A 123,634-nucleotide genomic window follows, 5' to 3' on the forward strand; every position below is an offset into this window, starting at 1 on the left:
CTTTGTGTTCTTTAAAAATTTCCCAGTATCCAAAGGCTATTTCATAAGTACTAGATCATACCTTGTTTCAAGTTAATGGAAGTGTATGCATCTGTGCTAGTATTAACATAATTCAATTAATCATATTTAAATATTTTTGCTGGTATTTGCATGAAATAATGAATTGATTAACATGGCAGTGTATGCCTTATTCCTAAATTATTGACATAAAAAATAAAACCAAAACTGAAGTGCGACTTTGAAGCCTTAATTCTGAGCATTTTATTGAGCAATGATCTTACAATAAAACTATTGAATCAAATACAACTTAACACTAATTTTACTGTAGCCCTTCATGGCACTTGTCATTCTGGCTTTTGCTGCATTCTGACCTTCTTCCACTTAAGCTTTTATTTTAAACATCAAACGACGAGTGTGTGAACTAAAACTCCGTAATTACTTTGTGCTGCTCTCCTTGGTCACATTGAAAAATTGCCTCTCAGCATATGGGGTGACTGTGTCAGAGCGTGTGCTGTGGTGTATGAAATGTAGGAAATCTCCACTCCACCAGAAGCTTGGCCTGGGTGACACTAAGTCTGCTTTGATGGCTTCATTCAGGGGAATTTGATATTTTGAAACAGTCCATTGCCATATCTTTCCTCCAAGCACTATCCTGTATGAGCAGGACTCATTGCTCCACTCTAGAGTCTCTGATAAAAGCATGTAGAGAAAGACTTTCAAAGAGGATGGAGCACTTTTAAGTCCTTACTGAAGCTGGCTTTGTCTTTCTTTTTTATATTTACTGAGTAAGTACTTCTGAAAATTGTCTCCTCAGTTGCCATAGAAAAGTACCATAAAAAATGCCCCACAGGTAAAGATAAGTTCATACCAGTGTTCACTTGCCCTCCCAATTTGTGCAGTCCACAGCTATTCCCTCCTCCCTGCCCCCTGTACACACAGCAATACTCTGCTCATCCAGGAAATCTCATTGTTACAAGTAGGCCAAAGAACTCACTTCCCTCAAGTTAACAATCTGATTGATTTTCCTTTCAGTGCCTACTGATAACAAACCTTAAAGAACATTGCCCAAGTTGCCTCAACAAGTGAAGATGTAAGAGAGATGTAATAACAGTCTTCAGATATGTGAGAAGTAGGTGGAAGAGGAAAACTCTTTCTCTCCTCCCAGGTGGACAGAACAAGAGTTTAGGGCTTAAGTAGGAACAACAGTGATTTATGTTTGTTAGGCAATAGGAAAACTGTTCTCAGTGATGAGGCGTTAGAATACACTGCAGAAGGAGGCAAGGGGTCCCTAAAAATGCAGTTGGACAAACTCCACTGGTAAATTGTTCAAGGAATAAGTGTTTTAGCACAGAAGAATGGTATAAAAGACCTTTCAGCTTTTTTCCAAGCAGTGGTGTCAAGTGGAAGACAGACTTCATTCTTAGACTCCCCTGGGTTCCACTACAAGTCAATGTCAAAATGGACATGACTCACTTCCATCACCGGCAATCAAATTATTTTTGCTGAGGTGCCACATGATGGCTACAGCAAGCAGCAGCACTGGTGGCAGTCAGAGAGCATGATGTGGGCAAGGGGATGGCTGTAAAAATTTTTACAGGCCCCCCAACTTCTCCTTTCCTGTAGACAACCTGTTCCTTCCACAGCACCTCTGCACTCTATGTCCTACCTCCTGCACACGCAAGTGCAGGATAATGACCACTGCCCTTGCTCTAGAACTTCAGTGCAGCCACTCTGTCTATCATTTTGGTGGGCACTCTGGTACTTTGTCACTGTCTTGGCTTGCGAAGCAGGATGTAACCAAAAGTATGTAATCTATCACCATCTGTTAAAACCAGGTGAGGCAGTCATCTTTATCTTTTCCACAACCCATCCTTCCTCCAGGAAGGTACCATCTGTTAATTGCCCATTGGGTCCCACTGAATGACTGATAAAATAACATCATCCTATCGTGAGATGCCCCACCCAGGGGGAGGAGCCAAGCCTTTCCTACCTAGATAAAATCTGAGCTTTGGAACATCAGAGCAGCCTTTTTCCACTGGATTCAAGAAGAAAACCAAGCCTTTTCACACCATCACGAAACTTTCGGAAGAAAACTGCACCTTCTACTGCTTCAACTGAACCACATCTGTCTTCCAGGAGGATGCAGCCACCATTTAATCAGACTGCTACCAACACCCTGATGGACTGACGGGATGTCAGGTTGTATTCTGACTCTGTCAGTGTTTTGGGTTTGGGTTTTTTTGTATACTGTATTTTTTATTTTAATTTTTTTTCCTAGTAAAGAACTGTTATTCCTATTCCCATATCTTTGCCCGAGAGCTCCTTAATTTCAAAATTATAATAATTTGGAGGGAGGGGGTTTACATTGTCCATTTCAAGAGAGACTTCTGCCTTTCTTAACAAATACCTGTCTTTCAAACTGAGACAAATTTTTAATTCCATAGACACTGGACAAGAAATCTAGTGGAAGTCATTACCTCTGTGGTCTGGGAGACAGAGAAATGTTGCTTTCTGCAGTGGACCATCCCAGCCCTCTGTGACAGCATGTATGGCACCAGAACTCCCTCTGAATTTTTCACTCCACTTTATAGCTGGGGAGACCTCAGCACTTCTGTGGCTGACGGCATTGGCACAGCCTCATGCACAACATCAGCTGGCAGCCAGGCATCCTCTCCTTTCCTGACTGAGTGCAGTGCTTCCCCACACCTGCAGCATCTATGCTAACATTTTTCCATGTTAGACTGCAGGTTGGATGTTTTAATCTTCATAGTGTGCTGGTTCTGGCAGTGAAAGCAGCTTAGACTGGGCTGGTGTAGTGGCTGTTGTCAGATGTCTCCACGCTGTGTGCTGAAATGACATCTCGTCATCACATACAGACAGGAAGCAGCAAGCAGGCGAGAAAGAAAATACAACAGAAAGTATTTCTCTGTCTGCCAAGGGAACAGTCCATGCACAAAATCTTGACTGCTAAAAAGGCAGACAGCAGTGTCAGTAAATGATAGCTTTGGATTTTTAATGCCATCTTCTTACCTGAATTTTTATTGCTTATCTATTAACTAATAATATGTAGTTGAATGCAAATGTCGTGAATATTTTTAAAGGTTTCCACCAGTTTGTTTTTCTAAACATTATAATATTTCTACTTCTATTTGTGCATCTAGATTTTAGTTACCTCTATCATAGCTTTTCTTTGTTTTTCAACAGATACATTTTTTAAAAACTAGGTGCATTAAAATTACTCCTTTTTGACTTTACAAGTGAAATAAAAATTCTCCTCCATTTATGTTTCACTCCTGGATCTAAATTCACACATTCCTCTTTTGCTCTTAAAAAAATCCATAAATTTATTTTGTGGCAGTTGTAGTAAACTGTAGCACTTTAGAGAAGACCTTCTGTGTTTTCTTTTAACATGGATCCTGTTCCCAGTAAGATTTATGCAGAGGCTAAAAAGAAAATCAAGCTAGTTTTTATGGTTAAAATTTCCCCCAGATTTTAAGCACTAAAGTGTTCATAGTCTGGAAACTTCTGAAAAATGAAAATCTCATGAGTTTTATCCAATTTACAGCCTTCCAAAAAAGGTTTGCATTTTTTTTAAGCAGTCACTTTCAGAAAAAAAAAATCAATGTAAAGCTCCATTTTCCTGACGAAAAAGACTTGGAAGTTATGCTTTCACATGCTTACCCAGCTCCTCAGGCACATTAGAAAATTATTCCCTTTAGAGAGGAACACTGAGGGTTTGGGACAGGAATAAGCAATCCCATTGCAGAACACCCTCAATATGCTGGAGCTCAAGACTTTTCTCTGAAGAATGATTTGTGATGTTATGTTGCTGTCTTCTCTATCTCTACTCTGTATCTCCCTCATTTTATTTCAAGGTTTATTTGAAGAGGATGTTTGAGTCCCAAACAGATTTTTTTTTTTTTAATGTGGGCATGCATCTCTTTCAGTTCCAGCTGGAAGACAGAAAATGCCATTTTGTTTAACACAGAGACATTCAGACATTATGAACACCCTAAGCTGGTGTTTGGCCAGGGGGTATATCTGCAGCAGCAGCCATGATGGCCAGCAAGAGTGAGCTGCAAAGCAAATCAGTTCTGGTGCAGAGGACCCAATGTTTGTGATATGCAAGTTTCTGAAGGTTTTACTTCAGACTAGCTGAAATAGTACCATCCCTCTTGTGGATGGAGCAGCGCTCCCGATCTGCAGTGTCTGGTTTAGGTTAATCCCAGAAGAACCTAGCTTGTGTTTTCCAGCAGTGCTTCACAAAGCATACTGAACTGTGGCATGCAGTTGAAAAGAACACTCCTGATCCAAACAGAAACACTAGTGAAGATGCATCCTGAGCTGCCCTGGTTATACCTTAATGCAGAGCTACAAGGACCACCAGAGCAGTCTGGTGGCTAGAATAGATCATTCCATTCATTTGAGTGATCCTCAAAAGAAAGCACTCTCCCCTCCAAATTAAGATGTGCCTCTCTTCCTAGAGTTCATTAATACATATGTCCTGGATGCATAGCTCTGTTAGTGGCCACTTTCTTATGCAAGGAAAGATCCTTAGCAAACAGTGGTTTGTCTCCATCTCCAATCTCCAGGGATACCCGTGGGAAGCTGATATGAGGTAGATGCCCCAGTACCTTTGTAGATTTCAGACATGCACCCTTTGGCTGGTGTTAGGTGGTGAAAGGCAGTGGTTAGAGAACTAGAGGTGTAACCACACTAAACCTGGGCTTTTCAGACCCATGAAAAGTAAAATAAACTACATCTCCCACCTTCATGGTGGCAACTCACAGTCAAGGAGCAGTGCCATTTTAAACTGTGATTACGTGATCCTTTGTGTCCATTTGCCTATGGTTATATTTCATGGAGTCATCCACAATAGGAAACAAAGGTATCAGCTAGTGAAAACTCAGCTGAGACTGAGGGGTGATTGCTACACCCACCAGTGAAATAAATACAAATGCAATGAGACCAATTCCACATGGAGAAGTCTACACAGATGAACTAGAATTCATCTACTTTTCTCAATTTACAGGTCTGGTAAGTTTGGATCAATGTAAACCCAACATCTCTATGAATGTATGCACACAGGCTTTCTCCCATCCTCTTCAGTGAGAGTGTGTTCATGCTAATTTCCTCTGCTTTCTCTGGCAGTGGGGAAATGCAGCCATTCTGCCACAAATTAAATGAATCCTTCACAGATAAGATAGTCATTGCAGCTTCCTGCATAGAGCCCAAAATTTTCATCCTGTTTAATAATCAGACACTGTAAAATGGCATTTAAAATGTATTCACAGCTTTCAAACATCTGGTACATACTGCTGGTGTGCAGCAGACGAGTAACTTGTATTTATTTTGGAGCATAATGCCATCGACTATTTAAGAGAGAATATATGAGAAAGAACATCCCAAAGAAAGGCTTATTGGTGAACTTGCTTGCCATTGCCCTTTACTCATTTGTTGGAACAGTATTTGTATATTTGCATAACTTGAGCTGCTCAGCAGCAATCAAAGACACCACTATCCTGCTATCATTAGTTTTTGCATCATTTATGCAAATATCCATTTGCATGGGTGAGCAATATGGGTCTTACCTTTTCCCGTGTTTCAAAATTATTAGCAGAGGACAGAAGGTTTTGTCAAAAGTGTTTAGTCTTTTTGGAACCCTTTCTATAGGTTTTGGCTAAGCAATTTGAATATTTCTTTAAGTTTTACAGTCTCAATCTAAACATGAAATTTCTGACGATGTAGAGTTTCTGCAAAAGTAGTAGTACCATGTCATCTCCCTTTACTTTAATAACTTGTCTCCAGCAATGGTCAGTCTCATTACAAAAATATATTTTCGTTTGACAAGGCTTGTTTTCCATAGACCAATTTTGATTTGAAACAGCTTTCTTTCTATCCTTAAAATCAAGTCCTAAACTCGCAATTCAACATTTTGTTTTGCTTCCAAATAGTTCTGATATGCTTCTAATATCCAAGCTTCCTGCTATGGGTTTTTAAAACACTGACATGTCATTGGCTTTCTTCCAGTCTTCTGGACACTGCTGGAAGTTTTCCGGTATGCTGAAAATCACCATTTTTGCTCCTTGGTTGGCTGTCTTAAAAATCACAGGTGCAGGTTATCCATACCTGCTGATTTAAAATGTTTAATCTTTGTAGCTGCTGTTTAACATCATCTAGATCCATGCTTGGAATGACAGTCTACAGAGGGAGCTGTGATATAATCAGATTTTAAGTAGCACAGATTTGCACACACACTGGCCCAAAAGGCTTTACCAGAGGCAGCCTGGTTTCAAGATAAAATGCTTAGTGGTATTTCTGAGAGCTTAGACTGGGCTGGTACACTGACCTACAGAATTATATGTATATATATATACATCTCAAAATCTAGCTGGCCTTTCATTTTTATAAATAAGCAAAGCTTTCACTGTAAGAGCTGAAAAAAACTCTTGTGAACATGAAATGGCTGAAACTAAAAGGAGCCTTGGACAACCACCTGGAGAAGCCAGAGATATTTTTCTGTCATAAAATCTGTGTAAATATATGTCTGTGAACTATGATGGTGAGAGACACTAATCCTTATCTCAGCACGTATAATGAACTTGCTCTGGAAGAGGAAAGTCTACTTGACTTCTGTCAGAGTATTAATAAGAACTTTATTGGCAGTACTTTCCATGAAGATGGAAAGAGTTATGTCCCCATGTAAGAGTTATGTCCCCAATTCGCCTGACACAAAGCCCTGTCTCCCCTGGAACATCCTCCAGCTGCCTACCAGCCAAGCAGTGACTGAGCAGACATAGCTGAACAATTTCAAATGTTTTGATTTGGAGAGGGTACCTCACTGTCATAAACTATTTTTGACGGTGGTCTGTTTTCACCTTCTCTTCCTGCTTGCCTTCGCAGGTTGTCCTAGTTCTGGCCAGGACAGTGCTAATTTTTGCAGTAGGGGGCATAGATAGGACCTGGAGGTTATTCTATATTACCTCACTGATTTTCTGGGGACAGGGGATGGGGTAACCCGGTGGAAGGAGCAGTCAGTTATTGAGGGGGGTGAGAACTCGTGCAAACCATTCATTTGTTGTACGTGCTTTTATTAGTATTTATTTTCTTATCTCATTGCTGTTTCTAGTAAATTTTTGTTATCTCAACCCAAGATCTTTACCTTTTGTGCCTCCAATTCCCTTTTCATCTCACCATAGGAGGCAGGGAGAAGGGAGTGAGTGAGCAGTGCATGGTTTGGAGTGTATCAGTGGGAACACTAAACTGGAGAGGACCATTCCTAAATCAGGATGCAGGTGTATTTTCCTACAAGAGAATGTAGAATATTGCACATGGCTGTCTTTGCCTTTCCAGGGGCCAAACCTCTATTTCCAACATAACACAAGAGTTGGCAATTACAAGACATGTCCAGGTTTCTGGACTGAGATAAACACACTAACAATCCAGCACGTCAACAGCTAACACCCCACCTCCACCACACACACACACACAGAGTTTTATTTGCAAGCAAATACAAGGAGTTTAGTAAATATATGGGTTTAAACACTACTCTAGACAGTCAACACTTTGATGACACCACAGTTTATGATAAGAAAAAAAAATATGGCTCTGGGTCACAGTTCTGACAGTGCTAAATCTTACATACTGTTGATGCTTTTCTAGTTTGATGTAGTTAACCTCAAATTCTTAATGCTGGGCATTATGTGATGTGTACAACTCCCCCCAGAATGACTCCTTTTAGCATTTGAGACAAGACATCTGACTCAAAAATTTCTCAGCATGCAGGTCTTTGGCACAGTGTTTGCTTTTGAAGTGAAAGAAAACTGCAGCTGACAGGGAATGCTTTGATGAAACAGTTTCTCATGAGAAAATGTGGATTCATAAACATGGAAAATTTTAATGGAAACACATGAGACAAGAAGATAGCTTAGAGGGAGGATACATTCTGGGGTACAGGGAGACTCCAAAAATGGTTGAAGAATTGGCTGGGATGGGAGGGATGAGCGTCTTTCAGGTAGTATCCTCAAGCATATCTCAGGCAGTAAATATGCTCAGGCAGAGTCAGTGCAGTCAAGTGCTCATTCAGTGCTTGAAAATGGTAGTGAAAGTATCAGATGGAAAGTTTTTCAGCACAGAATTGGCTTTAGGTGTTGCTGATCAGCAGTGGGTAAATTTGTGGGTCTCACAGCTGAAGTCTACTGAGGGTATTATTGAGCATTTCCCATGGATAAGTTGTCCCCATGCTCTCGAGAGAAATTTGCCATATTAAGGAACATTTGTCACCTGCAACAAAGCAGCAAAGCATTCCTTGTCCATGTTTGCTAGTCATTCAATCACACATCATCTCAAAAAGGCTGCATATTATGGAGCTGAAGACCATCAACCAGAATCAGTGGAGCATGATTAAGGTGTTCATGGAAAGACCTACAAATTAACAGCACCAAATGTCGTGGACAGCAATGTGGTAAGAAATGTCTTTGGATTTTGTCTTGCCCATGGAAACAAGCTTCTCCTCCAGCCAGGCTGCTGTCATACATGCTGGCTCAGCCCATGAGCTGCCTACTTGTAGCCATAGATGTGGCTGAGCCCCAGAAGCACAGCTAGGACTGTACCAGAGCAAACGAGACTATTTGAAAGTCTAGCAGACGGATGAACGACCTCTGTAGCTGAGTTTGGTTCTGTCCTGCCAGCCCTGGGTGCAGACACAGCTATGTGTGACTGCCCTCAGCAAGCTGCCAAGCCCACAGACATCTATGTAATTAGAGCCTTCTGATAAATGCTAGAGCCATGGAAAAGTCCATCTGCAAAGCTCTCCTCCAAGCTTTGGTAATAATGACAATCAAAATAGGAAGCACCCAGGGCTGCCCATTTGTGGAATCTCGGTTAGAACAAGTCTTAGACTTCATAAAACAGGCATAAAGCATGTTGGTAACTTCTCATGGTTGGCTTTTATTCACATGAGATCTCACTGCTGAACAAACTTCAAACAGGGGTACTAATAAATGTCTGCCCACATTTGAAAATCCATTGGTGATGGGAAACTCTCATTTCCTGAGACATGTCTATTCCCTGAGATGTTCCTGAGTAACATCCCTAATCTAAGCAGCTTGAGCTGGCTCATAGTGAGGTTTCCAGGTGAACAAAGGGGGTGAAGGCAGCTTCATGTCCAGCCCCACTAAACTTGTCCTATATCTTAATGATGGGCTCTCAGACAAGTTTAAAAAACTGAGCTGCTTCTGGAGGTCAAAAGGTCAGTCCCCAGACTCAGGAAGAGGTGACCCTTTTGGTCTCTGAGCCTTACAATACAAGGGCAAAAGTATTGTCCTCCTGACAGCTTCCTTTCCACTTTTTTTTTCTAAGAGGATGCTTGTTTAAGAGTAAAATTAGTTTTCTCGCGTCCCAAGACAAGGCAATTAGCCTTCTCTAGATAAAGCCTCTTTAACTGGAAGTAGTTAATGTCAATCAGTTAATTATAACACTGTTAGAAGCCACCTTGCCTTTACCTGGCATTGGGAATGCCTGTCCTCTTACAGCCTCTACCAGACTGGAGTGCTCACAATCCATATAACCTCTTGCCTTACTTATTTGCATTACAAAAGGAACTGAATAATTCTGAAAACATTTCGAAAATGAGGAATATCCCTTTTATTTACTTAAGTTGTGACTACTGTGCTGCAATGTATCACTGCCCAAAACAATGACATCTGAAAATACATATCTAATTTGATATATGTTCATAATAAAGTGTATTTAACTACAAAGATGTATGTGTCTGAAGGTATACTTGTTACTGGAAGAACATCTAAGCCTTATTGCCACGGGCTCGAGAAATGCAGAAAATGCTCAACAGTCCAGTGACATAATACTGATTAATAATACCTGCATTTCTAAAGTACCTTTAACATACTTCAAAGGGGATTGCTACAAAGGCCCTTCCTTTGAAAATTAGGGCTCCTCTTCAGTCATGCAGACTGGAATAGAGGGGAGCATGTCTAAACACTTGGCAGCCTATGCATAAAACATATTTACTTATACTAATCATAAATGATATAAAAATAATTCTGTGCAATTAAAACAAGATCAAGTAAAGGAATCTGATGTAGTGGATTTTGAAGCAGCAAGGAAAATTAATGAAAAAAGCTGTATGTCTGTCAGAGAGCTGAAGACACTCCAAATAACAGAATCCTGGCAGGCCTAGAACTCCCAAGGGGTCAGGCAATATTGATCTGGCCGAATTTCATCATATAGGAAAACTTACTGTGCTGTATGTCTTGAACAGTTACAGAGCCTATAACATTTTCTGTTGGGGAAGATGAAACAGGAAAACCTTATAAATATGATTGCCTGGCAAAAGATTTTGAGAATATAGAAACTATAAACGAGATTGAAATGAAAGCCATCTTTGAGATACCAAACCTTAGTTACTGAACAACTAGAAAACAATAGTATGGCCAGCTGAAAGCAATCCTCTCTTGATTGACCAATTCCCTCTGCTTGCAGACAAGGGTCAGAGAAGACCCTGATAACTTGGCAGAAGGGGCCCAAAGAGCAGTTTTTAGGGTTTAAAGTATAACACAGTATGGTAATGTACCAATTCTTATAGGCTGTATGTAAATGCTATAGGATTCGTATCTTGTATTAGATTGGTTAGTGAAAATTAGAATATTCAACACAGAAGTTTTATTGTATTGTAACGGGAACCTCTCTCTCTTACCCCTTATCTCTTACTCTCTTTACTCTTCTTACTCTTGCCCTCCTGCTCACACAGGCCTGCTCTGAGCTGTGGCTGGCAGCCCCAAGCAGGGCCTTTTCACCCACACCCTTTGCAATAAACCACAGGTTCCAAGACCTGGCTTTAGAGATCTTTCTGTCAGTCCTGACCATCCTGCCCTCCGTCACTCCTACAATTTTCTAAGAAGACTTGAGTTCTCATGTCTGGACCACAGCTCTGTGAACAAAGATTTACTGTGTTTTGGAAAGTTTTTCCCATGGAGGACGAAAGGCTTTTTGGCCGTGAAAACTTTATAGATGTCCAGTTTAGTTATGCTTAAGGCTCACATTTCTCAAATTGCATAGCAATTTTTATGGCCAAGCTATTATAAATTAATTTTAAGAGCAAGGCTTTTCAAAGCACTGTATCAAATGTTGTTGCTGTTTTTAATTTAAATTACCCCTACCATTTTTTTTCAGTTGCTAATTTATCAAAAGAATTAAGAGCCAACAAAGAAAAGTTATCAGGTTTCTCAAGCGAGATTTGATCTTTATGAGACAATGCATGCATCAGTTTCATTCTTATTAAACACTTGTGAGCATCCAAATATAATGAAAATTAGGCTATGTCTTCCTGATTTCAAATGTGTAACTCAGAGGCAAAAGGCACTTTGAGGCTGTATCACAGAGAGGCTGGATCTGTGAGCTTGACATTAATCGTATTTTTCATGTCATGCTTCACGCCTGCTGTATTGCTACATTATTTGCATTACGCAGTAAGCCTCAGTCATAAACAAATATATCTGAAAATCTGTATTGTGAATGTTCAAGAACCACTTGAAGACATACTTCATACTGCAACACTGCGGTACACTGAAAACTGCTGGTAGTTGCAGGAAACATTTTGAACTTTTTGGTAATTTCACTTCCCCCCAGCTTTATCTTGATAATTGCTTCTCTTTGATTGAAACCCTTAACATTTTAGAGGTGCCTGCAAAAAGCATTCTGCAAAACCATATTATAAAGTTTTCCTACCAAACCTACCAAAGGTTTGCTGGAGACATACAACATATGCAGAGAAGTTAAATTACAATCTGAATCCAAATACAACAGATAGTGCCTGAAGAAACTGTGAGTGCCAGCAGGATCTCCCCCAGCACATTATGATGCTGGACATGTTTGAATCAGAAGTTCAGTTCCCCTTCCAGCCAAGTGGAGGAGAAAGGTAACTTTAAGCTTCTTTAGGAATATTTCTGGAGGAATTAGATGCTGCAGAATCAAGCTGCCCCAGATGTATGACAGAATTGCCTTAATTGGCAGGAAAATATAGAAATTGGGAAGCTAACCAAGCTTTTTCTCCAGTCCTGTGTTATGCTGGACTTGGGGCTTGTTACCCTGCTGACAAGACCCAGAGAGCCAGAGGTCAGCCTTGAACAGCTGAAGCTCCAAGAAGGGCTTTTGGAAATAATTCCTCCTCACTTTTTTCTATCTAGAATTATGAAAAGTCTTTCAAAACATGGCCTTTTTTGGGGCAGGAGTTATTAGAAAATGAGGGAAGACCCTACATGGTTTACATGTACAAAGTATTGCCACCTTCCCATGTATGCATTTCTATCCCTGGCAGCAGCCACTGGCCCGTCTCGTTAGAGAGACACTGTAAAATTTAAATCAATTTGAGCAATGGACATGCCTGTCCACAGGCTCCACGATCACATCTGGAGAAAAAGATGCAATTATTAGCTTCCTTTATCTCAACCTTTCACCAGGGGAATCAAAGGCCAGGACAAATGATAAGCAAGTCATCTACAGGACAGCACTGCTCTCCAAGCTTGAGTGAGCCTGCAGCAGCTCCTTGCAGGGTCACCAAACCTGGCAGAAACTCAGCTGTTTATGCTAATATTTGGGGTTGCAGCAGGATTCCCAGAGGGAAGCTCCCTCAGCTCTGTCATATGATAGCAACAATGAAACAAAAGCTGCTGTAGTGCATCAGCAAGAATAGCAGCTGCTAGAATAGTGATTCCTATAATCTGACATCAGTTTTAGTAAACTTTGTCTGTCTAATGTGCCCAGTGGGATTTTACAAAGGTTATACCCTTCCAACACAAAACTGCAGCCTTGGGTTTTGCTTGCAGTTAAAAAAAGTGGGACTAATGTAATATTTTTCTAATTGGCAGCCTCCTAAACATGTGAGCAGAAAAATTTTAATAAATTTGTTTTGGTTCTTTTAATCCAATTCCTGTGTTAGCACTTTAAAATGTGTGTTATTAGTATGCAACTTAATCTTTAACACATTATCTATAAGATTTAAACACAATGCACGCTCTCTAAAGTTTGGTTATATCTTCTGTGACATTTATATTTACTTTCCCTTTTCCTATGCTGATAAGTAAGATGCCCTCAAGCATTTTTAGTTTGTATCTTTGTATTTGTTTCCATGGAATTACACATTTCATGTTACACAGAAATACGCTTATCTGGAGACTGGGTTTTTGTTTCTTTTTATCTTGCACATATCAATAAAACCAAATCTCTCTTTTTCTCTTCTAGGTTAAAAAAAAAAAAAAAAAGTAATTCTCTTCCTGTTAATGAACATTATTAGTGATGTTTTCAGTTTCCCAATTTAATAGTCACCTCCGGTGTTGACAACTCTTTCTTTCTTCAGAACAAGGGCACAAAGCATCTCATATAGGGAGAGCCCATGACAGATTGCCCCTTCGCTAATGGGGGCTCCAGATATATGACTGAAACATTTACATCAGAAATGGATTGCCTAGACCTAAATTTCACTTCAAAGCCTGAGGGTGACCAGACCATTTCACAAATACATCTTTCTTCTTTCATTTCCTTACTGTGTCATCATCATGTGAAAGTCCTAAAGGGTTAGATCGGAAATAATTAGGAAATTTTTATTTATAATGGTGTATAGAAGCCAAAGAGAAAAAAAAAAAAAAAGAAAAGAAAAGATGAAAGAAACCAGAAGGAAACTGGGGGAAGTCCCAGTAAGTCTGCCTAATAGATAGGAAACAGGTCAAACAAAGGCAGCCATTTGTGTGTGTCTGGGACAGATTTCCTAGGGTTAGCAGAGATGCACATTTCCTTGGCATATTAGAAAAAGTGGGATTTACTTTCTCCTTGGATGTTCACAGTCCGGATGCGGAACAATATCTCACATTCAGGTCAGTGGAGCATCCTACCCTGAGCACCTGCTGAAATGTTCCTAATTATCAAAAGTCGAAATAACTAATCACCACTTTTAGCTTTTAAAAGTTGTTATTGTCAGTGAGGCAGTGTGACAGGAGAAAGGGCTGGAGAGGTGGATGAGAGGGTAGGAATGAGAAAGGATAGGCTGAAAACAAAAAAAAAACGCAGTAACATCAGGCACTGGGTGGAGGAGAGGAATTCATAGCTCCTAATCACCAGTAACATGAAAGTCTCAGGTCATGGCCCACCATGGAGCATGGTGCTCCATGACAGATGTGGGAAAAGACATCTTCCTGCAGCAGGAGCTGTGGTGACCCAGTGCAATGCAAGAGAGAGCTGAATGACCTTGTGAGTCTCCCCATGAGTCATGAAGAGTATTAGAGATCTAACACTGTAGTTTTAGGCTTGGAATATTTGACACTTTCTACAGCTAACCAAGCACACTCATATGCCTCTCATTTAGCTCAAAGCCAGACTTTAATCAACACTGACATCAAAGTTCCAGATACTACAGCCTTCTCTTGGGTCACAGGTAATGCTCCAGTTCTTTATTACCATCTGGGAGAGGAATTTTACACTTAGTCTTCCTGGACACTGAGAACTAAGAGCATTCTGAAGAATGCTGATCATTCTAAGCATCATTTAGGGGCTGCAATTCTGTCCTGAGTCATCAGTGGCTAAGAAATCTGCACAATTTCTTAGAGGCCTTTTGTTAAATGCAGTCTAACCTTTCTGTGCCAGCTGAGTGTGAAAACTGCAGTGTTGGTTGCACCAAAAGCCACTGGTCATATACTATTTCTATGTCTAGAAAACTAAAAAAAGATGCCTTTAAAAACTCCATATTTTGCCATGGGCTTTATTCTCAGAGAACAAAGATAAGTTTGAAGTAATGGCAAATGTATATACAGCATATGTATATATATATATATGCAGTGTGTGTGTGTCTCTTTAAAGGCATAGGGCAATGGAATTTAGGCCCAGCATGTAGTTGGAGCACTGGTCTATTTACAAACTCAATATTCTATACGGAAAAAAATACTTGTTGCATATTTTCTGCATACTATTTCCATGTGTAAAACTGAATGTCACTTCTGTGCTAGTTCTCTTAGTTCATACTCCTAATCACAGCATTAGCCGTGATTTTTGCTGAAATAATGATGTCAAGGAGGAGTCGATAATACACAGCTCTCAGAAACACAGTTGTGCTTGCAAATGCTGCCGGGACAGCAAAATTGTTTTTGGTATTGCTGCTTCTGTTCAGAAAACTGGAACAAGCTCTAGTGGGAAATCACTTTATTTTGGTGCAAGCAGTGATTCTTCATGAAGGTTTGCCAAGATTTCTTTAGAAATAAAAGCCTTCTTCTAGCATAGACAAAGACTTTGCAGTTGATTTTCTTTTTTGGCAGAGATGCCTTACAATTCCACATTATATTTGCATGTCTTGACTCTAATGACATTCTAGTTAAAAGTAAAAAACATTTCTTGTTGCCTAGTTTGATTTAGCACAGAAATTAGATACAGTTTGTTTAAAAAAGAACTTTTAATTGTAGCTCAAAATAGAGTGAAATGGCATAAAAACTGATGTCACGGTCCAAAAATACTATTCTATTTTGAACATCTAAACGATGTCTGGTCTCATAAATGTTCAGATTATCATAAAAGTAAAAGAGAATCAGAAGAAAACTGAAAGTGCTCTTTGATAGATTGGGCAAAATCTATGATTTGCATAACAAAAAGATGCCCTCTAAAGATACGCTTGCTGTCAAAACTGAGATACTGTTGCATACTTGTCTAAAAAGGAGTTAGCAAACATTTTCCCTTTTATCCAGCTGCAGTCAATCAAATAGCAAGCAGGCTATGAATGAATACAAATTAGAGTTGTTTGTGGGAAGTGCAACACATAAATTGAGCATTTTCAGAAATATTGTACATGAGAATGTATCCAGGTCTACAGCAACTTGTACACAAATAGTGTGTTTCCATGGTCCTTTCAACACAAGTATACTTCTGCCAATGCTGTTTAATGTAGTGACATCAGTGACGTTACACTTATGTCACAAACTGGGGGTATCAGCTTTCTGGTAGTACCCCTTGCAAAGGGGATCACGTGGACAAGGCACAAGTAGCCCAAATCCTCTGTTCCCAGCCCGCCAGTGAGCTGATACAGGTGAGACAGCTTTGGGGCTAAGTTGGAGCACACTCAAGAGCTAGCGCCAGGAGGAAATCCCTTTTTGAAATGAAATAATGCAGAACTTACTGAGTTCAGACCTTGCTGCCACTGCAGGAAAGGTAATCCCATACTACCTTTGACTACTTGGGGAGCCATCTTCTCCCCCTCACCTTCTCTTGCCCCAAAGTGCATACTGCTTGATGATGCTCCACAACTACACAGTAGATTCAGTGCAGATAAACTCAGAAGAGCATTCCTTGTCTGTTCTTTAGCTTGTCTGTGAAAAAGGAGATGCCATTTATCTCAAACGTAGAAGGAAATCAAATTTACATGAAACCACAGCCTAGCTAAAGGAACTGAAAACAGAGGCAGTGGCCAGGATTTGCCAGCACTAGGAAACAACAAAGACCTAGAATACAACTGCTGGGGCTGCAGCCCACAATGCTCCTCATGGATGTAAATTTAATAGTGATGTGATAGTGATGTAAATTTAATCATCCCTGTTCTCTACCTCCCTTTCTGTATTACAATAATACTTCAGCTCAGCTGGTTCCCTGCCTAGATCCACAGTGTGGCCCTACAGAGCTCTGCCTAGTACAATGGAGGGGAGATAGCAACGTAAGTCACAGAGAAGGTGTCAGCAGCTTACTGACACCCAGCTACACCCTGTCTCACGGGGTTACAAGCACTCATACAGAACTGTGAGAGTGTGCACCAGTGGAGGAATTCACCTACAAATAGAGTTTCTAGGCTTGCTGCCTCCATCAGGTCGTTCTATTCAATCCACACCATTCTTAATGGAAGGACGACTGTTCAGGCAAGGTACTTTGGGAAGTACAGTGGGATGTTTCAGTGGGGGAGGTCATCTGTGTCCCACAGTCTTTGTGCTATGTTGGTTTGGATGCATAGAAAGCAGAGCAGCTTCAAAGAGGAGTATGTATCACCCAGCTGAGGAGACCCTCTGGAAATACTATGAGGCATCCTGGAAATAAATGTAGCACACTGGAGATGCTCAAAAACTGTTCTGGGAGGCTAATACCTAGCTCTACACTGCCCTCACTAACCACAGAGCACAAAGAAGGTCAGTACACTTCATAGCTGGACATAGAGTGGCACAGAGAACCTTCACCAAATCTCTCCAGAGAGGCAGGGCAAGTGGGGTCCAAAATCCCACTGCCACATGGCATTTGCAGGTTCCTTTTTTTCCCACTGAGCAAGGAGATTTGCAGACCCGTTTAAGAGTGCTGGTCACAGCTGAAAACAGCAAAGGGGTATGAAACATAGCTGGTAGTGATAAAGATGTGGACAGATCTGGGCTTGTAACTGAGTCTCCATGTCCAAATATTTGGTCAGTTTTGCTTTGGATTTATTTACAGGGAAAGCTCATTGATTGTATTTGTCCACCTTACTGTTTTTCACACATTTAAAGGAAACGCCTGTTAACCTTTGAGACTAAACAGCACATGCAACTTTCACATAATTTCAGCCACCTAAAAGTGAGATATCTGTTTAAACCAGATGTCTACATTCCCTTTGAGCAAGAAAAAGACATCTCCAGAGAACAGTTCATCCCACCTGCAACAGGTTGGGTGACTGTCATTCCAGAGGTGCCTGCATTTCTGCACAAGATATAAACAGCAACTAGTTGTCTAGCTTTGACACAGGTGAATCCTAACCTCAGCTGGCTTATTTCAATAGAGATCCTGTCTTTATTAAGTAACTAAGAGAAGCAAAACTCAATGAGCTTTCAATCAGTAACATTTTATCCACTAGAGCTGACCACAGAGAAATATGACATGAATACAAAATGAATGTGATGCCAAATTGATTTTTGTCTATTTTCTTTTATATATTTTCTGTATTCCTTACACATGTATTTGTAGCTCTGTAGCCTATCACAGTATTCATAGCTAGCATTTTACCTACTCTATTAGACAGAAAGACAAGATAAATCCCCAATGGCTTCAAGCGGGGGGTCCAAGGTTAGATTCTTAGGGAAGCCAAGGCTGAAACTAGGTCTCTGAGACACATTTTCATAAACAAATATTAGCTCCTATCTAAAAGAGGGGGAATTAAAAGAGGGATGAACTGGGGGGATTACCTCACCACTTATGTCTCTAATTGGGGATTTTTGTCAGATATGCTAATGTGCTAAACATAAAAATTGTAGACGCGTTAATGCTACGGGTGAATCTTCACTGTTTTCCATCCGGTGAATTGTGCATCTAAGGATGCTTATAAAGGTAACCCCTTTTATCACCAAACTGCGTCTGGCTCACGATTTTAGGGCCAGCAAAAAGGCATCAAATGGACATCTGATTTGCTGATCCAGGACCCTGTTATTGCTTTGAACATAACCTGCAGTTTTCTCTTGTATCAGTGACTGACAGTATAACTTTGGTTAGTTAGCCAAACTAACCCAAGGACTGTGATGTGTTTCTAGTTCTGGATAAATCCAGTGTTTGTGTGTGGGATTTCGGAAGTGATTGGAAAGGAACTTGACATGTTCACATTCTTCCAGGCTTTTAAGGGTCAAAATGACACATTCTTGATCATATGATTATGTTAGAGAAACTAAGAAATCATCTGTTACAGAAGATGAAAGAAAACTTCTAAACATTGTTTACATTTTGTGCATGTTTCTGCTTATCAGCTGAGCAGTGCCTGTGCAGGGAGGATTATTAACATGGCACCAAAGTTCTACAGATAAAAATGCCCCAAGACTTAACCGCAGGTTGAGACTGACTCAAATTCAGCTAACAGCACCTCTTAAAATTTGCCTTTGAAAGGAGCTACCCTACCGTGTTATTTTGATTTCTTGTCACTGTCATAAATCCCGTGCATGCTGTCATAGACTACTGAGTGGACATTTGCCATAGCCACATCCTAATTGCTATACTAATTTCATCTCCAAAGCCCCAAACCAAATGATCCACTTCTTACACAAGAACTTGAGCAAAATCTGGGAGGCAATTGCTGCCTGCTCTCTGAGGTGTAGCAAGAAAAGCAAGCTGTTCCTGGCTGACATCTGTGTTAACAATGGGCCATATGCAGGCTGTACAAAGAGAGCTAGTAACATACCCGAGATCATGCATTTCACAGATTGTACCTATTACTGTCATCTTGTATAACATTTAATGTAAGGATATATAGCCACTCGGACTGGGCACAAAACAATCAGCCAGCCACCATGAGGCAAGAGAAATAGCTCCAAGATAATCAAAATAACCACTCCTAGGAGGAGCTGAATGCTGCCTTTCATTGTTTCAACCACCTTAGCTATTTAGGTGTGCACCTACAATGGGGAAATCACCTGCAAGTACCTTCACCCCTGGCTTCAGATAGAGGCATTACAGCATCTACTTTGGTATTTTGGCTCCTGTAGAAAAAAGTGTTTGCTTGTATGAGATGCTGCCTTTAGCAGCAAGCCAGTGTAATTTCCTTCTCACTCCTTGTTCTCACTGCTTTTCCTCCTTCAGTTTGGCAGTAGACATGCTCACAAAGCCACACAGTAAACCAGATCACAAACTAGATTAGAGTGAAAAGTAGCCTTTTTCTGTGGTTCCTCAAAATATCTGCGACAGCAAAACCAAGAGCTAGCAAGTTAAAGTGCCTCAAAAGGGGACAGAAATAGGACAAGAAGGTCAGGAACTTCCTAAGCCTATTTCATGGCCAGTGTCTCACAAACCAATGCAACAAACATAGGCCTGAATGACACAGGAGTAGTTTGGGATGGACAGACAGAGAAACCATGCTATCAGCTGTGAAAACCCAGTCCCAGTGGATGCACTTCCCCTCAGCAAGAAAGGCCTAGAGGGGTAATGGGCTCACAGGATGCAAAGCTGATATTTACATTTGTATTATTTCCAACAAGGAGCAGATGGCAAAGGGATGCTCTGTAATTTTCATCTGAACCCTAAAGAATCCATAATCTCCGTTTCAGTTGGGCACTTTGGGTTCTAAATCAGGGCTGTGTGCTGCCAGGTGACAACAGCTCCCTCCTCAAAGGCAGCTGCCTTTCAGCAGGGGATGGCTGTACAGGCAGTTAATTAGGCACCATGACTTGTCTGTGACATTTATAACAGGCAAATGTGAAATCATGGCTTTTCCACTGCAGGTACAAAAAGCTGATGAGCTCTGAAAATGCAACTTGGTACAGATGCTGGAGGTCACCTCCTACTAGGTGAGCGTGGGAACTTGTACACAATTTGTAGCCTGGCATGGTGTCCTCAACTGGGATCAGGGGTTTTCCAGCAGTGCTCTTGAATTCAGAAGCAGAAACAACACACAAGACGCAACTTAACATACCATTACAAAAATAGACACGGTCTTTAGACCTTTTTTTACACTACATCAGATAGATTTGTAGGGAAAAATGTTTAGAAGCATCTAGAAAAATTACACACCTAAGTAATCATCATTTTAATACCAACTCCCTAAAAGAACTGCGACAAAAAAGGAAAAGGATCACAGAAAACATATCCTGAAACCCATTTGTCTGAATTTGAGCATACTGAATTGATATGATCCTAGTAAATATCATTAAACTCAGAAGAGGAGGAGAAAAATGATGAGTAGCCATCCTATTTAATAGATTATCCAAATTCACAGTCTTCTAAATCTAGATGATTTCATTAGTATAGCAGGCTTTACAGTACCTGTCTCACAAGGACAAATACCATTTTTAATGCTGAGCACCTTCACTAATGTTTTTTTTTCCTTCTGGTTATCCAGACAAACTAAGTCATCAGAATGCAAATATATCAAGGTGCAATCCCTTGGTGCAGGCGTTTCAGGTGCTGGGCAGCACATATTCGTTGTGGAGGAAAATGTCTGTAAAAGCTCACTTATGCTATGTAACGAGCTGCTGACTGAGCAGAGGTGAAAAAAGAGAGAACTGGATGATGTGATGAGCATGACCTCCTTAATGAGGAGGCATTTTTGACAACCCTTAATTCTTCCTGAGTTGTGTATGTCTACCAACATTGTGTACATGTGGTTTATAATATGTATTGCATTCACAAATACACAGAGCTGAAAAAAAAAAAAAAAGACCTCAAAGCATCTGGCAGTACAAGATAGCTGTAGGAAAATGGAATAAGACTGATAGAAATATAATCTCCTAGAGACTTTTGGTTACCAAGAACTGTGAAACCAGATAGTAATGAAAGCCTAAATACATACATACGTGCTGTGTGGTCCCCTAAGGCACCACAGCACTGCCTTGGTAAGGGTCACCTACTCGAGAGAGAGGGGCAACAGCATATACAGCATTTTAATTTAATAGGGATTACTCAAAAAGGTAGCAGGGGCAGAAGTGAGAGGCAAAGTTAGCTCTGTGGATACTTCATCCATCTGTAGCATGCTGCAAGGCTAGCTTTCCCAATGATGGATCTTTTCTCAAAGATGGGGATACTAACTAATAAGTGTCTTGCTCTCTATTAGTTCAGCTACCCATGGTCATCCTGGGAGCAGAAACTGAGACAAACTTTGTGGAGAGGCAGCCAAGAAGACCAGGCTTCAGAGTCTTTCTATGAAAAATATTAAATGGGTCACATGTGCAGTCTGTTTACTAAGAACTGTCTTCTCTCAAATAAATATCAGCTGCTTTTGAGGCAAAACACTGGTAGCCTTGTTCCAGACAAGGTGGTAGCATTGTGACAAATCTACCCTGCTTTGTACAAGGAGACAGGCAGAGCGGGCACTCTAGATGAGACGAGGATTGAGCAGAAGGCTCATATGATGATCTTCTGACAAAGGGTGAAGGGGTGAAGGCTCCACAACAGACATGTGAGAGCAGCACTAACAGGGGGAGTCAAACAGGCTGCTTGCCCATAAAGTACAACCCAAGTTAGCAGCAAATTTTAAAGATGAATATGGGGGAATTGACACATTTCTTCAAACTACACGAAGTTATAAACAAAATGGTACCAAAGAGCTTTGAAGGTACCTTGCAAAGCAAAAAAGGAGCCAAGCAATTAATGATACACCTAAAGAATGCTAAAATAAAACAGGTTAAAGAAAGACACTTTGAGAGGCAAGGTGACAAGATGTGATTAAAAAATCCAAGCTTTTTAGTTCATCTACTCAAGGAACACAAGCAAGAGAAACACTCTCTTATCCACATCATGCCTTTGACATACATTATCTCAATCAAGGCAGTTCCTTTACTTTCGTTTTAGTTTTCTTCTTATTTGACCCTTAGATTTATAAGCAAAATAGTGTAATTTAGCAAATATGTCAAAGGAGTCAACTGGATCTCATGTGGCTTTAATCACCTAAAAGAAAAATGCCTGACAAGCCCCTCTCTAGGCATTTATTTCATTGCAGATATGGTAAAGCACTGTAAGAAAACACAGAAGGACTCTTTATAAACAGAAAGCAAAGTTAGTTATTTTCACAAGATTGAGCCTGGATATGGTTTCAGCAACCAAGGCATTAATATGCTGTAGGGAGCAGGCAGAGAGGGCAAGGACAAGGCTCTCTGGGTCTGCAGCCCAAAGCTGCTGTATATGTGAAAGCCAGGGAAGAATGGGTAGGGCAGCAAGCTGGGAAAGGAGAATGTATTTGAGGAAGCCACATCAGATGTTTCTCCACAATTATTTTGATAAGCTCAACCAATGAAAAAAACCCAACAATAACCCAGCAACAAAATTAAGTAAGACAAAACAGCACTTGAAAAGACCTAGGTTGCTGCATGGAGTCAATTCTCAATAGTGGACTGTGCAAATAAAGCTGCAAGCGATAAAGGCAAGAACTACACTTGGCAGTTCATAAAGACAAATCTCTTTTCTTAGTAAGATTGCAGGCTATAAACTAACAAAAAATGCTATCAAGAAGATTAGAGCCTTTATTTTCCACTTAAGCTTAGACTGATAAAGCAGTTTTTACAATAGTGTGCTATGCATGCGATAATACAAGATGTCTTCAAAACCAAGCTTCAATGACAACTATATCTAGGCTCTTGACATTCAGTGCTAGAAAAATCTTTAATTAACTAGGATGGCAATGCTGGTTTAAGATCACAGGCACAATGGGATTTAGTGAGTATTCTACACAATTGGATTAAAAGGGAATAAGACACACCTCTCACTTTAGTAATACTGGATTCAGTTTGAAGAGTCATATTCCAGGGGGAATGAGATAAAGGTGTCCATTTTATCTGAATTTATTTTAGTGTCATCCCCCTAAAAATAGCAGTTTCATCAGTTAAAACTGCATAAAAACATTATAATCCGACCATCTACAGATGAAGTCTTAAGACATATGCCTATCAACTGCTACCAGTCTTCTCCACTTACCCACCCTAACATGTCAGTAAGAAGAGCAGAAAATTAGAGATGAATATAAAAAATGCTATGGGATGTCCCAAAATCTCAAGGTTTCTAGAAAGCAGGTCCAGCTGGATTATACCTTCTTCTACCAACAGTTTAAACCCGAAGACTTCACACCCCTTTCCCCCCCCCCTTTTTTTTAATTAATAAAAGAGGAGGCTGAAGAAATTTACAGCTACAGTTTTGTTGATTAGGATCAAGATATAGCATATATTTTTGTACAGTGGTCACATGACATTCCTAACAGCCACTCTTCAGAAATGCTGCTTTAGATGAATGCAAAAGGCAGATTTTTAACCACTTTTTACTTTTAAAAAGCTTAACAAACTTTTATGCCCGTGATTAGACAGCTTTTACAGCAACATTGGTAAATCAATACGTGTTTCAAACTCTCATAATTTCTCAAAGCCTTCAGGAATCACAGAGGAGTTAATTCTGGAGCTGTCTGGCTTGCTGGGGCTGCCAGTTTATATGAAAGAGCCATGCTCCAGCTTGAAGTCTGTCAATCTGCAATTTAGAAAAAGGAAAGTACAACCTTATAGAAAAAGTTGTTATCGTGGGTTATCAGGAAGGATTCTAGCCAGCATTGATTGACTGTATCAGAAGAGTATTTTCCTCTCTTCTCAATAGATACATTTTGTCATAGATAAAATAGATTCTAAGATTATTTATGCTGCAAAAAAGGTTTTCATAGCTCTGACAAATAAACTGTTTGAAACCACCAAACTTGCTAATTTCCAAATGCATTTCCATTCAGATACAAAATGACAAGTCCTTCATTAGAGCATCAGTTTTTTGATGACATTAGCTTAATCTTACCAATATTATTGATCTATTCAATGTTTACTTCAGCAAGCAGTCCCCTGTATGTCTAAAAGCAATCTTTTGAATTGACTTTTCAAAGGAGTTCGTCCGCAAATTTTAAATCACTTACAGGCTTTCAAGCTGAAGTGAACTTTTCAAATATAATTTCACGTATTTTTCCAAGCTTAACATTCTTATCTCCAAATCTGTATCGTGTCCAAAGTCTGTAGATCTCTTGTCTCTCTCTTCATTCTGCACTCCCCTAAACGTCAACCTACTGCAAGTTGTCTCCAGCAGACGATGAGGAGAGATGGCATTACCTGCCCTAACGAACTGCCACAGTACCACAGCGACAGCTGAAGAGAGGAACATGTGAGGCTGGCTGCAAAGCCAAAGAAGAACCTTTCTGGTTTATGCTCACATATTTTGTACAAAGGTAGGAAAAATACGTAAGAGAAACCTCCACTGCTTAAGAAACTTTCTTTTGCTTCTATAATGCAAACAGGATACAGACAAGAGAACTTACAGCATTCAGCGCAATACACTGGAAAGGGCAACTGCGTTTATCATTATAATTATAAAAAATAAATGAAGGGGCAAGGTTAAAAGCAATTCACCTTTGTTTCCCACTTACTGTTGCTATTTACAGTCAGTCAAAGCACGTGGAGAATACTGTTGTCACTTTGATTTTGAGATCTAACATTAAGCTAATGCTTGTGAAAATGAGGCATATGATGCAGAGCCACGCGGAACTCGGCTTCATGTGATCAGGGATGTGCAAGACCTAAAGGCAGGCCACTAACTGAAAGAGCACTAATCAAGGAGAACAGGGAAAAACCTGCCACAATAACAACATCACATGTTCCTTGATAATGCTTTAGTGAAAACCTCTTACAGTATACTGTGCCCTGCCTGCATCTTTAAGAAATTAAACGTACCAAGTGTTTACATAAAAAAATTCCAGCTCCCTTTTTTTCTCCTACAGAAACAAAATCCAGAGATACCTGGAAAATGGGGGGACACTAATAAAATAAGTATTTAAGTTATTTTTTCCTCCCTAGAATTAATTTGATGAGGCTGGCACCTAGTAAGAAATATGACTGTAAAACGTTATTTGATTTTGAAATTGTTGGTGCTAACAAAAAAGTATTCTCTTTGGCAGCAGAGGAAGGATTCACCTATCAAAAGATACTGGCTGTCAGAGATGAAAGAGAGTAAAGAAATGGAGAGAGCCATTTTAAACATATAAGACAAGACTTTCATCTCATGCTGGACCATGTGGGACAGCGCTATTAACCTTGGGGAAAAATCTGACAGGAGTGAGAAAGAAAGGAAGATGAAGGGGAAAAAAAAAGGAGTATTTTACCTTCAATAATTTTTCTGATCTCTACTGACACATTTCAAGAAGTCTACATTTATGCTTTTCTAGGGATGAAAGTTTTGCCATATGTCCTCTACATCTTTCTATATATCCAGAAGTGCTGTTACGAGCGTTCTGACAGCCTGTGTCCTTCGCCCACTTGCCTGTTCAGGTGCTGCCTGTGGAAACCTTGGGCAGAGAGCATGGCTGGTGAATGCATGCACGACTCCTTTGCCTGGGTCGCCTGTGTACCTTTCTTTCACCTCAGCAGTGTGTGACACTGACTGCCAAAGCAGTGTTAATGCTAGACATTTGTGTAGTTTGTGTTATTTCTGCCTGCAGAGCAGCTCCACTCCAGTTCTACAGCTACAGAAGCGAGTACTCCCAGATCCTCATCAGTGGTCTCATCGGTGCTTAAAAAACTCTCTCTGTGGGATTCCACAACCCCTTCTTGCAATGCATTTGTAATCTAAATCCTCCTTGCTCTTTGCAATTGCCTTCCTTAAATTTAAGCGATTTTTCCCCCCCGAGAATTAAATGGATAACTTTTTATCTTGCCCTTGAGGGACATGAAAAACAATCGCTCACAATCCTTTTCTTGAGGACCCTTTCCATGTTTAAGCTCACTGTTGGTTTTCTCTCTTCCATACAAAATCAACCACTTCTTTCAAGTCTTCGCTTTGTGCCACAGCACACACTTTTAAGTCTCACTCGAGGTGCTCTGGCCCTTAATCGGTGGTGGCCCACAGCGGGCTCAGTCGATCTCAGCAGAGCGAGCCAGGGCGGAGGCAATACCTTTGGCGCCTCCAGAATCTGCTGTAACACGTCCAGCAGCGACCAGTGAGGATTTCAAAGCTAGGCAAATGGCTTTGTACCTGCCCTTTAAGGGATGCTCTCTCCGTTTCCAGCTCCCGTGCCCAGCCCGGCCGCTCCCTCCCCACCTTTCTCCGCTCCACGTTCCACTTTGGGCTTACGCAGCCCCGATGCCTGGGGTGCCCGGCACGGCAGAACGCTGCCCGTGAGGAGGGCGACACTCCTCACGACAGCACTGTGCGCACATTCAGCCACGGGGCTCTGTCCCTTTTCCTTAAATCGTTCTGTTTAGGGTCTTTACGGTGAGCGCAGAGCAGGCAGCCGGAGCGCTGCCGTTCGCGGGGGGCGGGGGAGCTCCTCACCTGCGCCCATCCCCGCGGCGGCGGGGCGGGGGCGCGGCGCGGCCGCGGGGCGGGGCCGCCTCTACTCCGCTCCCTCCCGCGGGGGCTTCGGGCATCTCCGCGCCGGGCGCTGCGAGCGGCGGCCGCGCCGGGATGGAGGGCGCGATCCTCGCCCGGGAGCTGGTGCACACCGTGCTGCTTCTGCTGCTGCTGAGCCTCTTCCCCGCAGGTGGGAGCCGTGGGCGCGGGCGGGCGCGGAGCCCTGCGGGGCCGGGTCGGCACGGGCGGCAGCGGGGAAAACTTCGGCGCTGGCGGCTCCTTCCACGGGGCAGCGCCGCGCCGGGTGTCGGGTGGCAGCCCGCGGTGTGCCCGGCATCGCCGGCGCTGCCCTTGTGGGACGCCCCGCCGGGGAAATAAAGTCCTTTGTTTGCCGTGCGCGGCTATCCGGGGCTGGGAGAGGGGCCGGCAGGGAACCCCGCCACCCCCCTCCACCTCTCCGGCCGGGCTGTTTTGACAATAAACTATCCGGGGATCGGTACAAAATGTCCCCGCGGTTAAGTGCTCGTTGAACAATGGGCAGGAACGAGCGGCCGGCGTCAGGTGTGCAGCGCTGTGCAGCGGGTGCAGCCGCCTCGGGCGGGCAGGTGGGCTCGGGGGGCTCTGCGGGCTCTGCGCTCGCCGCCGGGCCGGTGCCCCGGGTGCGGGGCTCGCCGCAGGACAGGGCATCAGAGCTGCTCTGTTCCCGCACTGACTTCGCGGTGAGGAGGAGGGCGGTGGGTGCCTTTCAGGCCTTCGAGGGGTCAGCTGGTGCTAAAACTTTGGTGTGTTGTAGGTTCCCTTCCACTCCTTTCTAAAAAAGAAGGTTTACTTGCTTGACCTCGCAGCCCTGGAGCACAGGTCTGATGGTTTTAAATACTGCATCTGTCTGCAGAGCTGGGCAACTTCGCACATGGCTTTCTGAGCCGCCGTGCATCTCCTTGTGTGGTTTGTAAGCTTAGGAGGCGTTTGGCGGTGTCCAGGAGAAGGTGCTGGAAGGAGGTCGCTGCTAGACCTAGGGAGGAATTTGGATCTGAGCACTGAAGTCTGAAAGGAGATAACGTGGAAGGTTGTTTCGCTGCTTATCTGAGAACGAGCTGAGCATCCAGGGAAGCGATGCACAGCGATAGGTGTTTAACGTCTGCTGCCACCACCAGAGAGGAGCCTGGCAGAGCACCCTGAGTGACACAGACCGGGAGGGTTCCACCAGCCCATGGGAGCAAATACCACTAAAACACCAGAAACCAACAGTAGTGACAACTTACACTTCTTCATTGTAAAACACCTTACTTTAGAATGCGTTTATGGTTTTGTTTAGGTAACTTTTTGTTTTTTCCTCCTTTTGTTTATTGGTAATCTGAGTAAGTGTAGTATCTGGCAATTCGGGCTTTTCTATAGAGAAGTACTCACATAAGGCTGCAAAATGCAGTGGCCGCAGGACTGGGAAAGTCACTACCAATGAGTTATTCCTAGAAAGAAGTTCTAAAAATATTGAAATTATTAATACCTTCTAGCTTTCTTTACTTCATGTATTTCTTGCCTGCACTTTTAGGTTATCCTTCATCATAGAGTTAGACTGTCCTTATGCTTGGGAAACAGGTCACACTGTCCTTGAAGACAGAGGTGCAGTTTCCAGAGTACTGGAGAAGCAAGGAGAGAACCTTTCTCATGGCCCTTCTTCTCCTGGGTTTTTACACTTACTTATGGGAGACTTAAGGGGCACATGAGGCAAAAACTTGCGTGAACAAAAACACACCATGTTGTAAGAAATAAATTACTGCTGCAAAAGACATCTGTCCTTGGGTATGTATGTGCATCATCAGTGTATCACACAGATGTAGGAGTATTCTGGGCTGGTTTTGTGGTGCTGAGGGAGGCATCGGTGTGATGGTTCGAGTCCTGGCAGCGGCACAGGAACATCCGAAGTGACAGGCAGGACAGAGCTGATGTGCTGTTCTGGATTGCATTGCTCCGGAGCTGGTTTAACGCTGAGCTACTTTTGGTTTTGCCTCAGTGTAGACACTTGGCTGGGATAATCTCCCACAGTCCCTGTTGAGACCTATCCTGTTTATCAGTATACGGATTTATAATAAGTATCTTTTTTTGGCTGTTGGTCAAGAGCTTCTTCCTTTGGTTGCATCCAGGGAAGGAGGATGTAGAAAACAGCTTAACGTAGCTTCTCAAAGGGTCCATTCATCTTTTCCATACATAGTCCCTTCCTAGTTTTTGTTTTTCTTGCAAACTAACATACTTCCATACTTCATTCCATTTGAGACTTGCTTTGTCCTCATTTTGATGCAATATTCTGGAACGACCTTTTCTCTCTGCTTCTCTTGTCCTCCCTCAAGGCTCACTTTGTCCCCCATCAGCCAGTACTCTGCCAGAGTCTCTTGCATTTCCATCCTATGGTCATGGAAGACTGGACATGGTTCCTTTCAGCATCCATCCATCAAGGCAAACTTTTTTTTTTTTTCCAATCAGTTGCAGAGTAATGGGAGACTCTCCCTGTGCCCAGAGGGAAGAATGTCTGTTTTCATGATGCTTCCTGCTACCTGTCAGCCATGAGGGAGGAAGCTTGAAGGAGGAAGATTGAATTTGATGAGGATTCTGATTGCTGTCATTCAGTCACTGCCTTGACCCCCCTCGAGCCATCTGAGTATCCTGCTCTCCCTACTCCCGTTTCCATCTCTGCTCTCTCCTTCTGGCTTTTCCTCCCTCCCCTGTGGCAATGCAGAGTCTCCTGTGCAGAAATATGCCCTAAGGCCACTGCCAGAAGCAGAATGGAAATGTCAAAGATTGCTCAATATTCAAGTCTTTTTCTTCTCCCTGCCACTGGGAACCCTCTCCCTGCAAGTGCGTAAGTGATTTTTGTTCGGGCTTTATAATAAAGAATGTGACAAATTTGGCAAGGAGTGAGGCTCCCGTTTACATCCTGTTTAAATGCCATTCATAGAGACTGAAGGCATTTCCATGTGCTTATTTTGCCAGAGAGAGCCTCTTGTCAACAGATGACTGCAGCTGTAGTACTGTTGGGGTGTATTGGCTCTCTGTGGGTTTTCCATCTCGCTTCAGCTCTCCCAGTGATTGTCCAAACAGTAATGCTTCTTTGCAGGTGCCTGAATTAAGCAAAGGATCCTGAGTCACCTCCAGAAGGGACATGCTGCACCAGGATACAGGTGGAATTGGAAGGGATATGTTTTTAGCACATGTAAACATGAGCTAGGACAGGTCTTGGGAGACACGTCTGAGCCATATTCCAGTCAGTGGGAGGTTCTCCTAGTGAAGCTTGTCCTTTTCACTCTCTGGTGTCTTCTGAGACTAATGGTATCTCTATAGTATTTGGGTTTCTGCAAGCTATTACAAAGATTTTTAAGGCATATCTGGAGCTGCCAAACTTGATACCAAATACTAGGCATTTGTAGTTTGAAGGAAAACTGCTTTCTTGTCTGAACAGTAAACAGTCTGATGGAATCTGAAGGTAAGGAGCAACAAATTCTGGATAAAACAAGAACCACACAGCATCAAACAGTTTCAACAACATATATGTTTATCTGCAATACACAATGACTGATACAATCTCGTATCAGTCTTGTAGAAGAGAGGCTCAATTGCTCAAGGTTAAGCCACTTTTCAGCTTTTTTTTCTGTCCACCAAGATGAATACCATTGCAGAGATCAAGTGTTGCACATTGTCTTGCTCTATGGATGTGACACATAATTTTACAGATGTTGTTTTCTTTTTCATCTAGTACAAACATCTTCCAGGATTTTGACTCATTTCCTTAAGTCTCTTTCAGCTGTTCAGAGAATGGCTAGAGGAAATGAGGTCTGATATCCTAATGCATTACATTTACTGTAAGTACCCTCTCACTTTAAGTACAAAACTTTACCTTTTTAAAATTTCTGAATGCCTTTCTGGCTGTTCCTGTGCACAAGAAACAATTTGCAGATGTTTCTGTCCCTTAGAAACTCATCTTCCCTAGTTGGGGCTTCTCAGCTGTAACTGAGTTCATTGTAACTTTAGGTGGGAGAGAAGAGATGATGCTGCAGCATCAAAGGAAAGTGTGTTACACCTTTTGGTCATTTATTTGTAAAAATCTGAAGAGAAGACAAAAATTAGGAGATCTTGACATAAAAGGAATTTTAAAATTACTAATAGCTTCGGTATTACTGTGTTCTATAGTATTGTGCTTGGCTTTTTCAGTGACTTTTAGGAAACTAGAAGTTGTTTTTTTTTTCCCCAGTAGGACCCTGTTTGACAATGGATCCTGCAAACAGTCATAAATGAACGTAATTTTACGCATGTGAGCAGTCTCCTTGGCTGGCTGCCAAGCCTGATGACAACTGAAGTGTGTTGTTTGTCCACTGGCCAAGATTGCTGCCGTTAGTGATAAAAGCATAAGGAGAGTGTAAACATCTGTGTTTGAGGGGAGAATGTGACTCCTATTTTCTAGGGGATACCAATTAGAAAGCTCAGTGAATGTTATTCTCTCAGTGGATTTCCTCTTGGGGATTATATTGATTTATTCTGAAAACACAGGTTTTTAGGTTTAATGGATTTTTAATGATATTTTTCATGTTGCAGTTTTATTTTTTTTTACAGCATGTAAGGCTCTTGACTTTAACAGCAAAGAGGCATTTAAATAACAGAAAAGTTTCTAATGTTGCTACCATGCTATGCAGCTTCTGGGCTGCTCCATAGGGATCATTTCTGGAAATTGAACTAAAATGAAGCATCACTGGGTAACATCAGGAGCTACAGGGTTTTTTGTCACTGGGGGGGCTGACTGCATTAAATTTCTATAATTTTAAATGCCATCTTGGCAGTTGAATCTGTAATCACATAATGCAATCAAATATCTGATATAGAGAAGAATTCTTTGGTCAGCTAAGCACTGGCAGTTGTAAATCTAAGTGATAAGGAGGATGCATGGGCTGATTTAAGTTAAGAAGAGATGAAAACTGGCAGGCAAATGTGAAAATCAGAGAGCTGCATCTCTTACAGGTTCTTTGGAAGCATGGCAAATGCTAGGTTGGTCCTATATGTCCTATCTTTTCCTATCAGTTGTGTTAAGCTGGGCAGTGCTCCTCTGCTCCTCTTGCTGGGTGACCATGCTCCTCATGAGGGACCAGAGGGCTGGAGCAAGTCTCCTGTAATGATAGGCTGAGAGAGCTGGGATTGTTCAGTCTGGAAAAGAGAAGGCTGGAGTGGATTTGTTTTACAGAAAGGCATTATGCAAAAGCCACACAGGAGAAAGAAATCAAGCTTGTTGGTTATAACCTGTCATTCAGAGTCTGCATGCTTTGAAGGGGTGGAAAATCCCAGTGAGCTGTGTAATAGAAATGTTTTGGGTGTTTGCATACCTAGGCCATTCAGAACTAACTAGATTCCTGCTGACAGGTATCGTGAGATTTAAAACTTGCACTTGGCTTTCTTACTTAATCTGTTTTTTGTTCAGGAGTTAATGGCTGCACTGGATGCCAGATGTTGAAGGTTTTGTCTGCAGGCCTTAGGACTGGAAACATTATTCTTTGCTGAATGAAATCTGACTTTTTTCATGCATTCATCTTCTTCCTGCAGCTGGGTTTCTAAGAGGCATGGCAAGTTTTAGGAAGCTCCCATGGAACTGTGTGGGTAAGGCTGTAGGAGACCTGCAGAGATCTGGTCTGTCCCCAGCTCTTCCTTGTAGTCAGATGGAGCAGACCTCCCCACACAGATTTTTGTTCTAACCTGCTCTGAGGCAGATTTGTGCTGCAGTCTTACCACCTGTTTTTTCCTGTAAATAGTTATTAAAGGTCAAAAGCTCCTTCTGATGCCTAATCTTCCTTGCTGGTTGCTTAATTCCATCTTTTTATTCTCCTGGTGTTTTGGATATAATGAACTACTATACTACTACATCACCATCCTTTTTATAATAATATTTTACACATTGACAATGTAAACCCTTCAGCTTCTCTTTTCTACGATAAACCTATTCCAGCATTTTCTTTTGGAGTGTCTTCTGTAACTCCTCATTCCCCTGCTCTTCTCAGCCCTTTCAGACTTGTTTGCATTTCCTCCAGATACGATGTGTAAAATTGACATCTGACTGCAGATGCGAAATGCAAGTTCAATAAAATGGTTACCTCCCCCTGTACTATGTGCTTCAATTTGATTCAAAGCATTGTAAATCTGATTTTAATCACGATTTAAATCAGCCAACAGTAAGCCTCATTTTAACTGTTTTGCATTTGTACTTAATCATTTTGCAAAGAAAGGTTTAACCTCTTTTATTACCATTGAGATAGAGTTTTAATTAAATATAGCCTTTGCAGTTAATGTTACACTTACTTTGATTAATCACTGTGCCTGTATTTAAGCAATTATGTAGCTTGTTATATATACACTTATCCTGATGCTTCATGTGTATGTTTTAGTATGAAAATAGAAAATGTTGACATTTCTGGTATTGGATAATTGATTTTTACTGATGATTTGCATCGATTACAATGAAGGAAACAAGAATACTGAAATGTTCTTCCGTTAGATAAAAAATAGCACCACATAGAAGCCAGCCAATTCAGAAGAAAAAACTCATTGAGAAATGTTTTGAAGTAAAGAATTAATGCCTGAAAGGCCTATCTGTAGTCAAAACTGGTGGCTTCTAATCACTTTGCTGCAAAAAATTAGAATTTGTCCATGTCATCCTCTCCTTATTCATAGAATAGCAATGGAAAGGAACATTCATGGTTTTTTTGAGCTCCAGATCAGTAGCTCTTCTTTGACTGGGCTAGTTGTTTAATTGAGTTGTACTGAATAAGTAGAATAAAGAAAATATTTTCTATGCACCTACTAGAAAACTCCAGATGCCAAAGGCTGGTTTATTGCTGCAGCACAATCTGCCTAAAGGTGCTCAGGGACTGACTTTGATAAATCCAGTAGTTACATTATCTTCAAAATGTTGACAGCAAATGAACAGCTTGGATAAATGTTTGCTTTTATTTTTTTAATGATTAGAGGAGCTAATGTAAGTTTAAACTTACATGGTTGTATTTTCAAAATAGTATTTCTACCTTTTAAGAGGAAAATGTGCAGTATAAAAATGCTGTGGTTTTACTTTTCATGTAATATTAAATTAAATATGCAGCTTAATAGGGTATTTTTACCTGAAATGGCTTTGTTTGTATGCCTTATATACAATTCTGTGCTAGGACTTGATCCTGAGGCATTCATTTTCTGCTGCTCAATGGCTGGCTGCTTCTCTTCTGCACTTTTGATGCTTGTTTGCTGTTGTCCATGTCGTGGAAGCGCTGTCTATGCCTGGATGAGCATAACTTTCGTACTTTGAAAAGAAATCATGTTATCTTCCACAAAATAAAAGCTTCCTCCCAGTAGTGTTCGTTTTAACACAAGCTGTTAAAAAGTTTCCTATTCCGTAGCACGTCTGACTTCCAGGTATTATACATAAAATTGCTGACTTTGCAGTAGTGTTAATGTTATCATACCTAGGATTTGAGGTATGCAGTACAATCAAAGAGGTCAAATGGAAGGAGCAGAAGTAAGCCCTGTGTTTCTGGTCTCCTCCTATAAGCTAGATATATTCAGAAGAGATGCTGAAATGGGACTCCCTGTATAAGCAGGCACTCACATTAAGTGGTCCTCTGTGTATTTCTCCTGGAGCAGGAAGGAGGACTGCTTTTCAGTAAACAGCTACCTATATATATATGCAATGTTTATGCAATTTCTGATAAGGCTTATAAGTAAACTAGAAAATAAAGTACAATTTAAAAGCAAAAACTACAAGTCAGACTTCTGTGATATTGGAGATGAAGTTCAACAGCCGAGTTATTTATCTCATTGGCAGAAGACTGAGGAAATGAAGCTGAATTGTCAGAAATACATCCAAGTCTCTCTATTCAAAGCACTTCTGTATAAGACAACATCAGTGACAGATGTTGCTGGGTGTTGGTGTGATTGTCTGAGGTGAAATTTTTCACCCTGAGTATGTTGTAAAAAATGTGCCAACGACTCCCCCAGAAACTGCCCTAGTCATAGTTTGAGAAGGCATATGCAAAAATACTTATCTAATACACTGGCTACCTCACTAAAATATGACTTATTAGATTTGGTATTTTGTGTAAAACAACACTTTTGCAAGAATTTTTTGCCAACATCTTAATAGAAAAGTTAAAGTGTTATTTAGACTAAGGAAATCTAACTTGTTGTAGGCTTATCAAAAATCTCTGAATAGATACACTTAATTTATATGGAAAAATGTGGAAATATCCTAAAACCTGCCTCTTAAATGGCTCCTGTGCCATGTGCCTGCATGACATGATGCAATGGCTTGTATTTTGGTAACACAGCTATATAAATACTCTATCTTATTACTAAACCCAGAATTTTTCTCATTAATCTGTCAGTTCTTTCAGTGAAGGGAGAATATAAAGTATTATGGACATAAAAGATAGCTGTGTCTTTTCTGCAAAATTTGGTGAACATGTTAATCTGAAAGTCTTGTTTATTGCTATAATCTTCTAGGAAAATGTACTGAACTAAATATCTAGAGAAAGTAAAAAGCAGTGTTCCTTTGTGGTATTTAATGTGGTCCATCATACGAGCAGTGATAACATAATTATGCAATTATTGGTATATTTTCCCCTCTGGAGGCCTTATGTAGATGATTACCAGTGCACCTTTTAATGAAATTGCTACTATTTGATAAAATTACTGCCAAGACTTGAAATAATTAGAATTCGCATTGCCAAAAGTCTTACATCTCCTTCCTCAGTTGAGCCTTTTCCAAATAGGCATTAATTCAGATTGCAAAACGATTTACTGTTCTCCAGTTTTCTCATTTCTCTTCATTAAAATTACCTTTTCACTGCATTTCAGAAAACATGCTTTCAAGCCTGTGTTGCTCATTACAAGGAACATTCATTCAAAATGGAAGTTGAAAGACACTGCACCTTTTAATGTAAATGTCAGCAAAGAGAAGTGAGAAGAAAGAGCCATTAAAGGAATAGATGGTGTGCATGACAGCTGAATATGAATACACTATGCATTAGTGTGCTTTTTCATTCCTTCAAATCATTCTCCATACTTATTTCATAATTTGTTTATTTATGTGTCTTACAGCTGACAAAACTAACTGTGGGGACAGCTGGTTAATAAGTAATTTTGGAAATTAGAGGGAAGAAGGCAATAATTCTGTAGGAGTAAGGATCATTCTAAATGTATAAATCTCAATACTGACAAATGCTGTGGCATACAGTTGCTCTTTTCTTTTTTTTTTTTTTTGCAAATCTACTTGTGTGTGTACATACATACATAATTAGCTGTACTCTGTACTTCTCTTTCAGTAAGAATTACTAGGTAGTTGTAAGCACAGGCCATTCTAGTTTAAAAAAAACCAAAAAACCACAACAACCTGGCAGGTCAGTCTTGCATTGTGTTTGGTTTTAGTCATTAATACATTGCCTGTAGATTCCTTCCATAGTGGGAAGTATAGGAAGTTTAGGTGTAAGAGACCATAGTGCATCAATGTAATATAATGAAATGAATGAATCACTTCGTGTACGCTGTCACACATAGTGCTTCAAGATAAGTGACTGGGCTACTGTAGTGCACATGGTACTCCTTCAAGAAAACAAACCCTGAAACAACAGGAAAAAGCCCCAAAGCCACGAGCTCTCAAAAAAGGAGGATTCAGGGAGGTACTGTACTCAGCCTTGGGAAGAAACACGGTGTTGATCCTGCTGTAGCCATTTAGTATGTGTGCTAAACTAGAATTATATTCAGCTACACGTCTGCCTTTGACAAATGGCTCTATTTGCAGAGTGAGGGATGCCTGTCAGAAAGGGCAAGCTGCTCAGCAGGCAGGAACAATAGCCTGTTTGCATGGCTGGATTTTCCTCACCCCAGCAAGGGAAGTAAAGCCAGTGGGGCAGAGGAAGGTGTGTCTCTGTGTCTGGAAGGTGCATTGCTTCCCCCAGCCCCTGGCCTTGAGGGAGTGTTGCTCTTGTGTGTATAGGGCAGCTCTCACATGGTTGTGGAGGTCATGTGAGGAATCTGCTCTGCTAAGCCTGCTTCTGAGGGGCTGAAGCAGAGTGCTGTTAGCTGCATCACTAATTGGTGTGACAAGACCCGCTGCAGGAGAATCTGCTGGCTTCCACCCACAAGCCAGGGATTGTCCCAGGTGCTCATGGTCATCCTGCCTCAAGATTCTGTGAATGTTTCTCTTGGACAGTGGGACGTACAGGGTCTATAGAGCTGGCTGGATTTGTCTTCTTGCTGCCTGTCTCTGATACTGGCTCTTCTCATTCACCACATCTTGTTCTGAGGGGTGCATAACCTCTCTCCAGGTGTGGCTGGGTGTCCCCTCAGTCTCCTGAGCTCTTTTCTCTGCAGTGGTAAGCACCAAGTGCCTCTTACCTGCTGTGTGAAGTGCCCTGCCAGGACGTGAGGTGTGTCATGAGGCAGGCCCATGTAGGTGCAACCCCAGACTGTGGAGCTGAAAGGTTACCATGGGGCCTCACTCCAGAGGGGGGTGCCTCACAGCCACAGCTCTGTAGTTCCCCATGCCTCCACAGATGATAAAGACAACCTTTGTTCCAACCTCCTGCCACTTCCTCTCTTGGGTTTGCCATGAGTGGGAATCAGCTGGCTGGTTCCACACTTGCTCTTTGTGTGGGAGATCTTCATTTCTCCTTGATGCTGTTTGCAGATGGGGTCAGCTTCGCTGTTCCTTTTGAGTGCTGGTGCTGGTGAGCTCCCGCCTGCTGCTCTCCACAGTGCCCTTCCTCTGCCCTCTTCCCTTTCGGGGTGAGGGGACAAGCAAGGCTGGGTGGGAAGACAGGGGTTGCCCTCATACAGCTGGGTAAAATTCAAAGCCCTCATTAATCCTCTACACTGGTCTTCTGCTTAGTGATATATAGCTTCCAAGAGTCCAAAACTTCAGAGTGAGCACAGGCTCATGTACTCTTTGTTTTCTCTTTTTGGAAAACACGGCGTTGAGGAGTCTGTTGGTCAGCAGATAGCAGCGACCCTGGGACATGGGTTAGAAACAAACCGCTTAGCTCTGCAGGGGATTATAATCAGCCTAGATTTAGGCTGTGTCCTGTGACAGATAATTTTTCAGTCTCTGAAAAGATACTGGGGTGGAGGAGAGGGGCCAGCAAGGATTTGTGTCATTCAGATATGCTGAGAGTCCATGGCACTTGCAGGGACAATCATGTCTTGGGTATTTTTTGGTCTGTGTCCTTGAGGAAGACGCTAGTGTGGGTGTTGGTGTGGATGGTTTCTTTTGCTAGCTACTTTCTCCCCCACAGCCTGGCTGAAACAGGATCTCATGTAGCTTTCAGATCAAATAATTTAAAACTGACATTTGCCATTGCTAAACTTTTCATCTAGCATAAGGGAGAATGTCTGTTTAGTGAAGTGGAACAAAACAAGTAAGCATATGATAGCATCTCTCCTTTTAAAAATCTGGGGGATTTTATACATCAGAGTAAATTCAAGTTGTTCCAGTGCAATTAACATGCAACTTTGACACTTTATAGTCTTCCTTGGGGCATGAAATGGCAGGACAAAGAAAATGCAATTGAAAGGATCTTACATTCTTGTCCATCATAGCATATGTCAACTGTCGTAGTGGCTTTAACAAATAAGAGACAGAGTTGGAAAGGTGATATTCCTCAATTAGACCTGTGTGTAAATTACTCTAGAGAGGATTAAGCAGGCTTCTGTCTAGGACCTCTGCACTTGTGTAAAAGAGATGATTTTGCTTCTGCTCTTCTTTCAGACCTGCAGGGAACTTGTGTGTCTGAAAACGCTGCTTTTTTCCAGCAGCGCTGGGTTTGCTGAAAGAGGATATTACTTCCCTGCAAGCCATGTCTTGCTGATATCCCTGGACCATGGCATCTACAGCAGTGCCACTACTTTAACTGATAAAGCATATCTCTTGTTTCTGCTCTCTTATGTTGTTGTAGATGAAAAACCACGGTGAGTAAGGTCTAAGCGATAGCCCTTGAAATGAAGCCAGTGCCCAGAATGCATAGGCACTGAAAAAAAATAATCTCTCCAATTGTATGCAATCCCCACAATCTTACACAAAAGTTGTGGACATTTTGTAACTTGAAGTTTAGCTCCTCTGTGCATTTATGATAGAAAAACGCTAACTGCTTTAGAAATCATGGTCAGGATCAGGTCATGGTCAGGTCGCTATTTTCGTTGTGCAGTGTTTGTACAGCTTAAATGATGATGACTATGAAGATTATAGACAACTGCAAGGGGAAAAGGCAGAAGCTCAGAAGAGCCTGCCATGCCCTTTCAATGTGTCCCAGCCCTTGGGGAGGCAGGGTGAGGGATGTGCCCCTGCTGAGCAGCAGTGAACCTGTGGGCAGGGTGCTGCCAGTCCTGGCAGAGAGGCTGGTACTGGATGTGAGCAGGTTGTGACTGTGCTGTGAAGCCACACTCTGCCTGTGCCCTTGGTGATGTTTGACACAACTTGAAAGTGGAAAGACGTGGGATAAGGCACAGGGTTTTTTGTTTTATTTTTATTTGGAAGCAATCTGTTGTGTTATAGAGCTGCCACAAACTTCTTGTTCCTTTTAATGTTTAGATAAGAGTTGAAAGAGGAAGCGGCCAGAGAGAGACTAACCTGTTGGCCTAAGGTTGTGCAGGAAATCTGTGGCAGAGCTGGGAATAAAATCCACAGTGTTTGACTCTTCATCTTCTTCCATGGCAGTCCCACATCCTTTGTTTGCTTGGCAGCTGGAGATGGTTTCTAGTTGCTTGCAAGCTTGATGTGGACTTGCACCTGATGTGCTCTTCCATGCTACAGAAGTGTTGTGCTGAGGCTGAAAAGCTCCAGCATTAACTGTATTTTTTTCCCAGGATGGTTCACTCCTTAGCCAGAGCTTTTGTTGTTTGCACATCCCTTAATTGTTACAGGAACATTCTGCTGTCCTTAATCATATCCCTGCAATTTGACCTGCATTTCCTATCAGTACTATCTACAGCTGTTTGATGTTCTAATTCCTCCAGCCTGGTTTTCCAGATGTTCCTTCTGCATGTTGAATTCACAACTGCTGTACTCCTCCTCTTTCCTCCTCTCCCTTCATTTTAATATATTCATATATTCTTCTTTTCAGTTACGCAGCCTTGTTCCTAAGTGATCCCAGCATTGTAGTTTTTAACTCAAGTTTGTTATATTACATGGAGAAGTTAGGGTTGTGGAAGTGAAGCTCTTCAGCTGTAGGACTCAAATTTAGGACATCCAAAATGGAACTTGGGCTGTACAATTCTGAGCTTATTAGTTTATTTCAGTTTTTTTAAATTGTGACATATTTGCCATTATCAGTGTATTTTTGTTAGCATATAATAACTACACCCTCTAGTTGCCCTTGAGGACAACTCTAGAGGGTCATCCAGAATCCCAGTGTGGTACTCTGGCTGTGCAGTGTGTGGGAATGTTGAATGTGTCACGGTGGGATCCACAATCTATGATCAACGGTGGGATCATCTGCCCCACTGGAGACCACAGGGCCCATGTGGGCAGAAGACAGGTTTCCTCTCTTCTCCTTGTCCTGAGTTGTTCATGTGGTCAGGTGGGCCTCGCTGAGATGGGGACACTCAGCTGAATATTGAAGTAGTACTCCACCTCCTTTTCAAAGGTGTAAAGAGGTGGAGAGAGCGTGGCATGCCCAGATGTGGGGTAGATAACAAAGTAAGGTTGCACACCCATACCTGTAAAACTTCAGTGGGGACACAGCAGTGAGTTCCTCTGTCCCATTGCTCAGAAAGTTTACAGTCCTGCTCGTGACTGGTAAAGCCATGATCCCACCTGGGCTGAACACAGAGCTCTGGGAAGAGACAGCATGGGGTTTGACACTTGGAGATCCCTTGCTATTTCTAGCATATATAGTGCCAACACAACTGATTCCTGAATTATGGGTCTTGGTGTCGTGGCTGTGATTACACAGTTGATGTTGCTGGAGTCCCCAAGAGCAACAGAGGGCCTGGAAAGAGCCCCATCACTCGGATGCCATACAAATGGAGCAGTCTCAGACATGAGTCTGAGAAAAGATGAGGAGAGAGCAGATGGACACATGCTGTGGGGATTAGTGCACCAGATTACAAGTTGTTAGTTAAACTCTCAGATTTCTGTCACTTAATTATTCCTCCACAAAGAAGATACAAAGTCTTTCTCATCTTTCTAAACACCATCTTAACTCTCTTTTTAAAGACAGATGATATTTTGGTGCATAATATGAAGCAAATCTAATAATCATTGTGTTTACAACCAGTTGTCCCTACACTGTCATAGTATTTTTAAAGAGACATTTTCGGAAGACAAGAAAAAAACAAACCCTTTACACTCTAGGAATGCTTTGCACAAGGCATTATTCAATTTGTAAATTGTTTTGCTGAGAATTCAGATGGCGTAAAAGAAACCATAGCAAAATAATCTCGAAATGAGTGATGCTTCACCACATTGTACTAGTTTCCTCATTTTTTTCCCCAGATCTGCTACATAATGTATTTCTTGTGCCTCTGGACAGGTCAGGCTCTGCTGTGTTGTTTACTACCTTTAAAAACTTTCTAATAACTTGCTAGATAATCCTGCTAGTAAGTGTTACAAAAACTTGAACTCCTCACTGGAGTGGATAGGACGAGAGCTAGGGAAAAGAGTAGATAAGAATCATAAACATTCCGTAAAAATATGAAATTGTGTTTTTCTAATCTTTCTGGCAATTATTTTTTCGTGGGATACTTTTTTATCTGTTCAGTCATGTGAGTTTATGTAGGGGATTAGTGGAACTCATGGAAAATTTCTGGTGGTACTGGAAAAACAGGCACTGGTGAACTTGTCTATTGGGTTTAGCACTGGTAAATCTTCATCCGAGGGAGATGGGGAGAGAACAAGGGCTTCCTCCAAAACCCAGACCACAAAGTAATTAGTCTCTGCAGGTGGTCTGACCATCCTTTGCTTCCTACTCTGGGGTAGATTTGTCAGGAAGAGGAGCAGTTACCTGACCTGGTCTTAATCCATTTTATACCTTAAGAACGACTAAAGCTGTGAGATGAGTGAATTAAGTCTGGAATGTATAACCTCATCCCAAGTAATTATCCGATTGTTTTTCATGACCGTCTGTTATTTTCTGTGTGGGTAGGGAAATTCAGCCTCTGAATGGACCTGCAGAGTGTGTTTTTGCATGCAAGTGGTGTTGGGTTTTGAGAAGTGTTCCCCCTGGCTCAGGCATGGCTGTTACATGTCCAGTCCAGCTGTACAGAGCTGTGCTGTGCATCAGAAGGACATGGGGTATTTGTAGGACTGTTGAGCTGGCTTTCATAAGGGGAAGAGTTTGTTACTGCAGAACCTGTCAGCATTTACACACAACACAGTGATATATATGGTTTGACAAATCCTTCCTCAGGTAGCAGGTCAATTACGACATTAATCTTTACACTGCTACCTCTAATGGGTCTCTTTTCCTCTGAAAATCTGTTGGTGATACCCTACACTTGACCTTGCTGGCTGCAGGCATGGAGTGATGCCAGTGAATGTTGTGCACATCTTCTGCTTTATCAGTCCTCCCTGACTCGTCTGTTAAGCTCATGCCAGCACAGCTATACCACACCACACTTTCGCTGTTGTATGCAGCTCATGTAACTTGTCTCTTGAAGTGCCCTGTAGTCTGTGGGAAGCAGCAGAGAAGTCTTCCACAGAGTCCCCATGAAGTACTTGGCATGGTTGTTCACAAGCCCTTTTCAGAGGTCTTTGCCCTCTGTCTTCTCACATGCCAAAAGTTCCTGCCTATGATCTGAGGGGTTTGAAAATTAGATGTCTTCTTGCCTTAACTGTGCTGCCAGGCACCTCTTTGCCCAGGGCAAAGAATTTTTCCAGTTTTCCTGTTTACCATGCCACTGCTGGCTGGGACTTGTTCTTCTGAGACCTTGGACTTTCATTCTTCTTGTTTGAGCTATTGTACCACAGCTCAGACACTCACCTGCACTTTGAGGTAGAGGATTTGAAATTAACAGTTGTTTTTCTCTGCCTTTTTCTGGCAATTTTTATTTCTAGGATGGTTGTTTACGCATTCTCTCATGGAAGCATATATGCAGGATTAGTGGACCTCATCTGGAAAATTGCTTGGTGACACTGGAAGAATGAGTGCCAGTTGAGTTTAACACTGATAAATTATAATTCCAAGGAGGGCTGCTTTGAGACTACAAACAAAGTAATTAGTCTCTGCAGGTGGTCTGACCATCCTTTGCTTCCTACTCTGGGGTAGATTTGTCAGGAAGAGGAGCAGTTACCTGACCTGGTCTTAATCCATTTTATACCTTAAGAACGACTAAAGCTGTGAGATGAGTGAATTAAGTCTGGAATGTATAACCTCATCCCAAGTAATTATCCGATTGTTTTTCATGACCGTCTGTTATTTTCTGTGTGGGTAGGGAAATTCAGCCTCTGAATGGAGCTGCAGTGTGTTTTTGCATACAAGTAGTATTTTCACTGGCATGACTCTGCTACTACCACAGGATGTTGTACAGTCTTGTACAACTGACATGAGCAAACAGCACAGTTATTGTAAGCTAAGGATTACTCCTAGCACTGAAGAGCCACTCTGAAAGGGGAAGAGTTTGTTACTGCAAGATCACCTCAGTATTTGTATATGTTCTTCTGACATTCAAGTAGGTCCGAAACAGTGAGAATTTCTCTGGATTTCTGACTATGAACTCCATTTTTGCAGGCTCATTAAGATTTTCAAAATCATGGGTATGCTAACTCAGCAACTCCCTGATTGGCTTGCCCTAACAGTAGAGCTAAGGAAGCCTAAATGTGCACCTTTCTCTGTGTAGACAGTTGAGAAGTGATTGGGAACTGTGAACTGGAGCTGCTAATTTTACAGAGAAAATATTTTGTGAGAATGTTTAAAATGTTGTGTTAGGGAGTTTCTGTGAGAAAGAAGCTAAATGGTCAATTAGAGCAGCTTTGGTGGGAGATTGGTGCCTCAAGTGAAACTAATTTTTATGGAAACTTGAAGAATATTTTGCATGTTTTTTTTTTTTGTGTAAGAAATGTCGAATTGGCACTTCAGGTAAAGAAACAAGCAAGTATGGAAAGCATGTACTGATGCCTTCATTTAACTGGACACTTCTAATTCAAGAGTATGACTGGAGCTTCTGAATACATGAGAGAGCAGTTATAAAAAGATAACTGTTGAGCAAGGAAACTTTAGTTCTTGGCAACATACTGAGTGAATGACAAAGAATGATTAAAAGTGCTGCCATGTAGGATCAGACTCATATGTTCTTGAATTTAATTTTTAAATAGCTTGGGTCTGTTCCCATTCAAAAGCCAAAACATTGCAGAAAGTGGTGCATCTGAAGATTTAGTTTCAAAAGGTTTTCTAGAGGCCAGTTTCCACCTGCACTCCTTATTTTCTCTGTGTGCCAAAGGTCTTACAAGCCAAAAGGTGTCTGTAGAATTGCACAGTGCCATTGCAGCTTAGTACTTTTAAGAAATAATTCCCAAAATATTAGTTGCACATATACAACTATAAAATAATAATTTTTCCACAGAAAAAAAGAGTGTGTTGTATTGACAGACATTCTGTTTTGTGCTTTTTCTTTTCCAGGTGGAGCACTGTCCCATGTACGGGTTTTGAATAAAGGGGAGGAATTAAGGCTGATGTGCAACGAGGAGGGACCTGTGACTTGGAACTTCCAGAATTCGGACCCATTGGCAAAAGCAAGGACTTCCAATGAGAAAGAGTGGTACACCAAAAACACAACAGTCAGAGACATAGGCAGATACACATGCAGAAGCAAAGGGAGTATTGTCTCCTCTTACTATGTTTTTGTTAAAGGTAAATAACAATGGAGGTATTATTTTTGCTTCCCACCCCTCCCCTTCCCGCCACCCGCTCTCGTTTTCCATTCCCAAAATAATAGGGCAATAAATGTTGGAGGAGAGAATGAACTGGAAGTACAGGGGCAGAGCACAGTCTGGTAGAAGAAATCTTCTTCCCTGTCCAGTAGGAAGAAACCTCATTCTCTGCTTTGCTTGCAATGGCCTTTGTCAGCAGTGTGAAATTCTGGATGAGTTCCTCTTTACATCCTCATTAATTTTGTGGTGAAGTTTATCCAAGCTCCCTTTCTAGACGCCACCTAAGTGACCTGATTCTGTTGTATTAGTCAGTTACACAGTGAAAAAGCAAGAAATATGTAGAAATGTCTTTTTAATTCTATGCCATCCATCAGTATGGAGTCATGTGAAGTGTGGTCCCAAGGTTTTAATTTACTGAGACAGTCAGCCTAAAGGATTTGGTCTTTTGAGACTGTGCTCCCAGGCCTAAGCCAGCAAACAGTGAAGATTCCTCTGCCTTCGGCTTCTGATCTACCTTGTGACTGATCAGAAATGTCTCTGACAGGAAAAAATGTGCTTCTGCTCTGACACATTTATCAATCCTTTATTACTCTTCTTTGTGCGGTGTTTTCTTCAGATTTCTTCTCTGCTGATGTATGTCTACATCAGCTGCCCCCAAGCTCACAGTTTACCATGGCTGGTATTCCATTTACTTTCCGAGGAAAATTGTTACTTTGCTTCTCCTTCACATAGCTCTGGTGGTCTTCCTAAACTATTGATGGAAAAAAATTCCTACGGCATCCACTTTCTTAAGACAGCATTCCTTGACCAACAGGGGTTGTCTCAAAGAGCCCTCTTGGAACCCTGCTGGTCCTTTGAGAATTACTGCTAGACTGTTCTCCAAGACAGGGAGATACCAGCACAGCACAGTGGAAGTTATTTTCCTGAGGGAAGATATCTGGCATAACAGCCACACAATTTAAAGAGTGCTCCTTTAACTGCTCCTGAATTCTCCAAATAGCCATGCAGCTACCATGGATAAGTTTTCTTGACTTTCTGTTTTTCTCTGAGACTATGACTAAAGGAAATCTGACATGTATTTTACCTATATGTAGTAAACAGTCTTGATTTTACCTACCACGATGTTTTTCTGAAGGTCATGGTAATTATCCCAGATAGCTATGGTCATAAAGATGTTTTGCCTTCCATTACATGAGTGACTCCTTCACCTCAGGATAGCTATGATCAAAGAGATGTTTTTGCCTTCCATTACATTCCTTCACCTCAGGATAGCAGGCAGCTCTCCTGAGCATGATTACCAAAGCATCAGGGAAGTTGTGTGGCCCTCATGTGACACGTTTTTATCTTTTTTGTCTCAGTTGCGTGAAAAACAGACAACCTTAACTTTGACATGTTCCTGGCAGTGAAATAAGTATGTTTGTGAGGTTGACCATTATTTTGCATCAGGCGTGATTTAATGACATCTTCCATCACCTGTAAGATACTGCCATATGCTCTGCTGCTTGTGGGGTTGCCACAAACATGCCATTATACTTCTCTGCTTCTAAAGGGAGGATTAAAGAGAGAACGAGACCAAGAAACTTGATCCTGCATAGTGATTGATACCTAGAATGGTGGCATCCGTTGAGATCTTGGGTTCTTCTGAACCTACTAAATCCAAATTTCTTCTGTTTCTGTGACCAAGAATGACACAGTGTTGACAGACTGTGGATGTATACCTGCTTCACCTTTCTGTTTTGGTAGAAAGTACCTATGTTGTATCTATAAAAGCATTTTTTCCTGATCCAAGCAAGCCTACTTCAGACTCCTGTGTAAGAGAAAAAAAATCTCTTGATTTTGATCTCAAGTCTTCTCAGATGGAAGGACTAATAAGCACTACCGTGTCTTGTGATGGAAACCTGCAGTGTGCCCAAAAGGCAAGTGCAGTGGAAGATGTCCATGGGGCAGAAGGCCATGAAGGGAAGAACACGACCATGAGCAACCTTGTTTGTGTCTGGATTCTCTATAGAAGTTATTTCGTGTCTTCTCGCTGTGCTGTTCCCTTCCAGACAGGGATTGAAGATGCAAGGGGAGCACCTCAGCAATTCTGCTGCAATTTCAGCGTTTAGTGAAACAGGTGTTTGTTCCTGATGTTTTCAAATATTTTTTTTGGTTGCGGGGAGCCATACCTTCTGCCTAATGAAGATGTCTTGGTTCTGTCCATACTGGAGAAAGGGAGACTGAGTAGAAAGCAATGAGCTATGTCTGTTAGCAGGGACATTTAGATGAGCACTTTTAATCCATCCTCTTCCTGCTCATAAGTGACAGCTAGTCATAGTATTTCTTCTAAGATCTCTCTCTGCAAAATACCACATTTTGGTTCTGTTCAGAAATTATTTACTTTATTTTCATATCTTAGTAGTCTCCAGCCTCTAATTCTAGACTGATGCTTCAAAACCTGTAGTTTGTGGGGGTTTCTTGGGTGGTAATATCAAATTCAGCTAAAGCTACACGCTCACTCTAAGCTAGAAACCAGCCAGTAACTTCTCTGTTCAGTGATGAGGAACACCTGATGTAGTGAATTGCTTTCATAAACATCCCAGGCTTCATTTTCAGCCTGGTACTTCTTGTCTTAAACCAAATGCACATTGTCCATCACCTTAAACAAATTCTTTCAGTCTTCCTTGGTAAGCCATGGTTTGTTGATCTCTAGTTATTCAAGTTGTAAGCACGTTTGCAAAAAAGAAGGAAAACTTTTGTCTCTGTTTTTGTTTTTCTAATTCATTCTACTCTGTAGAGAGCACAGATGGAATCTGAAATAAACTTTTACAGAGGGTTTGTCATCACACATTCCTTTATTTTTGTGTTTGCCAGCTTCTTAGCATTTCAAGGTCATGACATCACGGGCTTCGACTTTGGTTGTAGAAGTGTTTGAAGTACGGTATGTTTGGGTGCTGTTGGTTGGCCGAGATGAAATGCTAGAGGAAAGTTACCTTGTGAAAGATTGCATGATTATTTTTCAATCAGATATGCTGTTTGTATGCCCAGTTTTTCTTCTAAGAAGGCTAAAAATAATCTCTGCTTTCAGGGAGCAGAGAGAAAGAGAGAAGTTGTTTGCTGCTTCCTCTGGTAGCAATGTGTGTTCATTTAGATTATGTATTTTACAGAAGTGAAAACCATAATTTAGGTGCTTTTCAACTTCCATTTGCTCATAAATTTCTTTCAAATCTTCCCGTGGGTATGAAACCTTACAGCCCTGCCACTAGCTAAAAGCAAATTACTTCTAGTGGTCTGTGAAAATCTGTTTACTGTTGTGGGGATATTTTGGACCTAAACAAGGCAAAAAATGCCTTCCATCTCCAAATAAAAAAAGCAGTATGATTATTTTTAGTGCATATGATTCTTTAGTGTATCTGGTATTGGATGCTCCTGCACGTCTCCTGTCATGCTGCTCTTTTAGGAGAAAATTTAATGTGTCTTGGTAAACATGAATTAGGCAATACTCAGTTTTACTGGCTGAAAGTAAAACTTTTTTTGACAAGTGCCCAATTGTAGAGTTAGGGTAATCAGAAGTTCCCATGCCAGCTTGTCTGACAGATCTTTGTGTTTCTTCACAGATCCAAATGTGCTCTTCCTTGTTGATTCTCTGATCTATGGGAGAGAAGACAGTGACATCCTGCTAGTGTGCCCACTAACAGATCCAGATGTTGCAAATTTCACACTGAGAAAATGTGATGGCAAACGTCTCCCCAAAAATATGACATTCATTCCCAATCCCCAGAAAGGCATTGTTATAAAGAACGTGCAGAGGTCGTTCAAGGGCTGCTACCAGTGCTTGGCCAAGCAGAATGGAGTTGAGAAGATATCAGAGAAGATTTTCCTGAATGTGAGACCAGGTAACACAGGATTTTTGCCTTCTTGTAGATAACCAGGAGGTGTAGAGAAGGGCTGTGAAGCCTCACAGAGGAAAGTGGTGAGCTTAGAAAGCTTGTTTTGGGCAAGTTGCGACAGGACACAGATTGATGTTGTGACACACGCAGCTTGTGGCTGTGCTCAGAAGGTTTGGCCATTATGAATTTTATTTTCTGTTCCTGGTGATTTCCAGGCATTTTTTTCATCCTTATAAGAAATGTGGGTTATGCTGTTAAATTCTGAGGGCAAACAAGCACCCTGAGGTTTGTACAGGTTTGTGCAGGCAAAATTATTTTGGTGCCTGACCCTGTGTCTGTTGCCCACAAGTGACAGTAGAAGGAACTGATTGATGACATTGAAGAAGAGAGTTTTGGTGGACAGGCAGAGCTTGTGGAAGGAGAAGGTCTTTGTCTTCATTATTACTGAATGAAGATGGTCACAACTGCACTGTGTGCACAGATGAGGAATGCGTTGTGGCTGAGCTGCTACATGCAGCACTGCACTTGGCAAATCTGTTGGTCATACCCTACACTTGACCTTCCCCCACCCCTGTTCCCTAGGGTTGGGTGCTTAGGTGGTTTTGGGAAGGAGGAGAAGCCTAGTGTTTGTCCCCAGGACTGCACAGGCCGGTTTTGTCTGGGCAGTTTGGAGCCTACACTTACCTGTGTGTCATTATTAGTAAATACCCAGGAGCGAAGTGGAGGGAGCAGTTCAGCAAGCCAGGCTGGCTTGGCGTTTCCTCAGGGGCGAGTACATGAGTTTGTTCTCCATGTAGCTCTGGACACTGGGAAGGAAGCCACCTCTTGCTGCAGCTGGGGCTGCTGCTGAAAGAGGGAGAGCACGGCTTGGGCCAGCAGGCTGGTGTGCTCATCCATCCCTGCTGCCTGCATCGTGCCAGGCCATGGCAGCACAGTGCCTTGTGCTGGGGAAGGAGGGCTGCCCTGTGGTGAGATGAGGGCACACGTTGGTGTTTGTTCCATGGCAGGGCCTGTGGGAACTGCCCATTCTCCTTGGAGGTGGGCCAAGGGGTTGAGGAGTGAGGACCATCTCAAGCGAGGAGTTTGCTGTATGCATCATCTTTTCCTGATGATTTGGAAATTCAGCATCATATACTCTCAGTATTGTAATGACTGTGCTATAGTGTTCTGTCCTTACTGAGTTCATCAAGTAAAACTCCCACTTTCTCCTTGGCTCAACATTTAAATGCATTGGAGACACTTTGATGGGTAATGTTTTTCTAGTTATAACCGTGGCACTCGGACCCTCAGATGTGAACTTCTGGTGCAGAAAGACTGAAAAGGCATCGTGAAACAGGAAGCTGTGCAGGAGTACTCAGACACAGAACTGCTGTGATAGCACAGGGAGTGTTTATGTACAGCCCTTCTCAAAACAATGAGGGGTTTTATGAACTTAGGGATTTTTTTGGGATGTCCAGAGATATTTCTGGCAGATGAGAACACAGAATGCCTTCTGCACTGGCATCCTCCTGTCACTTGGGAAATGCTGAATGCTGAGGGGGATTTTTGTGTGAGCCTTTATATCTGAAGAGAGCAAACATGTTTCTTTGTTCTCTTCTGTAGCTTCTTGCAGCAGCATGAGGAAAACGTTATTGTTAAAGTATGAATGGCTGAGAAGCATGGGGTTTTCCTAGGTTTTGTAGAGTTTACCTAAGAAAACTACAAAAGTTGTGTCAGAGGCAGAAAGAGAGTCTGGAAGACCTTATCTTTACACATGGTGTATTCACAGTTTGTCTTCCTGTGTAAAAGCCCTAGTGGGAAGTTAACTGGAGTATAATAAAAGAGGAAAACTTGAAGAAAGGATGAAGAAAATAGGAAAACAAACCACGAAGGGAACAAAGGAAGAGCTGAAGAGCTTTGCTGAGGCAGGAGACACATAGTCCTCAGATACACCTGACTGTTGACAAAAGACATCCTGAAGCAGAACAGGGTACAGCTACCCCACATCTCCATGTCACCCCCTGCATCTTGGGTGGCAAACTGTGAGCCATCACTGTAAGCAGAGGTTGTGGTGCTTTCAGGCACAGGTGTGCAGAAGTCCTTGAGCTGTACGTGTCCTTCCTAGGGTGTCCATCAGGAGCTTTTCAGGGACCTGTCAGACAGTACTTTCCGTTGGCTGCAATGCTCTGTAATTAAAATCTGCAGTTGGTGCTGGGCTGCTGTTCTTCAGTGGATGATCTTTACCGTGTTTTCAGTTCCAGAGTGCTACTTTTTAATCACTGTCACAAAAGGAATCATCTCATTGGTGGTTCAATATTATTCAGGTTTCTTCATGCAAGTTGCTATGCTCTAACAAATATTATCTAACTTTTAAGTGTAATTTAAAGCAAGGTTGAAGCAGAAACATGCTGTAAAGGAACAACTGTGTAATATATTAAAAAAATTGAAATACATCTCAGAGCCTTGATTTTATTGGAAAGTTAATTAATGACTGTTGATTTTTATCCCCCTCAGAAGAGCTGGAACTAATGAAAAGTAATGAACTTCTAAATTGTCTTCCAGTTCACAAAACTCTTCCTGTCATCACCTTATCAAAAAGCTATGAGCTTCTCAAAGAAGGGGAAGAGTTTGAAGTTACATGCATAATCACAGATGTGGATAGCAGTGTACAAGCTAGTTGGATTTCTCACAAAAGTGGGGTAAGTTCCTTTAATTGTATCACATGTGCCTCAGCATAGTACACAGACTCTCTGTAGACATTCACATGCTTGTCTTGGGTACCTGATACTGTGTTGATTTGGATTTGTTGCATTTATAAAGCTTCAGTGTCCCAAAGACTGGTGAGGGGGCAACAACTGTTCTGTGCCCATGATGATGGCTGGGAAGAAAAGCATCTGCATGGGCTTTTCTTCTCGAAAAGAAATTGAAGTTAGGTTCTTCAATGTGAAGTTCAGGTGACCTCTGTTGGGCTTCCTAAATACGGAAGCATGGAGTGCCTACACATCACATTGCAATCAATGGGAGCTGCAAATATCAACACATGGACTGCAAATTACATATTCTAGTTGTTATCATTAACAGTAAAATACCTGCTAATTAGCATGGGGTTGTGTGTGACAGGAATAGTAGTAAGCCTTTGCAGGAATGATTAATTCATTTAAATTACATGGTGTGCCTCACTAACTGGAAAAGCTCTGAAAAATGAACCAGTGAACTGGCTTCTGTCTGCCAGTGATAGATGAAGTTTCTGACTGGCATTGCCAGATTAAATTATTGAGAGGCTCAGTGCTCCAGGAGTTTGATACTAGCAGCAAAGGGGCAGAGAGATCCCCTTCCCTGGTAAGCCAGTGTGCTGCCAGCTGTGTCTTTGAAATGAGCAGCAGACACTGGGTTGTTTTTGAGAATGCTTCTTGATCTTCTGGGTATACCCTGAAGTTTAAATTAATTAAAAGCCCTTGAGAAGACCTTTTAGTAACTTCTACCATATACTCTCCCTTGCTAATTCACTGATCTTTTACTGCTAATGGTGGTGACCAGAATACATAATTTTCAGCCCATGTATATGGAAGACTCCTGTGATATTTGGATAAATCACATCTCCTCGGGCACATAACAAACAGGAATCCTGTTCCTGGGGGCTGGGCATGCCGTGCTGAGCTAATCCACCAGCTCTGGCAAGGCTGTTCTTGCTAAGTACTTGCTGCTCCAGAAATCCCACCCCACAGCTCTGAATATTGAGAAAGTCTAAGTGACATGAGGGTGGCTTGGGACGTGCAGATCTGCTTTTGTTCCTGTGTAGGACCTTCATCTGAGCATTTCATCTCTTCTCTCATTCCCCTCCCTTTCCTGTGTTACAGATTGATGAAGTCGAGGCCTTCCCTTCATTTTTCATGCTTTGTAACTTTTTTTTAATGTGTAAAAGCCACAAGGAAAGTATTTTCCCAATAAGTTTGACTTTTATGTCCTTTCTAGTAAATAGTAGGAGCTGCTGTCTTTGAAATTCTGACGATCAAATTAAATTTTGTATAGAAAAAGAACACATAAATTTAATATTTAAGTAGATTCACATTTTTTCCTGAATAGATGAGAGAAAAAGAAATCAAAATGCTTTTTCATGTATGACTGAAGTTATCACCACTTTGGAAAATTAGGAGACTGACTATTAGCAAGCACATCCATACTAAATATACTTTCCTTGTGATTATTATACGTCAGGAGGAATCAAAATTGCATTGAGAAGGTTTAATTTGTCTAGAAGCTCTTGGAACATGCAAGAATTGCAATAATTCAAATAGAAAATCATAACAAGTCCAGGTCTGCATTTGGTTTAATCAGTGTAAATTTTATCAGTCTTTCTAACCATACTGAACATTCTCACAGAGACTAAAGTCAGCATCTCAAAGCATTTATTTTTTCTATGCATATGTATAGAATCATGACATATTTAAAACAATGAAGTTTCCAGTTTCCTTTAAGATTAATAAATTGAGATTTCTATGGTCCAGGAATCAGAGTGGGTACCAGAGGGAGGATGCTGTGTATAGCCTGCTGCCAGCAGGGCTCTCTGCAGCATGCCTGCAGTCAGGAGATGCCGTGGCCTTGGAACGTAGAGCAGCATGGTTAAAATGAAACCTCAGGACCTTAAATTCTCTCCTGTCATTCACTGGGAAGCATTGCAACCATTGGAGAGTTGCTGAAGTTCAGGCACCATTTGAGGGCTGAACCACACTTCTGAGATGCAATGACTTCAAGCTTCAACTTCTGAGCATTAGGAAAGTCAGGACTCAGTGGTCATTTTGCATCAAGCCCTACAATTAGAAGTGTTTCTTGTGCAACTAAAACCTCCAGTTGATTACTCACCCTCTCACCAATGCTCACCTTAGTATTGGAAATCTAGTCAGAATGAGCTGGGTCAGACCTTGGGCACAGCAGCCTTGTCATCAGGTAATGGGAGCAGCTGAAGAAGCCAGAGGTCTAGTTCTTTGCCTTGGGCTGGTCTCCTCCATCTGGTTCTCTTGGGGCAGGTGAGCACAGCCCCAAATTCACCCCACCCTCACCCCATGTCCCTCCACATTCTTGCCTTAGAAGGGAGCTTGAGGAGAAAAATAAAAAAAAAGAAGGGGAGAGGATAGGACTTGGGGGAGAGGACATTATCTCCCAAGGCAGCTGATCACACATTTGATTTGCATGGGGAGATTCTAGTGACAGGTTTGTCATACTGGCTTACTATTCCGGTTTAAAGTTATGAATATTAATATGGCAAAGTTATAATTACTTCTATTTTTAATTTATCTAGGAAAGATGATGCATACACAGTGTTTTAGATGTTAATTGTTTTTTACCGACAGATTGTTACAAGCAAAAGCAGAAATTTGCGTGATTATGGATACGAAAGGAAATTAACATTGAACATCCGTTCAGTGGGAGTTAATGATTCTGGAGAATTCACATGCCAAGCAGAAAACCCTTTCGGAAGAACCAATGCCACAGTAACCTTGAAAGCTCTAGGTAAATACTTCTTGTAGAAATCTTAACATTTCTAAGAGCAGGAGATGAAAAGTGAGAACACTGGGGAGTCTTCCCTTCCTTCTCTCACCTTTTCCCCAAACCTCAGCGAGTAAAGTTGGTTTTCTGTAAAGGTTATCACTGACTGGTGCCATATGGGATGGCTCGGGAAGTTGTGGTGTGTATGACTGCGTTCATTTCTATAACCCCTTGCTTGTTATTGGAAAGTGATACTAGAACAACCACCCAACAGTTTTTCTGTTCCTCTGATTTGTCTCATTCTTCCTGGTTTAATCTAAAATTTAAACTGGTTTTAACAAAACAACTAATTTATCTTCTTCTGGTACTGTCCCTGTGCCTAAGTAATTTGGCAGTACAAGTGCAAAGCACATCTTCAACACCTGCCTTGCAAGCATGGGCAGTTTCACTGACAGCATGTCAATGTTTTTTACGTAGAAGCTGTATTTGTACCTCTATTAAAAATAACATTGTGAGCAGCATCATGGTGCACATAGACGGCATGAAATTGTTCAGGAGGTCATCCCCTTGTTAAACCCACTGTCCATCACTTCTACATGTTTTGGATCATGTCACTAAAGAGTGAGCAAACTCCCTTCTTCCCCTTGTTTAATAACAGATGTGTTTAGAGTCTGCTATATATTAACTTGGGTGACACACAGTGCCTTTTGAATTTTAAAGCTGCTGAAACGTGCTCATTTGATAAATTGAGTACAATTAAGGACATGCTGGTATAGTTAATAAGATCATTCTGGTCTGTGTAGTTGCTACGACCGTTTCAGTTCCATTCAAGGGTGTAGTAACTGAGGGAAGTGTAGCCCTGGATTCTTTTTTTCCTTTTCAAATCCGTTTTTCTGTTGCACAGACACGCACTCCAGCCACACTGCTTGTTTTGCTTTCCCTGGTAACGTAAAGAAAACAGAAGTGTCTGACCTGTGTGGGTCAGATCTGCAGCAAACAGGCAGAGGTTTGAGTGCCTTTAACCTTGCTGTGCCAGTCGAGGGGGTAGGGCTCACAATGACAGGGATGTTTTCCTCATTTTTTTTACAGGAGAGACTACATTCATATGTAAAAGAGTGAAACAGTGTGAAGTATGAAAGAAAATCTTCTCCCCAAGGGGATCAGTGTGAAAGCTTTTATTATAAGAGGAGGGAAGTTCTTCACTACAGAAATTCTTAGTACTACTACATATGCAAATGTAGCTTTAAAAAGGATTGACTTTGGAAAGTCTGGGGTTTAAAATAAAGCATGGCATTATAAAAAGTAGGAAATAAAATTTTTGTTTAGTAAAATACAAAATCTCTAATAAAAAATGCCAGAGAAAAGGTGGAATTTTTCCTTTCTAAGATAGTTTTCTCTCTTCACCCTCTTAAATTTGACTTAAATAAGCTCCAACTTTTGGATACCTTTCACCATTTATTGTCAAACTGACTATATTTACCTGAACTGTTCCAGCTCCCAGGGTCTTGGGAGGTGGTATATGGTGTGTCCATAGAGGGTGATCTGGGATTGCAATAGATACTGAATCACTGTGGCTTTAACATTAGCCAAAAGTTGTGCAAGAAATAATGTGTATTTTTTGTAAAATTCTTGATTACTTTTTCTATTCATTTATCTATCTGTAGAAGGTAATAGAAATGTATTACAGGGACTGATAGCATTATAATAAAATTTTATTTGAAGGGAGTTGGGTCTGATTTTGGATATAGCTTGCATAGGGAATCCTGTGTTTATACATGAAACTGAAAAAAGCACTGCAGAGGAACTGCAAATCTTCAGTTTCCAGATTTGAAATATTTTCCTCTTTTCTAATGATGGAGTCCATTTTAGAGCATACCTGCCTGCTGTGAATTTACTTTATCCTTTCTTCTTCAAAGCATCTGTCAAGCACTCTGGCGGATCCATATGCTTTCACCAAGCCCCACTGGCTCTGGTTTTCTCAAGCTCGGGTGCCCAGCTGGCCACAGCAGTTTGATTACTAGAAAGTGGGAAGAAGCAGGGATCTGAGACTGACTTTAGGTCTAAATTCAAGCTCTCAGTAAATGTGTTTCCTTGTAATTGCAATCTGCCTGTCAAACTGATAATTCCCTTATGAATTTATGTAATAGGGCTAAAAAACTTGTCTTTTTAAAGCGAATCCTCAATCTGATAAGTTTATTAATGAAATTAAAACCACTACAGCAAGGATGTTGTTAGACATGATATTTTGGAACGGAACTGCACAGTGATAAATGGTATCTGCCAAATGAAAGATTAAGACCCAGCAGCAGATGTACAAAAATGCCTTAGTTTAAGATGATTGGTATCCAGGCCTGTGGACTTAGCACATTCTTCTCTAATTACAGCTTTTAATAGCTTCATTTGTAATGTTGTTCTTAATTACACTTGACAAAAAAACCTTTAATTCTCTAGTATACTGTAATAAATGATTTTAGTTTGCTTTTTTCATAATGTTTCTTTCACACCAGACAGTTAGCAAGTCAAATTTTTGGAAAAATATAAATACTTGAGTAGAATCAAACACATGCTTGCAATTTTCCAAAAGCATATAGAAGGTATTTGTCACCAGAAGATGGATTATTTATGCTAAGGTCCTCAAGGCTCTTTTAAGTGCTGTGCCTCATGCTATATGTAGCTAGTAGCCTTGGTTTTGGCAGGTGAGGGTTTAAGTTCTGCTTTGCAGATAAGGTTTCCTGTTTCACAGTTGGATGTTTGATCACTGATCTTGAAGTTGTCTAAGTGTGGTTAGGGTACTCACAGTCTTCTAAATGGCCCTGAAATTGTTTTTCTTCTCCTCCTACAACCATCAGCTAAAGGTTTTGTCCGTTTGTTTGCAACAAGGAATACCACAATAGATATAAATGCAGGACAAAATGGAAACTTAACAGTTGAATATGAGGCATATCCAAAACCAAAGGAAGAAGTCTGGATGTACATGAACGAAACATTACAGAATTCCTCAGACCATGATGTCAAGTTCAAGACCGTGGGCAATAACAGGTAGTATGCATGGCTGTAGGTGTTGATTTCACTTTGGAACAGCAGACTAGAGTCTGCTCTGGAAAGAGGAAAGTGGGGATGGTGAGAAAATTTGACTATAAAAGATGTAGTAAGTGTGGCTTGCCACAGTAACTGGTGCAAAGTCTGCCGACCTACATTTGGAATGGCGTCAAGCTAACCACACCATCTGAGGACCAGCATGCTGTTTACTCACGACTCAGCTGCATTCCTGTCCAGTAAGCAAAAAAGAGAATTTAGGTTGGTTGTGTGCAGAAAGTCCCTTCACTGCCGCAGCAGTGAAGCTGCTCTGGAAAAAAAGCTTATGCTTTTATTTCTGCTGAGCACTGTTTTCTCCTGATTCCTTGTCTTCCAAAAATCCAGTGAAGCACCTAGAACATGTGGCCTGGGTTGTGAATCTGGGTTCCCTCCTCAGTGAGAAGAGGAGCAGGTGGTGATGCATGCATGGTCTGAGCTTGATGCTTAGTTGCACATCTGGGCGTTAGAAGTGGCAAAACTTCTGGATATTGGAAGTGCAGTGGCAATCATAGTGTAAGATAACAGTGTTTGCATGGGTCATGTCTGCAGAAAATTCCCTCCTTGTTTTCCATGCAGCAATTGCCTGTTCAGAGCAAGTTGTGTGTCTTAGTAATGCTTGATTTTTTTTCTTTACAGTTACACAAGTGAACTTCACCTTACACGATTAAAAGGAACAGAAGGAGGCATTTACACATTTTTTGTGTCCAACTCTGATGCCAGCTCCTCTGTAACATTTAATGTCTATGTGAAAAGTAAGTAAAGTGATCTATGTGAAAAATAAGTAAAGTGAACAGTCTGAAATATTTCATTATCACAGTCATTGTATTTTATACAACATAATGTATGCACAAGATGTCACAGTGTGGTTCAGCATATGAGAGGCTTTCTGAAGAGAAGCACATGCTGGAAAACTAAATGTCAAGATATAAAAGTGCAGAGTACTCACACAAATCCACCTACTATCCAGCATGACCTTATATTCTAGTGAATGTATTCCAGAGATTACCAGAGAGCAGCTAGGTTGTTTATACAGAAAAAAAAACCTGTAGCACCTGGAAACAGGATCTCAGGAATAAGTATGTATCATAAACCTTTTATAATTTGAGGTGGAGCAGGATACACAGAGATTATAATTTGCATTTTTGGCAACCAATGTAAGCTTTTAATTGTCCTTAATTTGTTTGAGTTGATGCAGGGTTTGAAAGCTTGTCAGGAGAATTACTCACATTTAAATGCCTTTTGGCATCTAAATACTTCTGTATAATAGTATAAATCACCATTGTTTTAGAGAAATCTGCATAACTCTAGAAATATGTGTATTGTCATCTTTGGGACACGCTTGTTAAGAAAGAGCACTGGCCTCAATTCCAAATAGCATTCTTCAAGACAAAAGCTGAATTTCATTAATTCAATGAAACCTTCAGAAAACCCTGTCCTTAGTGGAGCCATCCTCTTAGAGCATTTCATGTGCTCAGCTGACAAATATTGGCTGCTGCTAAAGGCCAAGGTTAAGGAAAATTAAACCAAGAGGGACTTTGAGTCCAGCAGGAGGAACCATATCAAAAGTAAATGTGCTGCAAATGCAGTTTTGTGTTGCTGTTATGCTTTAGCAGCAATGTGTCCTTTTTCAAGCATAGTTCTGTGCAGAGGACTGTCAAGACTTCGACAAATGCATCAAGTCCTTGCTGAGAAGAATTTTTGAATTCTCAGTTATCATTGAAGATAAACATTTGTAGCATCTCTATTATCAATGGCATAGTTTGGATCTAGAAATGTCACTTGGGCTCCTTTCAGAACATGATATTTCTTCCTTTATCCGTGAATGTGGACACTTGCATTGTGCCTTCTATGTTTCCTAACTCTGATTTCTGAGATAATGGCACTGGTGATCTCAGATATCCTTTTTCTCATTGAGTGAGCATGGGTCACATTCATGAGGAATAATTCTAGTATTTAAATATTAATGGAGCAAAATGTTGAGCCAGAAGTTTAATTTCTCTGAGGGAATGGGAGAAATTGCAGGTTGCGTATAGTCTGGGCACAAGAACTAAAAAGGCACTGTCTCATAATTTTGGCATCATCAGGTGTCAGTTCTCAATGCAGATCTCCATTTTGCTGCTTTTGAGGCATGTACTACTTAATAAAAGCTGAGAATCCCTGTGGATCATGGTTTAGACCAGACCAGGAAGAGAATAGAGAAGCAGAATGGACAAGGCGAGAGGGAGCATAGACGCTTTTGTTCTTCTGAATGGTTTGTCCATACAACCAGCAGCATTCAAGTCTGTTTCCTTCTTTCTTCAACTACTGGTCTTGTAAGTAGCAAGATCAGTCTTGGGATACTGTGAGGATGCTGAAGCAGACCCACAGAGCCCACGTTATCATGCACTGTGGCCCTGGGTGGATTGCAGCCATTGCTAAAGCAATTGGATTTGATGCACTTGACTCAAAAAGTTTATTTTGGCATTTTGACTAAGCTCCTGTAAACATTTTTTTTTGCTTTGAAAAAAAGACACAAATAGACTGGCCTTTCTAGGGGTTGTTTTTAACAAAAACAACCACTAGAAAAGGGGCGTTTTCACTGGCTTGTAAAATGCTCATCATTTAGCTGTGGAACACAAACTGCATTACAACATACCATATTAATCAGTATAGCAGAGTAACTGCCAAAGGTGAGTCATGTATGGGTGGGTCAGATCCTGATCAAATGGTGTGTCCTCACCTGACATTGTTGTCAGGGATTTTGCATAAATTGCTTAGATGTAGCTCATGATGTTTATATGTCTGGCTTGGGCATGTAATCAACAGAAAATAACCGAACAGGTAAAACAGGGTTCATAATCAGGAGAGTGTCTTCACGTAAACAAATATCAATGCTGAAGCATTTGCTGAAAGACATGAAGAACACAGTACAGAAGTACTTGCCTTGGATTTAAACATATTTAGCAATTGCATATGCTAATCTGAAACAATATTAAAATGCTTTTAAAATAGTGTAGTAATTCATAATAAATGTATAGAGGTAAGCAGCTCTAAAATTAGGAGCCAAAAAGAAAATGATAGCTTGACAAGCAGCATACTGTACTCAGTTACAATTAAGAAATTGTAGAAATCTCCAGAGTGGCAAGGTATGGTGTATCTAGCAATTATCAGAGGAATCTTCCAACTAGTAACTGAATTTAGTGCAAAATAATATCTCAGTTTAATTATAGTTACCAAACATTATCTATGCAGTTGAGGCTGCTGCTGCAAAGAGAAAACTGGTCATGGTATTATAGATCCCATGAAGCCAAGCTCAGCTGTTCTTCTGTCATTGGGCTATGCAGTGAACAATGAGGAGTCACCATGATATTGTAGAAAGATTTGTTCCAATCCAGAAAATGTAGCTCCAGCAGGAAAAGCTCTCCCTTTGTCTGGGATGACTGACAATACCTATTAAGTGTTGCTTTTTAGACATTTACTTCGTTAACAATGAAGAAAGGGAAACTGGCAATAGAAAGCAATTAAACGCAGAATTTCATTATACAGAAAATTGAATTGAAATAGTAGTGACCTCTTATAAGTCGTCTTTTATATGTTCAGAATCAACATTAATAAAAGCTGAAAAGCAATTAATAAACTTGGTGAAATTAGAAGTTTAAGACATTTAATGCCTGATTACAGAAGGCAGTATGTATATATGCTGGGCAATGTAATAAAATGCTAAATATTTAAGGGGTTAAAGTCAGAACAGTTAGCAACATCTAGTCATTAGGAGTCTGATAGCAGGAGGGGTAATTAGGCAGTGTAAGTCATAAAATCTAGCACAGTAAAATCTCTTTTGAAAAGAAGATGCATGGTGACATCTTGGCATTTGTTTGTGAAAGCCAGTCCATCTTTGCTCCAGCATCCCCCGAAGTACCTGCACAGGTGGTTGAGGAAGATGCTGTGGCTGCCAGGAAGGGGTGCAGCTGCTGAGAGGCGTGCACAGCCTGAGCTGGCAAAGGAGCAGCCAGTGGGGATTGCAGCAGCAGCCGTCTCAGTCCCCTGGGGTACTGGCGTGGGGGCGCTTTGCTGCCTCAAGTGAAATGCATCCCTTAATACCTCTGAGCTAGAGAGACTTGGGAGCCCTCAGTGCTGGTGGGGAGAGGCTGATGGTGCTAATTGCCACATCAAAGTGCTTCACCAGGCACATGACAGGCAGAGCTGCTCTCAGGTCAGCACTTCTCAGAGCTGCTGCAGCTCAGCTTCCCGTGGCACCAAGGCTGGACCACTCTGCCTGGGCTGCATAGCCTGGCATCTCCTTCCACTCCTGCAGGATGAGTCCATGTGGGTTTGTGGCCACATAGACAGGCTTTTGTTGCACTAGGATTTTATAGTGGAAAGAGCCTAACTAATATGGGCATTTTAATTTCCTTCACTCAGCTTCAGATGTTACATGCAGACCACTCTGGCGCAGTATTTTTTCCAGGGCTTAATGCACAGATGCCTCTTATATTTGACTTCTCAGTTCTCTCTTTTCTCGAGTTACATTGTGCTGTAATGTTGCCTAAAACACAGCATATAACAAATAGCACATGGTTGTAGTTTAGCTAATTACAATTTCACAATCCAGCCATTTTGATTGGAATTTCAGAAATGTGAATTACATGTATTCTGTGAGTACCGAGGCTCCGAGGCTGGATGAGATGCTGTGTGCTCTCAGAAAGTTCCTCACCAAGTGAGTAATGCTGAAAATCAGACTCAACATTTTGCAACAGTGTTTGGTTCTTGGTGTTTTGCATAAAACACAACATGCGGATTTAGAAATGAAAGAACATTTGGTTCCTGTAACATGAGTCACAAGGAGGTGGTATGTGATTGAGGATATACGTGTGCTTTGTTGATTCTCATTTAATCAGTGAGTAGAATATCCATTATTAACTAACCCCGTGCAGTCTTCGTACACGTGTTTTATCTGAAATAAATCTGTTTTCCCACTGCAGTCTATGCGACTTCACTACTTTCTAGAATTAGGAGTTCATCTTATGTTTGTGTAAAGCTATATTAACTGAAAATGGGCTCTTAACTTGGATCTATCAGGTGAGCAGCATAATTGCAAAGTAGTCTTTCATAGTTTCTTTCATTAGCTTCTGTTTAGGTGATTTTGCAAGGCAGTTAAGGTTGTTAAGGAAAGTAAGGTCGCTAATTCCAGTTTCATCAGGAAAAAACCTTGTTGTGTTTATGGTACTCTTGGCTGAAGCCTGTGACATTGGACTAATGACTCTGAAATCCACCTGACTGCACTGGTTTCTTGCCGTACTTGAAACAGGGCCTCCTAAACCAACTGCAGGACTAACTCCTGTGCAGATGTGACAGCATTGGCTGGATGAATTGCTTTTTAACCTACTGGAGCAATCACAAATTCTCATTTGGAAAGCTAATACGTTCAGCCAAGTGTTGGCTTCCTCTACCTGCAGTGTTTCAGTTGGGAAGTTCAGTATCTTAGAGGGATGCATGTCCTCTGTCACTGGTTGCCTTGCATTGTTCCTTTCCTGGCTGAAGAGGTAATATTGAATACACAGGGCAGATGTAAGAGAGATGTGGTTTGACAGATTTAGTATACTTTTAACTGGGAAGAAACTGTCGTTTTTGCAGATGGGTAAAGTCATGCTGTGCAGGAATGGGAACTTTACTGTTGTTCCAAGCACACACTTCTTTGGGTTGTTTAAGCTCTTAGCTTTGCTCATTTAAGATCTTTCATCAAATCAAATACTGAGGAGAGATGAGGTATTCTAATGTCCAGCCCAAGCATTCAGTGTAAGAAGTAATATTTTCACAGATGTTTGATTTTTGTAGGACACCAGTTCAGACCCAGACATCCTTGAGCATAAGAAGGTCTTGCTCACCTGAGTGATCCCATGGAGTATGAGGCACACAGGTTGCTGGCATGAAGAGCAAATAGCAATGTAAATTCTGTGTTCCCCTAGTGGATGATTATTGCTTTTCTTTATTGCAGCAAAACCTGAGATTCTCACTCTGGATATACTTAGCAATGGTGTTCTCCAGTGTGTAGCAGCTGGATTCCCAGCCCCTACCATATACTGGTACTTTTGCCCAGGAACTGAGCAGAGGTAAGTTAAATAACCAAAGGTTATTTTAGGTGCAACACATCCAATTGCTAATTAAAAATTAAGAACATGAAATTACTTGGTAATAGTTATATTCAAATATTGCATCATGATTTTCATCCTTTTTTGGCATTGCATTATTTGCAGTAGTTTGTGAGAAGGCAGGGATACGTTTCATTTTTCTCCCTTATATTCTGTCCTTGAAAGGGGAATAACCAACACTTTCTGCTGTGTAAAAGACTAAATTTCTGCTGCAAGCCAGCTATGGCTTTTATCAGCTTACAAATGACAGATGTTCTGTATGCAATTTCACAGAATGGCAATCACAGAATCACTTGCAAATATGGCTGTTATAATTTGTTTTATTGTGTAATGAAGTAATTTTTCCAGACATAATGTAATTAGATTTCTGTTCACATGAAACATATGACAAGTAAACAAGTCCAGTATTGTTATGAATAAAGCCGGATGTTTTTAAAACTAGGTGTTTATAAGCAGATTGTTGAATTTCACTTTGAAGTGAGTGAGCATTTGTGAAACAAGTTTTAAGGTTTTTCTTGACATCCCCCTAGTTATAGATACCGTAGTAGCAAGTAATGGGTCTCCTTCCCACCAGTGTAGTTGGTTTTATGTCTAAAATAATTGTTATTTCCTTAACGGTTTTAAATAGTACCTTTCTAAAAATCTTAAATGTGTGCTCATGTAGTAAATATGTGACATATGAAGGAGAAGCAACATATTGAGAGAAAAGAACTGGCTATTTCCTGACTGCATGTAAGCTTAATGGTGTTTATGTATGTAATGGACTTCTTTAGTGTTGTAATAAGATGATGCTTTGGGAACATTTTCAAAAGTGGGTAGTAGACCACAACTGCTTGACAATGAAATTGAAAATGCATGTTGAATGGTATAAAACCCATAGAGAAGTTACAGACCTGTAGGCATGTCTAACCAAAAGCAAATGCAAGGACATCATGGTCTCCAGTTGGGCCAGACTAGGTGTATGTATCCATTTCTCCCACTACATACAAGAGCGTGAGACAACATGAGTAGGCTGTGTCAGGGTTAAGATCTTCAGCTGAATCCCTTTGTAGACCAGAGTTGTTCAGTTCTCTGTTGTTCTGGCACTTCAGGTAGCAATCCATTGCAGGTAACTCATTATTGTTTTCTCCAGATGTTTTGATTCACCAACAATATCCCCCATGGATGTCAAAATCGGTTACACAAATTCATCAGCGCCGTCATTTGAACGAATCCTGGTTGAAAGCACCATTAACGCCAGCATGTTCAGGAGCACTGGTACCGTGTGCTGTGAGGCCTCCAGCAATGGGGACAGGAGCTCTGCTTTCTTCAACTTTGCTATTAAAGGTAACATCCACAAAACATGAGTGGTGTTTGGCTCTTTCTGGAAAAGGATTTTAAGATTTTCAGGATTTTTGCTGGAAGAAAGTTTACAGTACTGTGGCTGAGCACGTGATAACGTTCTACGTTACACGTTCTACCTATCAAAGTCTTACCTTAATTTTTCAATGACTATTGTGGTACTGTCTTTTTGTGGCACCTGTTCTGCAGTGCAGTAGGTAGGTGGGTTTCTTCTGTCTGTGCAGCATAGAGGAAAACCACCTACAGCGTTACCCTGGCTTTCCTCCCTCGATCTCCCCTTTGTTTTCCTGTCATTGTCTGTTTTGACTATTTAGGCCATCACTTCCTTTTTGAAAGAAAAATTGCATTTTATTTTAGGTTTTTACAATGTCTCAGGGAAAATGTGGTCCCCGGCTTGCCTGGAGCCTAAGTGTCCTGCTGCTATAAAAGAAGTAACAACAACATACTGTGAAACGGCTTACGAGTTTTGTAGTGGTATTTGTAGGTTTGTGGGGGAGAAGAAAAACCCACTAGAGCATAGATGATTTGAAATGTGTTTGTGGAGCTGTGCTCTTCTCTGCAAAACCAAATGTTCTGCTTCTTTTTTTTTCTGTTACACCCAGATATAACATACAAACAAATATGCCAGATTTGGGGCAGATGGGTAGTAGAATGGTATTTGTTCACTTGGCACAACCTCTCCTTCTATACACTGTGCTGTAGTGATCATACTTAGGTGGGGGGCAAAGGGGAAGAGAAGAAACTAGGACTTCAGATAAAAGCTTCTTTCTTTAACCTAACTTGATTGAGATCATGCAAACCCCTTGCATTAACTGATCTTAGTGCCAAACCTCTTGAATTAATGAAGTTGAGACTCTGAAGGCATCAAACTGCATGGTTTCTGTGCCAGTTCCATCTCCCACAGCTCATTCAGGAAAGACTTTCTGATACACCTGATGCACATCTGGGAAAGTCAAAACCCCAAACGGTATTTCACAAAGAACCAAGGAAAGGTTTTCACCTGCATCTTTTTAATTTAGTTTTTCTTGTTCAGTATTTTAGGAGAAATTTCTGTTTCTTTCCAGAGCAAATCCGTACACATACCCTTTTCACCCCTTTACTAACTGCATTTGGAGTTGCTGCAGGACTGATGTGCATCATAGTCATGATCCTGGTGTACATATATTTGCAGGTAAAATCAGCAGCCCCTTTGCCCGAATTTAAAAAGCGTGTGAGCTACTTGTGGAGTCTTCAGTAGTAAAATCAGTTCTCTTTCTTTTCCAGAAACCCAAGTATGAAGTTCAGTGGAAAGTTGTTGAAGAAATAAATGGAAACAACTATGTTTACATAGATCCAACACAACTTCCTTACGATCACAAATGGGAATTTCCTAGAAACCGTTTGAGTTTTGGTTAGTTTAGATTTATTTAACTTCATCTGCAAGGTGGAACGTTCAGGTCTCATATGAGACTTTGGTCAAACACAGCAGGGTTTTGTCACAAAGATGCTGTTCAATAATGCAGATAGTGATAATTGTTCATTCTTGCCTGGGGAAAAAAGACAAGCAGGCGTGCCTGAAATAGCTTCCTTGATATAATAAAATAAAATGTTGAGCCCTACAGGAGGAAGTACTCAAAGTCGTTACAGAGTATTTTGTTTTCTTTATTAGGTAAGACCCTTGGCGCTGGAGCTTTTGGGAAAGTTGTTGAAGCCACTGCTTATGGTTTATTTAAGTCTGATGCTGCTATGACAGTAGCAGTAAAGATGTTGAAAAGTAAGTTGCTATAGTGTACTGTGCTTTCTCCCTTCCATCTGGTTGGTGAGTTATGTACTGAACTCTGTGCTTTGCCTTGCAGCAAGTGCCCATTTAACGGAGAGAGAAGCCTTGATGTCAGAGCTTAAAGTGCTGAGTTACCTTGGAAACCACATTAATATCGTGAATCTGCTGGGAGCTTGCACTATTGGAGGTGGGGTTATCTAAAGATTATTGATTACTTCTGCTCTTTTTTTATTGTCAGGAGGATCAACTCTGTGAAGAAGAATCCAAGGCACAGCTCTAAGTGTAGAAATCATAAATTTCACCTTAAAATCTTACATTTCGTGCTTAGACAGGTTGCAGATCATCATGATTATCACCTGTGATTTACTGAATCTAGATTTTAGGCTCATTGTTAAAACAATAGTAAGACCACTGTAGCTGCAGCTGAACAGGAAGGCTGCTTTTGTTCTCTTTCATGTGCACCATTGGGTGCTTTCTTCTTGAGAGGTGACAAAATGTACAGTATAAATTTTTACCTCCACCACATTGTTCCTCATTCATGAGAACTGGTTCCTTGTTGGTATCCAAGGTGAAGGCAACAGGCTTGTCTTGCCTAGCCTTCTGTTTAAACTGAAAATGTGTCTGTTAAGGGAGCACTAAAGGCGCAAATTCTAAGCAGCAGAAAGTTGAAAAAAGTAATTTTCCAAATAAAGTATTGCACAACCCTAATGTTTCGCGTTTAGTATTAACTTCATAAGTTTGTTTTCTTACATAATAAAAGCTAAAAAATCTCCTGAAGTGTCACTAGAGAGTGATAGAAACCTGTATTTTTCATTTGTATGCATTTTAATATGAAAGATGGTATTTCTTCTTACACATTTTTCAAAGAAAAGGAGCTTGTAAAAATTAATAGTTTTAGACAAAGGCAAAACGTGTCTCAGAAGTAATGTTTTAAAAATAGGATGAAACAATTTTGTTCAAGCAGCCAACTAAGTCGACTCACTGGCCCGAGTGCATGTCTCTCTCAGTGGAAAAAATGGTGTCTGTAAGAAAATCACACCACAAACAATTCTTTTGCTGTTGTGAAAGCTGTAATTTTAAACTGCCGAAAAATGGAAATAAACCAGTGAGGTTAGGAAATGATGGTACAGAGTAAACTTAGAGATGAAATAACATGCAGTGTAATTACATAGTCAAGGTCCATAGCTGGAGTCATTCACTCAAAAGACATATATTTGATCTATAAACATCCATGCTGAAGACGACTTGATTCCCCTTTTCTGATTTCATTTTAATATTCTAAGATGTTGTGCAGTGTAGTTTTCTGTCGCAGCAGGCTGTTCTGTTTGAATGATTTTTCCTATTATACTGCAGAATATAACACTCTACATCATTTCCAAAACATTACTGAAGGAGTGTGAAGCTCTACTGTAAACAGAAGTGAATCAAAAGGATTAATGTTTGAAGCTTGAGTTACTCTTAACGTTTGGAACAAATAACTTCCTTCAGGAAGTGAGCAAAATGAAACAGATGTGTCTGGCCAGAAACATTATCCCATGAAGAAAGAGAAAAAGACTTATTTGTTTAATTTTTATACAATGCACTGCTATTGAGGGGCAGAACATTAATTGGGACACAGCTTTAGCTGGACCATAGTTGTTCATCTGTGAAAGGGAAGATGCTGGGTTACTTTTCTATAACTTTTCAAGTCTAGACAGTGCTAGTCAGTGTGATTTTTTAATAGTCCAGCCTGTGTGCTTTACTGAATGCTAGCTTTATGTAAGGTTTTCTGCTTTAAAAACAATACTCACCAGCTTTCTAAACCTTACATGCATCTACAGGTCCCACTCTGGTCATTACAGAATATTGCTGTTATGGTGATCTTTTAAATTTTCTGAGACGGAAAAGAGATTCATTTATTTGTCCAAAACATGAAGAACATGCAGATGCAGCTGTTTATGAGAACCTTTTACATCAGTCAGAGCCTGCAGCGTAAGTATGACCTGCTGAAATGCACTTGTGTTTTTAGAAGATTGGGAAAGAGGAGAAATCAAAGTTTATTAGGGATAAGACGTGTGGAGAAACATTTAATGCAGCAGGCTTTGAAGATTCTCTGCTGCACAAGAAAACAATTTAATTAAGAGGCTATTTGTTCAGGGAGTAGTTTTATTCTAACAGAGTGCCATTATATACAGAGTGGATTGCATGCACTCTTTATTTTACTTCTTTATCAAATTTTCTGCAGTTATTTCATGCACCTCCTTGGCTCCAATCTTTGTATATATTTGTGTTTATTGTTATTAAACTTTGGTAGTGCTTATTTATTAGCTTGAATGAAAATTTCTCCCAGATTCCTGCCTTCAGAAATGACTTTTTACAAAATCAAACCAGTGTCTTAAAATGTCAGCAGCAGGCTGCTGCTGACAGCTCACTACATTTTGTGGTGAAACAACCTGTCTCATGACTCTGAGATTGCTCTTTTACTTAATTAATCTGTATATTTTTAACTGTTGTGTTCTAAATACCATCCCGGGGTTCTTTCCAAGGGCGTTTCCAAGCAGATTTCCTTCCATTTGCAAAGTGAGAGACAGCTCACCAAAACCTAGGGGCTATTACAATACCCGCTCATTCTAAATTTTAGTCTTTTTATTGCCCCAGTGGGCCCATTACTTTGTGTTGGCAGTCACGAGAGAAGCAGGCAGACCCAAGGAGTTGGAAAAGTTCTTTATCCCAGCAAGGCATAGCACTGGTTAAGCTGTTTGTGCCATAGCAATAAATGGGTAGCTGGTGATGCCCCAGAGAGGTTGGGACCACTGGGGTGATGAACATTAGACTGTGATTTGCCATTGGAGATGTGCCCTCTGTTCAGTGAAGGGATCATGCTGTTTAAGTATATTGAGTTACTGTAAATGGAATTTACAAAACGCAAATTGTAAATTGAGTTATTAAAAGCAGAATATTTACAACATTCTCGTGTTAGTATTTACTGCTGCTGCATGTGTCAGATGTGTTTCGGGTGGTAACTAAAGCTCTTGGTGATCTCATTGCTCCTTCCCATGTTAGCTCTGTGGCTGCATTTATTGTTCTTAAACTAAGCAGATGTTTCAGGCTAAGGAAGTATATGAATTCTAATGGCAATGAAGTGAAAAATGCCAAAGTACATCCATCATTTCTAAAGGTGCCTAACTGTATATTTATAAACCATGCAGTATGAAAATCTGTACATTTGAATTATATATAGCAATAAGAAAATTTAAACTTAAAAGAATGTAGCAGATGGCTGTCCCAAGCCTCGGCTGATTTTTTTTAAATATATATGAATCCCCTATGGAACTTGGGAATTTTTGAATTTAACATTTTTTACCATTTGTCTTCTGCATTTCAATTGCCAATTGAACTGCTGAAATATTCTGTTAGAAGTTGGTCTAAGCAGAAAAAGGAAGCCCTAGCAGATCCTGTGAAACATCTGGATGTTAATTTATAGAGAATGAAGTCTGTATAAACAGTATTCATGTGAATGGTTTTGTTTACTCACCTGAGCCAAACTCCAAACTTTGAGTTGTACCATTAACTGTACCAACAAACCTATTTCTGTTTGGGCATTTCCTCATTTTTTTTCACATACCCATGAATTTCCAATCAACTGATCATTTGTAGAACACTTATTCAGAAGGTTGGCCTGATGTTGGCTTTTTGTTTGGGTAGCTTTTGAGACATTCTTCACTAAACTATGTTTCTTTTGTTCTGCTGCCTCTACAGTGATGTTGCCAATGAGTACATGGACATGAAACCAGGAGTGTCATATGCAGTTCCACCAAAGGCTGACAAAAAACGGCCTGTGAAGTCTGGTGAGTTCCGTGACAAGGAATTCTGTTTGCTGATGGGAGTGCAGGAAGATGGGCTTCATGGACCTGTTCAGTTTTAGCATATTTATCTTTTGTGAATGGGGACACTTAAAACTCAGTAATTGATGTGAGAAGGCTTGAAAAAGAACAATATGCTAAATTACAGTATCTTGTATTTCTTCACACTTAAATGGAGTATCAGGATTATTTTTTACTTTTTGATGATGGGCTATTTATGTGATTCTAGACTGGTACTTACTAAAATTGCTGTTTTGTTTAATGTCAAAACAACTCTACATGATTTCTACATGATTACACTTGCTTAACTCAAAAGCTGTTGTTGTTTATATTGTGTAGGATCCTACACTGATCAGGATGTTACCCTTTCTATGCCGGAAGATGATGAACTTGCTTTAGATGTAGAAGATCTGCTAAGCTTTTCTTACCAGGTGGCAAAGGGTATGAGCTTCCTTGCCTCCAAAAATGTAAGTTCAGAATTTTTAAGAGATGGACAGAATCAGTAGAACTTTTGTCAATTTCAGTGTTTTAATGTGATCCGTGTGTTTAAATGCTGAATATTTCTATTCCCTCTCATACCTGAAACTTTACCTGATGTTAGAGTTGTGTACTGTACTTACTGGCCAAAAGTGATGTTTATATCCCCTAAAACAGAAGTCAGTGTGAAGCAGTGCTGTTGTATATCCATTGTTGAGGATAGCAGAATCAATGAGAAGGTATCTATTTGCATGAGTTTTAAACAATTTGCTGCTTCTCTCATGCAGAATACTGCCTTAAACAAGGGAGATATCTCGTTGTGTGCTCTTTTTTGTAAGCATGGCTTAATTCACAGGAGATGTCGTGATTTTTAATTTTCTGGAAAGATAAAATCAGCTGAGAGACCTACAAAAAATCTTCATTGTCTGCACTGAACATGATAGACATTCCTCTGGGTTTCATAGACGACTTCTGGGTTTCAGGAGAGGTATTGCATAACAGAAGAGGATTTATAAAGAAGTCTTAAGCACAGCATAATTAGTATCTTCCTGCACTTATTCTTAAATTTTATTACAAAAATGCCATTTAACATGTAAATATTATAACTAATGTAGCCACTACAGGTGCACCTTAAATAAAGTGCAAAACCAAACTTAGGCAATTTAAGGAAAGGAAGACAATCCTGGAATCCTGCGTTGGGAAATGTGTTTCAAACTCTGCTCTGAGGAAAGTGCACATTAAAACTTGCTTTTGCACTTGTTTTTTTTCTCCCACTGTTCCTTCTTCCAAACCAAACCATAAGTTTTCTTCCCTTTAGTTTGTTTTTCATCCATCAACACATTCAAAACAGGCCTGACATGCAAACATATATTAGAAATGATACACAGATTGACCACACTCCTGCATCTTTCACTGTTGAGGACATCCAGTGCTTAGCACACTCATTCTGTATTTCTCTGTTTTCCTTAAGAGTAGCTCCTGAATCCACTATGTATTATTCCTAGTGACTTTTTTTTAATAGTTCTTTTGTATTTACACACCTAGTGGCATTAAATAGCAAAGGCAGTAAAGAATGTAACATCACCTCAACTTGAGGATGGAAAGTAATGTGCAGTATTGCTTTGGCAGTGCCGAGTTAGCACCTATATCACAGAATTAAATTGCAGTGCACTAATAGGTTACTGGTCCTCTTCACTTGTTGTATACCTACATTCTTTTGGCTCCTGCAGATAAATTAGTTAATGCAGAGTGCTGTGGGCTGATGGATAAGGTGCTGCCTCTGACTGCCTCACATCCTTGAGGCAGGAGGGTCCATGAAGGCCAGCACGCAGAGTGCCCCGCTGCTCTTCCACAACTTGCTTGTATGTCAAGGCTGTGCAGGAGTCAGGATAGGGCTTATTCTGAGAGGACAATTGCCTTAAGCACTCGGTGCCTTAATCACAAGAGAGATCTTCCTCCCTTGTCTAAAGTCTGTATTCAATGCAAACTGCACTGATTCTGGAGGAACAAGGCAGAGTCATACTGACTCTTCACCTTACTGCTTCAGTGCTGTATGACAGCTTCACATATGCAAAGTGCAGAATGCATTGTATACAGAGGTGAACGAGAGTCTGCCAAAACAGTGGAACTATTTAAAATCGTTCCTCATCTAAGCATGCTAAAGGGACAGAGATTAAGTTACTTGTGCAATCTGCGGTCACTCTCTCAGCTTGATTTTCATAGCTTTTAATATTTTACGTCATTTTTGGTTAGAAATTCCAAAAGTTCTGTATTTCAAGGACAAAAGAAAAATTATGTCTTCAGTTATATTTTAGACAGCTGTAAGCCTGCGTTCTAAATACCATCAGTAAAGCTGAAGCATAATACTCTCCTTTCGAGATGAAAAAAATAAATAGTTTTGTTAGAGAATCACCTTCATTCTCTAGCAAATACACATGGGCTCTACAGTTTTATATAAAGGAACCCAGCTGCTGGGAAACTCGGGCATCCTTCTGGAGCTGCAGTTACCAACATATGTCCACTTCTAAAGTAAAAACTGGAATATAAGGTGGTTAGGTCACTGAATGCATGACCATCCATTGAAAGATATAGGCATATGAGAATTTCCACAATTTAAAAATTCTTAAGTCTGCTTAAGCTCTTGTAGGTACTTAATAATTCAGCTTTTCCAGAGGAGTATTTCTGTTATAGGATTCAGTTTCTGTGTTTGTGTGCTTTGAAGTTGCTACCATAATTTACCCTATCTTCAGATTTTCAGCACTTTTCGATCAATGACAATAGTTAGTTAATAGAATATTGGGAATATTTTGGAAACAAACCACATTTTCCCTCTATTTGTCCTGTATTAGGAAACAAGCCAGTGATGATTTTGATAAATCAGAAAAAATTACATTAAATTTCAGCTGAGGATGTGAAACATTGCAAAATTCAATGACTGCGACTGGTATTTTCTGAAATAAATGCACAGACAACCTTATTAACCTGGATTGATGTAATTATTGTAAAGATACAACATCAGAATGTTTACTCATCTGAGTAAGCTTATTAGCACATGGCTTCATTGTGATTTACAGCTTGCCTTAAAATGCATAGTACAGTAAGTTACATATCTAAGTAAACATATAACCAAGCAATAGCCTGTAGTTTCATTTGTTTGTCTATTATTTAGTGCATTCATAGGGATCTGGCCGCAAGAAATATTCTTCTAACTCATGGTCGAATTACAAAAATCTGTGACTTTGGCCTGGCAAGAGATATAAGGAATGACTCAAATTACGTGGTCAAAGGAAATGTAAGTATATATGATACTTTATACACTTGTTTTTTGTTTTAAGTTAAGCGAGTTCCTATTGCCTTGATGTGCAAAGAAGAGCCTTTCTTAGTTAGATTGAAATCTGGATTTTCCAGTTCTGGTATGTATATATCTGTGTTGGCTAGGAGGAGAAATTTCTAACATAGATGTGTATGCTGACAAAATCCTTGGTTTGTACTTGTTATACTGGAAAATATATGCTCATACCTGAGTGTATATTGTAGTAGAAGAGATGTTTTTGTTGCACCAATATAATGTCCAGTCTTCTTATTATACAATGAATGTACTCCAAGTTACTGCTCTGTAAGTAATTGCTAGTTTTGTCATGGAAATACTCTGGTATCCCAGTCCTAAATTTTGGAATTATTTGTAAACTTTTTCCCTGGGCATTGCACTATTTGTCCACTATTGAAATATACTATTTTAAAAATATCTAAATACTCAGAAGTTTGCAGTTTATCCTTCTCTGTAAGGGATCATTCAGACAATGAAAACTGAAGTGTGAATTTACTGATAAGAGCATCAATGGGAGGCAAAAGCATGTTGGATTTTTCTGATTCCATACAGGTATCCTAACCTCGTATGTGTAACAGTTTTAGCTTGCAGCTATAATTCAAACCCTGGAACAACACACTACATTTTGATGAGAAAAGTTTAAAACCTCCCATGTAGAAGAGTACCAATCTCACGAGTACTTATTAAACCTCTGGAGGGGTACAAAGGCGCTTTGAAGTGGTGCAGATTACCTTGGCAGCACTTGCGGTGCCCTTTAAAGTGCCAGTGCAGTAAAAAGAGCCCTACTACAAAAGAAAATCGAGTTTCTCTGTGGTTAAGCTGGAGAAATGTTTATGAAGCATAGATGTTTTGCATCCCAAACTGATTTATGCTGCCTGGCTTAGTGTTTTAAGTCTGTGTCAGATAGGTGCAGCCAGCTGCTGCCTTTAGAGTACATCTCCTTTTACTTGTACTGTTTTTCAAAGAAGATCCCTGTTCAGCAAGGCAGCCCTTGCCCTCAGTTCAGCTGAGGGCTCCATGATCTTAGTGATGAGGGGCTGGTCATTACTTAGGGGCTTGACAACACACGAACTGAAGCTTACCTGTCCTGGCTTTGGCAAGCTGATAAAGAGAGAAAATCCCACAACTGAGCATCTCTCACCAAAGGGGTTTGCCACTCAGTTAACTTCAGTCAGTCCCTGGTGCCTCAGGTATCTGACATAACTCTGCTGCTGTGCTGTCACCCAGCAGGCCTTGATGTCTCAGGTACCTATAGCATCTTTATTGTAGGCTGTGGGATAGATTTGGGGATACAGGCATTATACAGTTACTTTAAGACACAGGTTTATTGGTTTTCTTCAAAACAATGTCAGTACCAGGCACTGGTTGCCTAGAAGTTGAGGTTAGGGAGCAATAGGAGCTGAAATAATTAATGAATGGCTGCTGTGACAAAATATTGAGTAGTGTTAAGTGTAACCAAACTACTCTGAGCCGCAGGGTCAGGTCAAGAGTTGCCTGATCATCAAGGGTCCTGGGAGTAGGAAGTTTAGACCAGCAGCTTAGAAGGGAAGTGTGCAACTGAATTTTTTTTCTAGATTGTTCTTTAAGTTTCCTGAGTTCACAGAATCACAGAATCATAGAATGGTTTGGCTTTGAAAGGACCTTTTAAGACCATCTAGTCCAACCCCCCTACCACAGGCAAGGACATCTTTCACTAGAGCAGGTTGCTTAGAGCACCGTCCAACCTGACCTTGAATATCTCCAGTGATGGAAATGTTGCCCAGATGGAGTATCCACAAACTCTCTGGACTACCGGTTCCACTGTCTTACCATCCTCATCATAATCTTTTTTTCTTTGTTTCCAGCCTAAATCCATGCCCTTTCAGATTAAAACCATTGCTCCTTGTTCAGTCATCACAGGCCCCAATAAAAAGTCTCTTTCCATCTTTGTTATAAGTCCACTTTATATATTGAAAGGTCACAGTGAGGTCTTCTTTCTCTTCTCCAGACTGAATAACCCCAGCTCTCACAAACTTTCTTTACATGAGATGTGTTCAAGCCCTGTGGTCACTGGAAGAAAGAGGTCTGGTTTCTTCCAAAGCAGGACAAATGTTTAGGACAGAGGCCTGACTTGCTCTTACAATCAGACATGGAAAGGGCAAACCAGGGAGAGGAAGGTGGAAGCAAATGCAAAGGCTTCCTGTGTCCTTTCTTCTGCTCCAGTTAGCATTCATAAGGGATGTTTCTATTCCCACACGAACTTACCAGAAAATCACAGAATCATAGAATCATACCTTTTGTTCAGGTAGTAAAATACTTGAGATCATTCACTCCAGTTGGTATCCCAGCACTACCAAGTCCCCTAAACCATTGCTCTAAGCCCCACATCTACACATCTTTTAAATATGTCTAGGGATGGTGACTCCATCACTTCCCTAGGCAGCCTGTTCTAATGCTTGACAACCCTTTTGGTGAGGAATTTTTCCTAATACCCAATCCAAACCTCCCCTGGCACAATTCAAGGCCATTTTCTGTGGTCCTGTCATTTCTTGTGTAGAAGAGACAGATCCCCACCTTGCTACATCCTCCTTTTGCGTAGTTGCAGAGAGCACTAAGGTCCACTCCAGCCTCCTTCGGGATAAACAACTCCAGCTCCCTCAGCTGCTCCCTGTAGGGCTTTATGTTCCAGACTCGTCACTGCCTTTGTTCCCCTTCTTTGGAAACACTCCAGCTCCTGAATGTCAGTGTTGTAGTGAGGAGCCCAGAATGGGACACAGGACTTGAGGTGCAGCCTCACCAGTGCTGAGCTCAGGGGGACAATCACTGCCGTGGTCCTGCTGGCCACACAATTGCTGACACAGGCCATGGTGCCACTGGCCTTCTTGGCCACCTGGGCCCAATGTTCAGCTGCTGCTGACCAGCACCCCCAGGTCCTTTTCTGCTGGGCAGCTTCCCAGCCACTCTTCCCCCAGCCCGTAGCACTGCAAGGTGTTGGTGTGACCCAAGTGCTGAACCCAGCACTTGGCCTTGTTGAACCTCACACTACTGGCTTGGCTGATCAATCCAGTTTGTCCAGATACCTCTCTAGAGCCCTCCTGCCCTCCAGCAGATCAACACTTCTGCCCAAAATATATATATTCATATATATTACTTTCATTTAAATTTAAATTTTTCTACTGATAGAGTGAGGAACTAAAGCAGATGTATTGATTAAAGCATTGAAGCATCTCAACTATGTGAATCTTACTTGTCTGCCTGTGCCAGCCAGTCCACCAAAGCAGACTTGCTTACATGCTTAAGGAACCTTGCCATGATCACTTAAATAATTTTCGCCTGACTTCCTTATGTCCTTTATTAACTAGACAGAAAGAGTCAAACCGTATTCAGAAAATCAGAGTGCAAAGAGCTGTATTAGCTTGGTAGACCCACAGAAAGATGGATCACTAGCAATGCAGCACTTGGATACTCTAAAATGCTAAAAGTACCATTTCTGGGTGGCTGCTTCTTCATTTTAGAAGTATATAATGCACATAAAAAACAGAACAAGTTGATTTTACCTTGTTAATTCTATATGCCTTATGTCCATTGTCTTAATTCCCTCTTCCCTGGAAAGGCTCGTCTTCCTGTGAAGTGGATGGCACCTGAAAGTATTTTCAATTGTGTCTACACTTTTGAGAGTGACGTCTGGTCTTACGGGATATTGCTTTGGGAGCTCTTTTCGTTAGGTAAGCTCCTTCAAGATTTGTACTTCATATCTGTTTCATTTTGGGGTTTACTGTAAATGCAGAAATCATGTTGCTTACGTGCTCTCTCACCAGGAAGCAGCCCCTATCCAGGGATACCGGTGGACTCCAAGTTCTATAAAATGATCAAAGAGGGATACAGGATGTTCAGCCCTGAGTGTGCACCACCTGAAATGTAAGTGAGCAACCAGCACCACCAATTATCCAAACGTCAGTAAAGATGAGAAGGAAGGGAGCCTGTATTCTTGCACTAAGGCTCACTGCACTGCCCCATTGTCATGTTTTAAAGTTCTTTTCATGTTTTAAATAATTCATGTACTCTAACTAGCAGAATACATGTCTGTGTTGTTGCAAGCAATGAAATACACTCATGCCTTGTGCCATCTGATCACTTTGTCATGGCACCTGCTCTCTGTCAATAAATTATTGACAGATCACAGAACATAATTAAACATTTTTACTTCAGATAAAGAAGTCAGTGAGATGTATCACCAGACTGTAGAGCATCTGCATTTGTGCTGTATTTCTTGACAGCAAGAGGACTGGTTACTGATCTTCTTTATGAGACATTCCTTTTTGTAAATGGATTGGCATTTAACAAGCTGTCAAAGAATACTGTGTCCAGAGCCTCTCATTAGTAATGAGTTCTCTGTTGTCACAAACACAGGTGTTAGCAGCACCATTCCTGTTCTTTTGTTTCAAATAATAATGTAGGAGAGATATGAACTCTAAGGATTTCTTTCCGAGCAGCACTTAATTTTGGTATCTTTACAGGTATGACATAATGAAGAGTTGCTGGGATGCTGATCCTTTACAGAGACCCACATTTAAACAAATTGTACAAATGATAGAGCAGCAGCTTTCAGATAATGCCCCCCGGGTAAGTGACGGATTAAGCAGATTCAGGCAAGATGTTACACTAGAACTGTGAGAAGCAAGGAGCCCAGGCACTGCATTTCTGGTATTACTTACGTACTTTGCAGGATCAGTCTAGGTAGTAGGAATGATGTTTGGGCTATTCCATTAGACAGTAGCTATCTAAACCCATACCCAGAATTTACTAGCTGCACAACATTTTTTGCATTACTGATGCTTCTCACTCACAATAGACCTGTCACAACAATTTTGATGTTACAAAATGCAGTGATACTGCATAAATTAATCTTATCCTAAACTATGAAAAATTCTGTTAATCTGGGAAACAGCTCAGAAATAAAGTATAATTAGTTTTTATTAGGAAAGCTATTGGATGAAGGGGTGGAGCCTTTGGTGCTCTTCTGTATCTTCTCACTTGCCTCTCCTAATACCATTTACATAACCTTGGAGGTATGTTGTGGCAAATTGTATGTGCTGCTCTTTCAGTCATTCCATAGTGAAAGCTCATTCTGAGCAGGCAACTGGACAAAACAATCCAAAGAAAAACTGGAGGCACATCCTAAACTTGGATTTTCTCTCTCCGTAACTTTGTGTGTCACTAGGGTTTACAAAAGTACGTTTAAACCTGATTTTAAAATAAAGCTTCCTTTTGCCTTCTGAGTGCCTCGTTTGGGCAGAGAGTACATGGCTTCCTGACAATTTGAGAAAAGAGGAAACTGAAAGCTGCTGGTGTTCGATTGCATCCTGTAGTGTATTTTTGGCAGGTGCAGGCATTACTAAAACAAAAGCAAGAATCTGAAGGAATTATTAGTGAGATTTCTGATTATTAGTGAGATTTCTGGGGGAGCTTAGTAATAACCTGAGCTATTTTTTTTTTTTTAGCTTAGCTAAAATTTGGCATGCAATTGGAAGCTACAGTGTTTTTAGTAACTGAGATTGAGCTTCATGGTTCTTTAAAATAGCAGTTAAGCCCAAGACCTTTTGAAACTATTTTGATTTGCAAAGAAGCTCCTGAGCTGGAACCCTTCCACAGCAGTGTGCAGTACACAGTGGGAAAAGGCTAAGAAAGGAACGCTCTCCAAGAATGTGTGAAGGGAGCAGTCTGCAAAGTACTGACACCAGTCTTTGGCTTCTGCAGGTTTATGCCAACTTCTCAACCCCACCTTCCAGTCAAGGAAATGCTCCAGATCACTCGGTGAGGATTAACTCTGTGGGCAGCAGTGCTTCATCGACTCAGCCTCTCCTGGTACGCGAAGATGTTTGAGTGGCACGTGGAGAAGAGGAGATCAGATGTGTTAGCTGTTTGTATTGTGCAGGGGCTGAGAGAGGGACAACTTCAATAATTTCTCTTTCTTTTACTTACTACTACCACTGTGTAGCTGAAACGTTGTTGTAATACTGTCCTTTACCATGCACTGTTATACATAAACTTAATCTGCTGAGCACGGTTACAGGCATCATTGCAGTGTTAATTGAAGCTGTATATATTTCGCTATATTGTGTGTATTTGCAGTAGAGAGCCAGATGTGAAGGAAAAAAAAAACAACCGACAAAAGAAATCCTAAGCCAGGGTGTGGAATTAGATGACTGTCAATCAAACCAAATCTGCAGTGATTCTTCTCTGGATCTGTGCCTGGAATGCATACAGTCATTTTCTAGTTAATCTTGTTTTTCTGAATTTAGAAAATAAACAAGTATTAAGTTAATGGTTTTGTAAGCCCCTTTCCACACCCAGGCCTGAGAGGTTTTCCCAGGCAGGTATCATAGGCTGGAGGCCAGTAAGGGTTAGGCTGGAGGCCAGTAAGGGTGCTGTATTTACCTAGGAAAAAGAGGTGAAGGAACCAAGACCCTTCCAAAGTTTATCTGCAAAGCTGGAAACCCTTCTGGCAGCTCTGGGGTTTAAACCAGAGAAGAAGGGAGGAAGAGCATGGATTTTCATTTTTATTTCCCACCTGTACTGTCACCCTTGCAGAGCAGTTGCATGGTTTCCAATGCTATATGCACTACTTCTTCTCACTGGTGCATTCCCTGCCAGGATGAAGCTGCCCGTTGCTGGGTCTCATTCCACCATGGAGCCTGAACTGCTGCTGTGGCACTCTGCCTGGGGTGTCCAAAGACTTTGACATTTGTTTTGCTAATAGTTGCATCTAAAGGTGTTCACCAAAGATAGGTGGGCCCTGCCAAATTGGTCAAAAAAGAGGAGGAAGGCTGCTGCCAGTAAACTGTATCTGGAGAAGAGACCGTTCAACAAGTCATCTTATCTAAGGGAGAGCAGAGAAAAATAATGCTCTCCTGGGGGCCCTTTCTTTATCTTGTCTTACCCATGTGAATCTTTCCCACGGGCAGTCTTGGATAGTGCTAACTGGAAAGGGCTATTTTCCTTCACCCCAAGTTGTTTCTGTGGTAGTCCAGAGATGATAACAAAGAAGAGTCTGAGAAATGCCAAATTTATAAATGGCATAAAAGAAAGGATCTTTTCATTCTTTGACAGATGTGAAGCTTTGGGGTCAGCATCTGAGCCCAGGGTTGTGCTTGAAAGTGTTTTCTAACCCCTTTTCTTCCCACCAGGAGCACTACTGGTTCTTTCCTTCTTTTGCTTCTGACCCCTAAAAATAAGTAAAGGCATTGAGAGAAGCATTTCTCAGAGGCAGAGTACTACTTGAGTACCTATTTATTTACAATGCACTTAAGCACTCTGTAACTTTTACTTTACTGGGATTTTGGTTGAGTTTACATGCAATTCAAATGTGTAACTAACTGCCCAAATACAAGGTAATTGTAAATACACACACTGGTAGTATATTTTGGGTTACATTGAATACCGCGCTCTTTCTATGACTGTGCATTTGGTTTATTGTTACAGGAATCCGTCTTTCAGAGAAAAGTAAAAAATTAGCCATTTGCACTGAACTTACTTAGGCTGTTGCACCTTTCCAAAGTTAGCCATTTGTTTGGATGCACTCTTATGCATACTAGTTGTTGAGCATTTTAAGTTTAATGCTATAAAAGCTCTTTTGTAACGTGTTGGCTTTTGGAGCAACTGTAGACAAACTAGTTGTTATAGATGTCTCGGTACTTTACAGACACTTAGCTGAAAGAGGTTTGGGTTTTTTCGTTCTTGAAATTTATATTTTTATAATTTGGGGGGGGTTTGAAACTTATTTTGCAATGGCTTGGTGTTTTGAATGGGTTTATGCATTGTTTTTGTAAATATGGAAATGTAGCAATAATGTCCTTTTGACTATTCTCAGTCCTTGAGTCTCAAAAGTATTTTTATATATATATATATGCAAAAAGTATATGTATAAATATGTAAGTGTTTGAAAGTTTATGAAACACTTATGGATATGTTGCTCAGTTGTAGAATTGCAGTTAAGAAAAGTTCAAATAAATCTGTAAATATATATTCAAATGCTACTGATGTGTATTATGTCAAGATGAAATATTTTCATGTGAGTTTCATTAATTTTATTAATTTCATTAATAAATTCCTGGGCTGAAGCAACATCTCAATGTCTGGCCACACACAGGTCAAGTCTGGCATTCCGAAATGCTTTTGCAAATACATGCCAAAAAATTCTACTTGCAGTTTAAGTTCTTCACCTGTGAATATGTGGAACAAATACTTGAAAATTTCAATGCAGCTTTGTTCTGGAGGAAAATTGCATTTAGAAGACCGATCTTGTAGACTGCTGATGCAGTTTATATGTCATGAATAGTATTTAAAATTAAGATGTCTTGGTATTGCCAAGGAAATGGTTGCAGAGGCAGTTGGAGCCACTCAAAGCTGCAGTGATGCTGAATATTCCCCCTTCCTTAAAAAGATGTACATGCTCTTAGCCCCTCTTTCAGGCAGCAGGAGATACCTGGGGCTGCTGCGTTGGGAGGGGGGTCATAAGGAGAAAGTTTCCCTTGCTTGAGCAGGTGCTCTGTGTCTTAGTGGAGGACCCTCTGATGTAGTTACTCCAGTTTTGAAATCTGTGACTCTCCTGCTCACTCCCTGTGCTGCATAAGAGTTTGCCTGGTTAGTATGTGATTTAATAGTAGTTATAGAGCCTATAAGTCTCTAGAATTCCCCTACTAAAACCCCTACTAACTTACATGAGAGACAGACCTTAACTGTTTTGGTCCTTCAACATTCCTGTTCTCTCAGCAGACCACCTTGAAAAGCTCCCCTCCTTCAGCTTCCTTTGTAAAACAGCTTCCTTTTTTTTTCTTTTTTCTTCTGCACAGGTCTTCACTTTGCTAGTTAAAACTAATTAAGGAAATTATAACCTAGTTTTGTCAGGAGCCACGAGGTACAAGCTTTGTTACAATTGGCATTGTCATTGTTTTTAATAATGCTTCAGGAGATACCAAGATGGTGTCTGATATGGAACCCTTTTTTTCCTATCTTGTCCACCCCCACATTCAAACAGAGTAGAGTTCATACTGAGGGATTTCTGCAGCTGAATTGTACAAATAATTTGTGAATTCTCACTTAGCATAGCCAAAGGAGCTATTTTATGTATTTATTTGGTTAGCACATCATTAATTTTATTTTCCTGCAATGTTTCCCGTTCTCAAACACACTAGGATATTGCATATCTGTTTTCGGAAAAAAATCTTGCTCCTATTTTCTTATTACAAGGCTTGCAGTGATTACCACCTTCCATTCCTGCTCATGGTCAAACAGCTCATTTCCTTCTGAATTGTTTTGTTGTGCCAGTTCTAAGAAATAGCCTTCATGGAAAAGCACATATTGACATTTAATATGCATTTTATCTGCCCTTCAAAGCATTATTGTACCCAGCTATAAAGAGCGACCCTGTTATCAGCATGGACCATCTGGGCCATGGACCATCGTGGACCAAGTGTCTGTAGGAAGAGTGCAGAAGACTGGCTCAGACTCTTCACAGTGGTGCCCAGTGACTGGACCAGAGGCACTGGGCACAAAGGGAAATGTCCAAGTGCCCCTCAACATCAGGAAACACCTTTTTTTACTGTAAAGGTGACTAAACACTGGATTGTCACAAAAATTGTGAGGTCTCTGTGCTTGGAGATAATTAAAACCCACGTGGACATGGCTCTGGGCAATGGGCTTTAGGTGTCTCTCCTTAAGCAGGGGAGTTGGGCAACATGACCTGCCTTCCAACCTCAAGCCTTCTGTGATTTTGCAATCAGCCACGGGCTCTTTGGAGAATCTCAGCTGTAACATGCACTTGGCCAGAAGTAGAAAAGAAAATCCCCCCCTTATGCTGAACATTAGGGTGACTTGTCCTCTCTTCCTTTTACCAGTTAGAAAAGAAAATACTTAAAGGCTCTGTAGGAGAGAAGAGATCATGGAAACACTAAGGGTGTACATGGAGTTAGTGATCAGTATCATATGCATCACCACCACTTCTTTTTTTTCTTTCTGGTTCTTTACGTCTCTACATAGGTCTTTGGGAAGGCAAATGGAGACACAATGTTCCTGGGCCAAGTGACCAGGGAATGACCTGGACTAAAACGTTCACACTGGTCACTGGAGAAGTTGGACAACAGCATCCTTAATTCTAGTGTCTTGTAGGCTGAAACCCAGCGAGTGAAATGTTTCCCTCTTTCTGTGTATGGATTAGGGAACTTCCTATTTGTCCTGTAGGGAGGTCTGAGTCTCAATAGAGGAGAAGGAACAGTTGCACAGACTTTTTTAGCTTCTGGTTTAGAACCTAAATTGTAACAAAAATGTGATCATCTACTCTGTAAGATTATCTGTGTCTTCCAGAAACTTCTGTAACTATGAGTAATGGTTAAAGATGACCTTCCATTGCCATGTTTCCTGCACACTAATTTCTTAGAAGATTATGCTGTAACTAGTAATTTTGTGTCCAGAAATTGCTCTGAAGCTGTGTTTCCTGAAAGATTGTCCGTATTTCTTAAATTGATTATCATTCACTCTTCTGGTGAGGATCATTATCTGTCAGTTGCCAGCCAGGCAGCAGAGATTATTTACTAGCAGCAGTAGCTCCAGTCACTGGATTTTTCTGTCTGTGCCCTAGAAATCATTCTAGCTAGGCTGTGACAGGCAGCAGAAACAGTACACCCCAAAGGACCCGCTGGGCTCTGAGTGTGCACTCCCCACTAAGCGCTGTCAGCAGTATCAGATAAAGGCTTTGCATGGCACATTTAGCTTTATCCAGCCATCAGGTCCCCACGCAGGAAGGCACAGCATGCAGCTTCCCTTATAGACCAGTAAAAATCAGTGTCTAGCACAAGTTACCCTCAGGACTTTCTCTAGCTGCAGAAAGTGCAAAATTTGTGCATTTTTGAGATGTAGGAGTGCCAGTGGCTGGCTGCTCTTCCGCAAATTATACTGCATGTGCTCCTGACTGGTTCAAGTATCATTACTGGGCAGGGGGCCTTGCTCTTAATGCATGGTTGTGGGTGGAGTTGGTGTGGCCATCAGAACCCTTCTCTATGGCCTAAAGGGTGCCTGCTTAGAGAGAGAGCTGCTCTCCTCCCCTCCAGGGGGTTACCCAGCAACAGAGCCTTTCTGTGCATGTGCTGCATGTGCTCTTACTGCCAAGGCGTGTGTCCTTCTGGTACTTTTCCATTCCAAAGTCAAATAGCGGATTTACAACCCACAGTTCAAGAAATTAAACTAAACAATGTTGAAGCATTAATATTTTAAAATTAAATCAGTTCCTCACAGCAGTGCAATAAAAAAATGGCAATTGCAACCTCACAGATGCTGCTTTTGGCATTTTCTCTTTTGAGTTAAAATAGCAAAGCCGATTCAAACTTATGAGATGAAAGCGTATTTGTATTTTCCCCTTCAGCCATTTTTCATTCAAAAGCTGTTTGCATTTTTCTTCTTTTGCTGGGACTAAACATTAGCTAGTTACTTCCAGAAATTAACACTATTTGAAATTTCCCACATTCTTGTGTAACATATTTTGGGTTTTAAGTCACGCTGGTCGATAGGATGTCTCTGAGCCAAAGGACCCAGGGAAGGATTTGGACTAGAAATAACAGCTCAAAAGTGGCAAATGCTGCACCAAAAGCAGTAAGTAGTTGCACAGCCCTTGCTGTCTGAGGACAGCCTGGAGTTGCTGCATTGCTAAGAGAAGCAGAAGCCTGTCAAGCCTCTTGGGCTGGATACCAGCACATGGGCAAGTGTGGCTGCAGCAGAGGAAGAAATATTGGCTTTATCCCTTCAAGTCAGGCCTGGAAAGGTTTCCTCTCTAATCCTGTTGTTTGCAAAGCTTCTCTTTTGAGGGAAGAGGGAGAAATGACTGGTGTAATTGAACATTTTAGCTGTTCAATCTGAAAACACTGACACTAAAAAGCATAGTGGTGGGGAATTATGTGTATTTTACAATATGTTCTCTTTTAATAATGAAAATAAGTGTTTGTAGTGGATGTTTATCAGCATCCTTTGAATTATATTGATGAAATAAATTAAGTAGGATAAAATCAGCTTCACTACAAGTGGTTATCTAAATTTTGAAGTTTTATTTTTTCCTTTCAGAGCTTCTCGCATTTTGGGGCATGGAGAAAATATAAAAATATGAGCAGCACTGATAACCCCCTCCTCTCCAGGAAATTAATAGAACACAAGGACTGTAATTATCTTTCAGAAATTTATTGTTAAACTACTGGAGACTTCAGAGGCCTGGAGCAATACCAGGGAATACCTGAGCCTGGAAATGGGGAGTTGCCATTCAGAAGTAGAGCATTGAGTTACAGGGAGGCAGCTCCTGCAGGAGCCAGAGGCCATGGCTGAGCAGTTCCTTGCTGCATCCTCTCTGGCCATTGCCTGTCAGCTCCTGAGAGATTTCCTAGCATTTCTTACACCCCTTTGAATGGCAGCAGTTGTTTTGAATTTCATATGTAAGGTTGCAGGCAAAAGAACTAAGCTGATTTGATTTTGGTCATTTGAGTGGAAGAAAAAAACAAAGCCATTATTTTAAATAAAAAAAACATTCCTTCAAGGTTCCTCCATTGACTGCAAGCAGTGTTGCACTGCCTGCACTGTGCTGTGTGGCTCCTTCTGGGAGGCACCAGCAGGACCAAGGCAGCAAGAGCAGCTGGAATGAAAAAATATATTTTAGGATCTTTTATCTTCCTTTGGTTTTGCTGAGTTTGTTTGTTTTTCTTTGTTTGTTTGGGGCTTTTGTTGTTTTTCTTTTGTTTGTTTATTTGCTTGGTTGGTTGGTTTGGTTTGGTATATTTATTGCTCCTTTATAAAGTTGCCTTGCCACCCTCAGCTCTTGCTGGGTTCAATATTTTTGATTTTTCTGTGAAGGAGTATAATACAGGAAAAGATCCTGAATTTAGGCAAACTGCTCAAAGCCTCCCTCTAGCAGGAGGAGGCTCAGGTCTCTCTTTGGGATGTTGTGTAGGGCTGTAGCTGCAGCGAGTACTGTCCTGCAGACAAACACTGCCAGGGCAGACAGCACTGTTTGACCCAAGCCCCTCTGGCCTCTTCTGCAAATGACTTTATGAACAAATATTCTTTTAATCATCTCTGTAAGCTGTTGTTGCAATTACGTAGGCTCCTGAGGCCATGTGATGGTCATGTGTGCCGATCACTACCTCGGCACTTTTCCAATCACAAGTAATAGATTGATCCACCTCCCTGGGATCAGAGCAGTGCTGTCAGCTCTGCCCTGAGCAATGCCTGTGTGAACAACCATGTGACAGTGCTTTGGACCTGCTCTTGTCATTTGTTCAAAGCAAAGAGCATTCCTCCCTGAATGGAAGGAGGGGAGGGGAGAGAAGGGAGGTCTGAAGAAGAACCATGTTTTATCATGTTTTTCATGGTAATAAAATAATTCAAACTGAAAACATACCTGCTTCGTTACACTTTGCCCTTAGTTCAGACTTAAAGAGAGAAAAATGAGGGTCTTGAGAGAAGTTCAAAGTATTTGGCATTATACATTACAGGATCATTAGTAATGTAGTTACAAATGATGAAGAAAATACCTGTTAACCAGTTGGAAAGTAAGAATATCAATGTTTTCATTTAACCATCTAGTAACTGGACAGTCCAAGGACAGTCCACTAATATGACAAGAGAAATATTTTCAGAAATAAAACCATCAAAGATGTTTTCTGGCATGATGCCCACACATCTTATAGAGCAACACACACAGCTAGTATTGCTAGCCCAGAGGGCGCGTGCAGATTCATCATCTTTTCAAGATTTTTTTCTTCTGATATCAAAAGCTTCTTGGAAGCAGAGCCTGATTTATGCCCAAACCCATGTGCACAGATTAAAACTGTGGACAAGTATCTGCACACCTTGCTTGCCTACCCAAGCCTTCTCCTTCCAGTCAAGAACAGATAGGAAGAAGTTGTAGCTTTATACTTGTGTGCAGCCAGTTCTAGAGCAAAGATGACACAGAGAACCACGGACCTCACTTGTGCTCTGTTATGAGATCCTTACAGTCATATGATGAGCTATCTAGATTGTTTGGCACCCAAATTGTAATCTGTGGTTGCATACAAGCCTATGTAGGAATACCTACAAATATGGTTAAAGCTGATCTACAGCATATCAGCTGGAGAAGGAAATGTATCTGCTCCTTTGCACAAGGAACTTGAACAAAAACTGTTTTGTTTTTCCTCCATAACCATGACAAAAAACCAGCCTTCAGGGCTCAGTGGAAGTTTTAGAAAACAGGCTAAAACCAGCTTTCCTACACTGAAGCATTATTATTCTCTGGGATGTCTTTTCCTCCGGTAGAAACTAAAGAGCTCAACCACCAAGTAAATTGCTATTTTAAATTAAAAAGAGTATTTTTTCTGGTAGTAGATTAAACATGAATTGCACAGTAGCATGCATTTTTCTAGGTTCAAATTCATATCAAAATATGAAATTGCTCAGTGCATCAAAAAGCGGGAAGGAGAGGAGGCAGGCAAGCCAAGCTTTGTGATGTCAGAGCTGACTGTTTGGGCTAGGCTGAGCCTCTCAGGGGGCAGCTGTACCTGCTGTGAAATCCAGTGCAGCTGGAGGTCATTCCTTCAGTGGGGAGACCAGGACAGACTTTTTGCAAACTTGCACAAAAGGGAAAGGCAAGACAGCAGCAGTTTCCAGGAGTGAAGGAGCCCTGCAGTAAGGCTGAGTTGTAAGAGCCATACTGAGAATGTGGTGTCAGACACTGAACAAAGACCCCAAACATGGGGACATCCAACATCAAAGCTGATCATCTATAGAGACTTCGTCTGTTTCCCTGGAAAGTGATTTCTGGTATTTAGCATTGCATTCTTGGACAGCAGCCCTATCAGCTGCTTCAGGGGAGGTTGGAAACAAGTGGTACATCTCCTGCACCTCGGGAATAGCTGCCTCATGGCAAGGATGTATCTTCTTAACACAAAGCAGTGACCAATATTTGGTACTCTGCACCACAAGGCTGGATATTTCTTCTAATTTTCCATGCTGCCCAGTGCCACGGTGAATATTTGTGATAATTAAATTCTCTTCCAATAAATCTGTTTTTTAAGAACCCAAAAGTAAGGAAAGCCTTCTCCAAAAGAAAATGAGTCTAATATTTTCCTACTTCCCTGAGCAGAGCTGTGCAGACTTGATGCAGTTGGTAATGAGGTTCCAGGTCATTTCTTATTTTGGGTACCATCTGCTGCAAAGGGAAATAACAACCAAGTGTATTTTATAAACACCATATGAATATGGTTAATTTTGTCTAATAATGCCCAAAACCTCTCTCCTAAGTGTATGCTGAACTCGAAAAGGCCATTCCTGAACATCCGTAAAGATTCAGAAAGTCTATCACTTCCAAGCAGACAGACTCAATATAATTCTTTAGAAATAGATGGTAGCATTTTACCCCAAGTGCAGAAAGTGGGCTCTACAGGGCTGCTGTGACAGCCAGCTCTACGTCTATGCATCATGACTTATGCATATTATGCATATTATGACATGACTATGTATGACAGACTAACCATGGAGACTTTACAAGAAGAAATACTTTGGAATTTGCATTATTTTTTCACCTATCTTTTGTGCAGCATTTTTAGTCTTGCTGTCAAGAGGCCTTTTGTCATAAAAAAACCCCTGATTATTATCAACAAGTCTGTCAAGAAAACTGTTTTACCAAGTGCCTGCAGATGCAACTTGCTAAACTAACTGTTTGCTTCTGAGGATACTTACTGTTACTAGGATAGCTCCTGCCAAAGCATAGCCTTCATTACATCCCTACCAGTGCTTTCCAGCACCCACCTGTAGTCCTTGCACAGCTGCTCTTCTCCTCCGTGCCTACCACAGAAGTATGTGGGAAGAAGTATACAGAAAGGATAAAAGTAGATAGGCTAAATGTGTGGAAGGTGTGGATTCTATGCTATTTTGTCCAGGCAATCTGAACAAGCTCCTGAGACAGTCTGGCACAGGCACTACTGTCAGACATACAGCTCCTTTGGGAGGCATTCCACAGGGCTGATGGCACCCAGCTCTACTGTCTGGAGGAGTTGCTCCAGGACAGGGAGACAGAGCAATTTGGGGTAATTGCACTGCTTATTTTGGCTGGAAGAAAAAAAATCTTCCTGCCAGAGAAATAGTTTAACTACTGGCAGCAGCATAGTATGTACCTTCCAGTTTCGTTTGTTCTTCAGCTGTAATTAATTTACTCCTTTGTAAAATTCTACATCATGAATTATGAAATATATTAAATATGCCCTGGTCTAATACTGATGCTTGTGCCATTCCATTAAGGGCTTTATTGAAACAGAGGTAGTTCCCACTGTGTTTTGTTTAAAGAAGGTTTCAGTTCATGCTTAGGCACCACGCAAACCAACATCTGGTACTTGAGCAGGTAGGATTTTCTGTTGCATGGTATGAAGAACTAGCTGAATTGAAGAAGTATCATAGCTCCTGCCTCCCAGTTTGCTCCCTAATCTGCATTTGCCTGTTGTTCAGGGAACAGCAACCTGTGGCTGTGATTGGAGGCAGATCACTCAAGAAATATTTTTAACCATATTAATTGTATTCTAAGATACAAAATCAGATAGATAATGACTGTAAATTATCCTTTAAATGAAGTGGTTAATAACCACATAGATTGCCTCTACTTTTTCTTTTATTTAAGCTTATTTCCCAAGATGTAGCATTTTTATTGCAATCTTTTCCATGTCCTCAGTGGACTGGGCAGAGGCAGCACAAGGAGGAGACAATGCCACCAGGCTGGGACAGGAGAAGGGGTGAGAGTGTCTCCCCATTGCTTCCTTCCCATGTGAAACTTATGGAGCCATTTCTGAGCACTGACCTCTTCCACGCTGAGCACAGATTCTCTTTTTGATGCTCTTATCTTCAGTCTGCATGCCATGACCAGCTGTACCTTACAGGATGTTTTCTTCTGCTTCTCCAGCCCAAGTTCCTGTTTAGAAAGAGATCTTAAGTAGTCTATCACTAACCAGATTGGCCACTTCTTTCTTCTATTTTCCTCTTCAGTGCATTTATTTCAATGTCTTATTTACGAAATTAACCATAGAAAAGATCATTCTCCCTCTTTTAGTCTCAGACATTACTTCATCTAATTGCAGCACCCTGAACAAGGATCTGATACGTGGGATTGAGTAGCAGAGTCCATTTACAATACTGGCTACATCTGGTAACAGCTCACTTCCCAATTGCCTCCTACCTCAGGCCTGGCCATGGTGAAACTGTGAACAAGGGAGAAGACAATGTACCCACATCCGTGTGAAAAATCACAGAATCACTAGTTTTGGGAGAGACCTCCAAGATCATCAAGTCCAACCCATGCCCTAACAACTCAACTAAACCATGGCACCTAGTGCCACATCCAGTCTTTTTTAAAACACATCCAGGGATAGTGACTCCACCACCTCCCCAGGCAGACCATTCCAGTGCTTTATCACTCTTTTAGTAAAAAACTTTTTCCTAATATCCAACCTATGTTTCCCTTGGTGCAGCTTAAGACTGTGTCCTCTCATTCTGTCAGCTGCTGCCTGGAGAGAGACCGACCCCACCTGACTGCAGCCGCCTTTCAGGGAGTTGTAGAGAGTGAAATAAAGCAGTCTGTTGTTTAATAAAAAGTAGCTGGCACAACCAAAAACAGGAATTTTCCGAATTCAATTAAAAAATCAGCAGTCATGGTGAGATCTGATTTCCAAATGGACTCCTTTTTGGGGCAGCAATGCCTGTAAGTGGGAGGCTCAGCTTCACCAGGTGACACACCAGCCATGCTGTCCCTTGGCATGAGAGTGAATGCCCTCTCTGTTCAGGCTTTGTCCACCAGCAGTATGCTCTCCTTGATGCTCTTGCTGCATGGCACCACAGAAGAGGTGGGAAAGCTCCTTCTACAGAGAGCTTTGCTCTTGAATTTGAAGAGCAAAAGATACCTAAGCGCTTAATAAGAAAGCTGGTATGCACAGACGTGAACGGGGACCTTAATGAAGCCTTGGTCATATTGATACTAGCAAAGGGCAATAAATTGTGAGAAACAACACTCACCTTTTAAAATTTCAAAAGGTTTCTTTATCAAACCTTAACAAAATACAACAGAAGGACTGAATAAGGAAAAATTTCAGCCCTGGGAGTCCCCGTGACTGCAGCCATGTGCTCGACTACAAAATGGATGCTCTGTTTTCTTATACTCTTGGCCCCTCCTGAAGTCTTGTCAGTCAACTCCTTTGCTGTCTATTGGTGGAGATTACTTTCTTATAACTTGGCTGGAGGTCAGGGGCTGCCATGCCACACCTCCTAGTAACAATCCTGCCCTTCCCTCAAATGCCCCAACCACCAAGGCCACCCAGTGGCAACAGTACAAGAAGGAGGGGAAAGAGGACTATGGGGAAGACAAATCACAATAACGTAACTGTACATCAATAAAACTGCTCTTAACATATATATATACATAATATTCATCCCTTAATTGTGAGAGCAAACCATCACATTACCCATCTATAACAAACCAAGATGGAAAAGCTAATAGATTGAGACTAAGGATGATGATCACTTACTAATTACCGTCCTGGGCAAAGAGGACTCAATGTGGAGACGTGGTTTAGTGGTGATCTTGGCATTGCTGGCTTAACGGTTGGACCAGATAGTCTTGAAGGTCTTTTTTAATCTAAGTGACTCTATGAGTCTAGGAAGTTGTGGAAACAGTTCAACATTTCATTTTTTTCAGAAGTTTTGTTCTTTTAGTATTTTTTTAAACTATTTTTTATCCCTAGATGTATGTTGGATTGATTCCATTTTGGAGGCCAGGTTTTGCATAGCCTGTTACTTTCCAAAGCATTACCCACCCAAACAGGGTTTCAAAATCATTTGAGTATAGCCAAGATCACAGCTTTTATTTATTGACTTTTATTAGTTATATATTTACTTATGTGCATTTGTTTTCCTTCATTTATGTGTCCATTTATTTATTTATCTTTATGTATTTAATGAAATAGATACATACGTTAAAAAACACATAAAATACTGTTACGTTGGGGCATAGAAGCAGAATCAAGATTTAAAAACAGGTTTGAAAGACAGCACATGTTTGTGCATGTGTGCATGTGTGAATGGGTGCTCTCTGGGTGCATATTTCGTCTGGTTTGGAAGAGTGTGATGCTAATTGCAGTGTGCTGAGTTCTTTGAACATGGGCTTTGTGTGCGGATTTCCCCCTCCTGAGTATAAGACTATTTAGGCTGCATGTATTTTTAAAGTAAAATTAGATATCTGTGGAAGGTTTACAGTAATTCACTTTCAATTTAGGGCTGTTTTTTGAACCAGAACAAACAGCTGAGCATCTGTTACCCTGAAAATGTTACAAAATGCAGTCACCAGGCAAAAATCAAGCATCTCTGAAAATGATTATTTTGGCTACATAATCAAGCAAGCAATTACTGCATTATCTACAAAGTGTGATCATACATTATTAATACATTTTCAGAGAAAAAGGTTTCAGTAAATGCTGTTTTTCTGGCTTTTATGATACTCAAGACCCAGACGTAATTCTAGCTGATAGAAAATACTTCATGTTTTTTTTCATTTCCCAGTTTAAGGCACAGTTTGGTTGGATGTGAGAGACAGTAAGGAGGGAGCAGGAAGAACAGAAGGATATGGACATTCGTGTAAGTGATTACAGACATCCTTCCTATGTGTCATGCATATCCATAGACAGAGAGCCAATTTTCCAGTGGAAAAGGATTTAATAAATGCAAACAGTATAGTGTGCTGTGCTATATACAGGACTTTGTATTTACATGTTCAGATATACAACCGGGAAGGCATTTCTCACTGAGCACCAGAGTTTCATGTGATACAGAGAGAACATTTTCAGAGCTGGGAGAAGAGCCCAAAAGAGGGCTCACCGACCTTTGATGTTCTAGGCTGCCATGACTTTACAAACTAATTCCCATCTTTAAAAGCATCTGAAAGTGGGATTAATTTCAGTTAATTTTGGCTGTCTGAATGTTAGGCGTCCTAGCCAAGCTCCCGCCCTTGTTTATTTCTGCAGCCAGCAGAGACTGTTTCACCTGTCTTGGATGCTTAGCCTGTGACAGGATGAATCACTCAAGCTTACAAAGAAAGCATTTATACTGCTGGGGCTGTGGGAGGTGAATCCGTTAAACATTAACAGTTTCAGTCAGTTTGTAAATGACTTTTGGAAATGGAACTTAGTTTTCCAATTGACTTGGGGAAGCTAGTGTTACCTCAGTCCTGACATGACTGTGCAGTATGTTTTTCTTATTGAGCTGCATGCCATAACCTAATATCACCAGCTAGAACAGAAAGATTCATAACCTGGTTTTGGACAGATTCTCTCTGGATCCTGCTCTAATTCCTTTTCTAAAAGATGGCTGAAAGCTTATCCTAAAATGTCACCAGGAAATACTTTTGCCTTATTGACAAATAGCCCAGGTTGCTTGGGAACTCATCTGCCAAGACTGCTTTAAAGATAAAGAAAACATAAGTGAAACCTAGCTGGGAAAGATCTGCTCAGAATTTGTGCTAGTGCCAAGAAGTCTTCTAGAAGGAAGTTGGTATAGAGGGGTGTGTGTGTGTGTCTTTGTGTGTGTGTGAGAGAAAACATTGGCAGGCAGGCATGCATCATAATAATTAGTTATACAAATTACCACTAATGGGTGGCAGCACCAAACTCCAAGGGATAAATTTATCCTTGGCATGAAGAGGAGTAATTAATCCTAAATGCACCCTTGTGATATAGGTAAGTATTATTATTACCCCAGTTTGACAGGCGCAGAGAGATGATGTTTTGCCCTTGGCAATTCAGCTTTCCAGAAGACCGACTAAGATAATTTATGGTGGAGGATTACGTTATGCTCTTTAGATTATATTCTCTACAACATTGCAACACTATCCCATAAAGAAATGCGTGGGGTAGTCAGAGATTTTGGAAGCTGATTTACAGCCAGAAAATTCAGCAAGCAGGTTCATGTTGGGGTGATCTGGAAAACCTCTAAATACACAACACGGCAGTGTTTATGCTGGCACACATGCATCAGTCAGGAAAACTTGCTTTTCAGCAATGGAAACTTTCTGAGTGTCTTTTTTCCTTTGAAAATTCACACTTTCGTTATGTAAACAGCAGCTCTTGCTCAGCTTTTGAGGTTTTCTATAAAACAGTCCCTGATTGGGCTATAGCCTTTTCCCTGCAGCATGTAAATCATCTTAATGCAGTGCTTGAGCCTGTTCCCCTCCCCAGTTTATTTGCTGGTAAAGGCTCAATGACCATCAGCTCAAAGAGTTCTGCTGTATATTGGGAAGTCTCCCAAGCAAAAGAACATTTTAAAGTCACACCTTCAAAGATGTGCTATCCATAGCATGAGGAGACTTAAACTGTATACCATATGTTTAGCATGTAAAGGTTTCAACACATAGCAAGTTACAGCTGGACAGACAGATTGCATGCTGAATTTCCTCCATACTGATCTGTAAAGCCCACAAGCTATTTGCATTTCCTGTGTGTTTTCATTCAGTGCAAATAATTTTTGACAATAAAAATCAAAATCTACTAGGACACAGAAATCTAGCTTTCTTGACTGACAATGAAGCTTTGGAACAAACGACAACAAGCAATCTAGATTGGCTGGAATATAAGCAATACTTTTGGTATCTGCTTCTAATGCTAGGATGTTGGGTAAAATAAAAGCATCTTATTACAAGACAAAAGCACAATCAGACTGAATTATGGCTTCATTACACAGAAAAAAAATTGAAAACATCTGTATTTCTTATGACTAGTTCAGTTTTTAATGGTTCTGAGTCAAAGAGTTTATCCCTTAAATTTTGCACTTCCTTAAATTTTAAAAATAAATAAAATGTTAAAAATACAAATTTCTGGTTTATTTTCTCAGAGAACTGTTGCTTGGGACCATTCTGAAATTCTCAGAGGGAAATAGAATTTGAATACTTTCTTGATTTTGAAACTCCAAGTACGGGACACCAGTTTTTTAACTAACGTGCATTAGTTGAAAATGTCTTACCAAAAATTATTTGAGACGCCCCAAGAGACAGCTTATGATAACATTCTCATGTGTACATTCCCTTCTGTGAAGTATATGATCACCTTCATGTACAATGCAAAAAAAGTTTTAAGTTAGTCTTTAGAGAAATCTTAGGAGCTGTAAGCATTTAGATAAGTATTAAAATATATTAAAATAAAATACTCTTTTAAACATATTGGTATCCAAACAACCTAAAGGCTGGCATTAAACATTTGGACAAATGCCCATGACTAAGAACATCACCCCGCCCACTAGGCTCTCCTTTCTTCTCAGAAGGGCAGGGGGCAGAGGCACAAATTCAGGCTGGGGCAGATGAGCACGATGAACAAGTGCTGGGAACTCCTGAAGATGCTGCCTGCTGGCCCTGTGAAACACCCGGCTTGGCCACAGTCTGCTGTGAGGAGCAAGGCAGGAGCTGGTGCCCAGAGACCATCTCAGGCTTCACAGATAAAGCTATCCCTTAAATAAGGGAATAATTCTCCTTAAATAAGATGGAAACGAGGCTTTTTGTGCCAGGAATGAGTACCTGACAAAAAGAAGTCAGGCTTTCCCCATCTCCAGCTGGGGTGTCACTGCCAGCTGCTTTCCAGGCCAAGGGAAAAGAGTCCTGTGTTGAGAGCCTGAGCACCAAAAGGTAGCCCAGCTTTGACTTCTGTGATGCCCTCTCCAAACTCCCTTAAATCACCAGGAATGGAGCAACTAGAGTGCATTTCTGTCCCTTTCTGAGTCTCTGTGGTCCATATGCGGGACATTTTGCAGCCTGCAATACCAAAGGCTCCAAAAATGTTGGGTTTTTGTCCATGCTCAGAAAAAGCCAGGATGCAAATCACTCAAATGTCTTCAGAAACCCTTGGGAGCAAAATAATATGAGTTATTGCTTCTCTCATGGAGGCAGTGGTTGCCACTCTGGTTAAAGTTTGAGCTGTGTTATGTAGTGAGGAAAGAATAAAGATCTAAAATGTCTGGTAAAGAGAATTATGAAAGATTTCAAACTGAGAAAAACAATGTAGGAATTGGACTGTCTCTTCTCAATATTATACCCCACCATGTGGGCTATTTTTCTGGTGCTTTGGGTACCATTTGTTGGATTGTGGTTGTTTTTTTAAAAAAGTTAAGCAGCTAATAGATGTTATAAAGCTACATTACATTAAAGGTACATTAGTTTTAAAAAGGCAAAGAGTTGCAAGCATTAAAGTCTATGCTAAAGTTTTGGTGTAAAGTTCTAAATAGAAGTAGAAGCTGTTTCTGATGGTCCTGCTATGTTGTTGTGGCAGCTTCTATTTTATTTGAGTGATGATGATGGCGAGAGAGCAGGAACAAAAGCAAAAGGCAAAGCGAAGCAAAAAGTGTAGCTTTCCCTAATGCATTGATTTTTATATACAAATTTCTAACAAGACACAAATTTGAACCATTACTTCTTAACTTATTAGAATTTTAGTTTTTTAGCACGCCGTGTTACGTATAAACTACATGGTCTATCTTGCTGTATCTAGAAAATGTAAGCAATATTTTTAGTATAGTTTTTTTATGTCTAAAACTATGTTCCTGGAGCCTCCACGGAAACACTAGCATCTAGGACTATGTTTTTCAACCTTTACTAGAACTCGCTGATCTCTCACGGAGGAACTCGGAGAGGCCTCTGTTTTCAGACTCCAACATCTCCCCCTCCCCTTTTGAGCCATATAGATTATAGTGGCCATATAGCCACCGAGAAAATCACCGCTACACTGCGCTCCTTCGAGTGTATTTGTGTGCATACACACATGTGTACACCAGGAGAGAGGAACAAGAGAAACCCCCCGAAGCAGGCGGTTTCAGTTTAGCCCCATTGCAAAATGTAGGTGGTTTATTGTATTTTTGTCTGGGTGGGAAGGAAGCAAACGGCCTGGCTGGGAAGGCGGTGGGGGCTGCGTGTCCCGTGAGCCGCAGATGCTCAGGAAGCCGAAGCCCTGGCGCAGCTTCTGCAGAGGAAGCGCTGCCCTGCCCGAGCCCCCAGCCCGCCCCAGCGCCCCCAGCCCCGCTCCGCCAACCCCTGCCCTTATCTAAGGTACGGCGGCTTCCTCGAGCCCCCGGCTCTGTGGCAACCTGCTGCTGGTTATTGCATAACTGAGCGGTTGCACAAGGGGATCTTAAGAAAGGATCAAATAATTAACAGTGAATAACTGCCACTGCGTGTTTTGACAATCTGAACACGGACAATAGTTAGGGGGCAAAATAAAGCAGCATGAGAGAATCTGTTTCCTGAAACGGCGCATGGCTGATTTAAATCCAATGTCACTTTTTCCAGTCTTAATTACTCCAGACCAAACCAGCTGGGACTTAATCATTAGCCTATTTATCTAATGCTGGCCATCTTTCACAAGTCCAATGAAAAACACAGATCCTTACTCTTGTGACCTCTTGCACATCTTCTGAGTTCTAGCCCGATGCCACTGATGTGCCCCAGTGTCATCCCTCACCACAGGACCAAAGTGATGCTTAGCTGGTCCACTGGCAATTATTGCACTATAGGTACCCAGCCATGACTTGGTGAAGTACAACTTTCTGCCAAGAAAGAGATACAGAAACTTGCCCAGAAGCAGCATAAATAACATTCTCCCCCTGAAGTAGCTGCAGAAAAAGCTCCCCTGTAGCTGCTAAGAGCACATATGAACACTGGGGACGTCTTGCAGAAAACTTGACTTTGCAGGCAAAATACCATGGGGGGATAAGCAAGCAAAGATTCTCTGGGAGTCCCCACCCAGATGACAGAACTGGAGATTTTTTTTGTTGTTGTTGTTTACTGTTGTATCACCATACCCTAACTCCTGTAAGAGAAAGAATAATATCCCCAAACTTTGTGAAATTAGGCAGGTGAGTTTGCAGGCAGTCATAGAGCAGTTAGAAACCCTAGAACAGATGACAAGTTGGAAATAAGATACCTCATACATGGGCATTCATAAAGGCTTGTCCACTACCATGTTACAGCAACTTTTATTTGCAAACTAAAAAAAGATTTCTCATTGAAGAAAGTGGTATAACTTCTTGGAGTTAGAGCTTTAGGTCACAGGTCTTGATAATCACTGCCAGCTTACTCTTCTCTGCTCATGAATTCCAAGTCTTTGAATGAGGTCTATTGATAGGAACCTGAGATGGCACTACTTGGGAATTTGTGTATCAGTCAAGAACCTCCTGCACCACCCATAACATTTATCACGTGAAGCTCTGGCAGAGGGTAAGCATAGATTTGGGAGCCTTCTTCAGCCTTTTGGCAAGGGTAGGGAGAACTCTATCAAAAACTAATGCAGGATACTGCCCTTGTCTCAGTGCGAGGAGGCAGACGTGTGCCAAGGTGCCGGGCAGGATGAGTATTCCTTCCTTGGTATCCTAAGGCAGTGCTCAGGCATATAAAGAAAATTATCTGTTATTACTCATCATCCATAATAAAATGGTATTAAGTCAGAATCTGCTATTAACTCTTTAGTGACTGGACTTAGATTCTTCCAGCATGAGTTACACACTAATGCAAAATGCATAATGTTTTTAGGGTAAAATCCCACTAACTGCACCAAGAGGTTAATTACACTGGAGAGAAGAAAATAAAGAGGCTTTTAGAATGAATTATTCAGAAGGTCATTAAGAATCAGGCACACATGAGAAGCATGATACTTAGAAATCCTAAATGTAAACACACATTCCTGGATTAATGTGAGATTAAGAAGATAAAGAGAAGTTGTGCTGCTACTAAGTATTGTTAAACAGCAGAGTTAGCCTTTAAGAACCACTTAGCTGAGAATATTTCTGGTGCAGAGGACTAAGGAGGGTGAGATGAATGCTTTAAGGGGAGCAGTATCAGACCTCAGAAGGCTCCCTCATTCTGGCCACTTGAGTCTCCTTTTGCCATTGACCTCCTCATCCCTGCTTCAGGTAGCACAGCTTGGGTACAGTGACTGCAGATACATCCTAACTCCACTGACACCAAACCCCCAAGTGCCACGGTCCCTGGGCACCACCTGGCAGAGCTGTTGTGGGGTGTAAGTGGTCACAGCTGCCTTTGCTGACCTCTGATCCCCTGGATGTGCAGACTCAGATGGCACTGGCTGCTCCTCACTGGGGGACATCAAAACACATGGAGCCCAGGTTTTCTTGGGGGACACAAAAGAAGTGGCAGTAGCCTTCCTGCTGCCTTGGCCCCAGTGTGGGTGTGACTCTAACAAGGGGGCCATTCTTCTTTCTTCCCACTTATGTCTCTGCTCTCAGGTCTGATTTTGACCAAAGCTGGCCACCTTAACTCTACACCAGCCCCCATCCCACAGTGTGTGAGTCACCTCCTGAGCTGTCAGATGTATGAGAAGTCTCAAACACAGATGCTTTTTCTCTGAGAAGACTTTGCTTGATGGATGCCGTGGTGATCAGCAGATTCACCAAGATAGGCCCTTGTGGTATTTTCTGAACTCTGAACGCTTTATTTGTCTCCCATTATGAAGCTACAGTGCAGCCACTGGTATTTTCAGCTACACAACTGCCATTTTACACTTTGAAGAAACAAATGCATAAATTAATGTGGGCTTTCTGGGCCTGAGTCTCATAGTTAGCAAGTCTCCACTGGGGCAATTAAAAGTGAGGTTATAGAATATATAAATTATACTTATGCTGCATTTATTGTCCCTTTATACACTCAGAAAGATATCAAAAGGTAGATGAACATTAGGGTCCTAGTCCAGATTACATCTATTTAAGTCAAGGGGACCAAAGGAGTTTGCAGTGACAAAATATGGTGCTTATCTCTGGCTCTGTGAGACCCTTTGTCTCAAACAGGCTTGAGGTGCAGTCTGCAAATCATTTTAAGAGCTGTAATAGAGGGGAAATAGGAATAATGCTATATTATCATCCCAGCCTGGAGCTCTGCTCTTTTACTCTTCCCTCTCTATGCTCAATAGAAGGATTTGATAATGCAAAGTCTTGAATGTAATTTCTTTTCATTATTAACCAGCTGAAAACAAACTATACCTTTACCTTAAAAATGATTGCCTTGTATTTCCATTGTGAAATGGCTACTGTGGAGATGAAAAGATCCTGCTTTCCTCAAGCCAACTCAAAGATGTGAAAATAAATACTGCAAAACATTCACTTGAATTCTTCTGAACAGACTGGATTTCAGGTTGAAGAGCAAATACAGAACAAGGCTTGGGGATGCCGTGTCCCAATGTGGATGTTCAAAATGACAAATGTTTTGCAAGTTTAAGGATATATGTCAAGTCTCTGCCACAGTGAAGGGACATTCTTGTAAGGTCAGCCGCTGTCGTGAGATGTTTGTTGTGATCCTCCCTCTTAAATGAATTGACATGGGCACTTCTTCAGCCTGGATTTAGCCAGGATAAAGAGACAGAAGGCTAAATTTCTAGGGGAAGCTTGAACCCAGTTCCACAAAATATATATTCCACAGAAGAATAATTTCCTACAACCAGAGAAACACCCACTTCTCCATCAAGACAGAGATATGACCTTTAAATTTTGAGAAGTCTTTCTTTCTGATCATCTTTTCTAGTTCCATTTTTAACTTGCAAGATGAATGTTGTGTTTGAAGCTAGTCAATTCACAGTCCCTGATACCATAACCAACATTGTCACCTGAGAGGCAAACAACTGAGTGCCAAATAACAGCCTTGGAAAAACAGGCTGGTATCTTCTGAGTTCACTCTACTTTGCTAATGGTGGCCATGCTGGCTGGGCAGCTGCTGCTGTGGAGCTGACAGGCTCCAGTGACTGAGCATCCTGCACAGGGTCCAGCCACCACAGAAGCCAGCTGGGCAGGCTGAGCTGCACTGGGGGGCATGCATGGGCAGAGTGATGGGGAGGGTTTATGGGAGGCATTTCAGTGGCTGCTGACTGGGCTTCTCCCAGGTGAGTTGGAGGAGGGGCAACAGGGCACTGCTCAGCACTTTCTAGATTTGCAAGAGAAAAGTGTGGATGAGGCAAAAGGGGACTGAGGTCTGGGTGAGGTCCCCTAAAGCTACACACCACCTTATAGCCCTCACTTTGCATGAACAAAGCAGTTGCTTTGCCCCACCAAGACCTGTACCTCAGAGCTATTTCTGAAAAGAAGCCTATCTCCTCTGCCAGCCTCCCTGTGTGCTGCCCAACCACTCCTCCATCAGCTCTAGCTGCCTCCCACCTCGCCCCACAGATAGCCAAATGCATCCCACTTTTACAGAGCTCCCCCCTCAAATTCTCTGGCAGGAAGAACTGCTGATTCACACACACCACCCTGGTCCTTGAAAGCATTTCCTCCATGCCATGAACAGCCAGAAAACTCACACAGTCAGTTTTAGGAGCATCCTGACATCTCAGGTACCCCTGGCTTTTACTCATTTTAATTTAGGAATCTTTGCCTAGCATGGTGGATATCTTCAGTCTGTGCAATGTTTCTGCCTTAATCCTTGTGACCATAGTCTTAAAACTTCATGGTCTAACAAGGGCAGGGCACAAAGCACTCAATGGAAATATGCCTCAGGATTTATTTTTTGAAGAGCAGAGTCAATTACATACCCTGCTATTGTGGCTTTAAGTGCAGATGTCTCACAAATGTGCAGAATTTTTTCACTCTTCCTCCAAAAGAAAAAAAGAAAGTGACACGACATGTGCTGTGTGCCAGGGTTTGTTTTACAGGAGAGGATAGGATACGTGCCAGGACAAGGTGTCACCATTTAACTCACTTTCCTGAATATTCAGATGAAGCTGGTGGCACATCAGCTCCCTGCTTGCTCTTGGCATCGAGCTGTCCTGCTCGGTAGCTCCCCGTGTTCTGCTACTTGGCTGCCGAGTTGTCTAAGCTCATTTGTCCCCTCAAGACGGTGTGAGCCACACTCTTACTGTTTTTTCTGTTGAGATGTGAAATCTTAAAATGAGATCTTAATAGAGTTAAAAAACCTGTTAGCTATTCTTTTTCACTTGTGTCTACTGCTAGCATGGCACAGTAGTTACATTAAGGCTTCTATGCCTCCTTACACCACCAGCTATCTCAGTGGTTGTGGGGATCAATGGAGTGTGATGGAAGAAGTGTTGAAATTCAACTCCTGAAAGAGAGTTTTGGTTGTTTTTATGAGAAGACAATCAGTCCAGTTTGCAGGCAAAGCGAGATGGACTCACCTCACTCTTCTAAAGTGTCCTTCTAGTGATAAGTCAGTCATGTCATGCAGAGCAGTGGATGCCAAATGCAGTTGAGCACAACTGAGTGTGGTGTAATTGTCTCTAAACTGTTTGGGTGTGCCATGTAACAGCCACAGTTGCACAGGTGATGAAGCTGAAAGTTAATCAGGGAGAGGTGGAAATGCTGGGTGAGAGTGTTGATCTGCTGAATGTCAGGAATGATTTGCAGAGGGATCTGGGCAGGCTGGATTGATGGACCGAGGCCAATGGTGTGAGGTTCAACAACGACAAGTGTCAGGTCAGTCTTGGGGCAGAGTGGCTGGAAAGTTTCCCATCAGAAAAGTACCTGTGGATGCTGGTCCAAGAAGGTGGCCAAGAAGGCTCTTCTACCCTCATGTGGGATCTGCAATTCCTAACCTTTTTCTGGGAGATATTTTCAAACCTGTCCTTAAAACGCTCCAGGATGGCATTTCCACAGCCTCCCACATTAATATTACAGTACTTCACTGCATGGGTAGAAAGTGAAGAAAAAAATTTCCTATTTCCTTTGCTACTCATTCTTGTTCTAACCACAAGGCATCTGGAAAATAGTAGGTTTTTGTTACCTTTTGCAATGATCCTTTATTCGGCTTTTTCTGCCATTTAACTAAGCTCAGCAAAAAGTCCTCTGTAAAGGAGTACAGTTAAAACCAGTGTGCACATGCACAGTCCTCACAACCTGGAGGCAGGAGGTTTGCTACTTTTCAAAATCTAAGCTCTGGCTCTGAGTGAAGTTTCTGCCATTCTTGCATTAACTTGTCTGCTTTGGATTTGCTATTCAGAATGGTGATCAGTCTGAGACTGCTTTTGGAGGAAAAAACAGGCATGTGACCACTGAACCCCTCCTGTGCAGCAGTATTCTTGCTCAGCTGACAGGTTGGTGGTGTGTTGGGAGAGCAGAGGAAGGGGAAGAATATCTGGCCACTGTTTGCAGTGCCTGCTCCTTGTCTAAAGAAGAAAATTGTGGAGACCACACGAGCCAAAGGACCTCTGAAGCTTTCAGGATGCCTTGAAGGAGCCTGTAGTCAAGGCTTGTCTCCCTCCAAACTATCACCAGTGTGAATCTAGGATAACTTTGAAAGAAATTTTACTTACTTTGCTATGATCTGGGTCTTATAATACTGAATGTCCTTACTGTTGTTAAACTGACATCTGTGATTTCACAATAAATAGCGACACATGAAGATCTAATACTACTTGGATATTCATGAGAATAATGAAAAGGGATGTCCAGTGCATTGCAGAAGAAAAGATAGAAGCTTCTATTCCTCTATTCCAGTATTTATCACTAAATCAGATGTATTTGAGTCATGTGAAAGCAACTTGCTGGGCAAGATTCAGCATCTACAGAGAAATAGCACATGATCCTATACAAAGGGTCAACATCATAACATGCAAAGAATATATGTTGATACAATTCTGGCATTTCTGACCTTTCACATAAGTGGCATGAGGCATGAGATTGTCATCTTTATAATGCCATTTAAACACGGCAGGGTTATGTCTGTGAAAGTAAGCTGTCATTTCAAAGCATGAGGGCAATAGGTTTTATTGAAGGACATTATCTTTGTGCAGTAAGGAAAGTAAACACTTCCTCTCTTCCTCCAGACTCTTCAGGGAAAGTGACCCCCACAGTGGAAAATAGCATTCTCAAACTCATTGAAATTCTTTAAAGTGATTGAAAACAGATATTAAATATACAGTTCTTGAATAGCCGCCGTAAAAGCTTATGCTAAGGGCTAGAATGAATTTAGAGACTAAAATCAAGACTTCAAATTTTGGAAGAGTGCAAAAAATCACCTTGAAACATAAGTATCATGTTAATTTGGTAATTATGGCATGAAGTCAATGCAGGTGGAACTGGAAAACCTAAAAATGCACTAGTAGGTGAATTCACTAATGAGTTCCTTTTTCCCAGGAACTCCAACTCCAAGGGAAAAAAGAAGTAACTAATGTACTAGGAGACTCACAATAAAGTTGGTGGGGTTTTTTACATTACTTATGAGTGGATATCTGCACTTTAGACTCCACTACACATTGGAGTAAATTGATTTTTAATAACCATCTCCTTATTACCCCCCATTCCTTATATACCCATGTGACAGGAGCATTAAAACAGCAATATCTTGTTATATTCCAACCTCACACTCCGCTGAAGCAGAGCTTGCACTTGCAGCTGTTTGGGAAGTGCTGCACAAAATTAAGCCTCTGGGCTGTTTGTTGTACAGAAGTCTCCCAAAGCTGATTTAAGCAAGTTCCAAGCTTAAGAGAGGGAGCCAAGAGGGATATGCAGTGTCTTAATAAATATTTCAGTTCATGTTTGCATAGTATACAGCTTTGCAAATAACACATAAAACATTTTTGAAAAATCTTTGAAATAGAAACCTTGTATGCATTGATGTTTTCTTCATGACAACCTCCTCCTCCTCCTTCTCCCTTCTGCAGAGATCTCTGATATCAAATGCAAGATCTTAATACACTATTTACATTCCTGTTTTTTAGCACAGAAACACAGACTTTTCCAGGCACTTAGCTTCCTGAGTCTCAGACAACATGGTCATCCAAGGATCCTGTTCATGTACCTTCCTGGAAGACCTCCTTCTTACCAGGGGCTGCAGGGCAGGATGTTCCAGGGGAGTTTTTGCTGGAGACTTGAGAATGTTGAATGAGCCATCAGGCACAGGTGTCTGCATTGGGATTTTGCTAGGACAATTTAACTCCTTTGGGTCTTTTTTGAATTCCTGAAAGAAAGGAAAGAGAAAAAGTGAAGAGTTGCTGTCTTCTGCTGGCCCATTATCTGAAGAACCACATTCAGGTTCTTGTATGCCACAAGACTGGGTGAAGATCTATTAATGACACCATGAGGTAGAAATACAGAAAAATCTGATCTCAACCCTTCTGATCATGAATAAGAAATTTGAATCACAACCACACAGAAGTCCTAAGCCCTGTCCTGCATATTCCCACAGATTTTTTTTAATGCACTGATGCTATTATCTAAAAGAGGAGAAGGCACATTAATATGAGTTAGAAAGGTTCTGTTCTACTTGGGTCTGGGCCTGTAGCAGAGATGGTGAATAAGCTGTATACTATAAGAACACTACTGAGCATTTTTGATTCCTGCTTTTCCTCTTCAGAGCATGCCTTGCATTTGGCTACTTTAATAACACCCTGTTTTAAAAATAGCTGGTTTCCTTCCTGACCAGGACACATACATGACATTTATTGGCAATCCTGTATGCTTTACATTTTGTTTCTCTAGTCACATTATCATCAAGTAGATGTGTATGTATAGGGTGGCAGGGCAGTCACTTCCAGAGTGAGCTGGTGTTTCTGAAAACCCACTTGTTCAGGTGTCAATACATTCACTTCTCTGTTAACAATACCTACTCATAAATAAAAGACTGCTCACAAATATCTATACAAACAATTGCATTAAGGTAGATGAAAATAATGTAAGCATGGTTGATTGAATAGTGAATCTCTGGGAAGAGAGTTTTCCAAATCTATCCACTCAATACTTTGAGAAGCATGTATCAATGGACATGGTAGTGCTACACAGCTTGCCCTCCTGTCACATGCTGCAATATCAGCACCCTCTGAGCACCATTCTCCAGCCTGATTCAGCAGTATCCCTGCAGCAGGCTATGAGCAAGCTCTGGTACAACCCTACACCAGATATTAGCACCAACTGACCTCTGTCCAGGACATCCATTGTTTGTTTCATGGCCACAGGAGGATGCACTCACTATACCACTCAGAGTGTGGTCCTCAGCTTTACAGGGCAGGTTTGAAATAGGGGCTGCTCTCTGGTATGCCAGAATCCCTGTGGTACAAGTCCATTCAGCTGCTCAGGGTCACCAAAGTGTTCAAGGTTTGATGCTTCTGTGCAGAGCTGGGGCCATCCATTCAGCATGGTCCCTGCATCACCAGCTGTGGGCCCAATGGGAACTCCCACAGGGAGGTCCTGACTGTCCTGTTAGGAAGCTCCATGTTTTCTCTAGACTGGAAGATTTCTTTAGTCTGAACACATATAAACCCCATTATTTCAATTTCCCACACACTGGTCTCAGAGGTGATTATTAAAACCACTCATCTTGATTCTTCTTTGCTGTGGTTACTTTGCATGTTTTGACCCTCACATGAAGTGTGCACAGTATCTTGTGTTCATACCCAGCTGTTAGTTGTTGTATTACTTCTGAGATGGTAAGATGAGAAGGAGGATGAGCTCAAGGATGGTATCAAGGTTGGTAGTGAGGTGGCACTTTGGTCTTGATTAACTTGCAGAGCGACACAGGCTTGATGCTCTGACCCAGAGACCTTTTAACCAATTCAAGTTCAGCCCAGACACAAATCATGCTTAAAATTTGAGAGAAGGGGAAACAAAGCTTAGCTGTTCTTTAAACTTGTGTATGTACCTTCTACAGTTTCTATAGTAAAATTACTGTCACAGAATAGACTCTATCTGTGAAAAAACACCATCTACTCTTGGCAGGGCTGTGCAAATCTGCAGCATTCCAACATCAGATTTCTCATTAAAAATCTGACACATACCAAGAAATTTAAGCAGCCACAATGGATATTGTTTACTTGTTTGTAGCATTTTAGGAGCAACAGGGAATTGTGATGGATTCAGTACAATTTGAATTAAAAAGCTAGATGAAGCCTCACAGGCCTTTCAGACTGATAGCTAATCCCTGTGAAAAGGGCTATGAAATGAAATGATAGTTTCAGGGCTAGTTCCACTTGCTTACTTAACCCAAAAACCTTGCTAATGCCTATTAAAATTAAATCCAGCGAACAACAGCCTCTCATGTTTATGGGCTGTCAAGTTAATTTCCATAGAGCTGCACTGTCTTCATTGTCATTGTTGACTAAGGGTTAATTCACTGCAGGAAAAAGTGTGGCAAAATACACCACTTTAATCCCTTTCTTCTTCAAAGATGAAGCAGTAGGAAAGGAAAAGTAACAACTGGGAAAATGTTAAGATCCGGAATTTTTTATATAAACTTGTCAGCCATTCCTGACGTCTTCTGTAATAAACACTCGACAATAAACAGTGAGGACTTTTCTTAAATCTCCATAACATAACAACTTTCAGAGGAAAAAAAAAACCTGTTCAAAGACTTTTTCTGAATGCATTTGCATTTCCAGGCTTTGTTGTGTTATCTACGTAAAATGAAGCAGTTGCTCTTTCACCATTAACTCTTTGCAGAATACCCCTCAACACCAAAGCAGAGTCCTGTGTACATACAACAGTTTCCAAATTCTGATATGTTCAGAATGCTGAGCATATCAGAATGTGGAAACTGTGGTATGTAGACTGGTAAAATCATGACTTTTTGGAAGCTTTGTACCATAATCATCCCAAACTTTGAAAGTCTGCATTTTATTAATTTCTTTCACCCCTGCAGTCTTTTTTTCCCAACATTCCTGTACTTTTTACTGACCTAAAGCACTCCATAAATCATTATTTGCAAAACTCCTGGTATTCCTTATCCATTCCATAGTCCTAGCATTACACACCCAGACATCCACCCCCATACCAAATCTCATCATACACCACATAGCCTCAGCCACTGAGTGGTTTCTGTTTTCCAAGTCAATCTCCTACCAAATAAAAGGCAAAGGACCTCTACACCAACATTTACTTTTTCTATTATTATCTGAGACAGGCTGCTAATTCTTGCCCAGCTTTTGCACCAAATAAACCAAATGAATGAAAGAAACGTTCAGAGGCACAGATGTTTTCAGAATAAGATGGGGCACTTGGTTCACACAATTGTTCTGCCTTTTTTTTTTTTGTTTTCCTGCATGGTTGTTTCCTGTGGAGTGTAGGATATATTAACTTGCAGCCGCAGAGTACTTGAAACGCATCTACTGGATCAGCCTAGTGCATCAGTGAAAGATGGCTAACAGTCTTCCTTTTCCTGTGCAGCTGTTGTTTGCAGAAAGGGATAATTTTTAAGTTGATTTATTTACCTTAGCCTTTTTTCCCCCTTTTTTTCTTAATCAGCGATCATCAGCACGCTAATTGTTACTAGTAGCTTTGAAACAATGAGTAAACCTCATTGATACAATTAGGAATTTAGTAGAAAAACATCCTTGACATGCAGGTGGAAAGCTAAGGACTTTGTCTTCAGAAATGTTGATATCACAAAGTTCCCAGTTAAAAAAAATAAAAGCAACCAAAACCGAAAAACAAACAAACAAACAACAGCAACAAAAAACCCCTCAAAAACCCAAAAAACCCCCAAAAATCTCAAAAACCTCCAAAATATAAACAAAAGTCCATATATTCAATTAGAAAAAAAAACCGAGAAGTCCTAGTTTTGGTATTTTAATATAATGGACAAAATTTAAGTATGGTTTTCATGGTTTTAGTAAATCCCCATTTGCTGTAAATTATTCTAGCTCTGATTTGACAGTCCACTGTGCGAGGACAGAGTGGTCTTCACCAGCAAGGCCCCTTGTTTGCAGAAAGTGGGCTCAGGAATCCCCCGTTCAGAGCCATTCAGAGAGGGCACAGGAACCATCAGGATGGGTACCACTGCTGCCCCGGTCCTGAGAACCAGCAGCTGCAAAGACCACGCTGTCATTTCACACCAGGCAAAACTTTTTCCCTTCACAGGTCAGGAAAGCTTAGCCTTGTTGCTGTATGTAAAACACCTCGCTCAAGTGCTGCCTCCACCCGCAGTACAGCCCCACATTCCGCTTATGGTCCCTATTTTCCATTTTTTGTGCTTCCTGTAAAGCTCTTCTTTCACATTCAATTCTTTGTTTTTTAGGGATTTTCTTTTTTCTCTTTCTTTCTTACTAGCAGAGGCTGCCTCTCTGTGGCAAGAGCTTGCATGAAAGGTGGTTCTGCAAAATCCCCCTGGCTGTAGCTTGAGAAACGTGCAGGGGCATCAGTGAGCTCTTGGGACAGTTTTCATGAGCTCCAACAAAACACTGAAAAGCACCTAGGAAATTCCTTATCGTGCTTTGAGGAGCTGAGGGCTTGCAGATTTCCTGGTTATTAACTGGACTGCCCTGCAGTGTCATAGAAATCAGGGAAATGAGAGAAAATGTTGGCTTGGAAAGGACCTTGAAGATCATTCAGCTCCAACCCTCATACCATGGGGAATCTAAAACTGGTAAAAAAGGTTTTTTGGAAGCCTGAGACACGCATGAAACACATTTGTGCTCTGGAGAAAAATGAGGCCTTATTTCTTCACCCACAGATGCTCATTTCACTAGCAGAAAATTTCAGAAGAAGTAGACTATCAAAGGGTCTACATTTTATTGCAATAGAAACCCTCTCCTCCAACCAAATCATTTTTGGCTTTTATCATATGTCTGTCTTACAGGATTGAATTTGGCTATGAACAGATAGGAATCAACTTTTCACTGAAGTGTCTTGTTCCCAGACATCAAGATGAAAGGTCTTCTGAGGAAAGGCACGTGTTCTGACATCTTACTGTGTCAGTGCCACAGGGGGCTTCTGGGGAGAGAAGGGTACCATGACCCATGGCTCCCAGCCAGGCCATGCACTCTGTCTCTAGAATACTAATTATCAAACTCTAGACACTGATAATTATCGGGGGGGGTTGTGGTGAAAGACAAGGTTCAGACAAAAAAATTGTAGTCCTGCTGCTGCTTTTTAACACTGCTGGTTGAACATTATTGGCACAATATAGCAACCCAAAGTGTTAGCTTCTCCCACAAGCCACTTTTTATAATTTCAAAAGGAAAAAATAAATCAGAAAATAAGTTGATCCTCTTCTAATAATGAGTGGCCACTGCTCTGTGGTCTGTAAAAGGCAGGCTAGCTGCAGCACAGCAAGCACAAGGACTTGGCAGGAGCCACCAGGGCCCTTTATCTGTTTTCCCCTTTTCAGAAGAAGGAAAGCTGCTGTTTTTCCTTTTCCTGTTCCTTTGCTTGGGGGAATCTGTTACTTGCCTCAAGATTTACATCCTGACCTATGTAAATCTTTGAACTGCTCTCTTTAGCATTTCCCTTAGGGAGGCTCCTTGCTGAGAAACAAGACTTCAGGAGATAGCATTATTTATACATCTGACATTAGTAACCTATGAGGTTCATCACAGAATTGCTTAGGATTGTCCGTGCTACAGTCACGCAGCGTTGCTTACGATGTGGGGTGATTTTCCTTAATTAAATCTCTTGCTACTCTGTAGAAGAACAGCCTAAATATGTTAATGTCGATCTGATTCCACTTGATTTTTAAAATAAGATTCATCCAGAACTGAATATTGTCTAGGTATACTTCTCATTGCATGATTTTTTTGTATGTATGTATGTTTGTTTGTTTGTTTTAAAGGAGGGCACAAATTCCCCATATCGGAGAAAAAATGCAAGAAAGAATCTTTGTTATTAGCCTGTGATCATGGAGTAGCTCTACTTCAAGTCTTGTACAGGTCCTGCAATCAACAACAGCAGAAAGAAAAAGAAGAGGGCTCTTGAGTAAGGGCAGCAAGGATTCCTGCTTACATCTGAAAGCCCTGTGAAAGGAAGGTGCAAGGAAAATTGAACTTCAATTAGTAAGGAACTGGGAGTCCTAATACTGTCAGTAAGCAGTGGAGAAATAATATTTCTGAAAATCTTTTGTTTTGGCACTGTTTTGATTATTTCTAATAGCCTCTTCTTAATTACTCTTGTAGCAGTTGTACCTGGTCATCTTGAGGAAGCATTAGATATCTGGACCATATTAATCTTTCCCAACATTAGGCATCCACCACAGAATAGCTGCCTGCATCTGCACTTAATGTAGAGGTGCCCATCCTGCCAGAGGTTTTGTCAGCTGAGATGTCGTAATCCATCTGGGAAAATCTAGTCAACTACTTTAGGCAAGAGTAATTGCTTTCTACATTTCATTAACTCTGATGACTCTAAAGGGTGCTTAGCTGCCAAGCCGGAATGTAGATGTGCCTCAGAGGCACCTAAAGTCAGGATAAGAGTCATCTCTCTCTTATTACGTCATTGTATACAACAACCACCAAACATTTTAAAATCTGAGCCTCTAGTCTGCTGTATTTACTGAAGTTCATTTAAATGCTTGAGGATTGTTTGCTTAAAAATGCTGAAGGACAGTGCAAAATTCACCATACAGCTCAAGCTTGCAATGTAGGACACAGTGGTGTGCAGAGTGGAGGCAGAGTGCCTCACTGCCAGGTTCAACAGTTCTATTTAGATTTACAAAATATACTACACCATGGAGGAAAGTTGGGAGAGTCTCCTAGGGCTCTCAAGGTTTATCACCTTGCTGCAGCATGGCAGATGAAAAGCTCCAGAAGAATGGCAGTGAAACACACTTTCAATAATTCTTTACTAGTTCAGAGAGACTGGGGGCTCTGGTTACCCATGCTTATTCAGAAACAATCAATTCAGTGTCTTGGTAGAAGGGAACTCCCACTGTGTGGGACTGTTGACATTGCTTGAAAGACAAAAGATGGTGTTTCCAATGTGATGGACTTTTTGCTAAAGATGAGCAATGATCTGTCACCGTGTCCTCTCTCTTGCTATCAACCCTGAAACCCGCAGACAACAAGGGCACAAGACTATAGTCCAGTCATTGTTTCTTTTTCATGGGAAACAGGACTTTTTCATCAACCAAACAGAATTTAAACATCTCACATGACCTAATCAGACTTCACTGCATCCTGTGGCTGTGATCCAACCTTCAGGTGCAGAGAAAAGAGAGCAACCCATGCCTCGGGAACACATCCAGAGGGACAAATTGCCATCCTCGTTACACCAGCTCAGGTCTCTCTGCAGAGATTAATGACTCTGGAACGAAAACGTGCCTCTGTGAGAAGAGATGAAGAGAGATCACTCACTGGCACTGGTGGTTCTCTAAGGACATCGAATGGACCAAACAGTTTTTGCTTGCAAACCAAATGTGATTCCCAGGAAACTCTGGCACCCACTGTGGTGACACCAGGCTCTTAGTGCCTGGTAGTAACATAGACAGATCAACCTGACCTTTTGGACAGGTAGGAACTTGGCCCCAGATAAAGTGAATGTTGGTTATATTACCACTGTAATCTCAATATCTTCTTCCAGATACTGCTTATGTTTTGACAGGTATCTTCACTATTAATTCCTGAAAAAAATTAATTCATTTCTTAATCTAACTACTGTTGCTGAAAATAAAAATGTTACACATGCATCTTTACTGCACATGAATTGATGGGTTAGTCCATTCAGCAATGGCAGTAAGATTCCTTAGTACTACCTGCCTCTATTTTATAGACAAATCATATCCTCTTGTCAAGCTATGATACTGGCATAGATTTTTTGTGATGAATCAGTTCCTGTTTATGACCAAAGGTGCTAAGGTAATTACTGAGGAATATCCCAGATGAAAAACCCTGTTTTTAACAAGAGGGTTGATGACTGGTACTGGCCTGGTCTGAGTACAGGCATTTTACTCTACTAAGGTTTGCTACTTGGTAGGAGGAAGCTGTAATTCAAGACAAGAAGATAAGCTACAAACAGGGAAAAAGCAGTGTAGGTTCATCAAAAGGCAGATAGTGCCACACTAATCCAGTGTCTTCCTCTGGCAAGACACATGATATTCCCAGCAGATTTGCTCTGTTATGGTTTCAATAAAGTCTCTACCATGGTGCCATACAAGAAGCATCAATTAAGAGAGGAGCTGCATCAGAGCTGTGACCTGCCAAAGATAAAGGGAATGAGACACAGGCAACTGGGAGGGGGGGAAGCACAAGACCACAGGGCAGTCACTAGAAAGTCTCCTCAAGGATTGGTCTTTAATTAGTGGTTGCACATTCCAGCAGTGTGAGAAAGCCACTGCCAGTGCCATCAAGAACTCCAGGCTGAGCTTTGTTAAGATGGGAGGTAGACAAGGATTTGGAACTGACCAACAATGTGTCACAAAGGCATCTGTTGTGCCACCAGTTCCTGCACCACCCATGCTGGGCAGAGCATTCAGTGAACATAACCCACACTGTCTGCAGACATTCTGCATGTTGATCCAAATACCTTTTCCACTTTGGATACCACAAAAGCTTCCACCTTCATCAGCGTGGGAGGACACCAGTGAGCCAAGAGCTGACAATGCTGCTGGCTGCAGAGGTCTCCCAACCCCTGGCTTGCCCAACAGGTGTGTCTTGAAATATGGAGAAGGACCTACTGTCTTCTTTGAAAGCTGGGAATGCTTAGGTGATCACATATAACATTACATGGTCACATTATAAATACAGAGGACCAAAGAAGGTCCAAGGAGTTTACATGTATATATGCTATATATAATGTAGAAATGGAGGTTTTCCACTGATAAATTGCATTTCCCCTCATGCATGTCACAGCACTAAGGATAGGAAAGAGTAAGAAGGGAAAAAATCACATTGGTTGTGGGGCAAATGAGTGGGTTTTTTCTTCTTAAAGTAATCTGCAGTTAATATAATTTTTTATTGCTGGATAACTAACACAAACAAAAGCTGGACAAATGTTTTATTTAAACAAAACATGTCTTTTTGTAGAATAGCAGAGAAAGATATAGATGTTTTATATACTGCAGAGGATCTAGCATCTTCTACTCACCAGCAATAATAAGTGTAGCTCATACTCTATAAGAGCTCTCCTTTCCAGTGTCACCATCTGTTTCATATTTCCACTTTTCCTCTGGGACACCCCATTTTGTCCTAGCAGCTGGATATAATAGAGCCCCAAAGGCAGCAGGCTGTCTGTGCTGTGCCTGGGCCTGCAATGTGTGTGCTTGTATTTATTTACAATCTGCTCAGTATCTACTTACTGGTAGACAAAACTGTACAAAGAGCAGCTGACTTCATTAGATGGTTTGTCTCTCTACAGAGATACTCATTCGGGTCTCTTTCCCTCTCCCAATGATTGATTCTCATGGAGCATACAGAAATTTCATATTCTGGAGACTGCTTGTCTTCCATCCAATCTGCCTAGCAGGTTCAGAAATTACTAATGGGAAACAAATAGTGTGATCACACATACTGTCTTTCTTAGCAAACCAGCCTAAAAATAAACCACCTCAATGGAAATCCAAGGTTGTCCACCTGCTGTCAAGTGCTTTTGAAATTCTGCTGGGCTTGTTATTTTCAGATCCTAAACAGAAGCACAGGTGATAAATGCCTCTCTTTATCTAACACGGATATTCACCTGTTTAGGTAACAATATCCCTCCTATCATCAGTCCCTTTCAGGTTGTAATTTACATTTATCTCTGTTCTTGGATAGCAGCTTGTCTGTCGTTTATTTCTCCATCACTTCCAATGCAGATCACTGAAATCTGCTCTAGCTGGAGTTGATTACAAAGGGCATCCCTTTGAGATCCTGCCTTGTGTGGGATAGAGCAGCCTGTCTTTTGTGGGTCATATTGGATAACGTATTCCACCACAAATACAAATGAAACACAGAATCAGTAGCCAAATCCTAGATAGTCAAATCTAGTTCTGATATAAGGAAACATTCTGTCCCCAAAGTTTTATTTCTTTTTCAAACTCTTGATTAATGGACCCAGAGCAGACATCTACATAAACACTTTCTGTTGACTTAGAGAAGTATTTTGGTCACAAAGTAAAATTGCTCCTACATTTAGCAGACCTGTTCTTCAGCTAATCTGGGAAATTACACAGTTTTATTCCACCTCCAAAATAGCTGTTATCTTGTACCCAGTGACCTGAAACTTTTAGTAGAAAATGTGCATATTTCCACACAATTTACATGCACTACTCCTCCTGACCCAGAGGGCCAGCAGTTCATAAACCAGCTGGAACTGAAGATAATATTTCCCATTAGATCCTCTAGTGCTCTTTTTCTGAGCCACCTGCACTCAGATGCTCCTTTCCGTGCTGTGCTCTGGGTTGTCTGCAGCCCTTCAGGCTGTCTCTGCCCTACCTGAGGTGGTCACTCAAGCTCAACACCAGGTTTATTATTTGCAAGGCTCAGGCATCCCTTGTGCCACCCTAGTGCTGCACTAACAAAGCCTCGGCTGAAGCAGCATCCAGTGCTGCCACATCTCTGGGAGTAAGAGGTAAGACAGGGAGGCAGGTCAGGAGGAAGCAAGAAGGCATGGCAGAGAGGTCCCACAAACATCCCCAGACAGGAAAGTGTGAGAAAGACACTTGCTTTGCACAGAGGAAAAGCAAAAGAGGAAACTACAGGCAAATGATACAACAAAGACAGCACTGGTCAAGTGCCTCCTTTTTTTCCAACAAAGGACATAAATAAGCCACCTAAACTTGCAAAAAATAGACTGGACCTAGACTTGAGAGCAAACTTCCGTAGCGAAAATGAGCAACCACGGGAGAAAGGCTGGCCAGAGACAATATGAAATTCCTACCTTTGGAATAGGGATGTTCTGGATGTTTTTAGGAATGGGACAGACGAACATCTACTAGGGCTAGCTAAGGCTTAATTGACCCTTAGGTATTGCAGAGGATTGAATAAAAGAATCTTTGGTGAGATCTATCCCTATATTCCCTCGGTTTGCGTTCCTTCATCTTTTCTATACTAGGGAACAATTACAGAAAGCTGGATGTGCCATAATTTGTGTACAGGTATAGCATGGTCTTTTCATGCCGAATTTCTAAAGACTGAAAATAAAAGGAAAATAAAAGAAGGTAATGCAGAGAACAAAAAGGAGTCTGAAGATATGGAATGACAACACATTCAAGAAATGAAGAGTAAACGGGAAGTAATTATGTATGTGAGAACCTTTTTCTTCCAACACTAGATGGCTCTGCAAACCCGAGGAAAGCTTGCCTTGCTGGATAGCCTTCCTTTTACTTGGGAAAATAAAAACAGCAAAGGGAAGAAAATATATCCCCTTTATAATAAAAGGGAGAGACATGGCAACTGCAGATCTTCTAGACTGAATAGTTAAATTATGGCAATCTATTTTGATTGTATAGGCTTTGTGCTTCATAACAGCCTTTGAAATACTTTATTTAAGGTTTTTGAATGCAATGTGTAAAAGTATACATTTCATTGCTGCATAAGCAATGTAAACTTGGATTATTTAAAATATGTGAGAAAATAGGATTTCACTACTTAGGCTCCTGATACAGGGGTATGGATCTGCTGGAGCAATCCCAGAGGAGGCCACAAAGATGAACAGAGAACTGGAGCTCCTCTCTATTAAGGCAAGCTGAGAGAGTTGGGGTTATTCATCCTGGACAGGAGAAGACTCCAAAAAGACACTGTATCAGCCTTCCAGTACTTAAAGGGAGCCTACAAGAAAAATGGGGAGGGACATTTGATAAGAACATGTAGGAATAAGACAAGGGGAAATGGCTTCAAATAGAAAGAGGGTAAATTCAGATTAGATATTAGAAAGAAATTCGCTGTGAGGGTGGTGATTCACTGGCATAGATTTCCCAGAGAGGATGTGGATGCCCAATGGAAGTGGAAAAGTTCAAGGGCAGGGCAGCCTGATCTAGTGGAAAATGTCCCTTCTCACAGCAAGGGGGTTAGAACCAGATGATTTTTAAAGTCCCTTCTAATCCAAACCATTCTGTGATTCTATGATTTTATGACCATTTGGATCTTATAGCAGGGTTCATTATAGTACTGGAACATTGAAATATTTGAGTAAGAATCAGTAATCTAATATTGACCAATTTTACATAAGGACAGTGAGCAAGCAGTGAATAGTACAAGAACACCAGGAGATCTGAAAGTAGTTTGGGTTTAGAGAACTTACTAACCTGGTTTTGATACAAAATTTTTAAACAAAAACCAGTGCAAAAAAACCATGTTAATCACTAAAAAAAAATATATGCTTTTTCTTAGTAAGATTTTTACTTATATCAGAGCTGCAGAAGAAGATCCGTGGAAGTCAGAGTTTCCTAAAATATGCTATAAAGCACCAGTATTCAGAAAAAGCATTAGCAGGAAAGTAATTTAGTTTATAAGGATTTAATTTCACTTGGCACAGAGTCTGTCCTTCTTATTTTAGCATGCTGTATTAAGCTACTAAAAAATTCCTTAGATTTTTGTCACTTTGCACTTATCTTTCTGTATTTTTGTTGGTCTCCTAGCAGGTAACCTACACCTTTATCAATTCACCCAAACCACTGTTTCTAGGGAAGGTCGTCTTCCTTTTCTTCTATTCTTCCTTTATCACTTCACTCTGAAAGCTGTAACTGGCTTCCTGTCAATTGGTACCTCATATAAATTCTTAATTTTCTAATTTTTAGGTGCTTATCTACTGTTTTCTCTATGCATCCAAGTTATGAAGAGAAATTACACAACCTTGCATAAATGGCTTATTTTTTAGAAGCTTATTAAAGCTCATAATGCAAATACTTGCTAATAACATGAATTACAAGCATGAATGGTACCTGAATTTGGTGGGGTTTTTTTACATTGCGATTTACAAATCAAACTTGTTTCATTGCACTCCTTAGACATCTGGTTGAGAGATAAACATTTCTTCAGACTGTGAGGTTTGAAATCTCTATGATAACCCTATCCAAGTGGAGTTTATTTTAGTTTTATTCCCATTACCTGTTGAATTCTGCAATATCTGTTGCAACCCCGGAGGTTGCAAGGCATATGTAAGGGAGAAGCAGCAGAGACCATTTTTTCCTGTGCAAGGCAGAGATAAGAGTAATGTACGGGTCTGGGTTCACATTTTATGAGGGACATTGCAGTTCATGAGAAAAGTGAAGAAGAGGGAATCGGTAAAAGAGGGAGAATAGAAAAATGAAAGGTGGTTTGGTTATGCTGCATTTACCTTGACTAGAAAAAAAAATTAAGGTCCAGAGACAGAGAAGTTCTGGCAGCTGGAAACCAAAGCCATATATGTCTGATCTCAGTGCTTGATCAAGGGCAATTCTCAGGTGAATTCTCCACCTTTTGTTGACTTCATATGAGTGCTGGACCTCTTCCAAAAACTGCTGAGGCAGGAGCACTCTCGGGAGAAGAAATGGTCATGCAGAAAGAATGGAGATGAACATGCTTCATGACAGATCCTTGTTTGCCATATCCCAATCTGCATGAGTGCATAATTCCTCATGTTGGTCATCCCCTGACTCCATCCAAACACCACTCAGTGAAACCTGAGGTTCCCATACACGTATCAAACCATTCTAGTGAAATAATTACCCTCTCTGGCTGAGTAGTAAAGCCAGGCTGTTACAAGAGAGTTGTGGAAGGTCCTTGAGGCATGGCAGCCACTGCCTCCCATGCAGCAGGCAGGAGAGCCAGCTGGATAGAGCTGGTTACCTGTCTGACCAAGAAGCTGAGCTGGTGGGTATGGTGATGGGCTGGCCACCTCACACTGCTGGCACAGTGCACAGCTCTCCACTCCATGTGGTGAAGGAGCCTGCAGCCTAAAGGGAAAGGGAGCCTCTCACACAGTCTAGACTAGCTGGTTTAAAATTTTCTTTTGAGTATGTAGCAGCTGTTACTAACTGGGTTTTTTCCTCCTCTTGGGCTCTTTTTTGAATAAAATCTCTCCAGCAACTCTGCATTTGAGAGCTGAGCCAGCTGCAGGTCCAGCTGAGGGCCAAACTGCTGGCACAAACCTCATTCTGTGCTGAGAGTTGGGGGGAAAGAAAAGCAGCAGGTTTGTTCCGAGTCAGGCTGTTCAAATAAAGCTGCATGAACTTTCACACTTTATACTCTTTGTTATGATGTTTTTCAAAATGAACCACAGATGTTTTACTTTGTTGAGTTTTTTTATCCCTGGTTGAGTCACCTATTTTCCAGGCCACATCTGGGCAGCTCAAACAGGAGTCTCAACCAAGAAGTCTCAGAAAGAAAGTCAATATTTTATTTGATTTTTAGATAATCCTCTGTACATACCTAAAAACATAATGAAATAAACATAATTTCTACTAATTACATGGAGTAAAATGTTGGGAAACAATGGATCCTATTCAAACTGTTTCCCATCACTTGAATTGAATCAACGAGGATGAGTTAGGACTAAATTTTGTCTATAGCTTGCAGCTTTTCTTTAGATATTCTGCTCTGATTACAACACAGGAGTAGAGGAGATTGAAAAGTTTTTGAGAAACCTTAGATCTTAACTGTGTATCTTCAGCCCTCTTGAGCAAATGGGATCTCATGAAGCAAATCAAACTGGAAATATTATATAAAATGTTAATATGTTGGCAAATAACCTAGGACATCTTCTGGAAAATGCCAAATGTCACAGCAGGGCATGGAAAAAGCCCTTCTCCTTTCAAAAAACAATCATAATTTCCGTAACAAAATATTTCAGCAGGTTACAGCAATATCCTTTAGGGTTGATATTGATGTGCAGAAAAAAAAAGACAAATTATCTGGCAAGAATTAATGTAAATCTCAGTCAGTAGCCTGCTAGATCCTTCCTAGAAAGGAGAACAGAGACCTGGCTATAGGGGACAGTTTGAGAGTAGTAGATGTCAGTTCATCCAACCACATCCCTGTGATTTTTTACTGAGTGCTTCATTTGGTTCATTATTTTCAAAGAGTTGTGTAATAATACATTCATATTTTCAGAATACATGTTATAGTTTTAGCAGAGCATTGTCCTTGGAAAGTTTTCAAAGTGGTTCTGTATATTTGCAATATCTGTAGTTAGCACACTCAAGTCAGAGTGATTCATTTCCTGCCCAGTGGCCACTTGTCATTTAATGCTTTTTTTTTTTTTTTTTGGCTGTATCTTTGCAAATATAATGGAAAAATCACTACTTGCAGATAATGAAAGTGAAGGAATTAAAAATTAAGACATACAGCAGAGAACGTCAGCCACAGAAACTCATTTGCAAATGCCAGTGCAGACCAGCATTTTGTATTAAATAGCCGTGGTAAGTGCCTACATATTTGCATTTAGAGAGTCAGTAATTTGAAATCTGCTAGAACCTCGGATTACTTCTATAGTGTAAGTTCTTGAGTGGTGAAAAGGAAAAAAATCAATTTTTGCTTAATAATTGACATTTCAGTGTATTTTTGTTTGGAGTGAATCCGTATTAATCATGATCCCGAGAGTAGCTCAGTTGAGCATGGTGTTAATAACATCGAGGCCATAGATTTGATCATGGTACAGGCCATTCACTTAAGAGTTGGACTTGATGATCCCTGTGGGTCCCTTCCAACTCAGAATATTCTGTGATTAATACCTTATATCTCTAGTACCAGTAATTTTTCTTTGAAGGTGCAGTCTCTCTAGAGATTTTCAGATATTATTCAAGTAGATGAGGTCTGAGGAAAAGAGCTTTACTTGTGACATCTTCCATGGATCACCAAGACCAGAGTCTGTCAAAACCAGGTCCATGATAATGAAGTGAACCTTATTATATGTTGGATGACCTCCCTAAATTTGGTCTATATTTACTGAAGAAAAACATATAGAAGCCACTGAACTCCTCTAGTCAGGCAGGTCAAAGCAGACACTGGGAAAACAGGAATCCACAGAAGGCTTTAACCAAAGCATTCCTGTATTTCTATGGCTCACATCTAATGTTTGTCCTGGGAAGTGACCTAGCAATGCCAAGGGCCATTGGGAGAAAAGGAGCAGAGAGGTAAGAGGTATTAATTAATATTAGAGATACTCTAGCAGTGAACAGTGAAATGGCACTGCCCTCAGCAACCAGAAGGAGTTGACTGGAAGAGTCATATACTTGTGGAAGGACTTTTGGGTACAAAATCTGATTTCTTTTCTATTTTAATTTGGGAAAATCCAGGAAAAAGAGGAAATGTATCTCTGAGAGAATTCAATATTATATCCGACCCCTGATTCTATCCCCTGATTTTATTTTCTTGGGAAGATCTGATCTTCAAATAGCATGAGCTAGTGTAAAGAACTGTGACTGGCTTAATGTGGAAATAGAACTTTGTGGTCCTCCTGAAACATGAATGATAGTAGAGGTTCTCACATACCTTAATGTGGTCCATGATGTATGAATTTAAAGAATCTGTTTCACACAGTTTCAAACAGAATTTTAAGGCTTCACCAAAACAGCATATGAAAGTATTTTGCCTGGGATGCATTTTTGAAAAGCACGAATAAAATCAATCAACTCCTAGAGAAATGGGAAGTCCACCTTGCAACACTCACAGCTTGGAAAAACAAGGACAGCAGCCTGCCTGACATGAACTAGAAGTATGGAGGCACTAGGAAGCCTCTACCCAACTTAGCTCTTGCTAGCAGAAAGGAGCTCCTACACGGACTCAAGAAACAAACATAAGTATTTTGCAAAAGAAATCAGATGCTAAGCAGGATATTGTAGAAGTCATTCACAATAATAAAGGTTCAGATCAGTTTTTTATCATTATGACTGGCTTTTAATCTGTTTCTAACCATGGAAAGGGGAGAGACTGAATCATCCAGCTTCAGATACTGCAAAGATCAGAGTATCACAGGATGAGTAAGGCTGGCAGGAATCTCTGGAGATGACCCAGTCTAACTCCTCTGCTCAGGCTATTTTGTTCACAGCCATGCCCAGTCATGTTTTGAATATCTCCAGACGGAGAACCCACAGCTTCTGTGGGCAACCTGTGCAAGTGTGCAGTCACCCTCACAATAAAAGTGTTTCCAGTGTTTCAGTTTGTGTTGTCTCCCCACTGGGTACCACTGAGAAAAGCCTGACTCCCTCTTCTTTAGCCCTTCCCTTCAGGTATGTACACACATAGCTAAGATCCCCCCAAGACTTCTCCAGGCTGAATGAAGAGTCTCAGCCCTCTCAGGCTTTCCTCATTTGAGAGATGTTCCAGTTCCTTAATTGTCTTTGTAGCCCTTTGGTAGACTCACTCCAGAATGTCCATGTGCTTTTTGAACAGGTGAGTCCAGAACTGGACCTAGCATTCCAGATCTGCCTCACCAGTGATGAGTAGAGGGGTAAGATTTCCTCTTCAACCTGATGGAAATAGTCTTCCTAGTACAGTCCAGGAGATTGCAGACTGCAAGAGCTCATGCCTATCTCATGTTCAGCTTGGTGTCTACCAGGACCCTCAAAGCCACCTCTGCCTGATTTTCAGACCTCAAGTCCCCAGCCTGTACCTGTGTCTGAGTTTGTCTTTGGGAGATTTACAGAAGCAGGGGTGCCTGTCCATGCCCTTGCATGAATGGTGCTTCCCTCACGGTGTCACAGAACAGTCTGAGCCACCTGGATTGTGGACAGACCATCAGTGAGTGGCTTGGAGACAGCCAGCAGTATGAACAGCCCAGGGAAACAGCTGAGAGTGAAGACAAAGGCATGGGGGCTTAGGGCTGGGAGGGAAATGGATGAGCACCTGAGCTGCTGGAGGACCACCAAAGTCACGTATTCAAAGCGGATGAGAAAGCTACCAAGGATTTCCAGGATAAACTGGCAATGAACCAGCTCACTGGTCTTTCAGCTGGTCTTCAGTTTGTGGACCAAGGTCAGTGGAGGGGTGCCAGATGACTGTTGAATGGCTCTGGAATTTGCCATACTACTTACATTTTTTGTTTAGTAGTGCATCAGTAAAGGAAGCAGGTGCTAGCAAGGAAGATGGCTGCAGATCATTACGAGCCTAATGACTCCAGCTTTGTGTCTTGCTGAAAGTCAGCAGTTCTGGTGTGACTCATGACAAAGCATGAAGGACCAGAAAACAATTTAACTCCGTTTGAAATGGAAACAGTTTTGTTTCAAAACTAATGAAATGTTCAGACAGAAGAGGATGGAGCAATACAAATACACATCACTCTCTGAAATGGACACTGAGGAAGCATCTGAGTGTATGAAAATCAGTTTTATGGTTACGTCTGGGTGCATAAATAACACTTTTAGGCTTTTCAATATTGAGTACACATTGCATAAGATTAGCAAACAGTGTAGTTACAAGACAAAACTTCAACAATTTTCTGGAGACTGAGGGATTATGGCTGGAGCTGAAAACCAGACATCTCATTCCTCAGTCAAGAGGTAAACTCAAACATCCATTTGGACATTACTACAGCTTCTGAATTTGCAGTAAAGAACTGGAGTAGTACAACACATGGATAAATCCAAACACGCTTGTTTTTAAAAGTGTTT

General features: G+C 41.1%; 1 protein-coding gene across 1 annotated transcript; it reads left to right on the forward strand.

Annotated features, from left to right (window-relative positions):
* Positions 1–26,835: 26,835 nt before the first annotated feature.
* Positions 26,836–81,430, forward strand: KIT (KIT proto-oncogene, receptor tyrosine kinase). Its single transcript, XM_088163372.1, has 21 exons — positions 26,836–26,962; positions 44,397–44,627; positions 48,244–48,522; positions 51,058–51,194; positions 53,844–54,003; positions 56,829–57,018; positions 57,691–57,806; positions 63,029–63,143; positions 64,315–64,508; positions 65,588–65,694; positions 65,787–65,913; positions 66,172–66,276; positions 66,359–66,469; positions 68,103–68,253; positions 70,021–70,109; positions 70,464–70,591; positions 73,270–73,392; positions 77,021–77,132; positions 77,226–77,325; positions 77,925–78,030; positions 79,165–81,430. Exons 1-21 carry the CDS (start codon positions 26,887–26,889, stop codon positions 79,288–79,290), a joined length of 2,883 nt encoding a protein of 960 aa, XP_088019498.1. The 5' UTR covers positions 26,836–26,886; the 3' UTR covers positions 79,291–81,430.
* The last annotated feature ends 42,204 nt before the right edge of the window (positions 81,431–123,634 follow it).

Source organism: Sturnus vulgaris, chromosome 4 (genome assembly GCF_052056855.1).
Source record: "Sturnus vulgaris isolate bStuVul1 chromosome 4, bStuVul1.hap1, whole genome shotgun sequence".
Lineage (NCBI taxonomy): Eukaryota > Metazoa > Chordata > Aves > Passeriformes > Sturnidae > Sturnus > Sturnus vulgaris.

Excerpts from the sequence above, each read along its gene's own strand:
- KIT (XM_088163372.1), top strand. The coding sequence starts at position 26,887 with ATGGAGGGCGCGATCCTCGCCCGGGAGCTGGTGCACACCGTGCTGCTT. Across the intron at positions 63,144-64,314 it reads TGCCCAGGAACTGAGCAGAG|ATGTTTTGATTCACCAACAA; the intron begins GTAAGTTAAATA and ends TGTTTTCTCCAG. Across the intron at positions 77,326-77,924 it reads GAGTGTGCACCACCTGAAAT|GTATGACATAATGAAGAGTT; the intron begins GTAAGTGAGCAA and ends GTATCTTTACAG.